Genomic DNA, 144,179 nt, shown 5'->3' with positions numbered 1-144,179 from the left:
TAGATGATTTTAAGCATCCAAGGATTTGGGTATCACTCCACTGTTGTTCCTGCCCTGATCCTGAGCATGTAAAAAATATGTTAGCCATAGTTCTTCCTCCCTCTCCTCACCTTAGGTTAGAGCACGGGTTTTGGGGGGTGAAATTAAAGACAGATTTGCCAGGCACAGTAAATTCTAGGCCCAAGGAAACCAGAGCCATGTGGAGCAGAACTCAGCTCCGAGTTACAGATGTTGACTGCCCCTTTCCTCCATGGTTAACCATTAGCCTCCACCCCACTCCCGCCTCTTCATCCTGGTGATAGTAGCAGGAGGATATTAGAGAAAGAATTCTAGATCTGAGGGGCTTCTTTAATATTTATGTGGACCATTTTCTCTCTTTCTTTTGAAGACATTTTCATGTAGCCAACCCAGGGTGGCCTTAATATGTAGCTAAGGATGATCTTGTACTCCTGGTCCTCCCTCTGTCTCCAGGGTCTCCTGTAACCTAGGCTGGCCTCAATAAATAGCTGAGGATGCCTTTGAATTCCTGTTCCTCATGCTTGTACCTCTCAAGTGCAAGGATTACTGGAATAAGTCAAAGCCTACCACATTCATTTTCAAAAGGGCCATTCTTTTTGTAATAAATTTTATTTAAATTAAAAGCAATCTTATTTTACATACCAATCTCAGTTCCCTCTCCCTTCCATCCTCCTAGGCCCCCCCCACCAAACCCCTCATTCCACACCCTATCTACTCCCCAGAGAGGGTGAGGCCTTCCATGAGGGATCATCAAAGTCTGTCACATCATTGGCTTCAGTTTTTAAGTCTCGCCTTTTGTTTCTGAGAATAAGAGGACCATTCTTAATTAACACTAAGTTTTTCAAGGAGGAATTCCTAAATCTTAAAGTTTGAGCTTCTGGAGGACGCACAAAGGAGAGAAGTTAAGTTTCTTAGAGATCCTACAGTCCCTTCAAATACCATAACTTCCAGATATACACTGCGTAGTTTAGTCAAATGCTTCAAATCACTTAAAGGCAATCCTGTAGCATTATCCTTGGACCTGTATTTGTTTTGTTGCTTGTATCTTATTGCCTCGGTTTCCCCTTTTATAAATTGGATGATTATTTTGGAAATGTGAGTGAAGATTCACAGTACCATAGCTTCAAGTGAGAGTAAAATTCTCCCTTCTCTCTCTCTCTCTCTCTCTCTCTCTCTCTCTCTCTCTCTCTCTCTCTCTCTCTCTCTCTCTCTGTTAGAAATCAGAGCCTTGAGAGGGCAGTGACTGAAAAGGGCATCGGATGTGATGGAGTGCCGATCGTCGGCTTCTAATGGAAACATACTTGAATGGGGGATATTCTGAAATTTTCTGAACTGTACGGTTATGTGTTGGCTGTGTGTTATACTCCAATAACATTTACAGGAGCAGTGTATGAGAGTGGAAGAGTGCACTTACAAAAATATATTTTGCCTAAAAGTCTCAGCCTAGTTACTATCTTAGACCACATAAAACCTACACAAGTGCTGCAAATTTTGCTGACTCATGTATGATTTTTATGAATTTTTGCAGAAAAGAGGCCACCTGTGAATCATGGAGCATTATTTGGATGCAATAAAAAGCTCATCACATTAAATTGCCAACTATTCACATGAATGATAAGCACCTTCTCAGAGATTCCGCTTTCCATTGTCATTTATACTTACCTGAAGAGGACTCTAACAAAGCTGATCCCATTAAGCAAAGGGGATCCTGTCTACATTGCTTCTTAGAGTGGGTGAACCTGTCCTCTCCTGTTAAGTCAAAACCACTCTGAAACAAAGTCAGGTGTTGGCCAAACTGAGAGTCTGCAAGATTCCAGAAAGAGCTCTGATGTAATGTGCATAGTTGACCTTGTCCGGCTATCTGTGTGAACTAAGCAAGACATGTCACATCTCAGGGTCTGTTTTCTCTCTAAGGGAATAGATATACTGCACCACTTCCAAGAAGTCTAAGCATCAGTGAATTACTACCCTATTACCTAGTTGGGAAGCAATTAATGGCACTGATTGGAAGCATAAAAGATTGCCTATGGACATTAAATAAACTGTACAAACATGTTGGGAATGTCTCATTAGGGTTACACAAACAGGGGAGCATTTAACTAACTACAGATAACCAAATTAGCACAATTAACAAATCTTTTCTGTGAGGGGATGCAAAGAATCAGAGATGTACTCCATGGTCCCCAGGGTCCAAATCCTTTGGCATCTTTGTGACAGTATTTTGGTGTTTTCCTACTAATGCATATGTGGTCTCCTGTGCTTACAGGATACAAGCACCACTAAAGAAAGCTGAATATAAATTGCATGCAAGTTAGCCATTCATATACCCCCAGTCCCTGCACAGGAAACTGCTTAGCAGCATCTGTAAGCATTGTCTCCCAATTCAAGTGAACTAATGAGGCATTCAGTCAAGGGCGGCTTCGATCCTGCAGGATTCCCTTGGGATATAGAAGACTGTATAATAACACTTCCTTAATCTGGGGGAGGTATGAGACAACACACGCCAAATGGATTATTCAGAGATGCATGTGCTAATTCTGTAGGAGAGACACTGTGAATTACACAGCAGCAAGTGGATTCTTCAATATTATCTGATTGCATAAGGTCTGCTCACAAGAACGAGTGAAAGTACATTTTGTTCTCCTGTGCGCTCGATTCTTGCCCCTTAAGCGACCATTCAAATTAGTTAGAAAACCCACTGCATAAAATAGAATCAATTATCACCATTACCTACTCAAAGATTTCCTTGAACACCTACTGTAACAAGCATTGTACCATACATTATAAACATGCTGTCTCAGCTAATATTTACAACCTTTTGATATAGGAATTTTTATTCCCATGTTACAAATAAGGAAACCAAGAGTGCCAGAATTCTATATCTGGCTTGAATGAGTCCAAATCCTGCACTCTTCCCACTAATATTTCCTGTATTCTCCAGTGAAGCCAGAAGAAAAGTTCATAGTCTTTTGTTTGGTTTTTAGCATTTTCTCCAGTTATTCATCATAGAGGAAATAATACCTAAGACAATGTAATATCTTTATTTATTTTGTTACCGAGACAGGGTCTCTCTATATATCCCTAGCTGTCTTGGAACTTGCCCAGGCTAGCCTCAAACTCAGAGAGATTCACCCACCATTGCCTCTCAATTGCTGGGGTTAAAAGTGTACTCCACATGCCTAGAATATAATGCCTTTAAAATCGAGGTAAACAAATAGAAAAGAAGCTGGGTAGTGGTGGTGCACACCTTTAATCCATGCACTTGGGAGGCAGAGGCAAGCAGATCTCTGTGAATTTGAGGCCAGCTTTGTCTTCAGAGTGAGTTCCAGGACAGGTTCCAAATCTACAGAGAAAGCCTGTCTCAAAAGACCAAAAAGAAAAGAAAAGAAATGCATAAGTCTAAATTTGAAAAATTGGCTCAGAAATAAAACAACCACCCAAAATATAGAATGGATTGGGGGATTGAACTCATGCAAAAGAAAAAGGAAGAATAATGTCAGATATTTTTAAGAGTCAGTGGTAGGTTTTGTCAACCAAAAAAAATTCAATGACTCCTTATGCACATGGTTTTCTAATCTCTTCTCTAACAATAGCTTCCCCTATGATCTTGGATAAATCATTAAACCTGGTGAGCTCCAATTATCCATTAGTAAAACAGAAAGGGCTTATAAAATGAATCACAGAGATGTTCTAAATAAGTAACATAACTACACCAGCATCACCCGTCACCACCTTGACATCTTATGAGAAATACCACTGCAGTCAACATATGACTAACTCCATTAGTGCAGAGAAGTCACTCCAAAATGGGAAATAATCATTCCATCTGTCCTAAGTTTGGTGTTCTGAAGGACTATTGGCCCCTTCTCAGAGACAAGAAATGGTTTCTGAACTGTATAATCAAGAATAAACCAGAAAGGACTGAAGGATGGTGATGGGGTAATGCAACAATGACTCTTTAGACTCATTTGTTTACCCATTCATCCTTTTGGAGACAGGGACTTACTATATACTCCAGCTTAACCTCGAACTTCCAAGTCTTTTGCCTTAGCATTCTGGGTGCTGTCAACAAATTTATATTGAGTACATTTTGCTCAAGAACTGAATACTGCCTCCCTTTCGAATGGGCTCAAGATTAAAGCTGGGACCAGCCTGGGTACTATGCAGTGGGCCCTATGTCAGAAAGCTATCAGCAGTCACAGCCTGATACTCAGCGCGCAGGAGGAGACCCTGGGAAAGAGCAGTCTGAAAATCTTCTTTAAGCTCCATACCACTTCGACATCTTCCTTCGAGTTAGATTTCCACCCCTCCGAAAGCCCCATAGTACAGAAACACAGAGTGAGCTAACACACACACAATTGTTCCCTACTGCTCTGTTAGAGTACATCAATTTAAATCTTTTTCTGTATGTGCCAGGAGACCTTCAGGCTGTTTCCTCTTGCTTTCATTAGGCTGCAATAGACAGCTCCACTCCCTAGGAAGAGGCTCACTCTAAACCCATTTGTGGCTAGTACTCCTCATGAGCTCCTGCCAAGCTGCTAGGAAGCTTCCCGATGCTGACTCCATCTTAGCCGAATTGCCTGCAGAGCCTAACACTGTACTTAGGGTGCAGCTTTGGGGGGTCCCTCTCTAAGGCAGCTGGACAAGGTTCAGAGTACAGGAAGCATAGTGAAGAAAGCTATGTCCCTAAAGAAAGGGAAAGCTCAAAATACATCTGATGTACCCAGGCACAAATGTATAAATAAACATACATGTGAAAAGTAAAACAAGAGCACATTCGTGCATTTAAAATCGAACACCAAACTAGTCCAGCAAAGACAAAAGCAGAAAAGCATTTCCCCTCCACTGCTTCCCTGTATTCCAACCTCTTCAAGCCCTTTGGTGGCTTCTGCTCCCTGACTCTACCCCCTTCCCCAGTGCAGGCAGTCTTGGCTACTTATTTTGACCTGCTTTCAATTCCATCTGGTCTAACATACTGGGAGGAGGGGAGATGGGAAAGAGAAGCATATTAGGATTTGCCACTGGGGCTAGACCTAAGCCACCTCCCCCCACCCAGGAGTAATCCCGTGGTAAGGAATGAACAGATAGCTCAAGCCAGAGCTGTGTGCAAGTGTTTTCTGAACATTTACCATTTTCCAGACTTCATCCCGTTGCAGCTCATGTTGAGGGTCCCTGGAATGTTCTGCAGCGAGCTCTGGGAGAGCCATTAATCCCTCTCAGTGTATGAGCTATTCCTTCCTGCCTCAGCCCTAAAGGAGAGACCCTCTTGCCTCTTCTCCCTCTTTCTTCTGTTCTCCCCTAAGCTCACTCCCATCTTGACCTTGAGAGCCCAGTAATGTGCTTACTCCCATTACTGGCATTCTGGCAAGGGCTTCTAGAAACAGGTTCCCTACAACCGGGGCCGGGAATCAAATAGGCAAAGTGACAGGGGCGGAGGGGAGAGCCCAAAAGTGCTGGAAACATCTCTTGCTATCTCCTAGTACTCCACGCCATAAGTCCTCATCGCACCTAACTGGGCAAGGCAGCCCAGCCCCCAGTGTGCAGAGCTGTTTTGGCCAGTCACCTTCGGGCATTCCAACTCCGCAGAGAGGAAACCTGCAGAGGGCCTGGCTCTGGGGAGCCACCAGAGGCATGGTGGGGATTACAGATGGTTTTGCAGGAGAGTATGAACAGACTTGATATATTTTGTAGATTAGCCTACACACAAGATAAAATAAAACAAAACATTCAGCTTTCCCCTCCAGGGAAGGGGCAGAAGCAGAAGCTCGGTGACCTTTATTTGGGGCAAGACTGCTTTGTCTCCAAGATCCAGATCGTGCCCGGGCGCCTAAGGGAATAACTGTCAGAGCTCTGCACATGGGATGAAGAATATCTAGCCAGCCCCTACAAACTGCTAGCTTTACGAACCTGTCTCCTCACCCCACCCCCCAGCTCTTCTTCTCCTTCCCCTTTGTTCCTCCCTAAAATAAATAAACTCTGGCTAGCTAAACTCTTTGCTTAGAGGGAAAGACTCAGACTTGCAGCCAGGCTGTGGCTGCGACTCTGGGTGTGTGCTGGGAAGAGGGACGGGCTCATCGATGACAGGTGCTACGCAGGTCTCAGCCTCCGGCTTGACTTAAAATTGGGGGTCCTCGCCGGGCAGCCCCTCCCCCAACTGGTATGCAGTGGCACGAAAACAGTTGTTCCAGGCATAGCCCACGACGAAATCGCTCTTGTCCAGCTGTTCCTTCCGAGCTGTAAAGTTGTTAGAGAGAAGGGAGGGTCCGGGGTTGGGGGAGAGGATAAGGGAAAGGCACTGGAGCGGAGAAAGAAAGGAAAGGCGGTCACAATCCCATAGGGGTGCGCTCCTCATGGCTCTTACACATCACTTACCATCTCACTGTAGGCATCCTTGCTGAGCCTGGGGGTCAACTTGATAGTCCCCATGAAAACAAAAAAGAGTCCCAGGGCCACCGAGAGGGCCACAATAGTTATGGTTCGTGGGGATGCCATGGGGTCGCCAAGGCAGGTCCCAACTAATCCTTCTGCTTTGCGCAGCCCGGGCTTTCAAGGCGCAGGCAGTTAGCACAGGGAGAGCTAGAGGCTCACTGCGGAGGCAGCAGGCAGAGAGAATGACAAAGGGAGAGGAGGGAGCTGGATAGAAAAATTGAGAGATCGAGATTCAACCTTGCTCACTACAACAATCTCTGGGTCCTAATGCCCTACGCTTGCACCTCCCTGGCGTTAAGGACCCTGAAGAAGTTGAAAAGAAGCCCCGAACTGAGACAGGAACTTCCAATTCCTAAATGCAAAGAAGGCAATTTATGCAGCAGGAAGGAGGATTTTAGAAATATATCTTTTCTACTGTTTCACCAGGTGCACGTCTAATCCCCCTCATACCTACCCTTCAGTTATTCACTCCCCCTTCAAACCTTCATCATTTCCTTCAATCAAACCATCGGTTTTCATGAAGTCATTGGTGTCTAAAAGTGTTAACACTCAAGGACAAATCCCAGTATTTTGGTGGTCGGGGCAGGAGGGTGGTGAGTTCTGGACCAACCTGGGCTACATAGATAGTTCAAGACCACCCTGAATTACTTACCAAGAGCCCCTCCAAAAATAATCCTCCCCCCAAAAAGAGAAAAATTGTTACACCATTAAGTTCTCAGGATTGACAGCAACGGAAGGATTTATCTTCTACTTCCTCAAAAAACCTTGTTATAATTAGTTTTCAAAAGCCTTCACATTGGGGCTGGAGACCAAACTCAGTTTGTGAAGAGCTTATTGCATGATACACCCCCCTTTTTTACATTTTGACTCTGTTTCTCAAAGATTTATCTTTCAATAGGCCCCACTGCCAGATGCCATCCCCTACTGACCCCACTCACTGCCCCATCCTACCAGAGCATTCCTACCACCCGTACTTTTGATCACTCCTTTTCCTTCTCCTTACTAGTCATTAGGTTATTGTCCTTACTCTTCACTGAATAACTTTTGCATCAGTGTCGCCTCCTCCATAAAGCCTCCCTAATACATGCCCAGGTAGATAAGACTCTTTCCTCCTTTGCTAAACCAATGTTTAGCAACTGTCTAGTAGGGGCAAGAAACTGCTCTTGTATTAAGTCGCTTCACACACCATACACACACACACACACACACACACATATATATATATATATAAACACTATGAGCTAGGTATGAACCCCCATTTATGAATAGGAACATTGATGGGATTCAAATGACTAGACAATTATATCTAGAGGCCAGGCTCGTTTGGTTTTGTTAAACACAAGAAGTCTTTGTTTACAATGGGAGGGGGTAAATGAACATCAGAGCCTCTGATAAGATTTGTTGCTCTGCTGACCAAAAGTGTGTCTAGAGGTCTCAGATACAAAGTGTAGACAGCCAGTGTAAAACCCCCACTGAGAATGAAGTGGGAGGTGACACACCAGGATCTGAAAAGCCTTCTAGACAGCACAAGAATGGTCAGTGGTCAGAGGGTGATGTGTCTCTTTGTTAGGGCAGAGGGTAATGGGGCAAACTGGGTGATGGCACCCCAGGTCTGACTGGAGCTCACCCCAGAGAGACAAGCAGGACTCCAGAGGCACTGCTCAGGCAGGGAGGTGAAATTCTTGAATCTTGTTGTAGGTACTTTCTAAACCTTGTGATCAAAAGCAACTTGAGGAGGACAAGGTTTACACTTCTTGGCCTATCATTGAGAGAAGCCAGGGCAGGAACTAAGGCAGGATCCTTGATTCAGGAACTGAAGCAGAGACCTTGGAGAAAGGCTGCTTCCTGGCTGCCTTCCCTAGCTGACTCAGCTCTTTGTACAAGCCAGGACTACATGCTCAGGGATGGCACTGCCCACAGTGTTGGGTCCTCCTCTGTCACCTGGCAGTCAAGAAAATGGTCTACACAGGACAATCTGACGGAGGCAATACTTTTACCGAGGATCCCTCTTCCCAGATGTGTCAAGTTGACATCCAAGATTAGCCTCCACAAGTCTATACCCTCACTATGACTCAGAGGTCTCTTTCCATCTTAGTCACCAATTCTTAATACTCCTCCCACCTAACCAGTTCAAGCTGAGCTGAGGGGTTCCTGTCTCTAACCCCAACATTGACTCAGAAACCTGAGGTAAGAGGATTGCTATGCATTCAAGGCCATCCTAAGCTACATAGTAAATTTCAGACCTGTTGGGGCTATAGTACAAGACTCTGCCTCAAAAACCAACAAAACGTTTTTGAAGAAGAAGGAGGATAAAGAGGAGCAGAAAAAGAAGAAAGAAAGCGGGGGGGAGTAAACACTACAGAATCAGTACAAGTTTCCTTCAAGGAGTTTCTCTTCCTCCCAATGCCATCTCAAACATTGCTTCCTTCCATTCACGGGTGTAATGATAAGGATTACTTACTCTATTGTGTCGAATACCTGAGAAAAGCTTAAGAGTTTAGTTTGCTCACGGTTTTAGGGTACAGTCCATCACGGTAGTGAAGGTATTGGGCAAGACTATGAAGCAGCCGGTCATATCGTGTCTACAGTCAGGAAGCAGAGACTGATGATGCTCGGCTTGCTTACACCAGTCTCCACCCCAACCCCATTGAATAGTGTCTCACATATTTCTGTGGTGATATTTTGCTTATACTCTAACAAATAAAGCTTCCTTGGAGATCAGAGGGCAGAGCTAGCCACTAGTTAACCATAGAGGTCTGGAGGTCTGTACAGACAGACAGGAAATAATAAGGCAGGTCAGAATCAGGAGCTCAGCCCTATTCTTTTTTTAGCTGAGAAGTTAGTGAGGTAAGAGGTGGCTGTGGTTGGCTCCGTTGTCTTTCTTATCTTTCAGCATTTGCCCTGATATCTGTCTCCAGGTTTTTATTTTTAAGATCAATTAGACTCGTGCTACATATTTCACTTGTGTCTTCCTTCCTCTGTTGAACCTTTCTAGGGGATAGGGAGATACACAGCTCAGTGGGTAAAGTGATTGCTGCACATGCACTGATCTGAGTTCAGTTCCATGCACCTATACAAAAGCCAAGCATGACAGCACACACTTGTAACACCATAGCGTGAGGAGCACAGGAGGATGATGGGATAAGGGAAACCTGGATAACTGGAGACAGGTAGATCCTGAGGGCTGGCTGGTTAGCTGTCCACATAGACAAAATGGTGAGTTTCAGATTCATTAGAGACCCTACTTCAACATATAAATTGGAACAGCAGTTGAGAAAGACATTCTGACATCATCCTGTAGCTTTCACATGTACCCACTCAGGTACATATACAACACAAAACACACACACACACACACCTCAGAAAAAGAAAAGAAAAATGTTGGCAACATCCCTATAGACACACCCAGAGGAACATATGCCCAGAAGAACGTTTCCACGGCGATTCTAAATCCTATCATAACAGGTACCCTGAGCCTAAGCCCTCTGAAATGGTGACCCTGGTGGCCCATCCTGATTTCCATCATATATATATATATATATATATATATATATATATATATATATACCAAATATGCCATAGTAATCAATTCCATTGAGGAAAATTGGGCCCCCTGCTCTTGGTGACTTCCTTTGGTGACTAAAAGACAAGAAACATCATCTGAAACAATCTGAAGCATGTTGCCTAAGGAATCTCTCCATTATAAGTCAGTTTTTATCTTCCTATTACTAGGCCAAAGAGAACTTCCTTCAGATCAGCTTCCTTGGATTGGATAGTCATGGCCGGAAGGCCCCCATCAGCTTTAAATGTGTGATGTGACAGTGATAAACATTCTTTCCACTTTCACAGCTTCCTGAAGTCAGCACAGTGGTGTGCTGGGGTCTGAATGCTGGGTACTGCCACAAGGCAACTCCATCATGGCGCCCTGAGCACCAGAGCTTGCTTGAGTGGAGTTAGAACTCCAAGGGCTGTGCGTTCTTCAGGCTGTCCATGTAGGACAGGTTCTCACCCTGACGCTCACGTTCTGGACATGTGTATCTCTTTTCCTCCAGGCAGTTCTGTGCCCAGGAAAATGAGCAACGTGCTCATTGTTACCACTAGTTTGGAAGATGACTCTATTTTATTTTATTTCATTTAATCTCATTTATTTATTTATTTAGTTTGGTTTCTCGAGACAGGGTTTCTCTGTGTAGCTGTGAAGCCTACTCTAGCACTTGCTCTGTAGAGCAGGCTGTCCTGGAACTCACAGAGATCTGCCTGCCTTTGCCTCTTGAGTGCTGGGATTAAAAGCATGCACCACCAACACCCGGCCTGGAAGCTGACTCTATGAAAGGACTTTGAAGATGCCAGTACTTATCTTGAGTTTGGCAGTTAGGTCTTTGTTTGTTCTTGTAGATATGGTTCGGGGACACATAGGACCCCTTCTCAACCCAAATCCATATCACAAGCACAAGGTACCAGTATGAGTCCTTTTTTTTAAAGATAGGGTTTCTTTGTATAACAGTTATGACTGTCCTGGAACTCGTTTTGTAGATTAGGCTGGCCTTCAAATGAATTTTTTCTGTTCCATCCCCTAGATAAGTCTGGGAGAGAAGAGTCATGTAGCTATTCCACACTGATTAAAGCCTTGTTGTGACGTAGGCACTGTAGGAGTACACAGAAAGGGAGATGCAGATCCTGCTAACAATGAGCTTCTTGTTACATAGCCGACACTAGAATCTGTTTATTTTATACACATAATAAATGACTGGAAGGAATGCACCAAAGTATGAAATGCTAATATTTGTAATTTGGTTTTCAAACATCCTACATTGAACATGTCAGTAAAATGAGAAGTCAGGGAAGACTATGTTTCATAGTTAAGTGACTGATTATATATAATGTATTGTATATGATGTATTTCCATTTCAAATGACATGATAGTGGGAATAATACATACTTTATAATCTGTAAAATGCTAAAGGACATAAGAGAAAATAACTCAGGATTCCACTATGAAGACATATCATTAATGTTTCCAGTGGTCAGCATTCAAATTGACCTTTTCCTTAATGCCTCTTTAAGAAAATGTAAATTATTATTTTTTCTGAATTTGACTACTTTAGTGTGTTTTATACCCAGGTTTTATTATCTTGTTAGAATTTTTATCACTATATTCCTGAGTTAAGGCAAAAGTTCTAAGTTCATGGAATGCCAGTGGAATCCCCGCCACCATCTCTTCAGAAAGCCTATCAAAGGACTGAGCAGTACGTAGCAAAGGCTGGCAAGGGTTTTGATCATCAGTACGATTGCACTGGTAATAACACAAGCCTGATGACCTAAATTCTGTCTTCTGTGTTTTTGTTTGTTTCGTTTTGTTTTTGAGACAAAGTCTTGCTGTGTAGCCAAGACTGTTGTTGAACTTGTGAACCCCTTGCCTCCAAATGCTGGGATTACAGCTTCAAAGTGCTTATAGCAGGGTTAGTGATGTATAGGAAAAAGAAACAAAGGGGGCGAGAATTGGGGGTTGTTGTGTGTCTCCCTTACTTTTCTACTGCTGTGATAAAACAAGGCAATTTATAAAAGAAAGTGTTTAATTGGACTTTCTGCTTCAGAGGGTAGGGGCCTTTGATGACCAGGCAAAGACAAGGCAGCAGGAACTGAGAGCTGATATGGTGAGCAAGCAGGACGAAGGGGGAGATAACACTGGGAGTAGCCCAAGTCTTTTGACACACCTCTTCTAACAAGGCCACCCTTCCTAATTTTTCTCAAACAGTTCCATCAGCTGGAGACAAGTATTCACACATATGAGCCAACTGAGACATTCTCATTCAAACCACCACAGCCTTGGCCTGCCCATGGTCTGATTAATCATTATGTTGGCTTAGTCACTCAAGATCAGTCATACAGTTCTATATTAGGTACACTGTTTTCTTTTGCTTAGGGAGTAGCTTGGACATTTTGTTTTAAGACGCTCATCAATCTCATTTAGAGTTGGTGGGATCCTAGTTAGCTGTAGCAGAAAAAGACTCAGGAGAACTCAGAAAGATGGAAAGCAAGCAAAGATGGAGCCCCCAAGAAGTTCACATGGAGTTCACTAGGTTAGTGACTGGACCCTCCTCTAATCCTGAGTGTGAAGTCTACTTTTGTGGGAGTGAGACCTGAAGAACACCTCTATAACAATCTGTATCATTCTGCACTGGCTAGACTTTTTTTCAAATGATATAACCTAGGCTTATTTGGGAAAAGTGAACCTCAACTGAGAAATTGCTTCTATTTTTTCCTATTCATGTGAAGAATCTATAAATTATTTAAGTAATACACACAAAATGCACTTGTTCTTTTGTCCTTTCCTCCCTCCCTCCCTTCCTCTCTCCCTCCCTCCTCCCTTCCTCCCTTCATTTCCAGACAAGGTCTCCTGTAGCCCAGGCTGGCTTCAAACTTGCTATGAGTAGCTGAGGATGACTTTGAACTTCTGATCCTCCTACCTTCCACCTCTGAGTTATAGGTATGTGCCACCACACCTGGTTTATTTATGTAGTGCTGCTGGTTAAGGTTTTGTCCATGCTAGGTCACCATTCTACCAACTGAGATATATGTCCCACTCTCTTGTTTTCTTTATGTTACTGTTAGGGTGTGTGTGTGTGTGTGTGTGTGTGTGTGTGTGTGTGTGTGTGTGTGTGTGTTTCGAGACAGGGTTTCTCTGTATTGTTTTCGAGGCTGTCCTGGAACTCGCTCTGTAGACCAGGCTGCCCTCGAACTCACAGAGATCCACCTGTCTCTGCCTCCCAAGTGCTGGGATTAAAGGCATGCTCCAATGCCTGGCCGGTTTTTTTTGTATATGAAAAGTCCCCCACGAGCTCATGTGTTAAAAGCTTGGTGGCCTTATTTTGGGAGCTGATGGAAGCTTTGAGAAGTATGGCCCAATTAGAAAAAGCAGGTCACCAAAGAAACGTCCTTGGTGTTTGTGGGGGTCTAGATTTTGTTGTGGCTCCTCCAGCTTGTCTGAGCTTCCTTTCTGCCTTGAGGGTAGAGGGGCTATGTGTTCCACTGTATACCACTATCATAGTGTTTGACCTCTCAGACTCACAACAATGTAACCAGGTGGACAGGACTGAAACCATGAGCCACATTAAGTCCCTACTACTGTAAGTTGTTCGTTGACATATATTTTATCACAGAGATATAAAGTCTAATACAAAGCCCATTCATTCATTAAGATGAGCTCTCACTATGTTGCCCAGGATAGCCAGGAATTTTTAGGTTCAAATGATACTTCTGTCTCATCCGCCCAACTAGCTGTACATGAAAGTTTGCAACACCATATCTAGCTGAGTCTAGAGATCATATTATTACGAATTTTATCCCCATGTCATCTTCATGGAAATATTCCACCCATTTTATCCTAACTCATTGTGGCTGGATTACAGGAAATCTGTTGACTGTTTTCAGTCATTTGGTTGAATCTCTCTTTTCTCCAAAAATCTATCCATGTTTCCGTTGACTCCCCCTGGGTATTGTCTGGATAGACAACCAAACCAACTGCAAATAATAATGATTTTTGTCTCTCTCCCAATAACTACACCTCACTCCTTTTCTCTTATCTTACTCCTTTTGCTAAACTCATTTTTAAACATTTGCCTGGCCTGCAGTCACCAAAGGAATTACCCTTGTAGTTGTTTGTTTGTCTGATTATAATTTTACTTTTTGTTCTTTTGCTGGGCTGGCCATCCAGCTCCCAAAGTAAATACATATGAAGACTTATCCTTACTTATGAATGCCCGACCGTAGCTTGGCTTGTTTCTAGCCAGCTTTTCTTAATTTAAATTATCCTATCTATCTTTTACCTCTGGGCTTTATCTTTCTCTATTTCTGTATACCTTTTTTACTTCTTACTCCATGGCTTGCTGTGTAGCTGGATGGTTGCTCCCTTGCATCCTCCTCTCCTCTTTTTCTTGCTCAATGATCCTCCCTTGCTTTCTGATCCCTTTTTTCTCTTATTTATTCTCTCTGCCTGTCAGCTCTGCCTATCCTTTCTCCTGTTTTGATATTGACTGTTCAGCTCTTTAGTAGACCAATCTGGTGTTTTAGGCAGGCAAAGTAACAGAGCTTCACAGAGTTAAACAAATGCAACATATCTTTGCACCATTAAAAAATATTCCACAGCATAAACAAATGTAACATGTCTTAAAATAATATTCTACAACACACACTCATCACTTGTCAAAGAAACCATGAAATGGAGTCCCAAAGCAGCAAGGAAACCGTGCTTATTACTATTTAGAAGTAATCATTGTTGTGGAAGGCTCTATTGCTCTCAAGAGAGGAAGGAGCTGACAGTTAATTTGTCTTTTCTCTTCCTAGGCACGTCTATCACCCAGATTCTTTCTGCTCTTCTAACCAATGTCTGACAGCAACAGCATAACTCACAGACAGACCTTAAAGCCCTTTAGATGTATTTACCTTTTATTTTAAGTACGAAGAGCATGAGCTAGGAAGGATTACCCTGACATTTGAATGGTGTTGATTTTGAGAGCAGAAATTTAAGGTTGTGCCTGTGCCAGCCTAGAAAACTGGCTCCTGTATGATATAAGTCTCCATGCTTTATTGTCTGTCTGTCCCCCATATGTGTATGTTTTCCAGTCTTTTGTCTTGTAACAGATTTTAATGAAAAGACCATGGGATTAACAACAGAATGAGTACAATTCCATGTCTCACACAGCATCACTCTTTCATGACTCCCTCTATAGACTGAAAGGGCATGCTTTAATTTTATCACTATCATCAAGGAGTAATCATTCTGTGCTAGGTACTGTGTAACTACAGTGCATTACACATAACAGTCTAGGCCATGCAGCTCAGTGGAAGAACACTTGTCTAGCATGTTGGATGTTCTGAGTTCCAGTTTCAGCACTGACAAAATACAATGAGTCCATTTGACACACCAGATGGGCTCTAAAACAAGTCCATTGAGTTCTATCATTGTGTTGACTCTTTTGGTTTTGTTTTGTGTGTGAGTTTTTTGCTTACAAATATGGATGTGAACCATATGTGTGCAATGCTTATGGAAGTCAGAATAAGGTGTCATATCTATTGGACCTGGGGCTACATACAGTGGAGTGTTGCTTTGTGAGAGCTGGGAACTGAGCCCAGCCTATTAACAATGTTAATTAGGGAACCATCTCCCCAGACCCTGTACTGACTTTTAAAAATGGGAAAATTGGTACTCAAAGAGTTCAGAACATTTATCCATGGCCATATTATCATAAGTAACAGAGCTCCAAGACTATCTTGAACTGTTTTTTTAGACAGCCCTGATATTTGTGATCTCCTGCCTAGCCTCTCAGATGCTGAGATTACATACTGCCACACCTAGCTGTAGAGATGATTTTCTTGCCCACTGCTAGCTCTTAACCACCTTGGTTGGTATTATCTAAGGAAGACTCTGTTGCTATAAGGAAAGGAAGGAGATGACAAGTTAATTTGTCTTTCCCTAGACACTTCTGCCACCTAGATTCTTCCTGTACTTCCAACCAATGTCTGACAGCAACAGCATAGCTTGCAGACAAACAGACATTCCTGCCATCCAGATGTGCTTGTCTTTTCTTTCAAGTAAGAAGGGATTTATATATATATGCTGTCAGCAGAGATGTAGTCGCCATTGAGTATTGGCAGTTTTCAAGAACTTACTAATGATCTTCTGCACTATATTTTGTTGTCTGAAAATGCAGGGACCTCAGCTGTGCCTCAGTAAAATATTTAACTCCTGCTTCTGCCTGTCTACTGTAGGCAATATATGTTCTTTACAAGGTAGGTGTGAACAACAGCTCCCAAGGAGTGCTTGCACAGTAATGGTTCTTTCCTCAGCTTCCTAAGGTGGTGCTAATCGAGACCCTCCACAGGATCGGGCTGGATGTGTCAGCTGTATTAAATCCTGAACTGACAGGGTAGCTATGCTTGGCAAATGCTGCTCTTCAGTGTTAACTCTGTGAGTTACTTCAAAAAGAGGATAAAGATCACATTGTATCGTGAGCAGAATTTAGTAGCAGTAGGGACTAGGTCAGAAATTGAACATATGGCCAGCCCTTTCCTGAAATGTTGTGTTCTATGAGCACAGCCTATGCACTGTATTTCCCTCTAGAATATATTAGCTAGCCAATTTCTAGTTGTTTTGGAGAGAGACAGATCATTTCTCCATGACCCCTGAGCACTGAGTATAAAGCAGGAGAGTACAAGCCCACTCCTTCACATGAGGGTTTAGTCATCATAAAATGATCGGTTCATTTGTCCTTTATGGGAGATGATAGAGTACAAACCAAAGGTCTTCCAAATGTGATCCTCAAGTCCAGCTACCTCAACATCATTTGGAAACTTGTTTGAAATGTAAATTCTTTGCTTTACTCAATCAGAAATTGTGGAGATGGGGCCTTACCATTTGAGTAGTAGTTTTAATTTGTTGTTTTTGTGTGTGTTCGTGTTTATGTATGCATTGATGTTATGCATGTATTTTTTTTACTGAGACAGGGTCTCACTATGTGATTGGCCTAGAACTTGCTAGGTAGACCAGGTTGGTCTTGAAGTCAGAGAGATCCACCTGCCTCTGCCTCCTGAATATTGGGATTAAAGATGTGTACTACCTAGCCGATCATCATGCCTGACTTTTTTTTAAAGTGAGTTCTGGGTATCAAATACATGCAAGACAAGCACTTTTCTGACCTATCTATATATCTAACCCTGGAGATATATATTTGTTATAAGGTCTACATTGACCTTAAACTGCAAACTTTTGGTGATCATTCTACCTCACAGACAGGCACCAGTGATCTGAATTTCAAAGGATATTCCTGGGAATTGCTTATTCAAACCAAAGTTTGAGGATCGTTGGTTAAATGTTCAAAAATTAAAGTGGGAAATTGGCTTCTGACAGATGACTTTAAAGTCTAGTTCTATCACAGTGTGATCTAGGATATGTTATTCATTCATCTGTATGTTTCGATTATTTTACATATAGTTCAGCTATCAACGTTCTCTTCTGTAAATTAGGCAGCTCCTCATGGAGCATTTGGGCTACTATGTGGTACAAATCAAGAGTCTAATGAATACTGGGTATCTTTTATTACAACAAGGGGTGTTCTGGATGATCATCTTGATTTCCAATGAGATTGTGTTCTTTCATGGCGGAAAGTGTCCAAATTACAAATTTAGGAAACAAACAAACAAGCTTAAAAGCTGGGTGTGGTGGGACATAATGTCAGCACTCAGGAGGCAAAGACAGGTATCTGTGAGTTAAAGGCTGATCTGGTTTACATTGTGAGTGCCTGGTCAACCATGGCTGTATATGGAGACCTCATCTATCTTAGCTAGGGTTTCTATTGCTGTGAAGAAACACCATGAACATGGCAACACTTATAAAGAAAAACATTTAATTGGATCTGGCTTACAGTTTCAGAGGTTTAGTTCATTATCATCATGGCAGGACATGGCATTGTGCATACAGACATTGTGCTGGAGAAAGAGCTAAGAGTCCTATATCTTGATCCAAAGGCGACAGGAAGTGAACTGAAACACTGGGCGTGGCTTGAGCATATTTGAGACTTCAAAGCCCACACCCACAGTGACACACGTTCTCCAATAAGGTCATATCCACTCCAACAAAGCCACACCTCCTCATAGTGCCACTCCTTATGAGATTTTGAGGGTCAATTACTTCAAACTACTACATCATCAGAAAAAAAAAGAACTAGGAAGCAGCTAGATGTGGCTGTGCACACCCATAACCTTGGGTACTGGGAAGATGCAAGTGGAAAGATGGGGGAGGACATGATCATCTTTAACTACATGAGGATTTTAAGGTCAGTCTGGGCTATGGGAGACCTTAGCAACTATTCCCCAGTCCCCTTTAAAAGTTTAGGAGCTACATAGCACACTTAACCAACTCAGTTGGAGGGAGGGGCCAAATGTTTCCCCCCTGCCAGTATCTTCACAGAATTGTGGGACATAACAAGCAGCAAATCTCTAAAGCAATCCAGTCCTAGCATCCCTTGCAACCTAACAATGACACTTCAAAGAAATCGAGGAGCACATCATCATCAGGAGAGAGAAGAGAAGCTAGTGTTTTTTATTATGGGTTTGCTGAAGATGGCGATTTGGAGAGAACAGAAATTACAGCCTCCGGGTAGCTGGAGGATTTGTGCTTTTGGTGCTAAGTCCTAGGCATATGGCTGAGATACTTGTACTGGTAGTGCTCCGGTGTGGAACAGGATGTGGGATAGATGTTCCTAGGTTATTCTCTTCATCTAGCTGTGAGGGATGAGCTGTCAGTGCTGGAATGCTGGGAACATTTAATTGCAAATTTGAGCACTATATAAAAAGCAAAGGGTTGAGACCCTAGGAAGTGAGAAAATGAACATTAATACCAACCATGTAAATGTAATGTAGTAAATATCTGTTACCCTAGAAACTAGAAGTATGAAGGACCTAGTTAGTTTGGTGACGGTTTCCAGGGTAATTCCTCCTACATAAAATGTAAGGGCTTTTGTGTTATGTTAACTCATTGTGTACATGTCCACTGGACTCTCTATCCATATTCCATTATTTTTTCTTTCTTTTAAAATATTCCTTTCCTGAATTCTTTTTTTTTTACTAAGGAGTAGTGCCATCCTCCCAAGTGCTCTCATCAAAGCCCCTTGACATTTATCAGAGTGCCAAAGAGCCCCCAATGTAATGTGTATCTCTAAACCCAGGAAATACACTTTAGAAAAAAGATCAGACACAAAAATCAGGAAATGATAGACTCCTCAACTGAAGAAAAAAAATTAAAGGCGGCTTACAGTGGATAAAACTAGCCATCTGTGACTCTACCCAGGAGCAACTTCTGGTAAATATAATTTGTAGATAGACTGAAGATGAGATTAAGATGCTTTCCAATATCTCACCTGGGAGCCTACAATGTAATTCATGTAAGATGAACTGTTACCTTGGAAACAGTGATGCATAATGAGGATAGGAGGCAGGTAATATTGTAATGACAGGAGATTCTAGTAACTAGTTAGAGGTGGTGGAAAAGGAGAACATCGGAGAGTCAGTATTTATGAGGAACTTTTTGAGTAAAAGGAACACCAGGTTGGTTGACTTGTCACAAATTATTTAGTGAAGAGCTCCCTCAAAACCACTGAGCTCTACCTGTTCAAATGACAGGTTTTTCTGGTACATTAATGTCCATAGGGATGACCAAAGTTAATAAGTAAGAATATTTCTGTTACTAGGAGTGATATTTCTGCCTGGAATTTGGCTTGCATGCCTGTCTCATAAATTTGCTTAACAAGTTAGTTCTCCAAAGTCTTTTCTATATTTACTGATAAAAATATTGTCCTCCATTTCAGAACCTGGACTACAGGAACTTCACTAAGATTCGACGATTACATTTTTCTTTATTATAAATATAATACAAGTTCACTCTAGAAAAACTGGGATGTGTGGAAATGGAAATGCAGTAAATGAATGACTGATACCCATGTTAGTTCCTTTTCTATGGCTATGGTAAAACACCATGACAAAAGCAGGTTATAGGAGGAAGGGTTTAATGAGATATGCTGCACAGTCTCAGTTTTTGAATCCTTGGTCCCAGTTGGTGGCACTGTTTGGGGAGGTTTAGGAGGCATGGCTTGATGGTACAAGTATGTCTCTGGGGTAAGTTGTGAGGTTTCAAAAGCCATATGTCATTTCCAGTTTGCTCTCTCTGTTTCCTACTTGTGATTTGAGATGTGAGCTCCCAGTTCCAGCTCTCTGTTGCCTGTTGCCATGCTTATGGACTCTAACCCTCTGGAACTATAAACTCAAATAAAGACTTTCTTTGTTTGTTTTTGTTTTTTTTAAGAGACAGGGTTTCTCTGTATTATTTCGGAGGCTATCGGTCCAGCCCAGCCTCGAACTCACAGAAATCCACCTGCCTCTGCCTCCCGAGTGCTGGGATTAAAGGCATGCGCCACCACCGCCCGGCAAAGACTTTCTATTATAAATTGCCTTAGTTATGATGTTTTATAATAGCAGCAGAAAAGAAACTAGCATAACACCTTTCTTAATCACTGTTCTATTGATGTGAAGAGACACCATGACCAAGGCAATTATGGTAAGAGAAAGCATTTAACTGGGGGCTTACAGTTTAGTTCGTTATCATCATGGTGGGATCATGGCAGCGTGCAGACACACACTGGAGCAGTAGCTGACAGTTGCATCCTAATCTGTAGGCAGAAGGAGAGAGAGAGAGAGAGAGAGAGAGAGAGAGAGAGAGAGACAGAGAGAGAGAGAGAGAGACAGAGAGAGAGAGAGAGAGAGAGAGAGAGAGAGAGAGAGAGAGAGAGACTTGGCCTGCATGGGCTTTTGCAACCCTCAAAGTCCACCCCTAGTGACACACTTCCTCCAACAAAGCCACACCTTCCAATCTCTGTAGAACAATGCCACTCTGATGACTAAGCATTGAAATATATGAGCCTATGTGGGTCATTCTCATTTAGACCACCACAATGCCTCAGCCCATTATCCAGAGAGCTGTGAACATTTCATGCTCTTCCTTCTAGTCTTTGTTCCAGTACATTAAAAAATTATTCTAATCTGTTGGGAGCGATCATTGTTATTTAAAACTTCTTATAAATATTGTCAGTCCTTTTTAAGAATAGTCCATCCCCTCCCCAGCCCCCTATGAGTAAAACCTGGACTCACAGGAATAGCTGATAGACAAAAATATTCATCATAGGATGCAATCTCCAATGACAGGGAGAGACTTTTAAACACCCCTAGTTTATAAGACCCTTTGACCTAAGACAGACACGGCCCTCTCATGGATATCTCCACCCATGGCCTTTTTATTTCGTACCTGTAAGGGCCCTAATATAGGGGTAATACTCCCACTAATATCCTAATAACTAACACCTACTGCCTATTCCTCTATTAATTCTCAGATCTACAGTCCAGACCTCTCTCCTTCATTAATAAAAAGTAAGGGAGGAGATGCTGGGGACCAGGTCACTGCATCTACTTCTTACCAGAAGGCACTTCCCAAAACTCAGGCGCCTTCCCACAGATGGCCAGGTGCCATAGAGATAACTTAGCAATGCTTTATTAACACCTGTACTCCCTGGTGAGATCTCCTGCTCTCTCGAATATCAAATGCTTCCTTCCTCTAACACCCTCCTGCTTCACTTCCCAGTCTCAGGTCTAACAACCTCTGCCCCATGGCCAATGCTACAATCCCCTATTTAAGCCTGTATAGAACTTTCATTAAATGGCAGCTTGATCGGAAGATCTGTCTTGATGTCCATGTCCCTCTTGTCTCTTGTCTCATTCATTCCAGGTTCCCCTGGGCTCAAACCCGATGTGTCCTGCTGGTTGGGGCACTGATCTTTAAACTTGCTTGTATGTGTATGATCTGTGTGAATGCCAAGTGAGTGTAGATGCCAACAGAGAACAGAAGTGGGCATCAGATCCCTAGGAGCTAGAGCTTCCCACTCTGAGTGCTAAGAACTAAATTCGGGTCATCTGCATCAAGTGCTCTTACCTATGGAGCAGCAAGTGCATTCTCGTGCATTCTTTTTAGATTTTTCTTTTATGTGTATGAGTGTTTTGTCTGCATGTATGTATGTGTACCAAATGCATGCAGTGCCTGAGGAGATCATAAGAGGACACTGACATCCCTAGAACTAGAGTTATGAATGGGTATAAGCCATCACGTGAGTGCTGGGGATTGAGTTCAGGTTCTCTGCAAGGGCAGCTATCACACTAAAACCACTGAGCCATTTCTGCAGTCCCTTATTTATTTATTTTTTATCACACTTGCTTATGTCTTACGTGTTTGTGTGTTTATGGGTGCCACAGCACATGTATGAAGGTCAGAAGACAACTTGCAGGAGTCAGTTCTCCTTTTATTATGCGGTTTCTAGGACTTAAACTCTGGTTGTCAGTCTTGATGGCAAGTGCCAAGAGCCATCTTGCCAGTACTTGGGGACAGGCATATATAAAATTATAAATGGTCTCCTGTATCCAAGACTGGCCTCATACTCTCTATATAGTCAACAATGTCCTTGAACTCTCAAACCCTCCGGTCTCTCTGCCTCCAGGACACTATGCCTGGCTGGTTTGATTCTTTTTTTAGTTCAATAAATTCATATGAATTTTCTTCTGGTATTTGTTGGGGTTCAACTTTTTTAAAACTCTTTTTTCCCTTTGAGTGTATAGATGTATGTAATATGGGTAAATGTGTGTAAAGAGAAGCTTTTTCTTTGTGAGAAACCTTCCCGCCCACCTGGTTCTAGATCCGCATCAGTCCCAAATAAACACACAGGAGGCTATATTAATTATGAAGCTGTTGGCCTTGCTTGTTTCTTTCTGGCTACCTCTGACTTAAGTAATTATCCCATAATTGTTAATCTAAGTATTTCTCTTACCGGAGATGTTCCGGGCTTCCTACCCCATGGCGGTTACATCTTGAATCTCTTGTGTTTCTCCTTCCCAGAGTTCTCCTGGACTCCTAGTCCCTCCTATCTAGATTCCCTATAGGCCAGACAATGCTTTATTGACAAATGCACAGGACTTCCCCAACAAATGCGGGTATGAGTTTTTGTATGTGTGTGGGCTCACGTGTGTGTGTGTGTGTGTGTGTGTGTGTGTGTGTGTGTGTGTGTGTGTGTGTGTACATATGTGTGGAGGCTGTGTTATTCTTACTCTGGAAGGGTTTCTTGCCAATTCAGTTAATATAGCTAGCCAGCTTGCCTTGGGGATCTCATGTCTTTCTCCCAAGTGCTATTTTTTTTACATGAGTTTTGGGTATCTAATCTTCAGTCTTTATGCTTACACAGCAAACTTGTTATCCACTGAGCCCTCTCCCCTGATCACTGGGATCACATTGTAAGATGTGTACCATGTGTGAGATACTTGTTACAGACCCAGGGATCCCTGACACCCCCCCCCCACCCTGTCTTGAGATTACAGTTGGGTAGGTGTGAGGATAGGGGTCAGAAATCCATATTTTGTTTCCATTGCCCCAGCTAATTATGGTGCATAATGGCCCTGATAATATTTTTAGAAATTATTATGGCATGTAGTATAGTCTTCTTAGTGATGGTTGCAGTCCCCCTCAGCTTCTAGGTTACTACATGCTGCTGGAGTTCTTCTGGGGAAACAACTCAGGAAAAATTTTTTTCTGTTAGTTTCCCATTGTTATAGGGATCACCTTAAACTGCTCAAGACAGCATTCCAGACCATCCACTATATTTTGGGATCAATCTAATCCTCTAGAAGTTCTTGACTGTGTCAGCATGTTCCCATCTAGCCAGGCCTGCATGCTGATGAGCCCTGAATGGTTCATTCCTGTTGTCTTTCTGAAGCCTTCATCATTCCTAGAGGATATATAGCTTAGGCACTCAAACCTGTTCTCACCCTTTTCCCTGGCCTCTAAAATGATGGCTGCCTTCCTAGAACTACCAATGCTCTGATTGTTGTGTATTTTATTCGGTGAGTCTTACCTTTCCCCTAAATTCAATCTTTGAGGATATGGTATGAATATCTTATCCCTCAGAGCCTCTATCATAGTTCTAGGCATTAGAAAGTGCTGTTGAGTAGAACTTAGCCCAGCCCTGTCAAATAATTTTAATACACGTTTTTAAAAAATATTTAATTTATGCATTTACATTTATGTCTTTGTGAATTTATGTGTACCTCATGCATACAAGGGCATCAGATCTCTGGAACTGGAACTGAAGGCAGTTGTGAGTTGCTAGATATGTGTGCCGGGACCTGAACCTGGGACTTCTGAAAGATCAGTAAGCACTCTTAACCACTGAGCTATCTCTCTAGTACCCCAATAATACATGTACTGCTAAGAATGAGTTCTTTAGCCTCTCACATATCTTTTCTTGCATCAGACTGAGAAGGTTTGAAAATTTTCTAGATATTTCAGTTTGCTGTGATTTTATTTGCTGATAATAAGGTTAAGTAAAAAGGTTATCTTGGTTCCAGTGTTTATCTAATTCAACAATACTTCCTGTCATCCATGACATACCACTTACAAGTTTTCTGCTTGAAGAGTCTAACCTTTACTATAATGTGGGCTATTTTTTTATTCCTCCTACAGATGTAATGGTTTCTCCTTTTCCAAAACAGCATGTTTTATTGTATTAAAGAAATATAAATGGGTTAATGGCTCAATAATTTTATTTTGGCTTCCTTAATCTCCTTTCTCTCTTTACCTCCCTGAAAGGCGGAAGTTCTTTAAAGGACTTTGCTTGGATGTGTGGAGTAGGTGGGGCCACTGAAGGAAGAGCCCTTTCTCTCGTAGTAGACAAGGTGGTGGATTCAGCTCATCCAATATTTATTGAGCTCTTCTGGCTCATCTAGCTCTGTGCACAGCACAACAGAGAACACCAAGATGGGAGGTGACATCTGGGTGGAAGGGCGGGGAAAGGCAAAGGGAACATTTAGGAGGGGGAGAAAGGAGTAGGCTGGCAATCCACATAGGAGGGTACCAGAGAGGAGAAAAGGGAACGAGAGCAAAGGGGAAGTCTCTGGGCTGGGTTTTTTTTTCGAGACACGGTTTCTCTGTATTACTTTGGAGGCTGTCCTGAACTGGTTCAGTAGACCAGGCTGGCCTCGAACTCACAGAGATCTGCCTGCCTCTGCCTCCTGAGTGCTGGGATTAAAGGCGTGTGCCACCAAGCCACCGATGCCCCACCTGGGCAGTTTCTTTTTAGTTAAATTGTTTTCATTTATTTTACATACCAGCCACAGTTTCCTCTCCCTCCCTTCCTCCCATTCCTTCCAGTAACTTCCCACCTACCCCTCCCCATCTGCTCCTCCATCTCCATTCAGAAAGGGGCAGGCCTCCCACGGGAGTCAACACAGCATGGCACCTCAAGTTGAAGCAGGACCAAGTCCTCTCTCCGCATGAAGGCTGGGCAAGGCAATCCTGCTTGGGGATTGGGTTCCCAAAAGTCCCTGGCCTGTTTTTCCGTGATAGCACCATAAGGGCCCAAGAACCACTGCAGCAGTAGTTTGGACTTGGATTTTGAGAGCCTTTAGAGCAATTAGGAGAGCCACAAGTTCACTCAAAAGTAGCTATAATGAGTTTTTGTGTGTGTGCATACACAATATTACTATTTTTATCATCATGCTGAGTATCAAACCCAAACACTTTCTCTGAGCTAAATCCTTAGTCCCTAGAATCTCTCTCTCTCTCTTTCTGTCTCTCTGCCTCTCTCTCTTTCTGTTTCTTTCTTTCTTTCTCTTTCCTCTTTCTTTCTCTTCCTTCCTTTCTCCCTCCCTTTCTCCCTCCCCCCTTTCTTTTTTGTTTTTTTGAGACAAAGTCTTACTATGTAATACTGGCTGTCCTGGAACTCACTACATAGACCAGGCTGGAAATTTGCCTGCTTCTGCCTTCCCAGTGCTGGGACTGAAGGAGTGTGCCACCATATCAGGCTATTTTTTGGGGGTAGATTTACTTGATATTGTATAAATGAATATCATGTGAGTTATGGAAGGTTGCGAGCCACCATGTAGGTCCTCTGCAAGGGCAATAAGTATTCTTATTTTCCCCCCTGAGACAGGATTACTTTGTGTAGATCTGGCTGTACTTGAACTCGCTCTGTAGACCAGGCTTGGCCTGGAACTCACAGAGATCCTCCTGCCTCTGCCTCCCAAGTGCTGGGATTAAAGGTGTGTGCCACCACTGACTGTCCAAGCAATAACTATTCTTGGTCATTGCATTACTCCAGCCCCTGCTTGTATTTTTAAAAAATATTATATGTGTATGAATGTTTTGCATGCATGTATATATGTGCACAATATGTATGTCCAGGGACATCAAAGTTCAGAAAAGGGTGGCAGATCTCCTGTAATTGGACTTATAGACCACTGTGAGCCATTATGTGGGTGCTGGGACCCGAACCCAAGTGCTCTTCAAAAACTGGCAGTGCTCTTAACTACCAAGCCATCTCTCCAGCTCCCTAATGTTTTGAATGATAATAGCTGACAATTATTGTGTGATTGTTGTGTTTGAAGCACTTTCTCTTTCCCAGAATTAACTCATTTAATCTTCATCACAAACACACGAGGTAGACAAAATTATGATTGAGACCTAGGATGGAACAGCTAAATAATTTGCTAAAGTACACATAGCTTTTAAGTATCAGTGTAGCCCTCCCTATTTTTTTTTACAAATAATCTTTATTGTATGTTTATTATAGTAAGTATAAGTTAAAATTTATTTTTATGTTTATTTACTGTGTGTGTAGGATCCCTGCCACAGTGCTTGTATACATCAGAAGACAACTTTTGGGAGTTAGTTCTCTCATTCTCTCCTTCCCCATGTGGGCTTTGGGGATTGAATTCAGGCCATCAGGCTCAGAGGTAAGTGTCTTTATTCAATCTCCCCTCTCACTGACCCAAAGTATAATGTTTTCTTGAGACAGGGTCTCACGTAGTCCAGGCAGACCTTGAACTCACTATAACCCTGAAGTCCTGATCCTCTTGCTTCCACTTCCTGAGTACTTGGATTACAAGTGTGAGCTACCACATCCAGTTTAGTTTCCATGGTACTGGAGATGAAACCCAGGGCCTTGTCCATGCTCGAAATCACTCTGCCATATGCTCCTAGCCCTGGTTTTTGTTGTTGCTGTTTGTTTTTGAGACTAAGTTGTACTCTGTAGTTTAGGCTGCCATATGATTTCCTCCATAGGCCAGGGTGGTCTTCCTCCCACCTCAACCTCCTGTATCACAGGCCAGGTTGGCAGTGTGGCCTTGAGTCTTGGCTTGACTCGGTACTTATTATTGGAGGTACTGGACCTTGTTTCATTCACTCTCTGCGACTGCTATTAGCATTGCAGCGTGCTATACTTTGAATGAAGTGAAACACCAACTAAAATGTGCTTCCTGTGTAAGGTCAATTACATAAGCATAAAGAGTAGCCAAGTGTACAGTGGGAAGGTTTGTAATCTCAATACTTGGGAGCCAAAGGCAGGAACATCAAGAGTTCAAGTCCAGCTTATGCTACATGAGATGCAAACAAAACCACTATTAGATCTCAAACCTGGGACAAATAGCTGAGGTGCCTATTTAACATGTCAGAGTAGGCCTGGCCACCAGCATCCCTCAGTCCTTATCCGTTACAGGGTATGGCTGGCATACCTCACCCACTACCCTGAACTTCTCCAGCCTAGGGGCTGGGCTGCCTTCCCCGATGCCTCTGCCCTATATAATCTAATCATCCTGGTTACCTGACCTTTTCATTTTTTCGTCTACCCTTTACCCTCCTGACCTCTTGGTCTGGTGCTCCCCTCTCCCTATTCCTCACATGGCCCAGCTTAGGGTCATGTCCACTCTGAACTCTCCCAGATGTCCCTGCCTCTGGCTATGCTATCCCTTTTATCTCCAATAAATATCATACCTAGGAGTGGTCACATCCTCCTTTTTATTAGTTATTTTTTCTTTCAACCACCAAAACTCAAACAAGACATTTTCTCCCTATTGTTACATAAAATGGAGGGGGAAGGATTGTCTGAAAAATGCTCTGCCTCACTGTAGGGCCTTTACCATGAGAAAGGACATAATGAAACCACCTTGCCTTTTTTGTCCAAATTTTCCAACTCCTGTATACATGGATGTTTGAAATTCTTTTGAAAATGTTTTATGCTGGGTGTGTAATCCCAAAACTCCGTAAATTTACATAGTGAGTTACAGGTCAGCCAGGGGTGCATAGTGAGTCCCTGCCTCAAATTTTAATTAATTGATTAATCAATCGTGTGTGTGGTGTGTGTGTGTGCGTGTGCGTGCGTGTGCGTGCGTGTGTGTGTGTGTGTGTGTGTGTGTGTGTGTGTGTGTGTGTGTAGGTTGGAGGACAGCTTGCAGCGGTCCAGGTCCATTCTTTTCTTCCACTAGGAGCATCCGGGGATGGAACTAAGGTGTCAGGTTTGGCAGCAAGCTCCTTCTTTGCAGGGTGAGATATATGGCTGAGCCGGTAAAAAGAGCTTGCTGCCAAATCTGATGGACTGAGTTCGATCCCAGAGATCTACAGAGTAGAAAGAAATGATGTTAGCAAGTCGTCCTGTGACCTCCACACATGGGTGATGGCACATGTGAGTTAAACAAGTACGTATAATTTTAAAAATTAAGAACAGAAAAATATTCTTTGGGTTGAAAGAATTCAAGCTTAGCATCGCTGGATGGGCAATACCATTAACAAGGCGATGTGAATTTCTTCCGGATTTTCTTCCTAGGCTTACCCAGATAACTATTCGAGGAGAAAAGAGCGGCGGTAGGTGGGGTCCCAGAGAGGAACTTGGAAAAAAAGTCCCGCAGGTGGCTGAGACAGGAGCACTTCCTTGGAAAGGCGCGGTAGGGTTGGCCAGATTGGGCGGCGTGCTAGCGGGAGGAGGAGCCCCGCAGCGCTGGGAGGAGCCGGGACAGGCGAGCCGGAGCGCCGCGCACCAGGAAGTGACTAGCCCCCATGACCTCCCGCCCCCAGCGCCATCCGCTGGCCTTTTGGTTTGTCACTGCACGTCCGTGGGAGGCTTTAGTGACTCCGAAGGAAGGAGTGGTGGGTAAGTAGCCTGGAAGACACAATTTTAGGAGAACCGTTTCCTGTGCCCAAGTGTCGGGTTTGGGACTGGAAAGAGGCAGCTCGGGCTGGGGATTCCACCCAGGGTGGCTGTGCAAGATTGTGGCCAGCCTAGAGTCTACCTTCACAGTTCCCCCATCCCTCCCCTAGCTCAACCCTGCAACCTGCCTACAGTTGGTGGGTTTGTGGTGGCGGGTTCTAGCATCTGTCTGCTAACTCAGTTAACATTTCCCATTGCTGTGGTAAAATACCCCGATAAAAGCAGCTTTAGGGGAGAAAGGGTTTATTAGGCTTACAATCGCAGCTTCCAGCAAATTCGTTACGAACAAGTCAAGACAGGAACTTGAAGCGGCTAGTCACACCCACAACCAATGGCACAGAGAAAATGAATGCATATATGCTTTATACAGTGTTCTGCAGTCCAGGACTGAAACCCAGAGATAGTGCCTAGGGTAAGCTGGGTCTTTCCACAACAATTCACATAATCAAGACAAACTTCTCTCACTTCGTCCACAGGCCAACTTGATCTAGTTTATCCCTCTTAGATAGCTATACCTACATGTTCTCCTCCCAGGTGTAGTCTTGACAGTTAAAACGAACCATCACACACACCTTATGGACGCTTGTGGGACAGACTTACTCAGAGAGGCCTGGCTAGGGAAGGATGTACCTGGGTGCATGTGGTTTGCTATGGAACACATTAGTAAATGAATTTCTCCTCTGCTTTAGTCGGTAATCCTGGCTGGGGGTCCAGCCAATGGAAGGGCAGGTAATCATAGCTCCTACTTACGGGTGGGTGAATATTTTGCTTCAAAGGATCTTCAGCTCTATGAGGCTTAGACATTTCAGGTTGTCTCTGACTTGAACTTCTGAGCACTGGAGGTAGATTACCCATTGAAGCTTAGGAAAGCAGATGTAACTCTAGGAGGTTCCTATAAACTCTTGGATGTTCCAGTGAATAATCCCAAGGCAGGAACAGAGAAGTGTTTCTCTCTCTCTCTCTCTCTCTCTCTCTCTCTCTCTCTCTCTCTCTCTCTCTCTCTCTCTCTCTCTCTCTCTCAGAGCTTTTTCTCCCTCACATAGACATTATCAGTATTTATTGTTAAAACTACTCACATACAAAACCAACTCACATACAATCAGTATTTATATTTAAAACAAAAAATATTCGAGAAGGAAACAATTTTTTTCTGTTTATCAGTTACCTTCTGTGGCATTAAAAAAAAACAAAGAAAATCGAACTTACCTTGATGGGTATTGCTGGCATGCCCTGAAGAGTATATTTAGCTACAAAAATTACTAATACAGTAAAAGACTCTTTACTACAAATGCTGAAAAAGCTGGAGTCTGATATTTTTTGTTATTTCTGAGATCATGTTTTAATAGCCCAGGCTAACCTCAGGCTCTTGAGTATCATGTTTCAGTTCTAGGATTAGAAGCACAAGCTACCATGCCCAGTTTTTTTTTCTTTCATAAATAAGTCTGAAATTTGTTTTCATTTACTTTTTTGAGATTAGGGTCTCACTATAGAGCCCTGACTGGCCTGGCTTTGCACATTTGATTCTCCATCCCCTGATTCCCAAGGGCAAAGGCTGGAGTTATAGGTGTGTACAACATGTCTGGTACTGAGAATGAAATCCAGGCTTCCTACATGCTAGGCAGGCACTCCACCAACTGGGCTACACCCCAGCCTTCATCCTTTATGCTTTACATCCCGCTTCTTTCCTGATTTCTTCTTCTCACTGGCCTTTGCCATTTCCATGTCAAATATATACATTTCTCTCTCCTTGATGATCATAGGCCACACAGTTTTGGTAATAGTTTTTGTCAGGGAGTAATTCTCTCTCCACACCCCAGCAGGCAGTCATTCAGAGGGTCAGGCAAGTTTGTGTGTGTGTCTTATTTTTTTTTAATTTTTCATATTTCTGTATCTAGCCTCACAATACCTACCTCCCCAGTTGGTAGGTTGTAGACATTGAGTCACAGAGAAGTCCAGTGATCCAAGTGGCATGCTTTGAATCATGGGCTGTTGAACATCTGCTGTATGAGGCACAATTCTGGGTACTTCATGTATATAAGCTCATTAACTGGTTTTTTTTCTTCTTTGAGACAGGGTCTTTCTGTAGAGCCCCTGCTATTCTGGAATATGTAGACCAGGCTGGCCTCAAACTCACAGAGATCTGCCTGCCTCTGTCTCTCAATTGCTGGGATTCAAGGCATGCACCACTACTGCCCAGCTCATTTAATTCTTACCACAGCCCTGAAAGGTAGGGGTTATTAGTCCTGTTTTTATAGGTGGGGGTCTGACATTCACTGTGCTTAGTTAACCTGTCCAAAGCCACATAGATAGGAAGAAGTAGACCCTGGGTTAAGATATGGGTACAGAGCCTATTAACATTTAGACTATTTATTTGTTTTTATTTATGTGTATATGGGTCTCCCTGAATGTATGTCTATGCATCACAAGTGTTTGTGGTGTCTGTGGAGGCTACAATCAGGTATTGGATCCTCTGGAACTGGAGTAACAGATGATTGTAAGCCAACATGTGAGTGCTGGGAATCAAACTTGGTTCCTCTGCAAGAGCAATAAGTGCTCTTAACCACTGGGCCATCTTTCCTGCCCCTATTAAAACTTAAAAATAAAATTATCTTACGAACTGGCGAGTTCCCTGTGGGGTTTTCATACATCCATAGTTTCCCTATTTCCCTTCATCCTGTCCCTGCTTAAACCCTTCAACCTTCAGTATTCTCCTTTCTGCTTTCCTATCATGTGTGTTTTATTGCCCTCCCCATTTTTCTCCTTTAAAGTCTCTTATGAGCCCCTTTCTGGTTTCCTATTCTCTGTCCTCCCACATAAATACTCATATATTAAATATTAGAAGCTGGAGTCTGAACATGAGAGAACATGGGATGCTTGTCTTTCTGAGTCATGGTTACCCCTCCCTCCCTCCCTCCCTCCCTCCCTCCCTCCCTCCCTCCCTCCCTCCCTCCCTCCCTCCCTTCCTCCCTCTTTCTTCAGACAAGGTCTCTCTGCATACATAGCCCTGGCTGTCTGGAACTCACTACATATACTAGACTGGCCTTGAATTTACCGAGGTCCATCTACCTGCCTCTGCATCCTGAGTGCTGGGATTAAAGATGTGCACCACCATTTTTGGCTCTCAAACTTCCTAATATATTGCAATACCATCCATTTTCTTGCAAACTTATTTGTTTATGGCTAATAAAAATTGATTGTGCATATGTAACACAAATGTTACATACTCATCAGTTGATGGGTGTGTTAGGTTGCCTCCATTTCCTGGCTGTGTTGACTAGAGCAGCAATCAACATGGATGTGCAGGTGTCTTTATGATAGGTTGCAGAGTCCTTTGTCTGTATAACCAGAAATGGAATGGTTGGATCTAACGTTAATTCTGTTTTTAGTGTTTTGATAAATCTGCCTACTAATTTCCATAATAACTTCATCAGTCTACAGCCCCATCAACTGTGAATAAAGGTTCCCATTTCCCAATATCTTTGTAAACATTTGTTGCCATTTGTTTTCTTGATGATAGCCATTCAGACTGGGGTGACATGGAATCACAAAGTAGTTTTAATCTCTATTTGTTTTCTTGTTTATTGTTAAGATTTTCTCACGCTGTTCTGTAGGCTGCCTCTCCATTTTGCTTTTGCTGCACAGAAACTTTTTATTTTCATGAGCCTCCATTACTCAACTATTGCTGTATTTTCTGAGCAACTGGTGTCCTGTTCAACAAGTGCCCTGTTCCGAAAGTTCTAGCCTTCAGGATGGTTTTGAAGTTTTATACTGTAGTTTTTTTGTTTGTTTTTTTGGTTTTTGTTTTTTGGTGTTGGAGTTTTTTGCTGTAGTTGTTTTAGGTTTTTGTTTGTTTGAGATTGGGTTCCTCTGTGTGACTCTGGCTGTCCTGGAACTGACTCTGTAGACCAGGCTGGCCTTAAACTCAGAGATCTGCTGCCTCTGCCTCATGAGTTCTGGGATTAAAGGCGCGTGCCACTAGGCTGAGCTTGTTTTAGGTTTTATGTTGAGGTTCTTGATTCATTTGGAGTTGAGTTTTCTGCAGGGTGATCGATAAGGATCTAGTTTCATTCTTCTACACATAGCTACCCAGCTCTTCCAGTGATGTTTGTTGAGGACTTTTTTTTTTGCAGTGTTAAGAACTGAACTAATAGCTTTCCTGTCACTGACTTAACACTCTAAGCCTTTCTTCTTTTCCTTTCCTTTTTTTTTTTCTGCTGACAGGAATTGAGCCCAAGGCTTTGTCCATACTAGTCAAGCGCTCTACCTTTAAGCTATGTCACCCCAGCTTTTAAAGCCTATGTTCTTCTTTTAAATTTTAGATTTATGTTATGTATATGAGTGTTTTGTCTGCATGTATGTATGTATACCCCAAGCATGTCTGATGTCCATGGAGGTCAGAAGTGGGCGTTGGATCCCCTGGAACTGAAATTTCGATGATTGGGAGCCACCATGTGGGTACTGGGATTCAAATCTGGGTTCTTTGGAAGAACAAGTGCTTTTCACCACAGACACCTCTCTAGACCCAGAGCATATGTTCTTTAATATGACATTGCCGTTTATGGATGTCAATAGATGGAGAATGCTATTGTTAACGTCTGAACTGTGGAACAGCTTAAATATATCTTGTTAACATTTGAAATTCCTTCCCATACTCAAATAATGCCATCAACAAAACCCAAGTTAGAGGTTGATGGCTGAAGGTAACTTTATTAGCAGAATCAATAGGTTGTCATGTCAAGTTCATTCACATATTCTGTGATCCTTAAGAGCAGTGCTCCACTAGGCATGGTGGCACAGGCCTCTAGGCCCAGCAACTCAAGAGCTTAAGGCAGGAGAATCAAAAGAGCAAGACCTAACTGAGCTACACAGTAAGTTCGAGGCCAGCTTGGGCAGCTTATTTAGACCCTGTCTCAAGATAAAAAGTAAAAAGAGCTGGTGATCCAGCATAGTGGCAGGCTGCTGGCCTAGCATAGACAGTAGGCTCAGTGGCCAGTACTGTTAGAAAAGACAGAAAAAGGAAAGATGCTTATGGAGCAATGGCTAGATGTCTTGTTTATTTTCTGTTGCTGTGGTAGACTCTACTGCCAAGCCTCTTGGGGGGAGAAAAGGTTTATTTCAGCTTATAGCTTGTTGTCCATCACTGAGGGAATTCAGGGCAGGAACTCTAGGAAGGAACCTGAAGGCAGGAACTGAAGCCGCTGCCTTCCCAGGGTTCTTTTACAACCCAGTACCACCCACCCAGGGATGGCACCACCCCCAGTGGACTGGGCCCTCCCACATCAATCATCAATCAAGAGAATGCTCCCCAGGTTTCCCTGCAGGCCAGTCCAATGGAGGCATTTTCTCAATTGAGATTCCTCTTCCCAGATGACCCTAGCTGTGTCAAGCTGACGGAAAAACTAACGAGCACACACCCTAAGGTAAATAGAAGGAAAGTCCTGTAATGGAGGAAGAGGGATTCTTCAGAACACTCTGATCCAGGCATTGATGGATACAGGGCCTTCCACCGTGTTCTGAGAGTCACACTTCTTAACTCTTGTAGAAAGTGTCCTTGGAGTCATTTGTTTGATTCCTTTCTGCTGCTCTACGTCTGTGTTGCCTCCCCCATTCAGTTCCATGATATCCTTAAATGCATTGTGACAGTAATAACACCGAAGAGCTTTTGCCAGTTACTGGGCACTGTGCTTGGAGCTTTACAGACGTCATCTCTCTTTAATCTTCAGTTGAGTACTTTTTAATGTAGTGTGGGGCTTTGGATTTAGGGCCTTGTACCGGCCAGGAAGTGCTGTGTCATTGATCTACTCCCCCAACAGTACGTTTTATTTTTATTAATCATCTTTACCTAGCTCTTATAGGTACTATGTGAGTATCATTATGATGTTTCTCTGTTTTACAGATGAAAGAAATGTCAGAGGAATGACTAACCTGCTAGAAGCCATCTAGCTAGTATTAGAAGCAGCAGACAGCCCAAGCCCATTCTGTCATCCTGTACTCCTTCCTGAAGGCCCAAAGCTTTCATTTGTCCCTGCTGTGTGACTCTTCCCAGTCTTTCCCTTCTGTGCCTCAGACGTTCTGGCTGTGCCAGCCCCTGCCTCACAGACCCTCCTTTGGCCTCTGTAGCTCCATGGGTGCTGTTTCTCCTTCTTTTTTTCCTTTTCCTTTTTTATCCTTCTATCTCTCTTTTTCCCCATTTCCCCCTCCTCTTTCTTTCTTTCTTCCTTTCTCCCCTTCCTTTCTTTTCTTTTCTTTTTTTTTTCGAGACAAGGTTTCTCTGTATTGTTTTGGAGGCTGTCCTGGAACTCACTCTGTGGACCAGGCTGGCCTTGAACTCACAGAGATCCGCCTGCCTCTGCCTCCTGAGTGCTGGGATTAAAGGCGTGCGCCACCAATGCCTGGCCCCTTCCTTTCTTTTATTCTTTTCTTTCCTTCTTTGTCAGGAACTGATTATGCAGCCCTGGCTTTTGAGAAGCCACTCACTCTCTAGCTCAAGCTGACTTGTCCCTGCCTCCTGAGTGCTCTGGTTACAGATGTGCCACCACCTGGCCTTCTTGGTTCCTCTTCCAGCAGCATCTCCTCTTGCTTTCTTCCGGGTGGAGTCACTGTCCTTTGGTTCCTCTCTGTATTCAGAGTCCTTGTTTTAGCTGATGAATTGTGCTTGCAGAACTGCTCAGACAGACCTTGACTTCTCTGTACAAGACCTGTCTGGTCTAAGAAGCCTTGCTTGAACATGCATCAGGAACCAAGTTTAGCATATTACTCACTAACATTTTTCCTGGGTCTTCATTTGATCTTCTCAATTAGATGGTAACCTGGTAACCCTTTCAGTACTGCTGTGACATGTTGCTTTGTACATTGTAAGGACTTATTGACTATTGTTTGGTTGACTGGCTGTCGGGTAAGGGGGTAGGACAGGGAGGGAACTGGCTGGAGAAATGTATCCTAGGGAATCTTCATCTCTTTATTTTGGGAGCGGGTTGTTTATTTATTTTAAGCAATCTTTTCTGTTTTTTTATAGATTTATTTATTATGTATACAGTATTCTGCCTGTATACCAGAAAAGGGAACTGGATCTCATTATAGATGGTAAGCCACAATTTGGTTGCTGGGAATTGAACTCAGGACCCCTGGAAGAGTAGTGTTCTTAACCACTGAGCCATCTCTCAAGCCCTGGTTATTTATTTATGCCTTTATTTATTTATTTGTTTATTTATATTCGTGGCACTAGAGATTGAACCAAGGGCCTCATACATTCTAGGAAGGCATTCTACCACTGAGATAGGTCCCTAACCTTCTTTTTTTGAGACAGATGGCCTGAAAATTGCTATGTAAATCAGGCTGGCTGCAAACTCACAGAGATCTGCCTGTCTCTGTCACCCAAGTGCTGGAATTCAATGTCTACACCAGCACACCCAACCTTTTTTTTTTTAAACTTCTCTCTGTTTTTTTGAGACAGAGTCTCACGTAGTCTATGCTGGTCTCAAATGTAATTTACAGCTAAGGATGACCTTAAACTTCTGATATTCCTGCTTCTACTTCTTTTTTTCTGGTTTTTTTTTAGACAGGGTTTCTCCATGGCTTTGGAGGCTGGCCTGGAACTTGCTCTTGTAGACCAGGGTGGTCTCGAATTCACAGAGATCCACCTGCCTCAGCCTCCCGAGTGCTCTCCCGAGTGCTGGGATTAAAGGAGTGCGCCACCAACCCCCGGCCCCCTGCTTCTACTTCTTAAGTGCTGGGAGTTAAACACAGGGCTTTGTGCATGCTAGGCAAATACTCTGCCAACTGAGCTGCATCCCCAGCCTCTTATTATCTTTCAAATTTTGAGATAGGATCTCATTAAGTTAGCCAGGCTAACCTTGAAGTCACTGTGTAGTCTGGATGGGCCTTGAATTTATGATCTTTCTGCCGTAGCCTCCCGAATTGATGAAATTATAGGCATATACTATCAAGTCTGGTTTGAAACTGTGTCTTACATGCCCTAAGTTGTGCTCAAGAGGTATGTTTTACTGAATATTCTGTGCTAGTACTGTGGTTGGTATTGGGGTTCTGTAAGTATTTATAAATGAATGATGGGCTTTATGAATTGTGTTTCAAAATCCACCTTTCAGTGGGTAAATTACAATTTGTGTCTTTGATTGGCAGGCATCAAGAGAAGAGTCCTAATGCCCAACCCAAGATTACTTCTTTCAAGGGTGGGTTTCTTCTCCAACCCAGGACTGCTTCCTTGGTATACTGCAAAACCACCAGATTTTTCACAGTCTTTTTTGGGCAGAGCACATGAGGGAAATTTCACTGGTGTGATAGTTAAGAAGCATCCACGCCAACAAAAATACCAGAAGAAACAAAGACATTTTAGATCACTGCATGACTCCTGGCAAGAGAGGTAAAACTCAAGATGATGCCATTTGTTTTCAGCAAGTAATAATCTCTGGGTCCACTGAAATTCTGACTGATGTGACTAATATTAGTAGTTGCTAATCTGACTAATATGGCATTATAAAGATTCATGAGGTTACTTGAAGTAGTGTGATCAGGGCAATCTTGAGGACTTGTGATAGATAGTAATAGAACTACTTTTGGATTATAGGAAATATTCTTGTCTAGAGTGCATCTTTGTCAGAAAGGAGATTTTAAATTAGGAACATGCTTCTAAAGGTCTATGGAACATGGTGGACACTTGTAATTGCAACAGTCAGGAGGGGGAATCAGGAAGATTCCAAGTCATCCTCAGAGATATAGCAAGTTTGAGGCTGACCTGGGATGCTTGAAGCCCGTCTCCCAAACCAAAGGAAAATAAAAAACAAACTAAAACATTTTTAAAACTAAGAAAATCAAAATCAAAATACTATTCAGGACATGATGGTTCATGCCTTTTATCTCAGTGCTTGGAAGGCAGAAGCAGTCGGCGAGTTCAAGGCCAGCCTGATTTACATACAGAGTTATAGGCCAGCCAGGGCTACATAGTGAGCCCTGTCTCGGAGGTAGAGAGAGAGAATTAAAACTACTATATGAATTGGGCATGAATAGTCCTGTTATAGCCAAACAAGCACGAATATGCCTCATTTTATGCAACAAATATGGTTTTGAAATCAAATTATATTTTAAAAGCATTAAGGAGGTAAGCTTTTTAGAGACTCCTAGAAGTAAAGCTTTTTGTAATATGACTAATTACCACCTAATAAATCTGGATTTTTCTTGTATTGAATTTGCCCATCTGTTCTGCTTTGTAGTAGATATCACCAAAATGGGCTCTTCTCCCAGACTCTCATCTCTTAGGGGCATGAGAATCAGTTGTAGCTTCTGAATTTAAGTAAAACATCAGAGAGACTGGTGACAGGAAGTACTTATGCATAGTGGGTGCTCAGTGCATATTTTAGATAATTAACGGTGTGTCTGAATTATTTTATTCAAGGCTGGCTGATGTGGTGACTCCACTCTGGAGGCTGAGCTATGAAGAACAGCTCAAGGTAGGTGTCTAGCTTGAGTCTTCTCCCCCTACTCCAGCAGAATGGCACTATGGAAAACCTCATTAGAGAGTTCAATCCAGTGACCCTATGGGTGCTTTTGTTTTTGAAGCCAAGTGTCATGTAGCCCAGGCTGGCCTCCCATTTCACTATATAACTAAGGATGACCTCGAACCTTTTGATCCTCCTGCCTCCTGCATTACAGGAGTGCATTATGACACTTAGTTCATACAGTTCCTAGGCTTAAACCTAGGGTTTCACAAATGCCAGACAAGCACTGTGTTAAGGAAACCATGCTCTCAGCCCACCCTGAAGGTCTTTAAATTTGGTTTGCTAATGACTCTGGTGTTTGAATTTGAGGCTAGTTAGTTATAGCTTCTAAACTCTAGACCCATAAATCTAATTGCTGATGATCTTTTTGTTTTTCTTGTCCTTCTTGTATGTATGAGTAATAATATAGTCCAATTTCCCAACACAGGAGCCACCAGTCACATATGTCTGTTCAAATTTAAGTATAGTCAATTTTGCCATAATGCTTGCTTTGAAAACAAATTTGTTCCAGTGGATTGATGTATTAGAGAATAATTTGAGCATAATGCAGATTTCATGTTTGCCAGGAGCAATTTTGTTTATGAGAAAGAAGGAAATTGCACTCACTTGAACTGGGCTGTATAAGAATACATAAAATGTATGTGCATATATGTCAACCATCTACTGGTTCTCTCAATTTTCTGTGGGTCTGTGGGTCTGTGGGTCTGTTGAGAATCATAACTATCCAGTGAGTTTTTTGGCACTTGTGTCCACATACACACAGACACACACACTCTCTCTCTCTCTCTCTCTCTCTCTCTCTCTCTCTCTCTCTCTCTCTCTCTCTCTCTCTCTCTCTCTCTCTCTCTCTCTCTCTCTCTCTCTCATAAGAATGACAAAAAGGTGTACACCTTTCATCCCAGCCCTTGGCAGGCAGAGATAGGTGGCTCTTGAGCTGGAGGTAAGCCCAGTCTTCATAATGTGTTCCAGGCCAGCCAGGGGTACATGGTGAGACTGTCTTAAACGAAAGAGCAGGGGGCTGGAGAGATGACTCAGTGCTTAAGAGCACTTATTGATCTTCCAGATGCCCTGGGCTTAATCCCTAGTCCCCACATGGCAGTTTATAACCATTGGTAATCGTAGTTCCAGGGGAATCTGACACTTTGTTCTGGCCTCCATGGATACTTCACACACGCACACATGCACACAAACACACACACACACACACACACACACACACACACACACACACACACACACACACACACACTGAGTGCATAGATGCACATGCAGGCAAAACACCGAGACACCATAAAATAAAAACAAGCAAATTTAAAAAGATCTGAAAGACCTAAACACAAAGAATGACAGAAGGGAACCAAGGCCCAGATGACAAACAGTTGAAGCACCATGGGTATACTCTGGGAATCTGGAGAAGTCAGGTGATGGCTGTGACCAGTAGAAATAAGAACACAAGGGCAGAGAGGTCAGCTATGGAGAACAAGACCGGCAAGAACAGAACATGCAGTGACCTTCAGAAAGATTGAATTCAAGGTGTTTGGTGCAGGACTCAGGACAAGCTTGAGCAGGGATACTTTGTGAAGGGCTGCCATTAGAACATCATATTAGAATGGCATCCCTCCCTCTGCTTTCTTTCCCGAAAGCTTCTTATCTGTGAATTACCGGATGCATTGTAGAATGCTGTGGGCCTCACTTTATTTCTCCCATGAGCCCTTTCTTTGGCTCCCTAGGCACATTTCCAGTGCTCTATCCACACGTGACTAGTGACTACTGTGTGTGGAGAACATAGCACAGGCAGAACATTTCCATTATAGGACCTTCTACCGGGCAGCACTGACAGCTACTTTAAGTGTTTAATCTTAAAGGTCAGATGAAAAGATGAGCTCACACAGAACTCCCTCTTGACCTTTCCTTAGCATCCTATTAAGTCTTTGTCTGGGCTGTTTTTCCTTCTTCTCCTATCTGCTAAGTGCACAACCCGTGTCTCTTGGAGAGATCCTCTTTTGTCTTCTTTTCTATTCTTTGTAGTGAAAATATAAAATTCTTTGTTGCATTGCATGTTTTCTTTCTGTTGCAGGTGAAATTTGAAGCTCAGAAGAAAATTTTACGAAGACTAGAGTCTTACCTACAGGTGCTCCATGGAGTCAGGGGAACAGTAGCTGCACCCCATTCGGAGGGGCTGCACTGTCACCTCCATCCTATTATACCCTCTGTAAGTCCCCACCTCCCTAGTTCTTTTCTAGTCTGGCCCTGGAATGGCTAATGGTATCAGCATTGTTCACTGGGCACTTACTGGTGATTATCATGCGTCATTTTTGCATTCTTCTGTTTACAATGGCCCTGAGGGATAGGTACTGTCATTTTGTAAATGAAGCTATCAGGGAATACAGAGATTAGGCAATTTACCTAGGGCACACATCTAGAAAGTGTCAGTGCTAATGTTTACATATTCTGGACTGCCTGATACAGAACCCACTTTATCAGTCACTACCATGCTTCCTCCTTAGGCAGATCCAGGCTTTAAAAACCTCCCTAACAGTGCTTTCAACTAGCAGGATTTCATTTATGGCAGAAGTTGGCATACCATGGCCCTTAGACCAAATCTGTCTTTTTGTATTATAGCCTAACTCACCTGTTTGTGTCTGTGGCTGCTTTCGGGGACAGTGTCACAGTTGAGTAGTTTTGACAGGTGCCATGTGCCCTGCAAAGCTGAATCGATTCCAGCTCTTGACAGGTCAGGTTTGCTAGCTCCTGCTTTATGGCAAGATTGGAATTTCTTTTTCAGAGTAGCAAGGAAACTATTGAAAAGCAAACCAACAGCACAGATCAGCAATATGCTGTCAAGAGTGTTTGGATCATTTTAGCCGCAGACTTTCACATGTATCATACCTTCCAAGTCAGCATCATTGGTCCCCATTCAGAGAACATGGCTGCATTCTCTTTCTTGTTGTCCTCTTTGATTTTGTTTGATCTCATGTTCGCCTTTCTTTCCTTCTGTCCTCTTCAGCCTGTCGTCAATGGCTACCGAAATAAGTCCACCTTCTCTGTGAACCAGGGCCCGGACGGCAATCCAAAGACTGTGGGTTACTACCTAGGAACTTGGAGAGGTCAGTTGAAAACAAAACAAAGTGAGAAAAAACAAAACAGTGGCGGAGAAGGGTGTTGTTGGCACGGATAACAGTGTCAATAGGCGTGGAACACACAAAGACCTTAAAGAAAGCTGACTTTGATGCAGCTCATGATCGCAAGGTTGATCTAGGCTAATTCCTGATGATTATAACAGTGATAGTTATCACTGCCCTCGCCTATTCCTCCTCTAAATGCAATTTACCAGATAACCCAGTGAGGGCTTAGAGTCATGTTTCTGTTGTCACTGCTGCCACCTCATTATTGTCATTGTAATCTTTATTTTTGCTCCTGGCCATATTGGGAGCAGTGCCCTCATTATTCGTGAGTCACTATCAATCCCCATGCTCATAGACCTAAAAACTAGAGCTTTCTCTGCTGAACCCATCTTAAAAGAATTGGCAGGGAAAGGGGGGTACACGTGATGGAAATCACAATGGCATTGTCTGAAACTCAGTTCCTGCATCCATTCCCAGATTCCATTCCTGAGCTTTTTATTTCCCCGTTTTCAATAAATCAACTCAAAGCCCCTCATCTGATGTTAGTCATACTGTTTAATATCCTTATGCCTTGAACTATAGTTCTTTGGGACAAGCAGTGCATTTGACTTTTCCCTTCATGTGCTGAATTACATGACTTTATGACGTCAGTGTTCTATTGTTCAGTAATAGAAAAGCAAAGCCCATTGTATTTTATTTCCCTCTTAAAAATCTGAACAAAAAGCAGATATCATCACATATGACACTCATGGTATGAGAGGAAGTGTTTAGGACTAGCTCCATTAAGAATTAGCTGATGAACGGCTAAAAGAGGGAACAATTAGGCTTTATCTGAAATAATAGCTATGGACTTGAAATTGCCCTTTTGTTTCTTTGTATCAACATATGCTTCTGGGGGAGGGACTTCCAGCTGCTGGGTTAGGATGAAAACCATCTAAATAAATCATTTTCTTCACGTAGATGGGAATGTTGTCTGTGTACCATGTAACCATCTGAAAAACATCCCAGAGAAACACAGTCAAGTGGCTCAGGTAAAAATGGACACGGGTTAGCAGATGACCTGGGACATTGTAGTCTCTAACTGCACTGTCCCTGACATTTTAATATGGATGCCTGCTGTGATTGCTGGAGGGAAGGAGGGGCTCTGTGCTGAAAGCCTACCTTTTAATGTGGGCAGAACATTGTCCTGGTTTTGTTCCAGGACGAGAATGTGGGAGGCGAAACTGCTGTTGTTAAATGTCAAGGGGTCCAAGGACATTAGTAGTAGGGAATAAACAGGAAAAAAAGAACTGCTGAGACCATGGTGTTGAGTCAGGTGTTCCAAATATTTGAAAGGTTAATGCTTTCAGCAGAACAAAGAAAGATCAAAGAAATGACTTGAGAGTTGTAGGCATGGCAGTGAGGCATCTATCATGAGATTGAGCTGGGCACATAGCTCAGTGGTAGACTGCTTGTTTAGCATGGACGAAGACCTGGCGTTGATTCCTGGCTCTGAAAAAAAAGCAAATTTCTTATGGGATCGAGCCCTGAGACTTTTTCAGTCCGTTTTATGGGTTCACTGCGGAGTGCCTGCTGTGTTTCAGGCAGTGTACCTGGAGCAGAGCTACGGTGGTGACTCGGATTAAATGATGCCTATGTTCACAGATATGAACCCCCAAAAGCTGAAGCCTTGCTGAAGATTGCACTAGACTCCCAAATGCCTCTCTTCGTCCCCTCCATTCTTGCCAGCACCTACCATTTTAATGATTCTTGCTTCTGACATTGGGGTGCTGCTCTTTCGTGGGGCACATGGTAACTTCCAGGACACAGCTGTTTCTGTAGACTCATTTTCCAGAATCCCAATGCCCTTCAGAGTCACCTTCCTGTCCTATTTTTGTGGGGGATTTTTCTATTTTATTACATTTATTTATGTGCATGGTGTGTGTGTGTGTGTGTGTGTATGCGTGTGTACACATGTGTGCTGTATTACACTTGGGGAGGTCAGAAGTGTCTCAGGCGTCAAACTCAGGTTGTCATTGTTGGTGCTACGCACTCTTCCAGTGAGCCATGTCACTGGCCTCTTAGTGATTATTCTAAACTCTTACCTTTCTTTGCATTTTTTTAACTGGCATTTTTAACTTACTACCTTTACCTTTGATTTTGGAAGAGTATCATAACAAGTTCTAAGTTGCAAACTCCTTTGGCTGTTCATCTACAAATGTCACTGAAATCCGACCAGTCTTTACTTGTGTCTAAGTGAAAGATGTAGTTGTTTGCCCTTGTCCCCATCAAAGCCTATGCTTCTCTTTGTTTGGACTTACTTTCTGCTTCTTAGCTTCCCTGCCCTTCACTACACAGCCCTTCTCCTGTTTCTTCTCACCGCCCCTCACTCATTTTACTCCATACCATGATGAATATTTCTCACCTTTAAGAAATTCTACTAATTCTCACTTATGTCCTGAACACTAGTGAAATTGATATTGCCTGAGTCAATATCATCTGGGAACTCAGTTTTGTCAAAGCCCATAGAAGCTTTCTGGCCCTAGCTTACTGTTCTTTTCTCTTCCTTTAGCACTGGATCTGTCTTATCCTTGTTTCCCTCCTGAAACACCGACTTCTTCATTTGGTTCGCGATACCATTCTCCAATGGCTTTCTGCCTAGCTCTTTTCTAAATGTTTTTTACTTGTGTGTGTATGTCTTGTGTGTGCAGGTGTTTACACAGGCTCCCCTGGAGCTAGAGTCATAGGCAGCTGTGAGCTCCCTGATGTGGGTGCTGGGAACCGACTTGGATCTTCTGGAAGAACAACCAGTTCTCTTACCGCTTTCCCATCTCTCCAGCCCCAACTTTCCTCCTATGTTGTTGGCCACTTCTTAGTCTTTCTCATACATCAATTCTCCCTTCCTACTATCATTGTTGGTATCCCCGAGGACTCTATTCTAGGCCTTCTTCTTTCTGAATATATTCTTGGGACATAGTACCCAACCTTAACTGGTGCCTTGAACAGTTTCTTAATCAATGGATAGCTGTTATCTTATCTTGTGTTTACAATCCATTGTTCCCAGAGTCTCCTAGGCATTCTCAGAAAGCCATCAACTGGATCTTGCAATCCATGTTGTCTTAATCTGGTCTTCTCAACTTCTGTGTTGTTGCTATTTTGTGTTGTATTATTCTTTCTTGTGTGGGGCTATTAGGTCCATTGTATCATGATTAGCAGTGGCTGTAGTCTGTCACGATTAGCAGTAGCTGTAGTGTCTCGTCTACTAGGTACTGTTAGTTGGTAATAACCAAAATTGCGTCTCCAGTTTCCTCATGTGGATAACCAGGACCTTAAACTTAAATTATCCTTCTTTTTTCCCAAATGTTTCCTCAACAGTTTAGTTATTGGCATATTAGTGGACTAGAAACCTGTATCATCTTAGCTCCTGTCTCAGTTCCCCCTTCCTCCTCCGACATTTAACCCATCTCCAAGTCCTTGCTGATTTTACTACTCTAGAAATATCTTGAGTCCATCCAGTTCTACATTGTCAGCACTTGAGTTCAAATGACCATTCTCAGTCATCTGGATGAGTACATTAATAGCTGCACTTGTCTCCCTGCCTCCAGCCCATCTCTCAATGCATTCTCCACTCAGAGTCCCAGCCGTCTGTAAACTGAAAATAACACAGCTTCATTCTGCTAAAAGATCTACGGTGGTTGCCCAGTCATTTTTAACTTTGAAAAAAATAATGCTCTGTGTGTGTGTGTGTGTGTGTGTGTGTGTGTGTGTGTGTGCGTGTCTGCGCGTGTGTATACATGCACACACAGGCCATGGCACACCTGAGGAAATCTGAGGGCAACTTACTAGAGTTAATTGTCTTCTACCATGTAGGTTCCAGGGATCAAGCTCGTGTTGCCAGGGTTATCAGCGAGTGCCTTTATCCACTGAGCCACCTTGCCATCCCTGCCCAGTGTCTTTTAGAATGCGAGTTTAAATTCTTTACCCATTCACTTTAGGATCTTCACGACAAGGTTCCCAGCCTTATCTCCTGCCCTATGCCTCCCTGCTTTCTTCTTCTCATTTGTACTGAACCCCTGCGACCCTGCCATGCTATCTCATTCCTTCTTGCCTGCCCTTTCTTTCTAGAATGTTTTCAGTTTGCAACTTATTCCCACCACCGCTAGTGCTATTTATTCTCCAAGATTCACGTCAAGCATCAGTTCTATAGAAAACTATATCCAACTCCTCAGTCTGATTAAGAATCCCTGTCACTGTATGTGGTTATCTCTACTGTGCATCTCTTGTACAGCACCTGGCACACCATATTTCATTGTCTGTGGGTGCTTCCCACACTAGCCTGTGGATGTAGCCGCTCTGCTTTATCTAACTTTGAATAGCATTGAGTACTGATTCATACACAATGTGTGTGAATTTGGCACGTTTGGTGAATTAATACTTACTGTTTTCTGTATTCTCACCGACTTTCCATCTTCTTTAGATTATTTTGAAGCATACTGTAGACATATCACATAAAATGTAAACATTTTGATAAAAGTTCTAGGAGAAGGAAATATTTTAAAAAATGTAACTTTACACCACCATCCCACCTAAATAAGGACATTTACCCATAATATAAAATACCTGGTATTTAGATTTGACATTAATTTATCTAGTGATTTGATTTTTTGATTTGATTTTTTTCAAGACAGAGTTTCTTTGTCTAATATCCCTGGCTGTCCTGGAATGCACTCTATAGACCAGATTGGCCTCGAATTCACAGAGATCCACCTGCTTCTGCCTCCCAAGTATTGGGATTAAAGGTATGCATCATCACCCCTGACTTGTTTATAGTTGTTTTTCTCAAGTGTTAGGCCTGAATATGATATTTGGGATATAGACCTCATCTCAATTCCAGGAGCTCGAATCTCCTATTGCCTTTTAGATGTGAGCTGGATGGCCTGGCCACACTGGAGAATGGCTTCTAGTTTGTGTAACAATAGACCTAGGTCCCACACCCATCATAAGGGCTAGCGCCAGAAGACTGGTGAGACTGACCTTATGGAATGTCTGAGGGTTTGTATATGTGCGTTCTAGGACCATCTCTAGCGTTAAAGGAAGTGTTTCCTAGTCAGCCCTATGCATATGGTAATAGATGACTTCTGCCAGTACTCCCACTTTTGGAATGTTATTTAAGATGATGCTGGAATAAACTGTGGTTTCCAGTATTGACTGAGAGCCCTCCTGAAATGATAAGATGTCTCTGTCTCATTCTTAATGCTGCTGGGTAGCTAGGACTTCCCTAAGCTACATTCTCCCACTCAGGATCGAATCCAGGGCTGTTTGACTGGTTCCAAACACAGCCCCAAAGACATCAGTTCAGAATAGATGGCCCCTACAGGGTAGAACTGATACAGGCTGGACACAGGCACTCAAGTCAGGATTTTAGCAAGATTTGTTCTTGGTGTCCTTGGGGTCTGGGTCCAGGCTTCCCATAGATATCAACATCTCTGAATACTCACGTCTCTTATATGGGAAATGGTGTGATGTTTGGTGATCGCCTATGCTCCTCTTCCCATATATTTAGATGATCTCTGGATTACTTGTAATTCTTAATACAAGGTAAATGCTGTATAGATAGTAAACCAACACCTATGTAAATAGTTGTTATACTGTATTGTTTGGGGGACAAAAAAGAAAACGGTCTACAGATGTTCAGTGCAGACACCTTTTTAAAACATTAGTTAAAAAGTTTATTTATTTTGTTATGGGGATCAGGGGTGTGTGCTATAGCATGAGTGTGAAGAACACAGGCTGACTTGTAGAATTTGGTTCTCTCCTTTCACTGTGTGGGTTCTGGGGATTAAACCCAGTCATCAGGCATATGTGGCAAGCAACTCCCTCTGAGACATTCTTCCAGCCCATGGCTCTACATTTTTATTTTCACTCATGTTTTTTTTTGTCTTTTGGAGTCAGAGTCTTACTCTGAGGGCCAAGCTGTCCTGGAACTCCCTGTGTAGCTCATTCGGCTCTCAGACCTACAGTTATTTTCCTACCTCAGCTTCTGAGAGCTGGGAATATAGGCGACTTTTTCAGATTAAAAAAAACTTGATGCTTTAATTTTGTGTGTATATAGTGTGTATGAACCCATGGGTGTGAGGTGTGTGTACGTATGTCCATGCTTGCAGACACCACAGGAGGGCATTGAATGTTCTCCCCTATCAGTATGTGCCATATTCTCTTGAGACAGCGCTCTTACTGAATCTGGACCTTATGAGTTTTTGGCAAGACTGGATGCTGGCAAGCCCCAGAGACCCTCCTGGTTTTTTCTGCCATCCGCCATTGCTGGGATTGCAGGTACATGGCACTAGGCCCAGCCCTTGTCCTTTTTTAACATTGGGGCTGAGACTCAAACTCAAGTCTTTATACTTGCACAGATGCCCCTACTAGACCAAGATTTTGATTTTTTTTATTTCACTTTATTTTATGTGCATTAGTATAAAGGTGTCAGATCCCCTGGAACTGGAGTTACAGACAGTTGTGAACTGCCATGTGGGTGCTGGGAATTGAACCTGAGTCCTCTGGAAGAGCAGTCAGTACTCTTAACTGCTGAGACATCTCTCCAGCACCAGGACTTTGATTTTTAAAAGATGTTATTTATATGTACCATGGTGTGTGTGTGTGTGTGTGTGTGTGTGTGTGTGTGTGTGTGTGTGTGTGTGTGTGTCTTGAGCTTACTATGTATGACCTTGAACTTTTTTTCTGAGACAGTGTTTCACCTTGTAGCCCGGGCTGGCTGACCGGCCTACAACTTACATGATCTTCTTGCCTCTGTCTCCAGAGTACTGAGTTTAAAGTTGTGTGCCTCCTGGGTGACGTTGAACTATTTATCCTATTGTTTCTACTTCCTGGAAAATTACTACTGTGGTTACAGGCATGTGTCACCACACTTGGTTTCTGTTGTGCAGGGAATTGAACCCAGAGTTTGCACATGCCAAGCAGCATAGTCCTAACTGAGCTATATCTTCATCTTAGTAGACTTGTTTTTATTGTTCCTTTGATTTCATTTCATTTTATAATTTTGTGAAATAGCTACACGATTCTAGAGACATCTAGAAAATAAAGTTGCATTCAGAGAGGTCAAATTTTGCTGGGTGTGGCTCATGCCTTTAATTCTAGCACCTGGGAAGCAGAGTCAGGACTTTCTCTGGGTGTTTGAGGTCAGCCTGATCTTAATAGCAGGTTTCAGGATGGCCAGGACTACATAGAGAGACCCTGTCTCAAGCAAATATAGAGAGAGGTCAAATATTGATTGATCTCTGACCCTCCTTCCAGACTTTTCCCTCCTTTGTGTTGCAAAAAATGTTAGATATTTTAAATCTCTCCCTTAGTAGTTAAAAACCTAGCTAACTCTGTACAGTGTTTTACACTTGGGTTTATAAAACATTATATATATATAACTGAGAATGACCTTGAACTCTCCTGAACTTTCTGATTCTACATCCTAAGTGCTGAGATTACAGGTATATGACACAACTAGCTTGTATTTCCATTGAGAATATTATTTATATATTTGAGAATTTCATATATTTATACAGTATATTTTGATCATATTTAACTCCCTACCTCCTTAATTCCTCCCGGACCCCTTCTTCACATCTCTCTTCAAACTTCATGTCCTTTCTTTTGTATTTCCTTTTAATACCTGCATAGCAGTATATAGTGTAGATACATTTTAAGTCTTTGTTTTTATTGGCATGGACAATTGCCTCCTTTCCATACTTGCTTAGTTTTCTACGAACCTTTTGCTAATTTTCCCCAGATGCTTTAAAAGCTCTGTCAAGCATCCATTAGTGTTTTCAATCTGCTCAATAGCTTCCTTTTGTTCTTCCCCAAAGACCTTTTCTCTGGAATCTGTCTTCCTGGCCCCATTAGGCCTTCTGCATAGCTGCCATCCTGGGGCTTCTTTCTCTTGTGTGTGTGTTTGCGTGTGTGTGTAGGGGATATATACGCATTTTGTGTGACACTATTCCTGGGGAGACATAATCAAATGTCTACTTACTTTAGGTAGGGAACCAGTGATAGACCAAAATGAAGATGAGTCCACAACTGAGCTTGGCATCCCAGTGAGTTTTATTGGGGTTACTTACAGAAATATGGGCGAGGGGCTTACTGGAGCAGAAATGACTCAAACACAGCTGTATCATGAAAAGCCCACCCTAGCAAGGATGACAACCCATCAAAGCTGGAAACATAGAGTGCACTGTACAATCGACAGGCAGTGCAACGGGTTGGAGAGTGTCCTTTCCAGGTAGCTCAGTTGTTGAGCCTCTTACAGGTGCTTGACTGTTCTCTGACTCTTCCAGGTAGCTTGGTTGATCAGCCTCTTATAGGTAGCCCAGCTGTTCTGAGAGACTTCTAGATGTCCTTGCTTGCCTGAGAGTGTCTCTCAGCAGTTCTTACACATGCTTTGGGAGGAAGTGTCTAGTGAATCTGACCGGTTTCAGGGACTTCCTGAAGGCTTTGAGTTGTTTATTTTCTGAGCTTAGGATTTTCCCGAAAGTATGAAATGCTTTTCCTCCTCTTAAAATATCCTGCATGGTGGGGGGGGGGCTGGAGAGGTGGCTCAGTGGTTAAGAGCATTGACTGCTCCTCCAGAGGACCTGCGTTCAGTTCCTAGTACCCACATGGCAGCTCACAGTTGTTTGTAATTCCAGTTCCAGGGGACTGACACCCACGGCAAAACACCAATGCACATAAAATAAAAATAAATGAATTTAAAAAACCCTGCTATTCATCTCCCCTTTAACATCCTGTTTTAATGAGTTTCTCTCCAAGATGGAGGGCTTTAGTTCAGGAAAGTGCTACACAGAAGCACCCTTGCCTGTGGGTACGTACATGTTGTCACTCTGCATGTTGAGGCCAGAGGTATATGTTGGGTTATCTTCTTTAATCCCACCCCAGTTTCTTTTTTGAGACAGATTCTTTCACGGAGCCTGGAGATCATTTACTTGGCTAGGATGACTGGCCAATCAGCCTCAGAAATCCTGTCTGTGCCTTCCCACTACCCAAGCCAATGCTGGCATTACAGGTTCTGCTCTGTACCCCAATTTTCTGTGGGTACTGGGGATCCAAACTCTGGTCTTCATGATTGTGTGGCAAGCACTTTATCGACTGAGTCATCTCCCTGTCCCTTTATCCTGGGAATTTTTACTGCTGTATAATCTTGTCTGTTGTCATCTGTTTTAAGACAGGGCTTCCCTATGGAGACCAGGCTGGCTTTGAATTTGGCGTGGTCCTGCATTTGCCTCTTGAGTGCTGAGATTACATTTATGTGCCACCACAGCCAACAGTCTTGTCTGTCCTGTTTCTTATATCCTGTCTTGCTTTCTTGGTTTGCACATTTGTTCATCTAGAGTACAATCCCCGTTAGCTTCTTGAGGAAAAGTATCTCGGACATAATTGTTAGATTTTTACACGTTTGTGTGTAACATTTTTTTCTACCCTGAAATGACTGAAAATGTTTATAGATTTAAAATTCTGGGTTTGAAATCATTTGACCTTGTCAAGTTTGCAGACTGTATTCCATGGTCATGTGATCAGTAGTGTATGTGAGTCTAACGAATCCTTTGTAGGTAATGCCTTCTTCCTTGCCTGGTTTCTCAAAAGCTTTTAGGGAACCTGTTCTTTCTTCCCTTCTTTGAGGGTTGGTGTGGGGAGGAACAGTCTCATTCTCTAACCTTGGCTGACCAGGATACTCACTGCATAGACAAGTGTGATCTTGAACTTGTGGCCATCCTGCTGCTTTTACCTCTCAAGTGCTGGGATTACAGGCATGAGCTACCACGCCTAGTGTAGGGAAATGTCTTTGTCCCCAGAATTTGATGACCATGTGGCCCTTTCTTTACTTCATTGTACCAAACACTTCTTAGGCTTTGTCCATCTGGAAACTAATACTTCAAAATGTAGAGGATTTTTCTTTATTTCTTCTAATACCTCCATCTGCTCTGTTTTCTATGTTCTCTTCCTCCTCTTCTTCCTCTTCTTCTTCTTCTTCCTCCTCCTTTTCTTTTTGTTTTTTTTTTAAGGCAGGGTTTCTCTGTTTATCCCAGGCTGTCCTGGAACTCATTCTGTAGACCAGGCTGGCCTCAAACTCACAGAGATGCACCTGCCCTTGGCTTCCAAGTGCTGGGATTAAAGGTGTGCACCACCACTGCCTGGCTTGTTATCTTCTTTTTCTACCTCCTGTTCTTTTTTTGGTTTTTCAAGGCAGGGTTTCTCTGTGGCTTTGGAGGCTGTCCTGGAACTTGCTCTGTAGACCAGGCTGGTCTCAAACTCACAGACTTCCGCCTGCCTCTGGCTCCCGAGTGCTGGGATTAAAGGCGTGCGCCACCACCACCTGGCTCTACCACCCGTTCTTTGAATCTTAGAGTTCATTGGCTGCTTTTGTAACCTCTAGCACTTTCTTACCTCACACTTTACCTTTTTTGGCCTTTTTATCATTGTGGAAAATTCTTGACTTAAATGCCAAAATATTTGCTGATTTTCTTCTATCATCATCATCATCATCATCACCATCATCATCATCTCTGTTCCTTTAACACCTTATTGTTTTCAGTAATGTAGCATCCATCCATGTACCCATCCATCTACCCATTTATCCATTTACCTATCATCTGCCTCCTTTGGGATTTCTTCCTCTTTAATTTTGTATTTTATCCTGGAGGTTTTACACAGTTTGCCTGGTTGTTTATATTTAAAAACCAATTGGGAGTTGGGCTTGAGTAGGTATACTGTTTCTTGGGTTTACTTCTGGTGACTGTAGGGCTCTTTCTCATGTTTCTGTCAGTCATCATCAATAATGTGGGGCTATTACTTTCTCTAAAGAATCATCTTCAAATCTCCTGCCTAGTTGCTTGTGTGCAAATAGAACCTGGGATCCTATTATTAGTAATACAGATTTACATACTCTTCCTGGATCTATTTCTTCATTTTGTGCTTGGTGTAAAAGATTCAGTACTATTGTGACTCCGTTTGTTTCCTAAGAAAAGAGCCTCCACTCATCTGATAGAGGAAGGTCACCAGATAGAGCAGATTCTTGGTAGGATGAAGAGGTGAATTTGTTTCCCTTTAGAAAAAAAATCACTATTTTGTGTATAGGGGTGTTTGCCTATATGTGTAGCTGTACACCATCATGTGCTTAGTGCCCGTAGAGGCCAGAAGAGGGCATTGGATTCCCTGGGACTGGAATTGTGTTTGTGAGTCACCATGTGGATGCTGAGAATTGGACCTGGGTCCTCTCCAAGAGCAGCTGGTGCTCTTAACTGCTGAGCTATCTCTTTGCTTTCTCACTTTGATGCACAATCTTGCCATGTAGCTCAGGCTGGCCTGTATCCCAGACTGGCATCAAACTTACATTTCTCCTGCCTCAGTCTCACAAGTGATAGGATTGGAGGTATGTATCCCTTTACCGCTTATTTCCCAGTTTTGTGTTCAGATTTTTAATCAAACGCTGATGGTAGCCGTGTACTTCATCATGTCTTTGTTTTCTGCAGTGTCTTGTTCTTTAGGAAGAATAGTTTACTGAGTACACTGTAAGGGAGCAGTGGGCTGGACAGAAGTTGCAGTACTGCCTGCATGCTTTCTGTAGTACTTTATACCTTCAAGCACGAGTCTTTTCTGGACTGTGTTAGGTGGTAAACCTTGTATATCTTCAGGCTCCCCTTTCAGTTTTTGAGACTGGATCTTGCTATGTAGCCTAGGCAAGTCCTGGGCTTTCTATCACCCTGATTCTGCTCTTTACATGCCAAGATTACTGGTATATGCCACCACTCTCAGCTCATCTTTTAAATAGTTACTTATTTTTCCGTGTGTGTGTGTGTGTGTGTGTGTGTGTGTGTGTGTGTGTGTGTGTAGTGTAGTGTGTAGTGTGTGTGTCTGGTACTCACAAAGGCCTGCTAAGAGCATTTGGGGTGTGTGTCCACAAAGGCCAGCTAAAAGCATTTGGGTTATAGCTGGCTTTCTGCAGAAGGTAACATACAGAGTCAGGTGAGTGTTTACTAGGTAGTAAGGTGGAAGTTAATACAAGTAGGCAATGAGGTGAAAGTTAACAGAGGCCATACCGTGTAGTGAGAGGTCATTGTAGTTCCTTACCATTTATATTGAGTGAAATGGGAAGCTGTTGAAAGTTGTGATTGGCAGGGGGATGTCATCATCAGGTAAGTCTTTAATAGGGTCACTTGGATTATGTGTGTCTTTCTCCCTCTGGGTCCTCCTATCCCTTGAAATGGTCTCCATTTTCCTTTCATGCATTTCAAAATAATCTAGATTTTATATATGAGAGAAAACATGATATTTGCCTTTCTGAGTCTGGCTTCTTTGGCTTAATATGATAATCTCCCATTTCATCCATTTTCTTGCAAATGACATTATTCCATTGCAATTTTTGGCTTCATGAAACTCCATTGTGTATTATATACCATCGTTTTTGTCTGTCCCTCTGCTGATGGACATCTAGACCGGCTCCACATTTCGACTATAGTGCTGCAGTAAACATGGATGTGCAGACATCTCTGTGTTATGCCAATTTGGGTTCCTTGGGTCATATACCTTGTGCTGTGGTCTAGCTGGATCATAATGGTAGTTTTGGTTTAGGTTTTTGAGGAACCATGCTGAAATCCATAGTGGCAGCACTAGTTTACACCCCACCACCGTGTTTAAGTCCCCATCCCTGACAGCATTTGTTGCTCATCTTCTTGTTGATAACCATGCTGATGGGGATGAGGTGCAGTCTCAGTGTGGTTTTGATTTGCATTTCCGTGGTGGCTAAGGATATGGAACACTGTAAATATGGAGGTTTTTTTGGTTTTTGCCATTTATGCTTTTGAGAACTGTCCAGCAAACTTGACTGTTTGTTCTTTTGAGTTTTTAATATTTGAGTTCGTTATATAGTCTGGGGGTTACTCTCCTGTCAGATGCTCAGCTGGAAAAGATCTTGTCATGTTCTCTTGTTTTCTCTTCATGCAGTAACTTCCATTTGTTGTTCAGAGACTTTTCCTCTTGGTTTTTTGAGATGGGGTTTCTCTGTATAGCCCCAACTGTCCTGGAACTTTTTTTTTGTAGACCAGGCTGGTCTTGAACTCAGAGGTCTGCCTGTTTCTGCCTCCCATGTGCTTGGATTAAGGGCGTGCGGACCCCCGCCCTTGAGTTTGTTTTCCAAGACTTTGAATGTGACTCTGTCAATGGAGTTCCTTTGTGAGACATACAGCCTTAGCCACTTTCATTGTTGTGCGAACACTGTAGAGTGTACTTACATAAACTTGTGTGGTATAGCCTACTGAACACTTAGGCTCTAGGCTATGAGTTCAGCGTGTTGTTTGTAGAGGCAGAGTAAACAGAAGCATTCAAGACTAATGAAGCCCAAGAGAAAGTGACAGAATCATGAGACACTGTAAACACTGGATGTGTGAGGCTCCTGCCAGTGTAATTGAGGGTTATGCTTTACAGTGAACGTTATTTGTATGGGCAACATACTATGAAATAATAGAAAGTATAATATACGAACTACATAAGGCAGTTAGCAATCTTATGTTATCATCATAAGTATTATGCACTATACATCATTGCAGGTGTCTTTTATATGACTGCCAGTGGAGTAGGGTTTGGTTGCACCAGCAGTCTGGGAACAGAGAAGAAGCTGGGGCATGGGGCTGAAAAGGAGGAGCTAGTGGAGTTGAAGGAAGCAGGATAGCAGTGTTCTGGGACATGAGAAGACACATTCACCAGCTGTGTCCCGTGTGGCTGAGGATGGACTGTTGGACCTCAGGACCAGGCAGTTGGTGACCTTAATGTAAACAGCTTAGGTGGAGTGGTGGGAACCTTATTCAAGTGGTTAAAAAGAAGAATGGGAGATGGGATATATACAGGTCTTGTGAGTTTGGCTACAAAGTAAAAAAAAAAAAGAAGCAGAGTCTTAGCTAATAGGGACTATGGATTCGAGAAAGTTTTTGTTTTGAGACAGGTCTCATGTAGCCCAGGCTGGCATCCAATTTACTACACAGTGGAGGATAACCTTGAATTCTTTTTTTTGTTTGTTTGATTTAGAGATAGGGTTTCTCTGTATTGTTTTGGAGGCTGTGCTGGAACTCGCTCTGTAGACCAGGCTGGCCTCGAACTCACAGAGATCCGCCTGCCTCTGCCTCCCGAGTGCTGGGATTAAAGGCGTGCGCCACCAATGCACAGCTAACCTTGAATTCTTGTTTCTCTTGCTTCCATCTCACAAATTCTGGGATTACTGGCATGATGCCTGACTCCTTGAGTTTTCTTTCTTTTAAACATTTTTTAAGTTTGTTTTTTTATGTGTGTGAGTGTTTTTTGCTTGCCTGATGCCCACAGAGGCCAGGAAACAGTATTGGGTCATCTGCAACTGGGGTTATAGATAATTGTAAGGCCAGCTCAGTGCTGGGAACCTAATCAAGGTCCTGTAGGAGAGCAGCAAGTGCTCTTAACCACTGAGCCATTTCTCAAGCCCCTGCTGGCCGTTTTTAAAAGTGAGAAAGTGATAGAATGCTTGCCTATTAATGGGAATGATCTAGCACTGAAGCAGAAAATGATACTTCAGGGGAGAACAAAGAGAATTGTTTGAACAATGGGCTTAAATAACAATACATTGTCTAACTCCTTTATTTCATCTGAGTAGCATTTTTAAGTAGAATATTCTGCTGTTTTAATTAGAAGATCTATTGAATCATAAGACTTAAGTGTTCTCATAAAAAAGTAGTCATTCATCATTTTACAATGGTCATACAATGATGGAGATGTAGTTTGTATTTCCTTAAACATTATTTACAGATGAGGCTTCATTTTCCCAGCCATCATCTTTCCAAGACCTCTGACATTTAATTCTTGCTTCCAAAAATCTTCCCTTTTTAACCAGGAAGTAAATAACAACTGAGCTGGTCTTTAAAAAAAATATTACCAATCCCAGGATTTGGAAAAAGGTGTCAGTGTAGTTAAGCATACCTTCTGTATAGGAGGTGAGAGGAAAGGTGATAACGTGTAGCCTTCATTGATGAAGCCACAAGGAGCAAGCCAGTGAACAGTGATTCTTCTTTCTGCTTCAATACCCACCTCAACGTTGCTGCCTTGAGCTCCTGTCTTGATTACTCTCAGTGATGGATTGTACTCTGGAAGTTTTAAGATAAAATTAAACCCCTTCCTCTGCAGGGTGATTTTCTTAGTGTTTTATCACAGCAACAGAAAGTAACTGTAACAGTTAACATAATATAAAATTTGAAATTACATCAATATATATTTTGTAGTTTAGACATTAATCATTTTTCCATCACTTCAATAAATACTTGAATAAATCAACTTAAAAAGAAAAAATCTTATTTTTCCAGGTAGCACTGTTTTTTTCATATAACTTCTTCTTCCCTAGATAATTTGGTATTTTGTTTGAAAATGTAGTAGACCTAGATTTCATGTAATGTGAGAATAGAAGACACAAGAAAATCAGACAATGTGTCAGATAATGCGTCCTATGGCTTCTGTTTGAAAAGTTTGGTTTCATTGATTGGGGGGGATTGGCTTTATGGATCAAACCTTGTGCATGTTTCCAAGTCCTTTACCAATGAGCTACATCACTGTTTTTGACTTTAAGGATATTTGAAACCATAGCAACTAAGTAGAATTGTATTCAACTTGTATTTTCCAGGAGGAAATGGAGGATTGAATTAAACTAATAGAGTTGACGTCTGATTGTATATTATAGAAATGATAGGCTTGCACCAGGAAGTTATAAGTAAGAATAAATCATAGCAGCTTTGTAAAGCATTGGGAAGTGGTGCCAGGAATAATTTACAGAAATGGCAGTTTCTTGTATTTAGTATCACATGTAGAATAAACTGAGGTCTTACATCTGAATATGTTTTCTATTTATTCATTTGCACCTCCTTTCAAAAATATTTGGCATGTATTACGTGCCAGATTGAGGATATAATGCTAAACCTTCATGGAACTTAGAGTTAAGAATATAAAAAATGGTAATGTCTTCCATAAGGTCATTGGGGCAGGGTTGGCTGCATAGCTCTGGCAAGCCTGGAATTGAGTATCCTCCTGCCTCAGCCTCCTGGGTGCTAGGAAAATGCTTCTATCTCTCAAGTGCTGGTATGACAGTTATGTGTAACCATGCTCAGTTTTTTTTTTTTTTTTTGGTTTTACGAGACAGGGTTTCTCTGTATTATTTTGGAGGCTGTCGGTCCAGCCTAGCCTCAAACTCACAGAGATCCGCCTGCCTCTGCCTCCCGAGTGCTGGGATCAAAGGCGTGCACCACCACTGCCTGGCCACCGTGCTCAGTTTTTATGCAGTGCTAAGGATGGGAAACCCAGTACTCCCTGCATACCAGGCAAGCACTCTACCTGCTGAGCTATATTCCTACCCCTACCTTTCCTCTTCTCATAAAGATGCTGGTGAGATTGGATTAAGTGTCTTTAATGGCTGTCTTAGTTTGGCTTTCTATTGCTGTCAAGAGACACCATGACCACAGCAACTCTTATAAAGGAAAACATTAAATTGGGGTGGCTTACAGCTTCAGAGGTTTAGTCCATTATCTTCATGACAGGACATGGCGATATGCTGTCAGACATCCTGGTAGAGAAAGATGAGAGTAGGAGAGACTGTTCAGTGGGCATGGCTTGAGCATATATGAGACCTCAAAGTCCGCTTCTACTCCAACAAGGCCACACCACCTAATATTGCCACTCCTTATGGGCCAAGCATTCAAACACATGAGTCTATGGGGCCATGCCTATTCAAACCACCACAATGGCCTCTCTTTAATTTAATCATCTCTTAATTTTGTGTACTTTTGAGAGTCTCACTAGATATCCTAGGATGACATTAAACTTGAGATTATCTGACCTCAGCCTCTTGAATCCTTGAAGTGTGTTGACTACCATGTCTGGCTTCCTTACTCACCTGATTAAAGGTCTGTTTCCAAATGCAGTCATCCTCTGAGGGTATGGGGCTAAAGGCTTCAACACATACATTTTGGGGAGCATAGTACACCCTCAAACAGTGACCCAGAATGGACAATGAGCTGTTGAACTTGTTCTTTCTGCCTATATATAATCTCAGTTTCTTCTTAGTACTATGAAGTATTCCTTCGACAGTCTTCAGTGGAGCCCTGTCTTCTGTTTCATGAAGGTGGACACTGGCGTGAGCTCACGGTTCGAACCAATAGCCAAGGACACACAATGGCTATCATCACTTTTCATCCTCAGGGGTTAAGTCAGGTAAGCCTACCAGGATAAGAAGCCACTTATGTAGTAACTCTGCTATGCTCCTGGTTTGGGGTTCTTGGGAGTTTCAGAGCAGATAGCAGAAACAACACATCCAGAATATTTGTGTAGGTTAGAGAGCAGGTTTGAGGATGAAGAGGAGTTGGTAAGAATCTAATTTACCCATAGTGCTGGCATAATCGAAACACAAAGACTGGGGCTAGGTTACCCAGATGATTATTGTACGTGAACTCCCAAGTATTTTCACATAGTAGTAGACTCTACTGAATCCAAAAATCTATTTCCATAGAAATTTGCATGTCCAACTTTTATAATCTAAGTACTTCACACCCTCTGCTAGTATAGTGGCGAGCATAGCAGTCTTCCAAATTATGCTTTACATTTGAAATGCACTTAGCACTTTCAGACAGTGTTCTAGTTGGCTATCTGTTGCTGTGATAAAAACCATGACTAAGAGTGACTTGAGAAAGAAAGGATTTATTTCACCTTATAGCTCACAGTCTCTCTTGAAGAAGAGACAGAGAAATAATTCATGGCAGGAACCTAGAGGCGGTAACTGAAGCAGAGATCGTGGAAGAATATTGCTTTCTGGCTTTGCTCGCCATGGCTTGCTCAGTTTGCTTTATTTTTATATTTAAAATTATTTCATGTATATGAGCATATGCATGTATGTATATGTACCATGTGTATGCCTGGTGCCCAGGAATGATGGAAGAGGGCTTTGGACCCCCAGACACTGGAGTTACAGACAGTTGTGAGCCACCGTGCGAGTACTGGAAATCAAGCTCAGGTCCTCTGCAATGGCAACAAGTGCTCTTAACCACAAAACCAACTCTTCAGCTTTCAGTTTGCTTTCTTATATACTAAGTACCACTTTCCCAGGGATGGCAGTGCCTACAGTGGGATGGGCTTTCTCACAGCAACCATCAGTTGAGAAAAGGTCTACTAGACATGCCCACAGGCCATTCTTACGGAGGCAATCCTTCAGCTGAGGCTCATTCCCAGATCACTTCATATTGTGCTCTGTTGACAGAACAACAGAACCCCAATGAGCACAGATAATCTCATATGGAAACATCCGTATACTTAGTCGATTATCTCAACCAGTATACGAAGTAAGTAGGTGTAAGAAGAATGTTACCACTCTTATTTTATAGATTACCAATGGGGGGCATAGTCACATGGAAGGTTAAAGCTAGGATTTGACTCTGATTCCTGGCCTGGTCTTTTAAATTCTGTAGCTCTGACATGGTTTTATAACCCTGTATATGTGTGTCAAGCTAGCCTGTAATGATTAGCAATATTAGAATTCTAATATGTTCTGTAGTCAGAGAAAAGGGAGTTCATTATTTTCCTTGTTCATTATCTTCCTTTTCCACTTAATTGGATGTCAGAGAACTTGGCATGAGTTGTTTCTCTGTTTCCATCCCATGCATCCCAGGGATTGAACTCATATCCTTGGGCTTGATGGCCAGCGCCTTTACCCTCTTAGCCATCTTACCAGCCCCCCATGTTCTTCCTTTTGTTTCCGGTTCATTTCTTCTAGGACTCACGTCTTCTGAGGTGATATTTGAGTGGGTGGTTGGGATAGCAAAAGCGGAGACAAATGAAAGGATTTGAAAGGTTATTTTCTGTGCATGATGGGGCAGAAGCTTAGTTTAGATTCTTGTTTATAAGACTAACTCACACTTTCTTTGGAAAACTATTAGAGGCTCAAACTAGAGAAAGTGCCAGTTCTATTGTCTGAGATTTGTCAAAAGCTGAGAAGCCAAGCAGTGCTTCAGCTGGGATGTGAAAATAGCCTGTTGTTGTTGATTGTGCCCTGCAGAACATTGCTTTATGCTAAGTGTTATTTATAATAGGACTTGAGAAATGTGTCATCTTGTCTGACTGCTTCAGGCCTGATTCCTGTAGCTATTGGCAAGAGAATTTGTCAGGGATGAATCTGCTTGCCTCACGATTTCATGTTCTGGGCAGGAGGAGCTGTGTGCTCAGAAGGTGACCTTGAAGGACTTTTTCACTCAAGGCCCTGGAGCAGTCTGTGAATTGACCTCACTCTATTTCCAGGAAAGGTAAGCCTGGGGCAACCAGAAAGGAAGTAGGAGGCTGCAGGCTTGCTGTAGCCCGACTTTGTGCTTGGCTGCTTGTAGTCTACTGAGAGTGGAGGCCTGCAGACTAGTGAGACCTGGCTTTCATACACCAGGCGCATCTGGGAACCCAGGCTAGAATAGAAAAGTGAAGTGTGGGTATCATAGCCTTGACCTTCTCAAAATCAAAACAAAAAGAAGGGAAAATGAGAGTGTGCACACTTACCTCCATCCCTCAAGAAGGGAACTCGTGCCGAAGTCTCAGAGATGTGGTGAGCAAGCTGTGTCTCCTAGTTGGGGGTGTCCCTTTCAACCAATCAGTAAGAGGTAGAAAGTTCTGTCATTCTAAAACGCTCTCTTCTGTATTCTTTCCTAGCACCATGACCCGTTGCAGCCATCAGCAGTCCCCCTACCAGCTGCTGTTTGGGGAACCCCACATCTTTGAAGATCTTCTGGGTTTGAAGATCCGCATCTCTCCAGATGCCTTTTTCCAGATTAATACTGCTGGTGCAGAATTGCTCTATCAGACCATTGGGGAGCTGAGTGGAGTGAACTCCAATACCATCCTCCTTGACATCTGCTGTGGAACAGGCAAGTGGCAGCATTAGGAAGAGTCTGTGTTTGCCATCCATCTACCCAGCACTTATGGTCTTTTCAAGGATGGCAGGGGTAGATAGTGTTGATGGCCTGAATATAACATGAGGTTTAAAACACAAAAAATAATTTCCTCTTGTTTCTTACTTCTCCAGGTGTGATTGGCCTTTCTCTGGCTCAGCGTGCATCCCAGGTCCTTGGCATCGAGCTGGTGGAGCAGGCAGTAGATGATGCCAGGTGGACTGCAGCCTTCAATGGTACCTAGATCAGTTCTGGGGAGAAATGAAGGAAATGTAGCTGAGGGGCTGCAGATATAGCTCAATGGCAGACTATTTACCTAGCATGTGTGAAACCCAGGGGTACGTTACCAGCACAGCAAAGTTAAGCAAACAGAAATGCACTTGTTTTTATGCAAAGAGAGACATACCGTATCCCCAGCTTATAGGGAAGTAGAGATCTAAATAGAGTAGCCACAGTTGGATCTTGATGTTTTCTGTAAGCGGTCTTAATAACTATTTCTTTTTTCATTGTGTAAAGAGCCCCCAAGGGAAGTGCAAGCCTAGTTGGTAGGAAGGGAAATGGTAAAATGTTGAACATAATAGAAGAACATGTTTTACATTATACTCTGAGCATCAGAACCTAAAACAGTAGGTTTCAAACTTAGGATTGTGGCCTGGCATTGGGGTGAACACCTTTTATTCCAGCACTCAGGAGGCAAAGGCAGAGGCAGGTAGATTTCAGTGTGTTCAAGGCCAACCTGGTCTCTATATAAGGAATACAAAGCCAGCCTTCATGGTGAGGCCCTATCTTAAAACAAAACAAAATAAACCTACAATTTTAAATAGAACCTTTTCTTTACATAAAATTGCAAATGAAAAACAGTTTGTCTTACTTATTTTTCTGTGCAGCTGAGGCTGGCCTTGAATGACTTATCTCTTTCTTTGCCTCTCAAGTGCTAGGATTACAGATGTGTGCCAGCATGCCCAGCTTCTATGCCCAGCTTCTAGACAGTTCTTGAGGCACCAAGTGAAAACTTGTGATGGAACAGGAAGAGCACCCGAGTGAAAGTCAAGGTGTTGTTGTGGCGTAGGTACTTCCATGCTGCATTATCTAATCACTTTAGATGGGAGGTTCATTCAGACTTTCCAAGGGGAAGTACTTCCAGCAGGTCCAAGAGTGTCTCTTCCTTTGCTATTCAAAGGTACACTGGAGTTAAAGGGAATGGCAGGACGTTGGCTGCTATATAGTTCTATAAAACCGAGGCTTCCTGCTTGTTGGGCTCAAATTATGTCACATGATCTTCTCCTCCACAGGTGTCACCAACTGTGAGTTTCATGCTGGTAGAGCAGAGAAGATTTTGCCACAGTTGTTAAAGGCGCAGAAAGATGAGAAGTTGACTGTTGCTGTGGTGAACCCGGCCCGTGCTGGATTGCGTAAGGAGGGAGGGCAATTTGGGTGTCCCCCCCTGGTTCCCACCAGTTCTGCGCCTTTATTCTCATACCAGGCTAAGGGACTACCTATAAGGTAGACCTGAAGTGGCTTCTCCTCCATTCCTTAGGAGGCCTTAGCTTCTTAATGTGAAGTTTGGACGAACGGACTGCGATGGGTTTAGAGTATTAATAAGGTGTTTGCTCCTGCAGATCGCCAAGTGGTGCAGGCCATTCGGAACTGCAAGGCCATCCACACTCTAGTTTTTGTTTCCTGCAAGCCCCATGGTGAAAGCATGCGGAACTTCATTGAGTGAGTCTTGGACTTTTTATTCAATATTAGTTTCCCACAAGCTGGGGATATGGCCCACCCTGCGTTTGATCTTCAGCGCCACATAAAACTGAGCAGGGTGGTAGAGGCAGGAAAATTAGAAGTTCAGGATCATCCTTGGCTATGTAGTGAGATTGAAGCCAGTGGGGGATCAACAAGACCCAGCCTCATTAAAAAAGCAAAAAGAAAAATTATTTTTCTAAAAATCAGAGTAATCTATGCTTTCTATGTACAATTTGGAAAAAGTATGGAAACATAAGGGAAAAGAAAACATTTCTACCACTTTATTTTTTTATTTTTTTTGAGCAACTATGTAGCTCTAGTGTAGTCCTACAATTCATTCTGTAGACCAGGTTGGCCTTGCACTCACAGAGATCTGCCTACCTTTATCTCCTGTTTGCTGGGATTAAAAGCATGCACACTAAACTTAGCTCAATATCCCACTTTAAAAATGTTTTCTTTTTTAAAACAATTATGTTTATGAACCTGAATAACTTTATGTGCACTACATAGTCACACCAGCCCATGCAGGCCAGAAGAGGGCGTCAGATCCCCTGGAACTGGAGTTTCAGGCACTTGTGAGCCAAATTTGGCTCCTTTGTGAGAACAATTAGCGCTCTTTACTGAGCCGTTTCTCCAGTCCCTGAATATATCACTTTTAAGAATTCGTTATAGGGCCTTGTCTAGGGCGAGGCAAATCAGGTACTCTGAGTCCAAATTTTAAAGAGGGTACCAAGGATTTTAATGATCAAGATAAAATTTTAATATATTAGAAAATCAGTCCTCTCAAATTATGAAGGACAAAATTTTATTTCAAAAAATTCAATGCCAAGTGTGGTGACCTGAGCTTGTAATCCCATCATTAGGGGAATAAAAAAAGGTGAATCCTTAGGGCTTGCTGGTCAGCTACTGTAGCCCAATCAGTGAGTTCCTAGACAATGAGAGACCTTATCTCAAAAGAAGTGGACAGCATTCCTAAAGATGACACTTGAAGTTGCCCTCTGGTTTTGATGTATGCACATGTGTACACGCACACACACACACACACACACACACACACACACACACACACACACACACACACAAATAAGGTACTGGATTTAATTCCCAACTGAAACACATGTTGAAAAGGTGGCATTTGATTAACTTTTTTAAAGATTCTGCTGAGAGATCATATGTGGTGTTTGTGTCTTTGGCTTATTTTATTTACCATATTTTCTCTATCCATTCATCTGTTGATAGAAATCTTGTCTGTTTGGAATAGTGTAGCAAGAAATGTTAATGTAGGTACCTCATTGATAGGCTGACTTAATTCCCTTTGGGCTATTCTAAGAAGTGGTACATACGGGTCATATGGTAGATTTATTTTTAGTTTTTGAGAAATCTTGATATTATATTCCATTAATTTTCATCCTCACCAATGTTTAAAAGTGCCCCTTTCTCCTTTCCTTGTCAGCATGTTATTTTTGTACATTTTCTTGTTTTTAGTTAAATTTTAATTAGTTTATCAATTTATGTGGGGAGGCATAGAGTTATGTCTGCCTAAGGTTCTGTGTTGAAGTCAGAAACAACTTTGGGGACTTGGTTTTGTCCTTCTTTCCACCTTAGGTACTACAGATCAAACTGAAGGCCTGAGGCTCATGCTTTTACCTGCCGAGCCATCTTGCCAGCCTTTGTATGTTTGTTTTGTGACAAGGATTCATGTAGCCAAAGCTGACCCTGAACTCTCAGTTCTCTTGCTTCTACCTCCCGAATCGTAGGACTGCCGGTCTGTGTACCTTAGTGAACATATGGAGGTCAGAGAACTTAGGTTGTCAGGGTTGGTGCATTTGCCCATGGAGCCATCTTGCCAGTCTATAACTCCTTTTCCTTTTTAAATCTTAACCATTCTTACAGGGAAGAGAGAATACTTTTCTTGTGTCTTTTTAAAGTTTTAAATTATGTTTTCTCATTACTGGTCCAAGTGTGGAGAATACGTGTTTAGAGTGCTTAGCCACAGAAAGGACATCTGCCTCACCCCACCAAGGCTTAGGGACCATTTATTGCAAAAGAGGGGATGATAAGAGCCAGAATTCAGGGAGGAACTGTAAGAAAGACCACTACACTTATGAATTCACAGCATCTGCGATTGCCTGCACAACGTTCTAGTGTGGAAGGGGAAGGGGTCATGAACCCTCATCACTATATTAGGAGCTGTTGATAGCTGGTAGGGGAAGCTGAATAACTTTTCTTTGGGCGTATGGTCCCTGGTAGGTTGAGCATGCTCTAGTGGATGGTACCATGTGTAAATGAGCAGCACAAATCAGACTTGATGGGATATCACAAAAAAGACATGAAGTTGGGAGGGGGTGGAGGATAGGGGCTGGATATGGTAGGAGTTATGAGGAGGAGCAGGGAGGCTGAATATGAATATAATACATTGTATGTGTATATGAAATTCTCAGAGAATTAATATAAATATATTTTTAAAAAAGAATTTAAGAAGCCCGGTGTTTGTGGTACTTGTTTATAACAACACTAAGTGTATTCCTCTTTCGCCTTCCACCTTGGTTGTCTTCCTTTCTGTGCAAATGTGTGCGTGTGTGGCGGCCGAAGGACAGCTCGGAGGAGTTGGTTCTCTTCTTTCATGTGGATCTTGGGGACCAATTCAGGTCATTAGGCTTGGTGACAAGCACCTTTATTCACTGAGCCACCTCACTGGCCCTCCATCTTCTCTGAGGACATGGTCACTGAATCTGGAGCTCGTCATTTAGGCTAGGCTGACTGGTCAACGAGTCCCTGATATCTGCCTTTCTCTATCCCTAACTCTCACCACGCTCTTACATGGGTGTTGTGGATCCAAACATAGGTCCTCATATTTGCATGACAAGCACTTTATCTGTTGAGTTATCTCCCCAGCCACACATCACATTTTCACCTGTCTCATCAAACATTTAAACTGTTTGTACTTCATGGCTATTGTGACTAAAGCTGCAGTAAACATGGATCTCTATAATATGCTGACTTGGAATACTTTAGGTATATACCCAGTAGTGGGATAGCTGTGCCATATGGTAGCTCTGTTCCTAAGTTTTTGAGAAACTTTCACATTGGTTTCCACACTAGCTTTACCAATTTCTACTTCTACTTGCAGTAAATGAGGGTGCCACATCCCCATCAGCATTTGTTGCCACTTGTTTCCTTGATGGTAGTTATTATGACTGGGGTAAGATAGAATCTCAGAGCAGTTTAAAATTTACATTTCCCTGATGGCAGGGATGTTGAGCACTTTTTCAAATATTTATTGGCCCTTTATATTTCTTTAAGAACTATCTATTAAATTCATTAATTGATATAAAATACTAAAATGATTCTACATACAAAATATAATCATTTATTACTTAAGTATGGGAATATTATATATTTTTTAAAAAAGATTTATTTTTTCATGTATGAGTGTTTGCCTGTGTGTCCAAGGAAGCTAGAAGAGGATGTTGCATCCTCTGGAACTTGAATTACAGATGGTCATGAGCTGCCATGTGGGTGCTGGGAACCAAACCCAGATCATTTGCAGAAGCAGACATCACTCTTAGATGTTGAGCCATCTCTCCATTCCTGGAAATAATTTCTAAGAAATTACTCATTCAGTGATTTTATTATGTGAGCACCATGGGGAATAATTATGCACAAGAAGTTGGCTACATTATTGCTAAGCTAATCTTATAGGACTGCTGTTATCTATGCAGCGGCTGCCTTCATTATACCATTCATAGACATGAATTCAAGATGTATAATAGAACTAAGCCAGAAGTGGTGATAAATGTCTGTAATCCTAGCATATGAGAAGTAGAGGCAAGAGGAGATCAGAAGTTTAAGGTCATCCTTGGCTACATGGTAAGTTTGAGGTGAATCTGGGCTACTTGAGATCTGTCTCCATAAAACAAAACCAAAATAGCACAAAAATTGTATCATAGAACTAAATGTGAGAGCTGAAACTATAGAATTTTTAGAAGAAAAGTTAAAATATGCATGACCTTGGGTTGGGCAAAATCTTTAATACAGAGTCAAAAGTCCAAAGGAAAAAGAAAAATAATATTAAAATCAAGATGAAACAAAAAACCTTTTTACATTGCAAATGTTACTATCTAGAAAGACAGCCCATGGAATGGGAGAAGATGTGGCTTGGTATCTTCTCCAGTGGCCAGACACAAAAGACCACTTAGTAAGTCAGATATGGCAACATATATTTGTAAACTCACCTTAGTGCTAGGAGGCAGAGATAGGTGAATGAATCCCTCCTCCACACACACACGAGAGAGAGAGAGAGAGAGAGAGAGAGAGAGAGAGAGAGAGAGAGAGAGAGAGAGAGAGAGAGAGAGAGAGAGAGAACTAAATGACTTTTATAGAAAATGTCCAGAATAGAGAGAGAGAATTAAATGACTCTTTTATAGAAAATGTCCAGAATAGGGCCGGGCGTTGGTGGCGCACGCCTTTAATCCCAGCACTCGGGAGGCAGAGGCAGGCGGATCTCTATGAGTTCGAGGCCAGGCTGGACCGACAGCCTCCAAAACAGAGAAACCCTGTCTCGTAAAAAAAAAAACAACAAAAAAAGAAAATGTCCAGAATAGAGAAGAGAGAGAGCGAGAGAGAGAGCGAGAGAGAGAGAGAATTAAATGACTCTTTTATAGAAAATGACCAGAATAGAAAAGTCTACAGAAACAGAAAGTTTTATGGCTCCCTAGAGCTACTGTGAATTTGGGAGTCAAATCAGAGTTATGGCTGATAAGAGGTACATGGGTCTTACTGGACTGAAGAAAATGTCCCCAAATTGCTGAGAGTGGTGAGTGCATGCACTGAATATACTAACAACCACTGAGCTGTATAAATGGATAAACTATGTGGTGTTGAATAATGCTTCAACAAAACTATGGAGACAAGTCTGGAACTTTTACATAACAAAAAGCACCATAAACAGTTTCACTTATGGAAACCATTTGCAGTAAATACTACAAAAACTTTTTTGCTCTGTCTGTAATTAAGCCCTAGAGGTCAATACGAAACAGGAAAACTACATAGTTGGAAAACTAACAGAGCATATGCAAAGGAAACATTATATATGTGTTTGTGTCGGGCTGGAGAGATGACTCAGTGGTTAAGAGCACTGGCTGGTCTTCTGGAGGTCCTGAGTTCAATTCCCAGCAACCACATGTTGACTTACAACCATCTGTAATGAGAACTGGTGCCCTCTTCTGGCCTGCAGCGGTACATGGAGACAGACCACTATATATATATATTTTAAATATTAAATGTGCTCACGCTTTATGAGATGATGTTGCCCCCAATAAAAATAGAAATAGTCTGATGCTTTATTACCAACACTCAGGGGGCAGGGCAGAGGCAGGCATATCTCTTAGTGCTAGGCTAGCCTGGTCTATAGAAAAAGTTCCAGGACAACTAGGGCTAAATGAAATGACTATGTCAGGAGAAACAGAGACACAGAGAATGGAAATGAGAGTTAAAAGTATATGAAAATTAGTCTTGGTGGCACTTTCCTGTAATCCCAGCACTCAGGATAATGAGTCAGTAGGATTATGAGTTTGAGGTCAGTTTGAGCTATATAGAAACAGCCTATCTAAAACTTGTAACAAAGTACATTGAGCCCCCATCTCTCTCTGTGTGTATGTGTGTACATACACATAAATACATATGAATTTATGTGTATACATGTAAAACATTTTGAAGTTTCATATATATATATATATATATATCACATTTTGATGATACCAAACCTGTTACCTGACTCCAGCTCCTTCTAGACCCCAAACTATCCCCCTCCCAACTCCATGCTCTCCTTTTTAAATAACCACTGAGTCCAGTTAGAGCTGCCTGCATGCTCATGGGGTGGGGTTATGCATTGGCAACCTATCAGGGTTCACATCCCTAGAGAAACTTTTACATTCCAAATTGGGAAAAGCACAAAAGTTTGATAATGCACTATTGACAATATAGGGACACTAGAAATAAAAAACTTTGCTGGTATGAATTGAGCACTAATCTGTATAAGTTGGTACCATCCCTTTGGAGTTAAGTATAGTAATGTAGATTAAAAATTTAAATATATGCGTACTTGGTGACCCAGAATCACATTCCTCGAATTTCAAAATATTTAGTTTTATTTCATGTGTATGAATGTTTTGCCTGCATGTATGTCTATGTCCCTTGCATTGCCTGAGCTCATAGAGAAGAAGAGGGCATCAGATCTTCTAGAACTGGAGTTACAGACAGTTGTGAGGTGCTGTGACTTGACCTTGGGTCACCTGGAAGAACAGCCGGTTTTCTTAACCACTGAGCCATCTCTTCTGCTCCCATTCCTTAGATTTTTATCCTGCAGATCACTCCCAAACATAAATGACATAAAAGTGGTTATTGTAGTATTTTAACATCAAAAGGGAAAATATTCTAAAAGTCATCAGAAGAGAACTTGATAAATTATTTATGATCTATCCATAAGCAGGAAGACTATACCACTATGTAGAAAAATATGTACTGATAATGGAAAATCTTGATAGCATGTGAGTTTTCAGCAGCTTTATGGAGATATACTTCATAATTCATACAATTTTGCCAATTAAAAAATACAATTTATGGGGCTGTAGAGATATTTCATTGCTTAAGAGGAGTTGGTTACTCTCACAAGGGACACAGGTTTAGTCCCGGCGCTTACATGGTAGCTCACAGCCTTCTGTAATTGTTGGGTACAGTAGTGGCACTCACCTTTAATTTCGGAACCTGAGAGTCAGTATCAGCCAGATCTGTGATTTCGGGGCTAGCCTGGTTTACATACTTAGTTCTAGGACAATCAGGGCCACATTGTGAGATCATGTCTCAAAAATAAAATAGTTTTTAAACTAGTTAAAATTTGTGTTAGATGTATTTTAGCAAAATAAAAAATAGAAATCAATAAAGTCATTTCCATTTTTCCTAAGATGAAAACTTCCCATTTTCCAAAATTAGCCACTCAAAATGTGCTTAAAGAAACTGAATAATTAAGAAAATATAAATTATGACTTGTCAAAAGCCTTTAATTCCAGTTCCAGAGGGTCAGTTGCCCTCTTCTCATTCCATGGGTATTGCACACATATGATGCACACACATACATACGGACAAAACACTCATACACATAAACTAAATCTTTTTTAAAATTGAAAATAGATTTTTCTCATACATTATATCTCGAGTATAGTTTCCCTCTCTCTACTCCTTCCAGTTCCTCCCCTCTTCCCCTCCCATCTGAATTCACTCCCTTTCTATCTCTCATTAGAGACAAATAGACTTCTAAGAGATACAGCAAAACACATCAAAATAAAATGTAAGATGAAGCAAAAAGTGTTATATCAAAGTTAGACATGACAACCCAACAGGAAGAAAAGTCTCAAGAGCAGGCACGGGACTCAGAGACCTGTCAGGAGTCCCATAAAAACCCTAAGACAGTGGCTGCAATAATAAACAGAAGACCTGGTGCACACCTGGGCAGGCCCTGTGCTTGCTGCTTCGGTCTCTGTGAGCCCACATGCACCTTGCTTAGCTGACTCAGAGGGCCTTGTTCTCCTGGTGTCCGTCATCCCCTCTGACATACATGCAGGAAAAACACGTATGTACATAAACTAAAATCCATCTGTCTGTCTGTCTCTGTGTCTGTCTCTCCCTCCCTCCCTCCTCCCTCCCTCCCTCCCTCCCTCTCTCTCTCTCTCTCTCTCTCTCTCTCTCTCTCTCTCTCTCTCTCTCTCTCTCTCTCTCTCTCTCTCTCTCTCTCTTTCTCTCTCTCTCGTTTCTCTATGTATATCAGCTCTGGTTATCCTGGAACTGGCTTTGTAGACCAGGCTGACCTCAGGCTCACAGAGATCTGCCTGCCTCTGCCTCTTAGGTGCTGGTATTAAAAGTGCACCACCACTGCCTGTCCACCTTTTTTTTTAAGTGTACAGTTCAATGATGCAGCCATCATGACCATCTTAATCCAGAATTTTTTGTCTTCTCAAAAAACTGTACCCTTTAGCATCACCTAAAGGTGCTTAGCTCCACCTCTGCTGTGTGACCCTAGGCAACCTGTAATGTGCTTTCTGTCTATAGATTTACCTGGCATCTCATTGAATTGAATTGTGTCATTTATTGTGTGGTTCTTGCATCTTCTTTCACTTAGCATAATGTATATGATGCCCATCTGTATTTAAGCGCTTATTGGTCCTTCGTTTTCTTTTTGCTCTTAAAAGGAAATCATAATATATTATATGCATATAGTCTCTTACTTATCTGCTCATGGGTTGATGGCTTTTTATAAATAATGTTGCAATGCATATTCATGTGCAAGTTTTTCTTTCATCTCTGAGAAATGCCAGGAGGGGAATTACTGGGCCATATGGTAACTAGTTTAACCTTTTGAGGAACTTCAGGTTGTTTTCCAAACAGCTGCCCTATTGTACCAACGGTAGTACAAGAGCATTCCACTTTTTCTGATTTCCTCTGTACCTTCACCAAGTCTTGTTATTGACTTTTTTTAAAAAAAAATCTATTTTGCAGTGCTGGCAGTGAAGCCCAGGACCGCTTGTGTGCTAGTCGGGAATTCCTCCAGTGAAGTCTATCCTAAGCTCTTCTTGCTGCCCTTTTTCCCTTAAAATGGCAGCTCATGGGATGTGCTGTATCATTGTGGTTTTTCTATTCATTTCCCCAATGGCTAAAGATTTTTGTGTGTTTGCTTTTTTGTTTGTTTTTGTTTTGTGTTTGTGTTTTTGAGACAGTTTTTCTTCCTGTAGCCCTGCCTGTCCTGGAACCCACTTTGTAGACCAGACCTGTCTCTGCTTATGGGTGCTGGGATTAAAAGCATGTGCCACCACCTCCAGACTGAGTGGTTTGTTTTTTAATATATCTTTTTGTGGTTTTTTTTGGAGATAGGGTCTCATGTACTCCAGGCTGGCCCGCGTTGGCCTCGAATTTGTCTTCATCTCCTGAGTACTGGGATTACTGGCATGCACCACCGAATCTGGTTATGAAGTGCTGAGGATCGAACCCAGGGCTTTGTGCATGCTAGGCTACAGTCTACCAATGGAACTACTTTGCCAGCTTCTCTTTTAGTCAGTTGTAAATCTTTAGATAGTTATAGGTTAATACAAGATTCAGATCTTATGCCCAGTTTTAACTGGGTTGACTTTTTACTATTAAGGTTTTAGAATTCTTCTGTAGGTCTGATAGAAGTCAAGTATAGGAGTTGAAAAAATTCCTCCCTTTCTCCTTTTCTTTGTGCTTTCTGTGTATAAGTCTCTGTGTTCATGGGATTGGTAGACATCAAATCTAGGACCTCGCATGAGCCAGTGAGTATTTAACTGCTGCTGAGTCACAACCCCAATTCCTCCTCCTCTTCTCCCTTCTCCTCCTCTTCCTCCTTCCCCTTCTGTCTTTTCTGAGACATTGTCTCACTATGTAGCTCTGGCTGTCCTGGAACTCACTCTGTAGACCAGGCTGGTCTCAAACTCACAGAGATCCGCCTGTCTCTGCCTCCAAGTGCTGGCATTAAAGGTATATGCTACAGTAGTGAAGTGCAATCAAGTGTATGTTTTGTGGCTTTTGATTTAAGTTCTGAGATAATGTTGTTACTAAGTAGAATGATAAGGTATAGAATTGTTCATAGAAAAAAGCCAAAGTCCAAAAGTACAAAGAATGGGTATGAATTGTTACAACCTTTTTAGAAGAGTTTAATGGGTACATGTCTTAGGGTCTTATGAATGCAAGCTGTGATGTTTTATAATATATATTACACATATAAAAATTATATAATACGTATATTATATAATATATAGAATATATATGTAATGTGTGTATGTGTGCACACATGCGTGCGTGTGTGCACTGGGGTTCAAATCCAGAAATTTGTGCATGCTGATTATGTGCTCTAACACAGAGACTGAGATTTACCCCAGGTAATTGGGTACATTTTGTGTGTGTATGTTCTTTTGTGCATGCATGCCAAAGAACAGCCTAAAGGTATTGTTTCTCAGGAACCATCTACCTTGTATTTTGAGACAAGATCTCTCGCTCACCAGCCTGAATTTCACCCAGTAGACTAGGCTGGCCAGCAGTGAACCCCAGGGATCTACCTGGTTTTGCTTCCCTAGAACTGGATTACAAGCATATACCAACACACTTTACATTTTTCCATGGATTCTGGGCATTGAGCCATCCAAACCATCTCTGTACTCCTGTAGATGCATTTTGATTTAATATTTTCAGCTTACAATGGTTTTGTTGGGCCATAACCTCACTGTAAGTTGAGCATTTGTACTTGTGGGGAAGATGGATAATTACAACAATTACATGAACTAATGAGAGACACAAAGGACTTCGATTTTAAGCCACTGTGTTCCAGTAGTTGTTTGTCTCTGTTTCTGGGAACTGATATTATGGTCTATTTCTGCAGGCTGTGTTGTCCTCCAAACTCTGCTAAGAAGCTCCTCGGTGAACCATTTGTCCTGAGACAAGCTGTACCTGTGGATTTGTTTCCCCACACCCCACACTGTGAGCTGGTACTCCTCTTCACTCGATAACACTACTAGCAGACAGCTAAGGCTGAAGTTTCAGAGGCAGCCGGGTCTGCCATGTTGCTGCATTGGAGACCATGGATGGAGATCAGGGTAACCAGTCTTTGAATCCTCAGCAAGAAGAATATAGCTGGCCTCCTCGGAGGCAGATTGAACTATAGCTTGTCATATTCCTTTGGGATTATCCATATTTGTCTAGCTTTGAACACTCCCAACTTCTTGAACTTTTTACAAAGCAGAAGGGGGCTAGGGAGACGGCTAAGAGGATAAAGTGCTTATTGTATTTACACAAGTACCTGAGTTTGGAACTCCAACATTCATATACTAGTAACAGGTCATAGTGGACATAGCTGTTCTTCCAGTGCTAGGAAGTGGAGACAGGGGCATCCTGAGGGATTTCCTGACTACGCAATCTAGTTAGTAAGTGAGCTCCAGGTTCAGTGAAAGACCCTGTTTCAAAAAAAAAAAGGGAGTTGGAATGATATCGATCTCTGGCCTCTACAAAGTGTAATCACAGATATATGCATATACATACATACATACATCACACAACACACAAAGTAAAGTTATATAGTAATTACATGGTACGTGGGTTTTCCAGACTTTGACCCTTCTGGAGTGTCCTTTGATAATGTGGTTATGCCCAGGGTAGGAGAAATGGCTCAGCATTCACAAGCACATACTGGTCTTGTAGAAGAGCTAAGTAAGTTTGATTCCTAGTGTTCATGTCAGGATGCTCATACTGCCTGTAACTAGGTCCAGGGGATTTGATGCCTTCTTCTGACCTCCATGGACACTGTACTCATATGTACAAACCTACACTCACCCACATGCAAATACACATTAAAATATTTTTTAAATTTAAAAAGAAAATGTGGTTCTCTCTGGGAGCAATAACACCATTTATCTATGACTTGTAGAAGGAGAACTTGTCAGGAGAAATACCCAGAGAGGTTAAGAAACTCTCACAGTAGGAGCTGAATACTTACGATTGTGCTGAGTGTAATGGGGAAAGACAGCACCAGAAGCCTATAGTAATCCAGTATGTACTATAATAAAGTGGATATTGAAACTGACTATATTCACTCATCTCTAGTCCATGAACTTTTCAATTCTCTAGGAGTCGTCCTTGGGTAGTTATCTTATAATTTATGCTGTGTTTTGAATACTCTAATGGTCGGAAGACAAGGAAGTTAGCATGTGTAGCCAGACTTACAAAATAATAATCAGGTCAACAGGTAGTTAAGATTTTTCTCAGTACTAAATTCTCCTAAATCAGACTGCTTCTCAAAAGAAGATAGATGTTAAAGCTTATGTAAAGTGTTGTATATATATATTTATAAAGTGTTGTATATATATATTTTGAGGTAGGGTCTGTCTTAGTGTTCTTTTGCTTTGAAGAGACATTGTGAGCAAGGCAGATTTTATAAAAGAAAGCAATTAACGGGGGCTTGCTTACTGTTTCAGGGTTAGTCCATTATCATCACCCCCAAACAGTACTCCTCCTTTCTCTTCAGAAGAGGGCAGGCTTCCCATGTATGTCAGGAAGTCATGGCATATCAAGTTACAGTAAGACACCTCCTCTCCTATTAGGGCTGGATGAGGTAATCCAGTAAGAGGAAAGGGTTCCCAAAGCAGGCAACAGTCAGAGACAGCCCCTGCTCCCACTGTTAGGAGTCCCACAAGAAGACCGAGCCACACAATGTAACATATGTGCAGAGGGCCTAAGTCAGTCATATACAAGCTTTCTGGAGTTCAGTCTCTGTGAGCCCTTATGAGCTCTAGTTAGTTAATTCTATGGGTTTTCTTGTGGTGTCCTTGGCCCCTTTGGCTCCTATAATCCTTCCTCCCCCTGTTCCACAGGATTTCCCAAGGTCTGCCTAATGTTTGGCTGTGAGTCTCTGCGTCTGTTTCCAACAGTTGTTGGGCAAAGCCTCTCTGATGACAGTTGGGCTAGGCAAAGATCTGTGAGTACACGGAACACATTAGGAATCATTTCATTGACTTTTTTGTCAGTCATCTTTGGTTCTATCCTAGGTCTCTGGGATGTCCAGCCTCTGGGTTCTGAAGGCTACACCTCTTAACCCTTCCAAACAGTTCATCAACTGAGAACTAAGCATGCAAATAGGAACCTATGGGGGACATTGTCATTCATACCACCACAGGATATCATGTATTCCAGTTTGTCTTCCAACACACCATGCAGCCAAGAATGATCTGGAGCCTCTCAGTTCTGCTTCAGTTACATGTGTGTACAACCATACTCAATTTTTATGTCATGCTGGAAAATTGAACCCAGGACTTTGCCCATGCTAAGCAAACACTCTATCAATAGAGGTACATGTCCAGGCAGTTTTTGTTGGGGTTTTGAGTCAAGGTTTTGCTTAGCTCAGACTGGCCTCAAACTCCTTGTGTAGGTAAGGCTGATCTTTACTCCTCAAATTATATTAAATTAAATTATGGATATGTGCCACTACTCCCAGACAGTGTTTTGAATTGTTTTTGGAGAGATACAAGTTCAAGAACACAGCATATTATACATTGACAGTGCTAGAGTAGGAAGTATGTCACAGGTCTACGTAGGGAAGACACCAGAATAATCAGGAGGCAGATATAAGGGAAAGGTTTGGGCAGTGTTCTTCATTGGGTTTTCCTCAGGAAAGACAGGGAAGGGACAACAGTTTATTACTGACTAGTTTAAGCAGATTTGGCAGGCTTTTAGCTATAGGGGTAGTCTCTAGTTGTATGCTACCTGGCCCTGGGATGCTAAAAGTAAGAGACTATTTGTCGTCTTTCTGGGTATTCAGGGCAGTTACAGGAAGTATGATCTAAAATAGTGGGTTTTGTTTTTCTCCAGAGATGATGATGTTTAGATCTGGAAATGTACCTGAAGGCCCAAGCGTCAAAAACTTGTTCTTAGCCTGTGGCACCATTGGGAGGTAATGGAGCTTTTAGATGATAGAATCTAGAGCAGTGATTCTCACCCTTCCTAATGCTGTGACCCTTTAGAACAGTTCCGCATGTTGTGGTGACCCCCAACCATAACATTATTTTTGTTGCTACTTAACTAATATTGCTAGTTATGAATTATAATATAGATATGATATCTAATATGTGACACTTGTGAAAGGGTCATTCAACTCTAAAAGGTTTGTGACTCACAGCTTGAGAACCGCTGGTCTAATGGAAGGAAGTTAGGTCATTGAAAGGGATATTGGGATACAGCCCCTTTCCTCCACCTTCCTTTACTCCCTGGCTGTCATGAGGTGATACATCTTTTCTCCACCATATGTTCCCTTGTCCAGCCCAAAAGCAATGGGCTACATGATTGCAGACCAGAAATGGGAGCCAAAACAAACTTTCAAGCTGTTTTTAGAAATCAGGTTTTAGTGATGGAAAGCTGACTGATATATAGCCTTGACCTCAGGACTTGCTGTCTCTAAGAATCGACTAGCTCAGTGGGGGAGGTAGAGTCTTTCGCCAGAAGGCTATTCAAGATGTCAAGACAACATTGTACACAGAAATATACACACTGCACATGAGGATGGTAATACTCATCTTAACATTAGAAGGGAACTAGGTTTGGAGAATCATGCCTATGATTCCAGTACTTGAAAGACTAATGCAACAGACCAGTCTGGACTATATACAGATACATTGTTTTGGGGAAAGGCTCAGGGATCAGTAATCTTTTTTTTATTTTTTCAATGCACATATTTATTATACATCATGCCTTATTACATAAGTATGTTTTCTTTCAGTGTTTTTGTTCTTTGGGAGTGTTTTGCTCTTTGGGGTATTGCTTTTGGAGATTTCTTTAATAACTGTCTTTATGTAGTATACATGGTATCACTACATAAAGACATCTTCATTCAAAAATATATCTGTATGCTGATTATCTCTTCTCCCTGCAAAACCTTCCCACCCCATTCATGTTAGTCCCCTTTGATCACCTAGACAGTTTTTGATTCTACTTTTAGGTCATGTGTAATTATATGTATATTTTAAATCTATGAACTGCATATAAGAGAAAACATGGTATTTGTCTTTCTAACACTGGCTTAATCTGCTTAACATTCATTTGCCTGCAAACTGTAAAAGTATTCTTATTTATTGTTAAAAACATTCAGTTAACAATTTTTCTGGTTTTGGGCATCAGTTATTAATAGTCTTAACATGTACCCCCCATACATCTTGTGATTCTTATGTGCAGCTGAGGACCAGTGCTGTAGAGGTATGGCTTTACTTTTCCCGTGTTCTTTGGACCAGCAGCTTTGGCATCACTTGAGCCCGTTAGAAGCACAGACTTCATTCAGCTGATTTAGGTCCTCCGAGGCCGGCATCCAGAGGTCTGTGTTTCACCATCACTTGCAGGTGATGCTGATGCACGCTAGAGTTACAGAACCACTAACTCTCGGCCTTGCTTGCACAAATCCCTGAAGGACTGTTTATTACAGTCGTTTGTGTGTTTGTTTATATGTGTGTACATGAGTGTGGAGGTCAGAGGACACCTTGTGGGAGTTCCTTTTCTCCTTCCACCTTGTAGGTACCATCAATGGAACTCAGATCATCAAAGTCAGGGGCAAATACCATTACCCTCTGAGCTACCTTGCTTGCCCTAAAGACCTCTTAAAAGAGGCTCTTGGGCATAACATCTTCAGATATTTCTGTGTCATTCCTTATGAGTGTGACCCCGGCCCCATTATTTTCAAGGTTCCCAGACAGCTCTCCCATGTGTCTGTGGGGTGGGAATCCTTGTCTCAGGTTTTTGTCTCCAAGATGTGTAATGACTAAAAGCGCACATCGGGTTGCAGATATTTTTTCTCACCAGACCCGGCAGGACTTCTGAATAGTGCTTTGTAACCCTGTAAAGCATTGCTTTTTGCATGTCTTCCATAACTGTTTTGGTGGGTGTGCTGGTAAGTTTTGTTTTTGTCTGCTTGATACAAAGTAGAGGGATATGGGAAGAGGGACCTGCTATTGAAGAATTGCATTCACCAGATTGCCCTGTGAGTATGTCTGTGGCGTATTTTTTTAAAAAAGGATTTTATTTACTACATATACAGTGTTCTGCCTGCGTGTATGTCTGCATGCCAGAAGGGGGCACCAGATCTCATAACAGATGGTTGTGAGCCACCATGTGGTTGCTGGGAATTGAACTCAGGATCTCTGGAAGAACAGGCAGTGTTCTTAACCCCTGAGCCATCTGTCCAGCCCCGTGGTGTATTTTCTTGATTGATCTTTGTGGGTGGCTCAGCCCACTGTAGGTGGTGTCATCATGCAGGTGGTCCTAGCTTGTATAAGAAAGCAAAGTGTGCAAGCCTCGAGAGCAAGCCGGTAAGCAGCACTCATCTATGGTCTCTACTTCAGGCTCTCCCCTGGCTTCCTCCATCTGTAAGCTAAAATAAACTCCTCGCCAAGTTACTTCTGGTCTCGGCCTTTCTCTCAGCAGTAGAAGACAATCTAGGACAGTGGGTATGGGAGAAATGGGATTTCATACCATCAGTTGCTACTAATTCTAGACGAGCCATAAAATTAACCCTCATACATTCGTGGGAAAAGTGAGGTCACTTTAATCTTAAAATAGGACAACCGTTTTAAGGATTTTTTTTCCCTCAGTCTATTTCCTGTCTTTCAGAACTGGCTGCTTCTCATTCATCTCATTTTAAAGTTGCTGAAGGCAGGCGAGATAGCTCAGTAGATAAAGGTACTTGGTGCCAAGGCAGATAATCGATGAGTTCAATTCCCAGGACCCACATCGTGGAATAAGAGAACCGAGTCCAGCAAGTTGTTCTCTGAGCCTCACGCGCATGCCTCCTGAATACATAAGTGAATTTAATAAAAGAGGTCTATTTTAAAAATTAAAGTTGCTGAACTACCAAGTGCTAGTTTTGCCACGGCTTTTTTTGGTTGTTGCGGATGGAGACAGGGTCTTGCTGTGTATCCCTGGTGCCTCAGCTTCTCTGGTGTTGGAATTGCAGGTGTGAGGCACCACTGTCTGCTTTTGCTGTTGCTCTTGTGTCAGGTTTGGAGTTTTAGCCACCACAGTGGTTCCCGGGCTTATCTGCTTATCGAATCACTTGCAATGCTTGTGAATTACATTAAGTGTATGTGTGAGCTCATGCCACACCTTGCATGTGGAGGTCAGAGGACAAGTTGTAGAAGTCAGTTCTCCCCTTCCAACATGTGGGTCCTGGGATCGAACTCAGGAGGTCAGGTTTGGCAGCAAGCATCACCCACTGAGCCATCTTGATGGCCCTCCCGTGATGCTTTTAAAAACCCTTCTAGTTTGCTGTCGCTAGAAATGTAGAGGAATATGTTTGTGTCATTCCACAATGTCATAATTTATTGAATAAATTCACGGGGTTTAGCAGTTAAGATGACAATTTGTCCCAAAACCTACCTGCCTTGGAAACCTGGGTGAGGTGAATGCAAGTTCTTTTATTTCAGTCTTGTTCACTATCATGTCATTCAGCATTCAATAACTATACCAGTGTAGCTTGTACATGTGTATGGGTTACAAAATGAGTACAAGTTGAGGAGGCTGCCGCAGAATTCAAGAAGATGTAGAAGTGGGCTTAGAAAAAAATCTGTGTTGATAAGACAGTGAACCAACCAGTGCATGGAGGGAGCTGCTCAAGTCAAGTTTTGGAGCAAAACTACTGAGGTTAAAAGGCAGAACTAACTGGGTGGGGAGCAGGAAATGGTGGGTTGGGTATAGGCCCAGATGGGCAAACAGGTGGATGAGCAGACGGTTGAATGGGCTTCCTGAACAGTAAGGGACCAAGTCAAGTCAGGGAATCATTGGTCAGGGAATCACATACCAGGTATCAGATGATAGGGGTCATGCCCATAACTTACAGAGAACTCACAGTGGTGGCTTGTGTCTTTATTCCTAGCATTCAGGAGGCAAAGACAGACAGATATCTGTGAGTTCAAGGCAAGCCTGGTCTACAGATCAAGTTTCGGGGCAGCCGAATCTACACACAGAGAAACTCTGTCTCTGAAAAGCAAATATGTGTATACGGAGTCTCCTAAGGCACTGCACAGTTTGAAATGCCACTCTTTACTCTAAGGGGTCCCTTCGAGGGCAGCATAATGGCCAGGTCTCGACATATTTTATAGGACCTGAAGTGGAAGCTCTGATTTAATTGGTGTAGGGTATGGTCCAAATAACCGAATTATTTGATGTTTCATTTATGAGCCTAACCCTGAAGAGTTGTAATGTCTCTCCAACCCAGTATCTGAATTTTTAAAAGATCAGTGAAGTGATTCTGATGGGCAGCCACACTATGGTTAAGGCAACAGGTTTTTTTTTCTTCTCAAACTTCCAAGACTTGGACTCCACCCTGACTAATGAACTTCTCATAGTCCCTGTAAGTACTGTACACATGGAAGGTTACTGTGTGTGCCCAGCGCAGAGAAGCACAGGGTTGGAGGATTTAATGTGCTTCATTGTCTTCGGGCAGGAGGAGAGAATGGTTGTCATTTGTTGAGATTTAAGTCTTCTGACTCTTCACCCTTAAGATCAAATTACAGCTTATAACTCCTAGGATCATTAGTCATTTTTCTTAGGAAAATAATTCAGAATGGCTTGCCCACAAAATGCAGTCATGAACCTTTGGCAGCTCTTCTAGGATTCGCCAATTAGTCCAAATTCAAGAGGACACGTGAAATGGAATACATCTATTACTTCTGAGATGTAACACATTTTCCCTCAGCAGATCCTACTCCACTAACATATATATTTCCACATTGTAGTTTTCATGAATTTTTCTCATAGGAACCTAGCTGGATGACATTATCCACACCCAGCCACAAGCCACACAATAGAGGGGCATGTATTATAAAGAGACTCAAACCCATTTGTGGGGTGGGAGAGATGGCTCAGCAGTTAAAAACACTTGTTACTTTTGCAAAGGACCTGGGTTCAGTTCTGAGTGCTCACACGATGGCTCACAACCATCTGTAACTCTAGTTCCAGAGTATCTGACCCCCTCTTTTGACCTATGTGGGCACCAGGTATGCATGTCACACACATACATACATGCAAGCAAAACATTCATACACAAATTTTTGTTGTTTTGAGACAGGATTTCTCTGTGGAGCTTTGTAGACCAGGCTGGCCTCGAACTCAAAGATTTTTAAAAGTTCATTCTAATAATCTAATATTTCAAGGTGTTGGTTTGAGCCACTTGTTTGGGGAGTTTTTCAAGACAGGGTCTTGCTATATAATCCTGGCTGGCCTCAAACTGGCTATGGAAAACAGGCTGGCCTTGAACTTTCAGTGATCCTCCTGATTCTGGTTTCCAAGTGCTGGAATTACAGGTGAACACCATTGACTTTGGTGGCAATCACTGTTTGCATTTACTAATTGTCTTTAGTTGTAATCAAGCCAAGGAATGTTTGAGAGCAAGAGGGGCTGAGCTGAATTATGCTTAGCTGCTGAGTAGTCACCTCCCACTGGGCTGTAAGAACCCTAACATCCAGCAGTGTCTGAACTGTATCAGGAGCTTAAAGAGGCAGTTTGACATGCTGGCTAAAAGGAGCAGCCTTTTTCAGGCTGGCCTGGGCTTGAATCCTGTCTGCCATTAACATGCTCTGTGACTTGGAGAACTTACTTAATCTCTTCAACTCTGTTTCCTATCCCTCTCCCTGTTGCACGAGTTCTAATTGTTCTTAATAAAAACCCAGAGCCAGATATTGGAGTAAATGCTGAAAGATCAGAGAGACAAAGGAACAAGCCACAGCCAACTCTTACCTTGCTAACTTCTCAGTGATAAAGAGGCCGAGTTCCACTCTCCTCCCACCTTTTCTTCTCTCTGCCCAGCCATGTCAGTTCCTGTCTGTCTGTACAGATCTCCAGACCTCTATGGTTAAGTAGTGGCTAGCTCCATCCTCTGATCTTCATGCAAGCTTTGTTAGAGTACAAACAAGATATCACCATGTCTTCCTGCAGAATAAGGATAATGGTGTGATACACAGATATTGTGTCTCTATCACCAATGATGAGCTGGAAATGCATTTAATCTACCTGATCTACTCAACAGTAGCTCAGCAGCAATAGTACATAGTAGAGTAGCTTCTGTTTGCTTTTGTGAAGGCATGGATGACTGGGTAGTGCCCAGCATCACTAGAGAATATGGGACGACATATCTCTAGCCTAGGAAAAGACCTGAACTCAAAATCCAAAATAATTTTTCTGTCATATGTGTATCATTTGTGCCACCATAAAGCTGAGAAATCCTTAATTTCAACCATTGAAAGCTGGTACTTACTTTCAGGCAAACAAGACCATACATTACAGAGTACCTTCTCTGTTGCTGTTGGTATTTGTTTCTCAGTGTTTATGGTATACTTAAATATTATGCTCTGTAGTGAAAATTGAAAATATGGTTTGAAGAGAAATGAAGCAAAGAGATAGGGAAAGACCATCCTTCTCATTTTGTCACCTTCATAATATTACTTGCTAAAAATAACCCACTTGTCAAATCCCTTTGTACCATTGTAAGAAGTGCTAATGCTTATAAGACATGTGTTTTTGACACTAACCCTGGTGAGGCGTCTTGGATTCAGGACTTTGTTACAGATGGTGGCAGCTCCTTTTGGGCTCAACTGCTCAGCTCTATAAATTGTTCCCAACAGCCAAAGAGAAAACTTGTTTCTAAGATGGGGCAGGTTAAACACTATACTGTATCTGATCCTGGATTAGACACTAAGTGGAAAAGAGGCATTAGTGGAAAAGGCTGGTGAAATCCAAATACTTGGTTGCTTTGATCAGTGTACTGGAGGAAGATAAGATGTCATTGTTAGGGCAATCTAGGTTGAAAGGTCTATATCAATTCTTTGTGCTATATTTACAACCCTGGTAAATCTAAAGTCTCCTTCAGTGTACTGAGTTAACAAAACAAACCAGAACTGAAACAGCTGGATGTGGTGGCACACACCTATTATCCCAGCGCTGGAGAGACAAAAGAGGCCTAAATTCGAGGCCAACCTGCGCTACATAGAAAAACACCATCTTAACACCCCCCAAACACTCCAGTTTAATAAAACAAACATACTAAGCATTGACTGAAAGCTTAGAAAAACAAGGTACTGAAGCAGGTCTCCAGAAAGAGAAATTTACTCAACTTGATACCCAGATGTGTGATGGATAAAGACTAATTCTTGAGTGCCGCCTGTGACAAGGTAACAAGGTGGCTACCTTTGTAGCTAGCAGTGGCTTACAAATGAGAGCCTGCTGGCAGTTTACCAAAAAGGGGGGAGGGTGGTTTCCTTTCTTTCAGAATAAGTGAGTACATTTCAAAACATTTTGGTAGCTTGACATAACAGACACCCAAATGTGTGTAAATTCTTGTCTTGGAATTGTCTGGTTGGCTTGGGGTCCAGAATGAATTTCTCAGTGTGACATTCAGTTCTCTAAACCCTGAATTAAATTATATTCAGAGTTTACTACTATTTGAGCTAAAGAGCAGGTGTATTCAAACCTCATATAATAAGAATGAAAATTTTCCTTAAAAACAAGCAAACATTAGACTAGGGGTTTAGCTCCATTAGTAAGAGGGTCTGCCTAGCATACAGGAAGCCTTTCATTCCATCGGCATAAAGCAGACAAGGTTGTACATGCTATTAATTCCAGCACTTGGGAAGTAGAGGCAGGAGAGTTAAAAGTTCAAGGTTATCCTTGTCAACACAGAGAGTCTGAGGCAAACCCCATATCTTAGTTAGGGTCCCTATTACTACGATAAAACACCATGACCAAAAGCAAGTTGGGGAGGAAAGGGTTTATTTGGCTTACACCTCCATATTGTTTGTTCATCATTGAAGGAAGTCAGGATAGGAACTCAAGCAGGGTAGGAAACTGGAGGTAGGAGCTGATGCCGAAGCTGTGGAGGGGTGCTGCTTACTGGCTTGTTCCCCATGGTTTGTACAGCCTGCTTTCTTATAGAACCCAGGACCACAATCTCAGGGATGGTCCCACCCACAGTGTGCTGGGCCCTCCCACATCAATCACCAATTAAGAAAATGCCCTACAGACTGGCCTACAACTCAGTTTTATGGAAGTATTTTCTTAATCGAGGTTTCCTCCTCTCAGATGACTTTAACTTGTGTCAAGTTGCCATAAAACTAGCCAGGAATCACCCCTCTTCCCCCAGTGTGTGGGAGCCTAGCATGCTCTTTATCTCAGCTAGAGACAGAAGGATAAGTTCTAGGCCAGTCTGGGCTGAGTAGTGAGACTGTCTCCAAAACAAACGGCAAGAAAGCATGTTGTGGGAACTGTCATGGGCTCTTAACAGAATTACAGTGCTCATTCCTTTCTCAAGCTCTTTAGACATGTACTCTTACATGTATGCTTTACTTAGCTGAAGTCAGCATGCTTTTTCCATCATCTGTTGTTTTCACTTGACATCATTTCACATTCTGATTTCTGTCCCCACAGTGCACATCATTGTGTGCTTAATAACTGGGTAGCATTCCATTGTGCAATATAGCATACAAGTTCTTAGGGCTGGGCTTGCTTTCATGAGCAGATCCAAAAGCCTGCTGTCTCTTAGCACTAGAGGTTTATTTTAGTTCCCGGAAGTGGCAACTAGCATGAGCGTGGGATCCCGTGGGATTCTTGAGTCACCAGCACACAGCACAGTCTGCTTTGTTAACATTGCTCTGCCTACCACTCCACAGCAGAGCCTTCCCAGGCTTCCTGGACCTGAGTTGGACTCCTTCTGAGCGCAGAGGCAGTAGTATAAACCTGACCCAGACCTGATATTAACATAACAACGGCAGGAAATACCTGCTGCTTCCTCCCTAGCCTGGGATCACAGTGCCACTGGTGTCCCCCACAGAGTCTGAAGTGAGAGAAATGCCAAGAGGAGTGAGGGTAGGTTATTCCAGCCGAAGGAATAAGATAGAGGGTATGGATGCCGTGACCATAACTCTAGGTCCATTTGTGAAAATGGGATGGGCTGAAAGGATGATTCCAAGTCTCAAGAGGTTGAGTGATAGCTTTCAGTCTTCATACCTCTTTCTGGCAGAAATCCCCATATTTGGTCTTCTGATAAAGCTAAAGGACTTGTGGGGTTGGGTAGTAAAACAGCGAACCTGGGTTTGACTCCTAACCTAGATGTGGCCACTGCCATCTTCTGGACAAGAACAATAGTTGGTGTGCAGGATTTTCCTGAGAGAAAGTGATGTCTGTTACATCTCATTATCATGTCATTCCAGCAGCAAATGCCTGAAGAAGTGATTTGTTACTTTAGCCTAAATTATCACTGCTCTTTCCTTGTTTTTTTTTTTTTTCAGACAAGGGCTCATGTAGCTCAGGCTGATTATAAGCATACACTATCATTCCCAGTTTTGTGTGGTGCTGGGGATCAAGAATCACATGCATAATTTGTGGGGACGAGAGCAAAGGGATGTCCTTACATATCTATCCACAGTAAATTCTATAGTTCCAAAGCAAAGATCTGCCTCGGAAGAACTAATGGATAGGTACCCGAGCTATGTGGAGTTTGAATTGTGGGCCAAGGCTCTGTATTGCTTAAAGTATGTCTGTCACAATGTGACAGTTGATCATCATTGTTAACTTGACAGATTTAGAATCTCCATGGAAACTCCTGTGGATGTGTCTGTGAGGTTGTTTCCACAGAAAGAAGGGGCCCCAAATGTGTGCAGCAGCACCACAGTGGAGTGGGTGGTCCTGGGGAAGAGCTGTGAAAGTGAGCTGAACCCCAGCACTTCTTTCTGCTTCCTGACTCTGAATGCAGTGTCACCAGGTGCCACATGCTCTGTCGCCATAGCTAGAGCCACTTGAGATACTGCGCCTCTCTCTCCCTTCACAGTGGACTTTATTTACCCTCAAACTGCGGGTTGTTTTGCTCGGGTATTTTGTCACAGCAATGGGAAAAGTAGCAAGCACACTGGAGTCTAGGTTCGAAAAGTCCTAGAGGAAGGCCAAGATGTTGATAAATAAAGAGGAGCTCCAAGGCAACCATTTGCCTTGAACAAAATTTGCACTCTTGATTCAACAAAGTGCCCTTTTCTTTGTCCTTGGGCCTCCTCGCTGCTACACTCCTTTGGTGGAGTCAAGATTCTCAAAGAAGAGAATGTGGGAGGTAGTGATGGTGACTGCCTTGGCTTCTCTAAGCTAGCTCTTCATCCTTTAGATCTAAGATACCAGCCTGTAGGTTGTTCACTGTGAGAAAGGAGACACATTTTAAAGTAAAGACTTTAATTCTTAAAAGTGTAAGCTAATGGTCTAACCAAACTGTCCACTAACAAATACTAGCCAGAGTTTAATGAGCTACTTAAGATGTGCTGGGCACTATGTTAAACGTTTTATATGGATCAGTGGCTTCAAACTGGCTTGGGAGAAGGGTTATTGTTATTTCTCTTTTGGGGGCAGTTACTGTTATTTCTGATTTTACTGGAAGTTCCAAGTCATCTAGCTTGATTGGGGGGAGGAGTTGAGAAATGTCTTAACATTCTGTAGAAACAAAATTAAGCTCCACTCCAGTACATACGCATATACATACAATGCTACTCTTTAAAACTTTTGTGATTGATAGATTGCTTTTTAGAAGGCTGGTGTCAAAGGACCAGAATCAGCACAGGACACCCCAAGACCAAGTTCTCAGTACAAAGGAGATTCATTTGCCACAGAGGGTAGGGATAAGAGACAAAGACAGGAAACAGGACAAGGGAGTAAGGAAAAGGAACAAGAAGGGTGGGAGAGGGATATTTGCCCTGGAGGGACAAAGGACTGCCCCTGGATAGAGAGACAGACGTGGCCCACAAGCAAATGACAGTTTATAAAGGGAAAAGGGAAGGAACCCCTCTTAGGATGAGTTGGTTTGTTTTAATTGAGCATTTTAATTAGGGTATCCAAAGGGGGACTTTTGATTGCTGGACTTCAATCCTTTGATAGCTGGACCTTGGTGGTCAGCCTCAGGAGGACGTAGTGGCCAAATAAAGAAATAGACCTTGGTGGCTAGCTTTAGGAATGTTCTCTGTGGATTAGCAAGGAGGAAGGAAGGGAAAGGTCTGCCAGTCACGTTTGCCTTGTTTGGACCTGCTAGAATCCTTCACATTGAGATGACTCAGCAGGTAATTGTGTTTGCTGCTAACCGTGACAAGTTGAATTTAACCTCCAGAACCCATATAGTTAAAGGAGGGAACTGACGCCTGCCAGTTGTCCTATGGCTTCCACATGCATTGGTAGCAATGTTCCTTAAATAAGCAAAGAAATGTAAAAATAAACAAATAAAAAATAAATAAATAAAAGCAAGGTCTATTAAAAACTTGCTGAACAAAACCTGCATGAAATGGTATGAACCTGCAACCCCAGTATGAAAGAGGGTCATGAGATTAAGACCAGTGTACACACACACATGCACACCCAGCTTTAGCTTCTATTTAGAAAAAAAATTGTTTTCTCTCAGAAGCACATTCATTGCACAAAGAGAAGTGTGACAGTGTATGTAATTCAGGATTTTTTTCTTTTTTTGGAAAAGGTCTCTTATATCCCAGGATAACCTTGGACTTGCTCTATGGTGGGTCCACCTGTCTCTACCTCCTAAATTCTGGCATTATAGATGTATACTACCATGTCCCATTTGTGTGGCACTGGAAATAGAACCCAGGGTTCAATGTGCTAAGCAAGCACTCTACCTACTATGTTTCATTCCCAGTTGGAATTCAGCTTTGTTAGCATGTCTTTAACCTTAATTCTCTTCCTTGCTCATATTCATAGCTCTACTTACTATGCCTTTCTCTGTTGGTCAAGAAAATATTCCTGTCCAATAAACACATGCTGTGAAGAAAAATGTGTGTGGACGATCAATTCTTTTTTAAAAGCATGGTTTTATTGGCTGGACATGGTGACAAGTCTCAGTGGTCCTCCTGTCTGCCCCTTAAACTTTGGGGATTATAGCTGCATGCATGTTCACAGTCTAATTTTTTTTAACATAAGAGTGAAGAGTGTTTTTTTACTGCCATGTGCAAGGGTCGTTCACCTGTACAAAATGGCAACGACCCCAAAAAGAGCATGCAGGATTCTTTTTAAGCACATCTAGGAGAATTTTAGGGACAGTTAGTCATCTTAAACATTATTTGTTAAGTGAGCAGCAGTTATATTAGCATATTTTTATTTTGCTAAGGGTTTATCTTTGGAATACATTGGTAAGATTCAAGGGGGGTGTAGGAACTATCCTCTAGACATTGTGGGGCTGCACAGTCTAATTTTTTACACCGGTGCAGGAATCCAAACTTAGGTTCCCATGTTTGATCATCAAGTACTCTTATCTGATGAGTCGTCCTTATAGCTCCAGTGGACTTGGACTTGAATTTAAAAACTGGTTCTGATAGCCAGGTGGTGGTGGTGCACATCTTTGATGCCAGCACTTGGGAGGCAGAGGCAGCCTGGTCTACAGAGTGTGTCCCAGGATGGCCAGGACTACAGAGAAACCATGTCTTGAAAAACAACAAAACAAACAAGCTAACAAAAAAAAACCAAAACTGGTTCTGCTGTCTCCTAGTGGGTGCCTAGGGATAAATTAGCTAACCTCTCTGAACATCAGTTTCTGTCTCTGTGAGATAAAGATGAAAGGCAATAATATATATAAAGCAGTAAGCCCAGCATCTGACTAAGTGGGAATGCTCAATCAACTATACCTGCTATCACTGTTGGAGCACTTATTTATGGCCATTAATGAAATTTTCCTCACATAGGCATGGATACACTTCAGCATTATTTCCTGGCTATAGCTTTCTTTCTAGAGGGAGTTGGAGAAAGACGTGTGGATCTTTTTGGCCCAAGTTAGCTTTAGCTAGGCAGATTTGGATTCCATTCCTTGATCTGCTTTTTACAGTGTCCTTATTTGGGAAGTGATGCCAGGTATAATACCTGCCTAGGAAGGTTGCAAGTATGACAATAGATTGGAAGAACTTAGAAGTGTGCTGGATATACAGAAAGCACTCAATACATGGGGCCAATGATGAAGGCGATAACAACAATAACAGTAAGGGACCACTACCATCCCAAGCACATCACATTGTGAGTGCAGTGATACACACACGTCTAAAGAGGCAGCAGTTGCTGTTTTGAAAGGCTAGCAAAGCAATGAGGCTTCCCAGGCAATCGCTATGTATTGAAAACAGACCTGTTTTGGGAGGTATGACAAAAAAACCCAAAACAGTTGAGTAGAGCATCATCCTTATTTATTTTGCCAGTCCCTTTATACCTGAGAACCTTCCAGAGAAATGTGTGATTTTTAAAGTAACCCTGTTCTTCTAAGGCTCAGTTTCAGTTGTTCCCAACGTGTTGTCTGTAAGCTGTGTCAGGAGCATCATAGTACATGTGGGAAGTCTCTGTTCTTCTTTGGTGAGGTGGACAACACCTAACTTCCTACTGGGTACCGCGCTGGTGTGGAGAAACAATGGTTCTCAGGGATGTGATGTTAGAATAGGTGAACTTGTACGTGGGCTGGAGAGGCATTATCCAATAAAATTCAAAGACTGAGTGTTCCTGCTGGTTCTGGAGATGTGCCCATTTACTGAAAGGTGGTAGAGGTAACGATTCTTTTGCTGTCCCTCCGTTTTCTTTAGTAGTCTGTTAAGTCTAATCAGGGAAAGAAAACAGCCAGTTTTGCAAATGAAGCCAAGTACAAGGTTTCTATTCTTTCCCAGACTACTTTGGGTAGGAGGGTGCTGGCCAGTTTCCAAGGCACCCTATGGGACACCCACCCTCCGTCCTAGCCTCAAACATTCTTTGACTGTTTCTTTAAGGAGTACTAACCGCAGGAACGGAAGGCTTTGCCACATGGATCTTCCAGTAACATTTCTTCAGTGTCCCAGGCATCTTTTCTCTTTTTTGGCCTACGAGCTGAGGTTATAGAAATGAAAATGAGTTTTGATTATGGATAAAGATTTAGGGGCAGTTTTTGACATCTATTCTATTTTCTACTAGATTCCTTCTTTCATCCTCACCCCTTATCCCAAGACCTGTACCCATTTTCTCCTTAGTGGCTTTGGCCAAGAGCATGTCCCACGGGTATGCATTACAACTTAGTCTGAGGTGGCATGATTATTGTCAGTTGCCAGTCAATATATGTCAAGAGGTGGAAAAGTTCCCATGTTAGTAAATGGAAGTCATCATTAACATCAAAATTTTTCTGTATAATATATGTATATATGTTTTTGTGTACATGTGTATGAGGAGGTCAGGGGTTGACTCTTCATGCTTTTTTTTTCTTTTTGAGACAGGGTTTCTCACTGAACCTAGATCTCACTGATGGACTAGGCTGGGTAGCCAATGTGTTCCAGATACTCCTTTCTCTACCTGTCACACCAGGCTAGAGTTACAAGTGTATGCCCACAAGCCCAGCTTTTACATTGGTGCAGGGGATCCAAACTCGGGTCTTCACACTGGCATGGAAGGCACATTCATCGCTGAGTCATCTCCTCAGTGCACCATCATTAGCAATATTAATGTCTCCATAGTGTGGATGCATCCTAATTTATTTAGTCATCCCTGTCATTGGTCATTTTTCATTGTTTCCAACATTTAGCTCTTGTACTGGATGTTATAATTGGAATACTTTTTAGTATTCTTTTGTGTACTTCAGTAATTATCTTTGTAGACAGATAAGAAATGTGACTATTAGTTTAAAGGGCTACCACATTTTTAAGTTCTTTCTAAAAGATTTATTTACTATGTATGAGTCTTTAGCCTGCGTGTATATCTGTGCACCACATTTATGCCTGTGAAAGCCAGAAAAAGGAATAGGATCCCCTGGGACTGGAGTTACAGATGATTGCGAGCCACCATGTGATTGCCAGGAGCCAGACCTGGGTCCTCTGCAAGAGGAACAAGTGATCTTAACCAGTGGGCCATCGCTCTAGCTCCATTTTCAAAGTTCTTAATATATTGAGAAAAGGAGAGGAAGAGAGAGACAGACAATATACCCTACATAAAGGTTATGCCAATCTGCCCTTCCACCATTGGCAAACATAACCTTGAAGTTATTGCTATAGCCATCCAAAGATCTTGTGTCAAGTAATGCAGGGGTACCATGCTGGCCTATCGGAAGATGATCTTCAAGCTTTGACCATACTTCTCTTAACAATAAACCAGAGTGTGAAAAGTGAGTTTCATTCTCAAAATAGGAATGCTGTTGTAGAAAATATAAAGGAAGGCCTATATAACTTTCTTCTATAGCCAATTACCTTTGAAAAGATTGTCGTCAATAGATGGAACTGGAGTCTGTGCATCATAACATTTAGTGTTGCAAGCCTTAGTGATACCTTGAGCTCCAATCTTCCGAGAACATTCACCTTCCTCTATGATGACGTCCAGAGCAAATGTTACTGACATATTCTTTTTGGGCCTCATTCGCAGACCATCTTTCTGTATGCCAAGAAGAGGGAAATTGCCAATTAGTTCTCAAGAGTTCATTTACTGACCATGGGCAATAGCGTTTCAAATGCCATTTACCTGTAGGATTGGCTTTAGGGGTCTAGCATCCAGTGAGCGCTGTATTAAATGTCTTGTTTCAAAATGCTGTCTTTTCTCAAAATGTCTTTGCTCAGCATGCTGTCTGTGCTCCAGGTGTTGTCTTTTCTCAAAATGCTGCCTGTTGTCTTTGAGCATTCCCATTCTGTTAGATAAGCTGAGTTTGAAAGAACAAATCAGTATCAGAAATAATACTTCCAGATTGTTCTTCTTTTGGTTCTGGGTACTCATTTCAGGGCCTTCCATGAGTGAGGTGAATGCTCTGCCTCTGAGCTGTCCTAAGCTTTTGTTATTCAATGCAGCTGCTATGCTATCATTTCCATAGGCCTTTGGTCAGTGACAGTGACAACAGAGCAAGAGGACGTTTAGGCCTTATGTCCTCAAAACCACCCTGATCATGCCCTGTTTTATCTTTTCAACATTTCTGTTATTCCCTACCATCCAGGATTAGGCAGATTAGACAGCTGGAGGCTGAGAATCTGGAGCAACTATGTAACATTCACCTTTAGAATATTGTCAGTAGACTCCTTAAGGGGTGCATGTTCCCTCTTCTGCGTGGCAAATCAGGGAACAGAAGCCCTATTTTGGAGAAACCCTAATACTGATAGCTTGGCCCTATGTTTATTTTTTAAACCTATATGCCACTCATGCCACTAAAATGACGCTAAAGCTGTTCCAGTACCGGTAGTGTACCTAGCAATGTTGATGGACACTGCCATAACCCCACTTGGGCCATCAGATTCTGAAGGACTTGCTGTCCAAAATTGAAGTACCTCTCAGAATTCATGGGTCATGTAGAAAATTGACTCACTTTTATTATCAGTAAATCTAATGAAAGCAGCTCAGTACCTGTCTGATGAGCATCTTTCTCCACAGCCTCTGATGTTCTTCGAGGTTGAGATGCTCATACTGGGTGTTTGTTGTCGAGTACACAGCTCATCATATTGATCCCCAATAACAGATAATAGCCAGCGTAGCCCTATAACTATTGGCTGTTGGTGCCTCTTTGGGAGGTTTTTCATGGTTGAACATGGCTCCTGCAAAAAAGAGAAAAGAAGGCCTCAAACCTGGATCCCTGGACCTTTGGGTTCTAAAGGCCCGATCACTGCCATTTAAATGGCAGAGGTAAATGTGCTGTGCCTGAATAGGTTCTCAACTTCCAAAGAGTCACTCAGCAGTCACATCTGGGAGAGTAGACGAAGAGCATAAAAGCTGAGGCCCTTTAATAAAACGACTATAGTGTCTTCATTGTGTAACCTCAAACAAGCCACTGAGACCTTCTGGCCATTTAGCTTTCTAACTTATAAAATGGGGATATTAAAATCTTACAGAACTGCTTTGAAGGCAGAGTGAAATATTTGTTGTCATTGTCAAGTTAGAAATAATCACGGCAGATGTTGCCTGTCAGGGAAGGGAACTTTGCCCCCAAGCCAGTATATGGGGCTGATGACAGACAGGGCCCTGGTTATATTATCCAGGGCTAGAGGAGGAGAAGGAAATGCTGACACTTACCACTCTGCACATGGACTTAGTCTCATTCACTATCCTTTCCAGAAGTAGATATTCAATGATATCACAAGGCAGGAGGGCATCCTTCTTGTCTTGTTTGTTTGCCAGTCTAGAGCAGGGTATATAAAAGAGCATAAAAGACAAGAAGGGTGAAACCAAGATAGAGTCAAAGGGAAGGGAAAGCCCGGCATGGTGGTATACCTCTATAGTCTCAGTACTTGGGAATTTAGGCCAGCCTGGCCTACACAGTGAGACTCTGTCTCCGAAAACAACAGAAAACAAAACATAAACAAACAAACAAAAGAAAGTATCTAGGGGAATACTAACTGTAGTATAACTGCTGCATGTCCAGGAATTGGGCTTAAATATAAAGCCAAGGAGATCCGCTAGAAACTTTCTAGCCAACTTTCAACCGAGGAAAAAATAGTGCAAATTATTTGAATCCAAGATAATTCCCAGAGCTCCTTTCCCACTTCCTCTGTATCACGTCTCAAACTTTAATTACAATCGCTATTTGGGATGTGACCAGGTGTGGAGTTTTACATCTCCAAAACTCTTTATACTCTAGTTGGGTTGCTAATGAGGAATGAGAATGGCAAAAAGGGGAGATGGGAGTGGTGAGGTATGGCAGGCTCCTGGAAGTATCTCCCTGAAATGAGGACCAGTTAAAGAAGTCTTGAGCAGCCAACTGAGAGAGAAAGGCATTGGAACCTTACATCATAAGAATAGGGTTTGCTGTCTGCCATAACCAAGCTTCAGGTCAGAGACTCAAACCATAAAAGAGCAAATTTATGAAAAGTCTTCAAGAAGAGGCCAGGGTTGGCATGGGAGCACTAGATAACATTTCTCATAATGAAGATTCGGGATTCGTTTGTACAGTTAGGTATCATGTCCGACATGACAGTGTGTAGCAGAAAGTGGCTCTTGAAAACAGTGACCACTGAACTAGACCTTTCTGCCTCATTAAGCCCAAAGAGATCTAGCTCCCTGTGACAAAAGGAGCGCCCAGCCCTTAATCTTGATACCTTTTCCAAGGCACAAATTGGTCAAGGGAAGTAGGATGCAAAGGTAGAAGCTTACATTAAGATGGGCTTCCCTGATACCCTTTTATCAAACATCAGGCGTGTTAAGACGATCTTCACTTCCTGTATTCGTGACATGTCACTAGAATCCACGACGAAAACAAGCCCGTGTGTCTCAGCATAGTAGTTTGGCCATTTTTCTCGGCCTTTTAGGTCTCCATTCAGGTCATAGACAGATACTTGATAATCATCCAGTAGAAGTGTAATCTGTGTTGGTTTCACTTGGCTGTGGTGTATCTTGCTAGGAATTACTGCGAACAGAAGGAGGGGGAAAAGCGACCACCATGTGGCAAAATGGAGTTAGATAGGACTGTTCATCCTCTTGCAGAGCCTGCTCTCAGAAACTCTACTGTAGTAGCCAGCTGCCCTGCTCAGGGTCATCATGCAACTTTCTAGATCTTTTTGTTGTCATTGCCCTAATTAGCCTGGGACTCACTCTGTAGACCAGGCCATCCTTGGCCTCAGAGAGCCATCCACCTCTGCCTCCCAAGTGCCGGAATTAGAGGTGTGCGCCACCATTGCCTGACAAAATGCATCCTTCTAAATCGCCGCTTTTTCTGTGCTGCCTTCCCTGACTTTATGACTTCAGTGAATAAATTGAATGGTGGCCACCTTGGACCTGGTTCCTACCCACGTCCCCTCACCCTATATGTCTCTCTTTTCCTGGGCCTTCACAAACTGCCATTCTTTTCACAATTCTGTGGTTGGCTCATGCCTGCTTTTATAAAATATCCATTCAGATCTTGTTTATTGTAGAAAAATTTCCCTCACACCAACCTTAGTCTGTATAAAGTGCTTTACCCCGGTCTTTAGCATTGTTATAACACATATTAGAGTCAAAACTTCTAGTGTTTACTTAACTGAGTTATAAACTGCAATAGGAAGGTGAACTCTTTTTGGATCCCTTATGTTCAGGAAGCTGAGCACAGGCGCTGGCACACAGGTGCTCAATAAATGTTTGATGAATGAATGCTAGTTCGTTTCTTTGTATTTCACATGCATTGGTGTTTTGCCTGCATGTAAGTCTGTATGAGGGTGTTGGATCTCCTAGTACTGGAGTTACAGACAGTTGTGAGATGCCATGCGGGTGCTGGGAATTGAACCCAGGTCCTCTGGAAGAACAACTAGTTCTCGTCGCCTCTGGGACATCCCTCTAGCCCTAGTTCTTCCTCATTTGCAGTTCCTTCAAGACCCAGCCACCACATTCTTCAGGAAGCCTTCTCTGACCTGCCAGCCTCTCACTGTCCCCTTTCAGCACATTGATGAAGTAGTCATTAACCTATTTTTGTGCTTGTCCATTGCCTTACAGTAGGGGTTCAGCAAGTGCTTACAATGTCTATTATTATGACATTGTAATAATAATGAGGACATGAAGTATCTCTTGTGTGTCTCTCCTAAGAAACCATGACAGATGTGGGCACATTTCCCATGTGAAAGCTTTGCCCAGAACATAATATCCTGTAAGGAACTAACCCCTGATAGAAATGTATTTTACAACATCAGTCTTTATATACTTGACACTTTGTTGAACTGATCATTATGGTCTAAGTTTCTGCTCACATTATTAGTTAATAACTTCATATGTTCTTAACACTAGGAGTACTCAGACTAGAATCAGTAATTTCTTATTTGTAGTAGTAGATATATCTGTAACATTTTTCATAGGGTTGCCAAAACAAATCCGTAGGCCAAATTACTAATCTTTCAGATTTTTGGAAATACTTGTTTATATGCACTTATGAATAGACACATATTTCTGCATGTGTTTATAATATGGCAACTATACTTCAACATGGTTTTATAACATTTCTTTTTTTCATGTTTTCTGCCTTTTAATTATAGCTTTCAGAAAGCATATACATTTTAGTCACTACTTTGATATGATACTTACTATCGAAATTACACTACTTGAAAACATATACATAGAATTATACAGACTTACCAAGTTGTACTTGTGTATTTAGGAATATATATTATATATATGATATATGCATATATGCATATACACACATATGTGTATATAATAGCAATAAATGAAAAAATAGGCCATGAATTTGAAAGAGAGCAAAGAAGGGTATACTGAAGGGTTTGGAGGAAAGAAAATGAGAGAGGGAATGATGTAATTATATTATAACCTCAAAAAATAACCAAAGTAAAAAGAAGAGTGAATAGGTTAAAACTCCAAAAGATAATTTTAAAATGTTATTTTCTGTGTCTCAGGGCATCTACTATTTTTTCCTGTCAGAATTTAGCCATTCCCCTGTTTTGTTTTCGTTTTTTTACTTAAAACTAATTTCTTCAATAGTTCAGTCTGTTTCTGATGACACTAGATACTAGACACTACAAGAAGTAGTTCCTTGTAAATTTGCATTTATCCTACTTTCTCTTAATTTATAAATACTCTGAGGGCAATTTGCAACACTCATTCATCTCTATATTCCTGGTTGAGTGTTTCATGAAATACGGTTTGGAAGTAGTGTGCTTCAGAGTTTCATGGATGTGCTTATTAATCCCTACCCTGGACCAAATAACTCAAATCTCAGGATCTCTAAGCTTGGGATGGAAGCATCCCTACCATTTGTAACAAAGTGGCTATGGGTAGCATGATCCTGATGTGATTCTTCCATACTTTAAAGCTTGCAAATCATTGTTCCTGAGAGCTATGAGACTTGGGTGTGGTTGTGTCTCAGCGTCACCTGCTAAGAATGAGGTGCACGGGCCCTCACTAAACTCAAACATGGGAGCTTCCTGATGCTGGGTTAAGAGCTGTCTGGGCTTCCCATGTGACTTTGATCACTGCTTCATTGTCCTCTAACTTTACCTTCCCAGACTTCCACAAACCTGTAGTGCTACTGTTCATTCTTTGAGATTTGGATTACGTAGCTCTTGGGTTGGGCTTGGACAAGTGGTTCATCAGTTAATAGCACTTGCCCCTCTTCTAGATGGACTTGGGTTCCTGTACCCTCACGGCAGCTCAAACCTGTCTGTGGTTTCAGTTCCAGACTATCTAATCCCCTCTTCAGGCCTTTGTGGGCACGGCATGCCATGTACATGGTACACATACATACATGTGGGTAAAACACACATACATATAAAGTAAATAAGTTTTTAAAGTATCCAGGTGATTGGAATGTATAGTCAGATTTGACAGTCATAGATCTCAGTGTTCTTATGTAGGGCATCTGTCTTCATTCATGCTCGACTTTCTTGTCTCATGTGACCATGCCATGCAAAACAATTTTAGTGAGTGGTGTCATCAATAATGATGACTTACATGCCAAACTGTTTTGTAGCTGGTATCTTTAATAGGTCATACAGGTTACTACTATCTGTAGACTGGAATTTCTTTCCTAGACAATTAGCTGTTTATGGCATTCATCTTTGGAAAACACAGGAACAGGAGATGTGAGCTATTCAATTTAGATACAGAGAAACCTTTAAGTGGGCCTGCAGGAACAGAGGTGACCCGAGACATTCTTCAGAATGTGACATCAGTGCCTATTCGAATATCTCTGTGAATGAAGTCACTACCATAAACCAATGCATTTATGAGGCAGCCCCAAGTTATTCACTGAGCACAAGGCAAGTTATGCAGCAACAAACTACATCCACTCTGCTCCAGGAGTCAGAATGGAAAACAGCCACTCGTCTCAGATGAATAGCTTGTGGCTAATTGCAGATGAGTGCTTGGCACAGTTGAGCGGCTATGAGAAACACCTCGGGAGTTCTCACGTTGTGGGTTCCCAGGCCCCACCCAGACCAAATGGGAATCCAGGGCTGAGGCAGCTGGAGCTCTAGTAAACTATCCCCATTCTTGTCAGTAATCTTGTGACTTGTCCTGCCTGGTTCTTTGACTTTCCTGTCCTGTCTGCCTCTCAGTATTGGGAGAGGCAAGGAGTCAAGTGTACTGCATACAAGAGGGTTATGTGAGGCTGAAGTGTTGGTTAAAATGCACTTGGAAGTTCTGTTGGGGTTGAGGGAGAAGTTCTGGAAAGGCAACATGTAGTCTTGGGGGAATGGTGGTGAACTTTCATTCCAGGAGTAATAATTGAAGATATCGACACCATAGACTCAGATAGAGAAAGAGTCATTTCTTCTCCCGGAGTTCCTGAGTTAGGGGTGGATTTGAAATTGTGCAAGGATCTTGGGATATGTGCATGCTAGAGGGTGTGAGCAAGGACTATGGTGCAGGGGATAAAGGAGGGCTTTCTTGTGGCCAGGTTATGGATTGAGGGGCTTGGTTAAGTAGATGACAGAGGAGTTAATGCAGGAAATGAAGCCTTGTGAAGCACAGTGGTGTGGCAGAGGACTGGCAAAGCATTTACTTCCGTTGTATCAGAGTACTATGTGTGAAGAATTTGGAAATGAAGTTGGAGGAGAAGTCAGAGGCACAAACAGTAGGACAACATAGAGCAATACTGAGCAGGGGGGTGTCATGATTAGATTTGTGCATCTAATCATGACAAGTACTAATAACCAGATCAATCAGAGTTCACTATTGTTGAAGGAAACTGAAAAAACTCCAAGTAGACCATGGGCGCAGGTGTCAGGGTAACCCTTTCTTATACTTTGCTGAGGGTTGCCAGGTTATATAAAACTCAACCATGTCATCACACTCCTATATTAATTCAATAAACATTGATGGTGGGCCAGACTCTGTGTTGACCATGGATTGATTAACGGGTAGTTGGGGGCCTCACAACAATTATAGCAGCTTCCTTCAATGCTATGTGACTGCTTCTGGAAATGTCCAGGGACTGGGGATGTACTATATTTGAAGGGACATTTCTCAAGCTCTAACTTTCAGTATCTACTGTCACGGAGGTTTGTGTTACTACATTTCTTTCTTACTCTACCCATGTCTCTTTTCTAGACCAAATTACACACGAATTAAGCTCTGAAACTAGACAGCATTTCAAACACACTATGCTTCAAAATTGACTACAATGTTTTACATAGCTTAAGCTCATTCATATTGACATCATGTGAGGACTTTCAATGAGGATATCTTATAAAGGGAGCAGGTGAAAGACAGTGTATAAACAGCTTATTAATACCTAATGAGGAGACTGAGATATTTATCTTTAGAAGAGAGAAACTGAGGGTCAGGAAGTAAGGCTAAGGTGAAATGAATATTTCCAGAAGACCCACACCAGAAACTAATGGTCTTAGTTCTCACATCTTTGAAAGGCCTCCATAAGATGACTTTTGCCTGAGTTTTCCAAGCCAATGACAATGATAGTTACATTCCTGGAAGAGGAAAAGGAAAATTAGTGAAAACAATGAACCTCTTAATGTTTAGACTAAAGAATGCTATTTGTTCTCAGTGTTTGAAACTTTGCTTGCAACTCATGTGTCATAAAAAGCCCTATGACAGTAGCAGGAGTGGTGTGGCAACCCCTCCCACATCCTCCAAAGATGCTTTCCCTCCATGACACCTGTTTATAGGATGGTCATCCTCTCTCAACTCTGCTCCCACTCTTGTACTTGCTGTCTAATTATTTCCCAAATGTGTCATGGTCATTTTTCCCTTGTAAGACTTTAGGCAGACACTTGAGAAATAATTCCAAATTGGGTGTAGAAAAGTAGCTGTAAAGTTACCTTTGTTTTACTTCTGTGACCTTTTGACGAGACCAGCAGGCAGTCAAAAGTCGGAACATGCTTCAGCTTGATTCTTAAGTATTAAGGGACAAAAAGAAATGACAAATCACATCAATTTTGAATGCCATCAGTTTTTCATTAGGCAGATGCTGATAAACAGAAAGTCTGTGACTGTTAGAATTTCACCGCATCATTCAGCCCACCCTAACTTTTAAATGCCATAGAGGAGAGGCTGGCTATCCTGAGACCCAATGACAGCTTTGTGATAATATGTAGCTTCATCCAAAATAGAGTGACTTGTCACTAAAGCAACCCAACTCACAGACACAATCAGATGAACTCTATCCCTTTAGCTATATAGGTTGTTCCTACTAGGAATATCTTTTTGCATTCTAGAGGAACCAGCTTAGTATGAAGAACCATTGGAAGGCCTGTTTTAAGTAACTTCTCTATTGGGTTTGGCTCTTTTGTTGCCTCAGCTTCAAAAGTAGAGGTGTTGGTGACCCATTTTTCATAGTTTTATCCATTTCCTAGGATCTGTAAGGGACCTCAGACATCACCTATAGTAGACTAATAGATATTAAACAGCAATCCAGGTGCCCCACTGTCAAAAATTGCAAGGGAGTTAAATATGTTTCTCAGTTGAGTTTAATGTGCATCCTGGTTTGGAAGTGGTTGCCTAAATCAAAGATAATTTAGGCAGTTGCTTTGAGGTTCCATGTTGTAGCTTGTATGAATACTTAAGTTTTTTGAGATAGATCTTACTTCATAGCTCTGGCTGGCTTGGTACTTGCTACATAGACCAGGATAGCCTTGAACTCACAGAGATCAGCCTGCCTCTGCCTTCCTTATGCTTAGATTAAAGGCATGTGCCACTACTCCTGACTTCGTTCCTTTTTATGACATCATATTTTATTCATTCACTCATTCACTAATGGATAGTTGGATTGATATTTAGGCTCAGAGATAACGCTGGCTATAAACATGTGTGTAAATGTGGGTATGTGTTCATTTCTTTTGGGTATATTCCTAGGAGTAATTTCTGTGCTATATACTGCATCTGTGTTGAAGCATTCAAAGAACTGCCGGATTGTTTTGTAAAGTGGTCATAACATTTCACACTGACACCAGGAAATGCTAGAGAGTTCTGTTTCCTCCACACATGGAACAAAACGTATTGCTGTCCTGGTGTTCATAGCTATTCTAGTAAGCATGAAATGAGATCTCATTATGATTTTGACTTACATTTCTCTAATAGTTTACTTTGTTGATATCAGCATTGTAGGAAGAGCCAATGGGGTTAAGGAAAGATGTCGTATGGGCCTTGCCACAATGTTTGTTGAGCAGTTTGCATGCCAGTTATTAGTGAATGAAACGGTTAGCATTGTTCTGCACAGTCATCCAGTCATCCATCCCCTGTTTTGGAGCGTTGTTATTTTCAGAGACTCACATCTTATAGCTTGTGTTAGAGTACAGTTCACTGTTTAGGAAATTGGCTTCCCTAAAGATCTACTGGAGAATGGCTTTGCATCAGACAAAAAGAAGTCATATATATGGCCTGTGAGCGGAAACCAACCTTCCTCTAGTCTTGCTCATGAATCCAGAAAGACATGGAGCCTGAAAGGACAGAGCCTAGTTGTCTTGATTCCATGATAGCTATTTCCCTTTGAGACAAGGTGGGTAATATCTCCAGGTCAAATTCTCTTTTAGTGCATTTATTAGTGCATATTAATTGTACAAAATAATGAGTTTAATCAGTATACTTTAGAATATGTAAATAATGTACTTTAAATTATACTCAGGCACCATGACACTTTCATCTCTTCCCCTCATCATTAATATCCCTTCTACTTTCGTGTAATAAAAGCATCTGGATGCCATTCATGTATCTTAATCATTTGCAGCGCTTCTTAGCTCCATCTTAGTCTGCGTTTGTTCAAATTGATACCACACAAGTTCTTCCTTTCAGAGATGAGAAGGGTAGGTGGGATGACCAGAATTCAAACCTAGGCAGCATGGCTTCAAAGTATTGAATTGAACAGGCAGTGTGTGAGAGACGCCAGCCATCAGATGATTGTGGACGCTGTTATGCCCAGTGCCACTACTAGATAGCCTGGAGTGAAATCACCTGAAGTTGAGCCTATAAGCTCCCAGAAAGTGAAGATAGCTATGTATTTGGCTTACCTTGAGGTGGTTAATTATTTCTCTGATAACAAGTTGAGTTTGGGACTGAAAAATGTTAGCTGTGTTGAGTTTCAGAATGATTTGTTGAGAATTTTAGCCTTCTGGATAGATTAACACAGCCCAGCTGTCCACTTAAAGGGTAGGCAATGTTCTAACAATGGTTTGTCAAGGTTCTAGCATATCTATGGTAACCACTTCCTAGTTCTTGGCAACCAAATATATCCCCTTTCCTTGTGTGATTACAGATAATTGCTAAATGAATTTTTATTTGTTACAGATTTTATTTCTTTTTTAAAGTACATATAGCATTCACTGGTCTTATTTAAGTGCTGCATTCATATTAACTCTTTTAATCCTTATAGCAACATGACAAAAAAGGACTGCCACTCTTACTGTTAAGAGATGAGGCTCACAGAGAGCTTAGGTAGATTGGCAAAGGCTTTCCAGCCAGTGGTAAGGCTAAAACAAACCTAGGCAGTGTGCCTTCAGACTCTGGGTATTAATTAGGTTAGGTATTAGGTTTGGTATTGCAGACTGTGTGAGATGCAAGGTTCTAGAGAGGCTGCCTCTGCTCTGGGTCTCTGTATTTCTTCTGTACATACATTTCCATATTTAATCTTCTTTGGTGTGCTGGATACTTTTTAAAAATGATTTATTTAATTTTATGTACATTGGTGTGAGGGTTTCAGTTCTCCTGGAATTGGAATTACAGATAGTTGTGTTCTGCTTTATGGGTGATGAGAATTGAACCCAAGGCCTCTGGAAGATCAGCCTGTGCTCTTAACCACTGAACCATCTCTCCAGCCCTGTGCTGGATAGTTTTATATCAGTTTGACACAAACTAGAGTCATCTGAAAGGAGGGACCTTCAATTGAGAAAATGCCTCCATAAGATCCAATTGTAGGACATTTTCTTAGTTAGTTGTTGATGTGAATGGACCCAGTCCACTGTGGGTGGGTCCATCCCTGGGCTGGTGGTCCTGGGTTCTATAAGGAAACAGGCTGAGCAAGTCATGAGCATCAAGCCAGTAAGAAGCACTCCTCTATGGCCTCTGCATCACCTCCTGCCTTGAAGTTCCTGCCCCGTTTGAGATCCTATTCTGACTTTCTTCAATGATGAATGATCACTGATGTGGAAATATAGGCCAAATAAAGCCTTTCCTCCTCAAGTTGTTTTGTTCATGTTGTTTGATCACCCCTGAGAGCTAGGGGTCTATTGCTTGGTGGTTTTGAACTAAAGATTTATGGTTCTAGCCACTTAGGCTTGAGGCTGTGATGGTTTGAATAAGAAATATCCTTGACAGTACCACAGCTAGACACCACAAGCTAGCAAATAACAACCCCCAGTACTAGGAATGGGTGGGTTACTTCTTTTTGAGTTGTTGGTCCTTGTGGTCCCATAGATCTCCACATATTACAGGCTATTGCAAGAACTCTATAATTTGATCATAAGACTCTTTTGCTGGGACTGGAGAGATGGCTCAATGGTTAAAGTCACTTGCTGTTCTTATGGAGGACCTAGGTTTAGCCCCAAGTATTAACTTGGTGACTCACAATCATTTGTAACTGCAGTTCCAGGTGATCTAACACCGTCTTCTGGCCTCCCTGGGTAGCAGGCCTATATATGCAAGCAAAACACTTATAAAAAAATCTTTAATAGTAAAGATGCCACATACGTGAGTGATAAAATATGGAGAAATCAAGCTGCTCTGGAAACTTCATCCTTACTAGATAGCTTTCATAATACTTGAAGATGCTATGTATGCTACTGGAGGAGAAAAGTAATCATCAGTCTTATATAGCTGCAAACCCTATGAACAATGATGACTGTTCTGGCAAGATCTATCTACTGGTACAATAATGGTGCAAATATTATGGGAGTATCCAATCACTCTCTGATTGGATTTCAGGTCCAGGCCCAGGAGATGGGACCTATACTTGGCACCATTATCAGGGCCAAGAACCTTTTCTAGATGGGCCACAGGCTCTATGGAAGAACCAACTATCATTAGTTTGTTAAAAGGGCATAGTATGAAAGCAACTCTTAGTGGCCTTCATCAAAGAATATTCTTCTTACAGAAGACGGTAGTTAATACAGAAAACCACAAACTGGTCAACTCGAAGAGAACAAGAAACTGCAGAGCGCTCAGCTCTAAATGTGACATCTGTAACATACTCCTCCCTCCAAGACCCAGCAATACTCATGGAAGAGTGTGTGGAAAGATTGTAAGAGCCAGAGGCAGTAAATGACTACAGGGAAACAACCTTTACCGAACACCACAGGGAAGTTGCATGTACAAACTCACAGCCATTTTGACAGCATGCACTGATCTGTGCTATCTCAAGTCAGACAAAATCCCAGCATGGAGTGGAAGAGTTTGTTTACTGCCAGAAGAATCTTCTGATAACCAAAATAGATTCTACTAAATTATCAAGGTATAGATTTAAAATAATTTAAAGAAATAGCCCCCTAGTAACTCATGTATTTTCAACAGTTGCTCGCATTGTTTGGGGAGGTTATGGAACCTTTAGAGGTGGAGACTTCCTGGGAGGGGAGTATTTCCTGGGGATAGGCTTTGAAGGCTTATAGCCACATCCACCTACCGTTCTCTCTCTGCTTTGTATGTGTGGAAGAATATGCGGTCTCTCTGCTTTCTGCTCCTGCTGTCATGCTGTTCCCTGCTATTATGCAGTCTTTCCCTCAGGAACCATTAGCTAAAGCAAACCCTTTCTTCTTTAAGTTGCTTTTAGTTGTGGTATTTTATCACAGCAACAGAAAATTGATACAGGAAGTTATTGCTCTGGGCTTTCGATACCAGTGGACCTGGAAAATAGCAGCTATTGTAATCATTTGATTGTAGCAGCAGTTGGTGGCATCAGACCGTAGCAAGCGCGGCAGCAACAGCTGGCACTTTTATGTTATAGCTTTTATACAGGCTTCAGGTGCTGGGCTCCTCAGTCTTACGGTGACAAGTGTTACAGCTATTAGACCTAGAGTGTCAGGGTCTCCAAGCCATTGACAGCTTCAAGTTTTACGGCTCTCCATAGCTCTCATCTTCTCTATCGCTTCCATTCCCCATTACCGATACTGTGGCCATGCTCGGCAGCTCTTCATCTGCCATGTAGTTTCTACCACTCCTCTGTTGGCTGCTGCTAGCAGGGCATTGGCTTTTGCCACCTTCACTGCTGGCGCTGCCTTCCTTACTTTGTGTTATCAGCACAGCTAGTTTATTAATGATAAAGGTCAAAAGGGGATCTACAAGACGTCTTTTAATTTGGTCTAAATGCTGCAACACAGCATAAGAGGGTGTCTCCCAGATAGGTCATGAAGTGAACCAAACAGCTTTTTTATACAGTCAGAAATGGGCGTGACTGTAACAAAGATTCTATACCCAATAATAGCAGCTCCTCATTCAAATGAAGGTATGTGCATGTACCAATCATAACATGGTCCCTCAAGCAAATGAGAGATAGCATTTGCACTAATCAAAGCAGTTCCTGATGCAAATGAAGGCTTTTATTTGCACAGATCATGGCATAGTTCCTTGCATTCCTTCCATGCAAATGAGGGAACACTCTTGCAGCAATCACAGTAGTCATCCAAATAAAGATCTGTGTCTGTCCTATCATGGCAGGGTCTTTCATGAGAATGGAGGATCGAATTTATATCCATCACAATAGTCCCTGCTATACATGAAGTTGTTTACATGAATCATGGAACAGTTCCATATGTGTATAAGTCACAGTGCCTTATGTAAATGAAGGCCTTTATCATACCAATCATGGTATCCCATGCAAATGGAGAATTCAGTTTGTCCCAATCGTGGCATATATTTCCTTGATATCAGAAAATGTTGAACAGGGCTGGGTGTAGTGTTGTATGCCTTTAATCCCAGCACATGGGAGGCAGAAGAAGGCAAATCCATGAATTTGAGGGCAACCTGGTCTACATAGTGAGAGCCAAGAAAGCCAGGGCAAGAATTGTATATGAGACCCTGTCTCAAAAACTTGTTGAACATTTTTATATATTTATTGGTCATTTGTACTTCTTTTGAGAACTGTCTATTTCGTTCATTTGCCTATTATTTGTTATTTTGGTGGGTAATAATTTTTAGTTCTTTATTCCGAATATTTATTCCCTCAGATGAATACAAATTGGTAATACAGAATGAATTATGAAGTTAAAATAAATATGAAATAAAGGGACAGGGGAAGAGAAAAAAGAAAGAAGCAAGGCCAAGATAGAGAAGGTCTGTAAGACGGCTTGGTGGGTAATGTACCTGCTGCCAAGCCTGAGAACCTAAGTTCAAGCCCCAGAACCCACGTGGTAGAAGGAGAGAACCTACTGTGGCATGCTTTTGTCCCCCTACCCTCCTCCCAAAATGTAATTTAAAAGAAGAAACTGGAAGAGGGGGAGAAGGAATTATGGGAGACAGACGTGTTGAGGAGGACACTGGGAGAACACTGCCCATAGAACCAATAGGCAGGGCTCATAGGGGCTCATAGAGACTAAAGCTGCAATCATGGAACCTGCATGGGACTCTGCTAGGTCCTGTGCATATATGTTGTGGTTGTTTAACTTGGGGGTTTGTGGGACTCCTGACATTGGGAGTGGGGGTATCTCTAACTCTTTTTTTCTGCTCTTGGGACCATTTTCCTCCTACTAGGTTTCCTGGCTCATCTATGACGTAAGGGTTTGTGTCTGGTCTCATTGTATCTTTTTGTGCCATGTTTGTTGATGTCCTTGGGAGGCCTGATCTTTTCTGAAGTGAAATGGAGGAGCAGTGGATCTGGGAAAGAGGGAAGGAGGAACTGAGAGGAGTGGAGGGAGGGGTTGCTGCTGTCAGCATGTAGTGCATGAGAGAAGAAGACATGAGAAGAAAAGAAGAAAAATAGCATGAGGAAGAGGGAAACATGAAAAATTGTTTAAAAGTCCACTTAGAAAATAAGGATAAGTATGTGAATAAACCAGATAGATGTAAGAAGAGTGATAAAAATAAAAATTGAGAAAAATTCAACTTGTGGAGGATTTATTTTGTCTCACAGATTCAGGAAATTCGGTCTGTCATGATGAGAAAAGCATCAGTGCCTTGCGTCGTATTGGCAGACAGAAACAGATGGTGATAAATAGGGATGCTCCTTAGGCTTTGTACCCCACCTGTATTTTTCGGTCTTGGGTGAGCCCCCTCTTGTCTGTCAAGGCTCCAGAAAATCCTCCACAGTCATTCCTGGCTTTAGTACTCCAGGATGCAAAAAGCAATGCAGTGGATTTATTTTCTAGCTCTGTTGTGCCATGCAACAGATGTCACTGTCAGACCAAATCACTCCACCATATTTAAAGCTTGTGACAACCACAGGTATTTGTTGTGGCTAGGACTGTCAACCTGTTGTTTGCTACAAAGGTTGCCTGATTTACCTTGTGCTAAAGAAGTGCTGGAATTGGAGCTGTGTGCTATTTCCACTTTGCTCTTAATCGCCTTTTTCTTTCTCCCTGCGTTTTAGCTGTTTGATGTCCTCTTTCTGGAGTCTGTATGTTTTTCCTGTCTTTATGTCCCTGATAACATCTCCTTTGTTATCCAGACTCTTCTCATTCATGGAATCAAATGGAGGAAGCACCTCATTTTCCTCTTTCACACAAGGAAAATACTTTATTATGTTTCTTCGTAAGCATTCATGATATATTTGTATGGACTATAAAGATAATAAATATCCACAAACCCAAGCATTATGGTGGATTCAAGATAGACATGATTTCAAAATCATAATGATCTTTGCATCTTTTCTCATGGCTTGCCCAGCAGCTGATTGTTTCATGCAAATGATCACAAAATCTGAGCATATTAAACTCAGATTTTTATTTTCCATCTTTCATGCATGCTCATAAAATAAATTCAGCATGTAAACACATATACAGGCATGTGCCATTAATTCATTTTCCTGCTCATTCATTACAGTGGATTCACTATAGTCTAGCTAAGAAACATTTGAAACACAAAGTCAGCTGACGTCAATCTACTTTACTCTCTGTAATGAATATAAACTTATATTTATAGTAGTCTCAGAATTTATTAAAATGGTTTTACTAATATAGGCAACTAGTGTGAAGATTGTGAAATGTTCTTTGAAAGGTTATAAAATGTAGCAAATTTCTAATTTACCATCTTACCTTAGGACTAGACACTTGAACCATTTTAAGAATTGCATTTTGGAGTCAGATATGTTGATTCATGTAGGTGATTGTAGCACTCAGGAGGCTCAGTGTTCAAGTCCAATCTTGGTTACATAGCTGGACCGTGTCTCAAAAAGAGAGAGGGAAAGAAAATAAAAAAGAATTCTACTGTAATCCCATTGTGCTGGCTAGTTTTATGTCAACTTGACACAAACTAGAGTCATTTGGGAAGAGGGGTTCTTAATGAAGAAAATGCCTCCATAAGGTAGGGGTCTTCTAGGCAAGTCTGCTGAGCATTTTCTACATGAATGATGGATGTGGGAGAGTCCATCCCACAGTAGACTGCCACCCCTGGGTAGGTGGTCCTGGGTTCTATAAGAATGCAGGCTGAGCAAAGCATGGGGAGCAAGCCAGTGAGCAGCATTCCTCCATGGCTTCTTCTTCAACTCCTGCCTCCAGATTTGTGTCTGGAGTTCCTGCTCTGACTTCCTTCAATGATGTGATGTGATATGGAAGTGTAAGCTGATATAAACCCTTTCCTCTCCAAGTTGCTTTGATCATGGTCTTCATCATAGCAATAGAATAATAACCAAGACACTCACCCACACAGGAGGCTGAGATCAAAGGTGTAGGACTTTGAGCCCCCAGCTTGGGCAAAATAGTGAGACCCTGCCTCAAAAAGAAAAATATTACCCTGTTGTTCTATATTTACAGAATTTAAATGTGTTTTTAGAGAGTTTTTTTTTCTTTTTTCTTTTTTTCTTTTTTTTTTTTTTTGGTTTTTACGAGACAAGGTTTCTCTGTATTGTTTTGGAGGCTGTCGGTCCAGCCTGGCCTCAAACTCACAGAGATCCGCCTGCCTCTGCCTCCCGAGTGCTGGGATTAAAGGCGTGCGCCACCACCACCTGGCTTTAGAGAGTTGTTTTTTTTTAAAAAAAGCTTTTATTTTATTTTTAAGTGTGTGTGTGTGTGTGTGTGTGTGTGTGTGTGTGTGTGTGTGTGTTGTGCTGGGAATGGAACTTGGGTCAGTTGCAAAAGCAGCACAAAATTAAGCCATTTAACCCTTGGAGAGATGTTTTAGTGTTCTAATTATTACATTGCACATCAGTATACTATCATGGTCTGCTTGTATCAACATTTTTACATGGGAATATTTTGGTCATTAATTTTTAAACGTTTTTCAGCTCCACAGTCTTTCCCCCCTTTTCTTCCTCTTTTCCTTTTTTCTTGTGTAATGTGGTGTGTATGTGTGTGTGAGTGTGTGTGTGAGTGTGTGTGTGTGAGTGTGTGAGTATGTGTGTGAGTGAGTGTGTGTGTGAGTGTGTGTGAGTGTGTGTGTGAGTGTGTGAGTATGTGTGTGAGTGAGTGTGTGTGTGAGTGTGTGTGAGTGTGAGTGTGTGAGTGTGTGTGTGAGTGTGTGTGTGAGTGTGTGTGTGTGAGTATGTGTGTGAGTGAGTGTGTGTGTGTGTGTGTGTGTGTATGTGAGTGAGCCGATCTCAGATGCTGGGTGTTGTTCCTCAGATGCCATCCACCTTATTTCTTGAGGTCTCTCACTATGTCTGGAACTCATTGATTAGGCTGGCTAGCCAGGAAGCCCCACAGAACCTCCAGTCTCTGACTCCTCAGCGTTGGGTTTCAGGAGCATCACCATCACAACTGTCTTTCACGTGTGTTCTGGAATTGAAATCAAGTCCTCTTGTGTAGAAGCAATTTGTTAACTAAGTGGCTGGCCCCGGCCCCTCTTTTCTTTTGGAACACCAATTATATGGCTGTTATTTCTTTTATTTGTTGTTCCACAGGACAGAATATTATTTATTTAATTATATAATGGTAGGTGTTTCTTTTTTAGTCTCCATTCGTATTCAGATTTGGTAATTTCTATTGATTTGTTGCAAGTTCAGTGATTTATTCATCTATAGACAATTAAATGAGTTTTACATTCTTATATTTTTAATTGTAAAATTTCTGTTTGGCTACTTTAATATATTCTACCTCTGATCAGATTTTTCTTTTCTTTCTTTTCCTTTTTTTTTGACACAGGGTCTCACTGTGTAGCTTTGGCTATCCTGGAACTCACAATGTAGATCAGGCTGACCTTGATCAGGTCTGCCTCCCTCTGTCTCTCATGTGCTGGGATTAATGGTGTGCAAGCCCATGGCTGGCTAAGGTTTTTTCACTTTTTATAGCTTTAATTGGTTGTTAACATTTTTATAATATAAGCTTTTAAAAATTGTTGACAGGTAATTCTAGAGTCTGTGTTATCTCAGTGTTGACATTGATTTCTCATGAAAGCTGAGATTTGCATGCCTCTTTAGAGTGAGTATTTTCTGTTGCATTTTGGAGGTTGGGGGTATTGTCATCAGATTCTGAATTTTATTTCCTCCTCCTCTGTCTTTTCTTCATCTTTCTCCTCCCCTTCTTTTTGAGACAGGGTCTCACTGTGTAATCTTGGCTGACCTGAAATTCACTCTGTAGACTAGGCTGGCTTTGAACTCACAAAGATTGACCTGATTTTTGCCAGCTAGGTGTTAGGACTAAAGGCATGCACCACTACGCTTGGTTTCTTCTTGAAAAAAGATATTGAGATGTGTTGTTCAGGTCTGCCTTAGGATGAATGCAAAATTCCCTATTGGAGTCTGCTGACTCTGGCCAAAATGAATTACTACTTCATCCTTTCTTCCTTCAACAAATAATTGAAAAGTTTCTATCTTTATTACTGATACTATCCTGTGAAAACAATAGTTTTAATATTTTTTTTTTGGTTTTTCGAGACAGGGTTTCTCTGTATTGTTTTGGAGCCTGTCCTGGAACTCGCTCGGTAGACCAGGCTGGCCTCGAACTCACAGAGATCTGCCTGCCTCTGCCTCCCGAGTGCTGGGATTAAAGGTGTGTGTCGCCAACGCCCAGCTACTTTTCATATTTCGTTGCTGGACAGATTAAAAGTCCTGCTCCCTGTTTGAGAAAAGTGTTGCCTCATCTGTCTCATTCTACCCTGTGGCATCTCTCTCTCTCTCTCTCTCTCTCTCTCTCTCTCTCTCTCTCTCTCTCTCTCTCTCTCTCTCCCCTCTCCCTCCCTCCCTCCCTCCCTCCCTCCCTCCCTTTCCCTCTCCCTCTCTCTTTCCCTCTCCCTCCTCTCTGTGTGCTAGGCACCCTCCAAATGCTAAGTAGGAAAATAGGAAATGGATGCTTAGCCTATTCTGCCTCTTTTTGACCAGTAAAGATGGGCCCCCTGAAACAACCCTGGGAAAAAGTGGAATGTCAACTAGTATCATTTCTTGTATCTTGTTCTACTGAGGAGTTCAGGTGGAAGTTTGCTTCCTTTGATCTTGCAGGTTCAGGAGGTCCAATGCATACTCACCCCGTTTGATCACTGTCCAATGTGGCTAGATATGGGTATCTGGTACAGATGACACTGCTGAAAAGGGGCAGATTTCTCATGTTTAATCTGGTATCAAAAGGCTTTTCTAACCTTTTAGAGCTCCGTTTCTGGACATTTACCCAAATGGAATAGGTTTTCTGTGGGACTCTTTCTTTTAACGTGTATAAATATTTTGCTTGTATATATGCCTGCACACCACTTTCACGTCTGGTACTTACAGAGGCCAGAACAGAGCATTGGATCCCCTAAGAACTGTAGTTAATAGATGGTTTCAAGATACCATGTGGATGCTGGTAATATTTCTATATCACCATTCTTTAGATATTTATTGCATATTTATGCAACCCTATTTAGAATGTATTTAGAATGTAATACATTCTCTTCCAGAGGCCCGGCACTCACATGGCAGCTCACAAACAGCTAATAACTCCAGCCCAAGGGCATCTGATGCCCTCTCCTGGCATTTGAGGGCATTGCATGCACATGGTGCACATGCATGCAGGCAAAAGACACATACACATAAAATAAAATGGAAAAAGGAATAGGCTGAAAATATTTGGCCTTATCAATGAGAAAAGGGAAGTGAAGACAGGGAAAACTAGAAAGTTCCTGCTGTCAAGTGTCTCTGAGGGCTGGGGAGATGGCGTATTGGGTCTGAGCATGGGGAACTGAGTTTGGATCCCCAGAACCCACATAAAGCCTGACATAGTAGTACATCAATCTCTAACCCCTGAACTTTTATGGGGAAATGAGAGATGGGGACAAGAGAACCCCCAGAAACTTGCTGGTTGCCTAGCCTTGCTTACAAAGTAGTGAACAACAAGGAGTCTCTGCCTCAAACAAGCAAGAAGGCAAAGACCAGCGCCAAGGTTGTCCTCTGACCTCCACACACATGCTGTGACAGGCATGCACACACACACACACACACACACACACACACACACACACACACACAATCACATATGATTAGTTAAAAAAGAAGTATATCTAGTTGATATAGTAAGTATACACAAGCCAGTTACATCGTGGTGCCTTGAATTTTGGATTATTACACAATTTCAAAAGGGCAGATTCCCCAGAAGCTATTAGTCCTTGTGTAGTAATCAGCTAATCGGGTTTAGCTTTTTAACAAAAGAATAGTCTGTTCACTCTTGATCGGTCAGAGGGATGTAGTCAGTCTTCTGGTTTGGGTGCATTTTGGTTGAGCATATACATATCATACATTTTCTGAATTTTCTGCTTACCCCTTCTGACTCTTTCATACCCTGTTCTGCATGCCAGGAAGTGAAGTTGTACACCAGTGAGTTTCCTTCCCTTTTTGGCTTCTGGTAGGTTTGAGCTATGGAATCACTGGCAGCACATTGGATGTAATGAACTGTGGCCATCTTGTTTATTCTTGCCTTTCTCCTTGCAGGAGTGTCTCAAACTGGGTATTGTCCCTGAACTAAATGTCACATCTCTCCTCCTGGGAATTCTCTCTACTTCACGTTATTTTTCTTTTTTTCCCCTTTTTTATTTAAATTAGAAACATGCATGCTTCAAATGTCAATCTCAGCTCCCCCCCTCTCCCTCTCAGCCCCCCCCACCCTCCCAGCCCAATCCCCACATCCTTCCCCAGAGAGGGTGAGGTCCTCCTTGGGGGGGATCTCCAGAATCTGTCATTTCATCCAGGGCCTAGGCCCTTCCCCATGTGTCCAGGCTGAGAGAGCATCCCTCCATATGGAATGGGCTCCTAAAGTTCTCTTTTTCTTAAATGGTAAATGTTCTTTCTCTCATTTTTGATGGAAGATGAAAACAGCCCTAAGTTATTGCACTCCCTCTTGGTTTTACTATTCTGCCAACACCTTTGTAGATAGTCCTTTTGTTAAATTTTCTACTAATTATGCTAATTTGAGCATGCCATCTGTCTCCTGGCAGAACCCTGACTGATGCAGATGAAGTCTTAATTCTCAAAGAATTAGAATACAATGAAATAAGCCTAACAGAATATGACTAAATATGATTCAATCTGTCTCTCTCTGATTAATCTGTGCTCTTGCAATGCTTTCAGATAATCATCAGATAAGACAAGAACTCTAGTCTTCAGAGAATCATAGACACGCAAAAGTGTCATCTCACAGAATACTAATAATAACTAGCTCTTATTCGTTGCTAACTGTCTCCATGCATTGTGTCACACATGCTTTATGTTCAGTATTTCCCTTGGTCTCCTCAGCAACCCTATGAAGCATGCACATTTATTTTTGAGACAGCTTTTATGCATCCCAGGTTGGCCTTTGACTTGCTATTAATTTGTTGCCAAGGATAAATAACTCCTGACCCTTGTGCCTCCACCTTTCAAGTGCTGGAATGACAGGTATATACCACCACATCCACCCCATTCTGTGACCTTTAATGTTCATCATGTGGCTTTCAAGCCAGAATCTGAAGACAATGTTGTTTGAGACAGGGCATTTATAGTAAGTCAGGAATAGGGTGGTATAATGCCTATAATTCTAGTACTTGGATGGTGGAGGCAGGGAAATTAGTTCAATGCCAGACTCAGTTATATGAATTTGAGGCTAGACTAGGATATACAATGAATTTGTCTACCCCTACCCTACATGCAAAACAAACAAAACAAAAACCAATCTAATGGCTCAGTGGTTAAGAGCACTGACTGTTCTTGCAGAGAACTTAAGTTCAGTTCCCAGCAGTCCCATGGTGGTTCACATCCCACTGTAGCTGCATTTGCAGGGTATCTGATGCCCTCTGTCTCACTGGGCACCAGGCATGCATATGCAGCAGACACATGCAGGAACACACACACACACACACACACACACACACACACACACACACACACACACAAAACAACAACAACAGAAATGTAAAAGGAAAAACCCAACACCATAAAGTCAGGACGCTTAAGGAACCTAAAGGAGGAAGTAGCCAGCATGACTTCCGTTGTAAAAAGAAGAGCTTGCCCGCCCCACCTGTTTCTATTTTAATATTTTTAGATTTATTGATTCTATTTGTTTATGCATATGAGGGGTTTGCTTGCATGTATGTATTGCCAGGTGCCCTTAGAGCTCAAAAGAGGGTGTCAGATCCCCTGGGACTGGAGTTAGAGACAGTTGGGAGCCACCATGTGGGTACTGGTAATCAAACCTGGGTCCTATGCAAGAGCAACAAGAGTTTTTCTTTCTTTTCTTTTTTTGCAACAAGTGCTCTTAACTGCCTACTTTTGTTCATTTGGTCTTGTAGTGACTCACATGAAGAACTTTGGAAGAGGTTTGGCTAGCAGTCCTAGGACCATTGTTGTAGTGATTTTAACAAATGAAATGAACTTCTTTGAATTTCAGATACCTCATCTATGAAATGGAGAAGATGCAGGGGGACCATCTCTCCTCTGAAACACTTGGGGCTACGTTTCATAGTTTTCCCAATTTTGTAATAGTTACATAGACTTCATGAGTTAAACATCTCTAATCTTGAAGTCTGCAATTCAAAATGTTTCAAAATTCTAAGTGCTTCTGATGTCTGAAAGGTTTCAGATTTCAAAACCTTTTGGATTTATAGTAATCGTTCTTCCCTAATATGATGGTTGATGTATCTAAAAGACTTTGGAGAGTACTTGGCACAAGGGATAAGTAATAAGTAAATCGGTGGTCATTGTCTTTGTGGTTCCATTGCCAGTGAAATAAAGAAAGATGAGCACAAGTAATCCCAGTGCTCCTGCTGTGAGATAGGTGATGTACATGGGAGAATCGCCTGGAAGTACACAGGCCAACTATTTTGGAGTATGCAGTGCAGCAACAGACACAAGAGAGACCTTTCCCAAACAAGGTGAACAAACGGAAACACTAGTAAGGGGGTGAGAGTTTCAACCTGAACCTGAACTCCTCCAGCACTACTCAGTCATGTCTGCCTAGATGTTGGCAATGGCAAAGAAAAATGTCTTTTCAAGAGATGCAAGTCTGTTGTACATAATGCCAAATGCAGCAGAGGGGTCAGAGAGGATGGGGATTGAAAGAAGTCAAGGGTTTTAAGATTTGATTAGACATGCTGAGTGATATTTACATTTGAGATTTATCTTCTGAGTTCCTTTATTGGTGTACTAGGATTGGAATACAAGAGGAAGAAAATCCATCACTTTTTGTGCTCAGGATGCTCATTTAAGTTCAGAGGAAACAATGTTTACGGGGAGAGCATCCAGAGCAAAGATGAGACTGTGACAGCTGGTGTAGATTCTCTCTGCTCTCATCCATTGGCATTTTCTATGATGCAGAAATGTTCTATACCTGCATGGTCTAATTACACACGTGCCTACTGAGTACTTCAAGTGTGACTAATGTGATGGAGGAATTGAGATTTTAATTTTACATGGCCACATGTGGATAGTTGCTGTCATAATGGATAGTGCAACTTTCACTGCTCATGGGAAATCTGCGAGGCTAATTAGGGAAATAAAGCATGTACTCTTGAGATCAGTTAAATATCAAAAGAATTGGCATCAGACAGTAGAAGCTTAATTGCTCAGAAAGGGGAAAATGCTAGAGAATATGAATCTTACAGAGCAGCAGAAATTTGGGCTTGAGTTATGGGTATGGATGGTGTTGGGATAGGAGAAAACAAGGCAGGAAACTTTTCCAGACAGGTTGGAAGAGGTGGACAAATTCTTGGAGGTAGAAGCAGCCACACACCCACAGATTTGAATATAATAACCAATCTGAAATAGGGCATGGATGCTACCAGTTGTTTGGTTTGGGAGCAGGTCAGAGGTAGTCTGATGGAATTGTCTTAGGAAGCTTTATAAAGTGGGAAGGTGTACAAATGAAAGTTAGAGCAGGGAAAGCAGTTAGCTTTGTGTTCAGCTTGTATACTTCTCAAGTCTTTTTTACTTTTCTGACTAATATCCATGGAGTTGTCAAATCAGTTACCAAAATTTCTCTGTAAGCCATATGTTCACTTTCAATACAGTTTTCTGTTTTAAGTGTTTAGGACCGAGGCACCAGAACCTGACTTGCTGGATTCACATCTCAGCACCACTATCTGCACTATTTTAGGAGAGACGAACCTATCATCTCACTGTGCTTTCAGTTCCTCATCTAAAATTGGAGCCCATCATAACTCCCAGTTGATGAGGGTATTGCAAGCATTGTATTAGTTCACCTAGGGTTTAAGTGGTACCCTGGCACACAGTATGCTCTCAGCCAAGGTTGGTTCAATATTATGTAAGTATTTACTTTAAAGAACTCTTCAGTTTATTCCAATCTGTATAATAGAGCCAATAAAATCAATTAAAAATTAACATTTAACATGTGAATTTGTGCACTCAACACATTATAACCGAACATTAGATTTTTTTTGCTTAATGAGTTGTATTTCAAAGTACACTGTTTCACTTATTTTAACACATAATATCTACTAAACAGTGAGTGAATTGTTCTTCTCACTGAGTGTATTAACCTATGGTCAGTTTTTGGCTATAAATTTTATGTCTTTATAGACATCACCCTTTGTTATTAGCTTTCAATAAACGATGCTTATGATATTTGTTTTAGAAGAAACAAATTGATGTTTTGGGTCTTGTTTTCGGAAGTGTCCTAGTCATTTTTTTGTCAACTTGACACAAGCTGGAGTTATTTGTAAAGAGGAATCTCAATTGAGAAAAAATGCCTCCATCAGATTCCTTATAGGCAAGTATATAGAACATTTTTTTAAATTAATGACTGATATAGAAGGGCCAATCCAAGTTGGGGTTGGCATCACCCCTGGGCAGGTAGCCCTGGACTGTATAAGAAATGTAGCTGAACTTGAGCCTGGGGAGCAAGCTAATAAGCAGCATTCATTCATGGTCTTTGCTTCAGTTCTTGCCTCCAGGTTTGTGCCTTGATTTTCTGCCTTGACTTGCTTCAGTGAAAGGCTGTAAGCTGTGAGGTGAAATAAGCCCCTTTCTCCCCTCAAGTTGCTTTTGGTCCTGGCGCTTATCACAACAATAGAAAGCAAAAAAGGACAAAAGGTAAAGCCAAGTGGAGGCAGTGGTGCTAAAGACAGGATTTAGTATCGCCCCAAGGTTCACGGTCTGTTCTGTTGTTTAATTTGCAATTCACACATTATGTCATGCAATCCAGAAGAAGTCCCTTTTTCCTCTTGGCACTGCTGAAACATGTCTTTTCTCATCATTAAGATCAAGCATCTCACAGAGTGGTGGCAACAGGCAGCATCGGTGAACACCTTTAATCTCAGCATTTGGGAGGCAGAGGCAGGTTGATCTCAGTGAGTTCAAGGCCAGCCTGGTCTCAAAAGTGAGTTTCAGGACAGGCAGGGCTACACAGAGAATCCATGTCTTGAAAAACCAAAAAAGAGAGAAAGAAAAAGATTAAGCTAAGTATCTCTAGGTCCATCAAGTCCTTAGTGTGACCAATAAGCAAGAACATGAAAGTATATTCATATAGCATCATTGTTCCTGAATTATACTTGGAGGTGATATTATCTGTGGGTAGCCCAAGAACATTGAGAGATTTGGTGTTAGAGATAGACCCTTGTATACAGAATTAAGTGAGTCTTAACTTGGACCCAGACCAAAAAAGGAGTCAAAACCTGTATGAAATGCCTGATAAGGTGATGGATGGAGCTGTTTTAGAAATGCATTGTACCACTGTCCCTAGGGTAATCCTCTACTAAACATAGGTCTCTGACCACCCATTTAATTTGATAGTTTAGGCTCTGGTGTTTGCAATTAGTCCTCCTGTGCCCTCAAGTGATTCTCACAGGAATTTAACTATGAGAACTGTTGTTGCTAGTGTTTCCGTTTGTTCACCTTGCTTGGGAAAGGTATCGCTTGTGTCTGTTGCTGCACTACATACTCCAGACCAGTTGGCCTGTGTACTTCCAGGCGATTCTCCCATGTACAACCCCTATCTCCCAGTAGGAGTGCTGGAATTACTCATGCACATCACTGCATCTGGCTTTTTATATGAGTTCTGAGAACTGAACTCAGATCACCAGGCTTTACCCACTGAGCCATCTCATCTATACACAAAACACACACACACACACACACACACACACACACACACACACACGCACACGCACGCACGCAAGCACACTCGTGTGTGTGGTGGGGGGAAGGGAGAGGGAGGGAGGGAAGGAGAGAGAGAGAGAGAGAGAGAGAGAGAGAGAGAACAAGGAGCCAGTTATTTTTTTCATCTCTAAGAAGCAGAGGCTTGTATGTGTGTATGCACAGTCATTAACTCCCTCCAGTATCTAAGGCTCATAACACATTATAGAAGCCTGGTGAGCTGGAGGCATGTAAAAGATTAGGAAGATAAAGGACATGTTGCTGTAAACGTTTTTTTCCACATCCTCACTTTCTGTCTCCTGGTCAGCAATACTGAGTTTGATCTGCTTAAAGATATCAGCAAAACAGAAACCCTAGTAAGTGGGTGAGAGTTTCAACCTGAACCTGAACTCCTCCAGCACTTCCGGTCATGTGTGCCTAGATCTTGGCAATAGCTGCACATACAGAGCCCAAAGGAGGGAATCAAAAAGATGTAAATAGGCTCTTGTGTAATTAGAAAGAACCATTGATGAAGTGCTTGGATCAACACCCTAAGCTCTGGACAGTTTTGAGTATAAAGGGCCTATAGGAGAAAACAGGATTCTTTGCTTTCCTGGACCCACTGGGGTTATTTATTGCTCAGTTACTTGGCAACTGTCTTTAGCTTCTCCAACCTGTTAACACAATTGAAAAATCTACCAGAAAGACCCCAAAAGAGTGAAATGGGGAGACAATTTTGCATAGGTTGTTTCTGTTCTTTGCTGTTGCATCTCTTAGCCCCAAGTATTTCAGATGAGAGCTGGTCCCCCTGCATTATCTCCATTTCATAGATGAGGTATCTGAAGTTCTAAGAAGTTCATTTCATTTGTTCAAAGTCACTGAAATAATGGCCCTAGGACTGCCACCAAACCTCCTCCAAGGTTCTTCATGTGAATAATTACAAGACCAAATAAATAAAAGCAGACAGGTGGACTATGAGAGACAACACCAAAGAACAGAAACAATCTTTGCAAAATTGTCTCATTTTATTCTCTGGGGTCCTTCTGGTAGATTTTTCAGTTTGGGCCTTAACAGAACCCACATAAAAAACTGGGGTAGGTGGCAAGTTCCTGGGATGGAAGAAACAGGAAGATTTTTAGGGCTTACTGACTAGCCAATCTATCCAGTCAGTGTGATCCAGGTTCACTGCCATAAAGTGGAAAATGATAGAGGAAAATGGTGGATGTCAACCTCTGGCCCCCACCTGCATACACACATGCACACAAACATCTCTCTCTCTCTCTCTCTCTCTCTCTCTCTCTCTCTCTCTCTCTCTCTCTCTCTCAGAGGAAAACATACATAATGGCTGCAGAAATGGCTCAGCAGTTAAGAGCAATGGCTGCTCCTCCAGAGGACCTGGGTTTGATCCCCAACAATCACATGGTGACTCATAATCATCTATAGTTCAGGGGGGATCCAGTGCCCTCTTTGTGCCCTCAAGGGTACAAGACATATTTGCAGGGAAACCCCCATATACAACAAAATAATAAAAGAAAATTTAACATCCATTCAAAAACTTGTACACAAATATTTCTAGTTGCATTATTCGTGACAGCCAAAAGAATGGAAACAATCCCGTGATGGTTTTTAATTTTTAATTATCTCTGTGTGTGTGTGTGTGTGTGTGTGAGAGAGAGAGAGAGAGAGAGAGAGAGAGAGAGAGAGAGAGAGAGAGAGAGAGAGAGAGAGAGAGAGAGAGAGCATATACATCTGCATCATGAAGACAGCTTTGGGGAGTCTGTTCTTTCCTTCCACCACGGGATCCAGCCATTAAACTTAAGTCACATGGTGAGTACTTTTACTTGTCATGCTGTCTCAATTGCCCAACACTTCGTTTTACATGGCAACTTAGATAGGCTATGACAGCCAGTCGTTTAGACAAATATCTGTGTAGATACTGCTGTGAAGTTCTTTTTCAGTTGTGATTAACATTTAATCTTTGGGGTTAAATAAAATGATTAGATTTTATCCAGTTCATGAAAGGCATAAAGAGAAAAAGCTAGCTAGCATCCCCTGAAGAAGCCCTGAGTTATGTCTGAGCTACAAGTCGTTGAACTGGATACTACAATATTAACTCTTTGCTATTTTTAAGCCTGCTAGCCTGCTCTGAATTTCGGAACTACCAGCAACCCCAGTTGGCCCTATTTCTTGGTGGCATATCTGTACAATGGAATATTACTTATCTTATAAAGGCATGATGGGCTGATATATGCTACAATGTGGATGAATATTGAGCATACCATGCTAAGTAAAAGAAGCCATAAAAGGTCACACATTTCAAAGCACATGCCCATGCTTTGCTTTGCTTTAATTTGGCTATTATTTGAGTGTCCTTCAAGTTTTCATGTATTAAAATGAATCCCCATCGTGAGGTATGAAAAGCCTAGATACCCAACTAGTTATGGTGTTTATTCTAGAGCTTCTGGGAGTGAGTGATTAGGATTAGATACAATTATTAAAGTGGGGGTTACAAGATGGGTTCCTGGTTGCTTTATAGGAACGAGGGAAGTCACAAAAACTCAGGAGCACTCACTGTCTCTTGCAATGTCATCACCTGTGCCACCTTGGCAAGGGAAGCTATTATCAGATACGACCCATCTCTTTTCAGTTATAATCAATAGCCAAAATCAGTGCATTTCCTTCACAATTCACCGAATCTGTGGTGTAGTACTATTGGCAAAAGGAATGGATGAATACAGTCCACAGTAAGCAAATATATTGAGAAGGAAAGTAGACTAGTTGTTTTGGCTAAGAGAAGGTGAATATAGAGTGTTTAATGGCTATGGGCTTCTTTTGGAGAGTGATGAAATTTTCTAGAACTAGATTATTGCAATGGATAAATGGCTTTGTATTAAGACCTCTAAACCATGCACTTTATATGCTGTATTATATGACATAATGAATTATATTTTAGAATTATCATTTTAAAAATAAGTAATATCCATTGCATATTTTCTCCTCATTTATCTCCACCAGGCAATGTAAATAGAGCTTGCCAGCTGCCTGGCAACATCATCCGTATTTCTATGCTACATTTTGTGAAAGCACATCTCTCTCTTCAAAGCTAATTTAGACGTTCACTTTAACCAGATTTTTTCCATATTAAGTAGATTTTTTTAAAAAAAAGCAAAGTGCCAGGGGTGAGGTTGTATAGTGAGCACACTTGTGTTTTGATTTCAGACTCAGATCCTATCTATGGGTGACACTAATGAGGGAGTAGGCTACAAACTGAAAAGCCAGAGTCTTTGTTCTTAAAGGGTGCATAGAAAAAAAGAGACAGAAACAAGAAACAAGGATACATGATTGCTTTTTGCCTTAATCTCTTTAAGGATCCTGCAGCGCAAACTGAGCATTCTATAGAAGGAAGCCATTCTTCCATTATACCTATTGATTTTCTCTACCCATCACCTCCCAGAGACTAATATTCTGAGCGCTCTCTCTATCAGCCACCTGCTGGTTGGTTACTCTCCTTTCTCAATTCTGTCCCTGTGGATACCATCTATTGCCCTTATAATGCAGCTCCTGGAAGGCCTGTGAACAGTCTTCTTCCAGCTGCAGTGGCTTGTAATGTTCAACACCATTTCCAAGCATCACATGGTTTGAGGGGTTCTCAATATTGTAAAAATGCCAAAGACCTTTTAGACACGGTTTTTAGACTCAGTCTTTTTTTTCCGTGCTGAGTTAGATGTGGGTAAGGAGTCACGTCTTCAGCCTGCCATTTTTGCGCAATTCTGGTGCTTTACAGAAGGGGAAATAGTCCTGGAACACTACCTGGAATTCAGCGACCACTTACAGGTGTCACTTAACTAGTTCTTTTTTTAAATCCATCTATTTTACATACTGGCCACAGCCTCCTTGCCACATCCTCCCCTCCCTGCCCCTCTCCCTCATTACCCCATTTCCACCCCAACCCCCTCCTTTTCTTTCTTCATCCAGGAAAGGGTAGATTAATGAATATCAACAAATGTGGCATATCAAGTTTCAGTAAGACTAAGCACCTCCCCATGTATTAAGGCTGGGCAAGGTGACCCAGTGTGAGGAGTAGGGCCTCAAAAGCTAGTAAAAGAGTTGGAGACAGACTTGTTACTGCTGTTAGGAGTCCCATAACAGGACCAAGGTACACCACTGCCACATATATGCCGAGCACCTAGGTCAGTCCCATGTAGGCTCTCTGGTTGTTGATTCAGTCTCTGAGAGCCCCTGTGAGCCAAGGTTAGTTGATTGTGTGAGCCTTCCCATGGTGGCCTTGACCCCTCTGGCACCTACATGCTTTTCTCCTCCTTCTCTGCAGGATTCCCAAACTCTGCCTAATGTTTGACTGTTGAGTCTTTGCATCTGTGTCCATCAGTTGCTGAATGACCCCTCTCTGTCAACAATTGGACCAGGAACCAATTTGGTCACAGGAGACAGATAGTAACTAGCTCTTTTACTTAAGTAGCTCATGAAAAATCTGTAGTGTCACGTCTGCTGTGCGGCCTGTGTCCGAGAATGTGCGGAGGGTGTCGGGGATTGACAACACAGAGACTCGTTCAAGGATATAAAGAAAACTTTAAGCAGGCCCCAAAAAGGTTCAAGAAAACTTCCTAAGAAAGGCTCCCACCAGAGAAGCTTCTGCTCTCTCCTCTCCCCTGGCTGGTTCTGCTCTGACCCCAGAGGTGGATGTGGATGGGTCTGAAGGTGCGGTTAGTCTTTGGACAAGGTCGAGGTCAGGGCGGTTTCCGTGGGCAGGCCTTTTCCAGAAACTTATTGCCCTGGGCATTGTATTGTTTTTAGTAAACATGTTTTTAGTAAAACATTGTCTTACAGCTGCCTACTCCCAGGCAGAAGGGGAAGTGGGTCTCTGCTCAAGGTCTGGTGTCCCCACACTGTAGAGATCCATCCTTTTAGTGGGGAAGAGGTTTGGCGCCTTGAGAGTCTCATGACTGTCAACATTTTCACTGTCCCTTATCCTATGAAGACTAGAGTTGATCATAGAAATCGACTTATTGTGATAGCTAATCTTGTCAAGTTAATAGGATCTACAGTCACCCAGAAGACAAGTCTCAGGGTGTGCCTGTGAGGGATTATAAAGATAAAGTTAATGAGGTGGAAAGACTCGCCTACCGTGGGTGATGATAGTATTTTATGGATTGGGGTCCTGGCCTGAATAAAAAGGAGAAAGTGAGATGAGCATGCACATTCATCACTCTGCTTCCTGACTGTAGCTGTTATGTGGCCAGCTGCTTCCTACTTTATTTCCATGATGGACTGTATCCCTGCAACTGTGAGCCAAAGTAGGTCCCTCTTCCCTTAAGTTGCTTTTGTTGGATGTTTTATCACAGCAATGGTGAAATCAACTAATACACTGATGGACCTAAGAATGTTAGAAACAGAGACATCCTCAGTTAGTTTCTTCCAGTAGGGCAAAGGAACAGGGAGATAAGGTGCCAAAGGATTGAGTGACTGACAGCGCCAGAGAGTCTTAAGACTGAAAATAGAGAAGCTGGCTGCTGAGAGGAATCAGATGGCAGGAAACTTACAGGTTTATACCAGCCCCGGGGGAATCCAATGAAAGTAGAACAGGAGTCCTACCCTTAGGGTCCTATAATAATTTCGTTGGAACATAAAAATGAATATACTTGAAATAATTCATATTTGAGACTAAAATGTGGTGCTGACAAAAAAAAACCTGCCTGAGAAGGGACAGATCCAGGGACTGACCTCCTCTGTGAGCTGAGTGGGTGATTAAGAGTGCATATTCAGACAAGGGACTTTGTGCTCTAGATATAATGGCTACAGCACTTGGAGTAGAGTCTGATTGGGTCCTGACTTCATGGAGGAAGGAATCGGGTGGGGTCTTCATCATCACCATTTGTTGATCATCACTGTCATTGAGAGCCACACTCAACACTCATTAGGCATCCTCCTTATATTCAGACTTCTGTTGGGAAGAGAGAACATAAAACAGAGAGTATCTGTACAAATAGCACAAGGAAAGGAAAATGAGCGTGGGGGGGTTAGAAATGGCTTGGCAGGGTTAGAGGTGACTCCTGAAAGAAGATAAGAGCTTGGACTAATGAAGAAAGGGATGCGGTGAGCTGTAAATGGCCTCAACAAGGCGCACAAGTGGGGGAGCAGGATGAACACGGCTAAGTGAGCAAACCTGTTGGACTGGTGTAAAAGGTGTGCAGTATGGTAGCGTGGGTGACTAAAATTATAGAGAAGCAGTAGTGATTACAGATAGCCTTGGATGTCAGACAGAACAGCCCGTCATTTGGGAACAAAATGGGAAGGCTGTAGAGCTGTGTACTGGGGGAGTGGCGAAGGCATGGGGCATAAGGCAGAAGCTGAAAGAACACTGCAGTTTTATCGTACAATCTTTGTGCTTTTGCTTTTCTGTGTTTGGATGACTGATTCACCCTGTCCTTGTGAAGTGGATAAGTTGGTCATCCTGCTTGAAATCTTCCTTATAAGCTGTTTGTTAAAGCAGTTGACACACCAGCACTTGGAAGGCAGAGGCAGGTGGATGTGTTTGAGTCTGGGTCCAGCCTGGTCTACATAGTGAGCCAGCCAGGGCTACATAGTGAGATCTTATCTCGAAAACAAATACATAAACAAAATAGCAAAGTCTTCAAACCAATAAAAATAAACGAAAGGAAAGCAGCCCAAAGAGATTATGCCCTGTGTCCCACTGGTGAAGCAACCATCTTCTAAGCGGCCAATAGTTTTTAAGAAGTTGTTCTCGATAGTATCACCACGAAAGAGGAAGTATGAACCTCCCAGGCCAGCTGCTACACTGGGGCAGCAGTGCTTCAGAAGACAATCTTTCCAAGTGCAGTCTGCCCCCCAGTCGGTTCTTGGAAAAGGAGGTGACAATTGAGGGCGCTTAAAATACCCCCCACACACACACACCATAAATGACAAAGACTAAATCTATCTTGAGGTCATCATCCTTTTGGTGACTGCTGCTCTGGCCACTCCTCCCATAGATTCTCCTTTTGCTAACTTCCTGTCTTAGGAGATTGGCACAGGGTCTGCTACTTTATATCGCTCAGAGGCAGCTGTTTTCCTTTCTTCTTTGGGGTTTAGGATTATGCAAACGAAGCATGAAGACAAAAGCTCAGTGAGGTGGGGGAGGATTGCCTTTAAAAGTCCAGGCAATTTTAAGAGCTCTTTGAGATCTCTCTCTCTCTCTCTGATTTTACTAACATCTCTCTTGGCTCTTTGCCAGTCTGTTGAGACTCCCGCCCCTCATCAGAGCCTTTTAACCAAAGACCTGAAAGTTTATTTTGAAGCCTCTGTCCTGGCCTCATTTTGCAAGAGCAGAAATCCACGCATATATGTGCTTTCAGTGTCTGTGGGCTGGCTTTGAGTTTTGATGTCTATCTGATTCAAACTTCCTTTTTCTGTCTTACCTGGACAGAAAACTCTGACCCAGTTCCCTCTCAGGTTCCCACTTTTCTGATATTATCTGGAGGGCAATAGGACCTGGGGAGGTTCAACCCTGCGGCCAAGGGAGACACACCTGCCTAACCGCGTGGGTTGAGCGAGTGTGGGAGCGAGCCACTTTAGCTAGCTGTGGAGGGAGGGGTAGAAGTGGGTGCCTGCTGCTGCTCCCGGAGAAGAGGAAAGCTGTGGCTCCCTCCTGGATCCCGAGGTCATGGTGAGAAATGTTGCCGAAGAATGGCTCAGGCTCCTTCTTGTTTGTGCCTAGCTACCTGGAGCATCCCTTGGAACTCTGGCTCATTTTGCTTTGCCCCAGCTGTGTCTCCCACTCGCCCAGCCCACGCCACCACCACCCCGCCCAAGTCATCCAGGTGCCATAGGTCCCAAAGCCCAGGAGCCGCCGCACTTCTCAAACTGTGACTTTTGTAGCAAAGTGTCTCCGTGAAGAAATCCCTCCGGCCTCTCGTGTTCGGTACTGCGTGCTCCGCTTTTTTTTTCTGAGGAGACCTCCCTTGGGGACAGCGGTGGCGTTACTCCAGCTCCCAGCCAGGCAGTCTTGGGGGCGGGGCTTGGAGAACCTTCCTGAGAACCCTTGCCTCGCTGCAGGTCCTGAGAGCTCGCTGGCTCACAAGCGCCAGCAGGCAAACTAACAGGCACAACTTAACATCAGGTTGGATGGATACCTAGGTGCTGAACTGAGTCCTCCAGGCTGCGACCCTTCTGCCTTGGTTCAGGTCTCTGCTGACTTGAGAATTCACATGGATGAGAATTCCTCGGGAGAAGCTGCTGCCTGTGTGATGTGCCACCCCTGTCTGGAGGACTGTGACAGGGACCTCAGTGGAAATAGCTGTTCCTTGACTTTTCCCACGCCTGGAATTGGACACCAGACACAGTGTGGGGTGCTTGTCTAAGTTTCTCAGCACCTATGTGGATGATTGCATTCCAGGGCCAATCAAGAGTGAAGTTCAAAGAGATACTTCTGCACTCTGTTCCAGACTCTCAAGTCTAGACGAGAGGTGTCCCTGTTGTGACTCGTTGGTCTTCATTCAGGAACTCGACTTGACACTGTCCACCTGACTGAACCTTGGACAGCAGTGGCTACGGGGGCTCTGTTGGGGATGGATGGGGAAGAGTTCTGAACTCCAGACAATAAGAGATTCTCCACAATGGATAGAGTTTATGAAATTCCTGAGGAGCCAAATGTGGTTCCAGTTTCATCTCTGGGAGAAGATGTCATCCGTGGGCCTAACCCACGCTTTACCTTTCCATTTAGTATCCTCTTCTCCACCTTTTTGTACTGTGGGGAGGCTGCATCTGCCTTGTATATGGTTAGGATTTATCGAAAGAATAATGAAACCTTCTGGATGACATACACCTTTTCCTTCTTTATGTTTTCATCCATTATGGTTCAGTTGACTCTCATTTTTGTTCACAGAGACCTGGCCAAAGATAGACCACTATCATTATTTATGCATCTAATTCTCTTGGGACCTGTTATCAGGTGAGCATTTTAAAATCTCTTCCCAACCAACCCCTTCAAACGTGTACAGAGGAGGATGAAGCTAATATTTATATGACTGATACTGTGTTTGTAATCTAATTCTTCCATTCCTTCTCACTCAATTTCCCTGTCTACTGTCCCAAAACCTTATCTGAAATCTTGGGTGCCTCCATGGTGACTTGTGACATGTATATGTGTTCACAAACTGTGAGCAGTATCACCAATATGACTTGATTAGACAATTCTACTGAATTTGTGTTGTGAAAACTGGTATGGGACCAACAAATATGGCCACCTTGTGCTCAGGCTTTAGCTACAGAGTGATTGTTCACTTTACTTGGAATGAAGCCCAGGGTGTTGAACCTACTAAGTAAGTGCTGTTTTGTTGAGCTATACTCCTTGCCTCCAGAGTCTATAATTTTTTTTTTGGTTTTACTAGACAGGGTTTCTCTGTTTTGGAGGCTGTCGGTCCAGCCTGGCCTCGAACTCACAGAGATCCGCCTGCCTCTGCCTCCCGAGTGCTGGGATTAAAGGCGTGCGCCACCAACGCCCGGCCAGAGTCTATAATTTGAATTCTGCCTTGTAGATGCTTTATGAATGGATAATCATTCATTCCTGCTTCCATTCTCTCCCACATTCAACTTTTTGCAACTTGAACTTCTTGGACTGGCTTTTTGCCATTTTCAAACCTTCTGGAGTTATTTGACATCTGAAAAGTACTTTGTGTAATAGGTGGTAGCAAGCTGGTACTACACCCAATGAAGTTCACTTTTCTCTTTTGGTAGATCCGTCCCTTGCTTATCTCACATTATGATGCTGCAATAATGTACACAGATTGGAAGCACCAAAGGAAGGTAGTCCACCTGTGTTTGGAATTAGTAGCAAAAAACAGTAGTATGAGAGATTCCCATTCAGATTGCTGTAAGTAGGGTGAGAATGTGCTTAATTGCAGGGAGATAGGCACCTGTGCCCGCAGACTCATCTGGATGCTATGGGGTTTCAAGGTAGAGAAACATTGTGTAACTCATGAAGTCAGTAGGGAGGAATGGACCAAGTTTGTCATGACTGTAAGAGAGGCAAACATCTGCAGTCAGTTGAGGAATATGGGTCACAGTGTTGATGTTGTAATCACAATAGGAAGATAGTGCATCATTAGAGATCTAAAAACAGTCTGTGCAACTTATTAAGAATGGACCCTCCCTAAATAAAATTATATATATATATATATATATATAATTCTATTGGTCAATTATATTTCCTTAAATCTGAAAAATATTAATCAATACTTATTTAAACAAGGAGGAACTGGTTAGGCTCCATCAAAGAAAATGTGGGATATCTTCACCAAGTGGTGGCCTGAATTAGGAGCTGAAGAGTCAAGTCCTCCCTCTGTTATTGAATGGCCTCAGTGGCATCTCTTAAAGATGTCTTGGGCTTCAGTTCCTCATCCGTAAAATAAATGGGTTGAATTAGACCTTGTGTTTCAAATCCAAGTTCTCACAGGCACTAGACTTATATGATAATTGAACCAAGTAGGCCAAGTATTAGAAAATAGTCACATGTGTTGATAAATGGAAACAAAGTCTCAGCATTAAAGAAATGGAATGTCATGGCAAATTGGAACCTGGGACATACCTGTCTAGGAGGCAGCCACTTAAAAATTCTAACCCATTGTTTTTAGGTTAGAATTCATACTCATTATCGCCAGATCTAGCTTTTGAGGAGAAGTTAGTTCCCAAGATGGGGTTTTATGTGAAATTTCATGCTTCTAAATTTGGCAACTTAATAACTGTAAAAAATATAGTACAGTCATACTAAATACATACTATCTAGACGTGACTTCGCTAGCCCTATGTAACTTTCTGGTTGGGTGATCTAAAGGTACTTTCCTAATTCTAAATTTTTCAAGTTGGCTGTAAAAGGAAGACTATCTTTAACTTGGAACCATGAAATTTCAAGATATCACTAGACACTCAAAACAACCATTTTTTGTTCCTTTTCAAAATGCAATACACTGAATTAGCAGTTGAAGAGGATGCAATTTTTAGCAAGCACCCAGCCCTCAGTTTTTACTTCCTTTTTTTGTTGTTTGTTTGTGACCTTGTAAGCTGTTTTTGACTCTGTTATACATGGATTGCTGTTCACTATTTTTCAGATTTGTCTTTTAACTTGTAGTGCACATGGATTGAGATGCTTTTATAACCTCAGCAGGAAGAATTACTGTTTTATTAATTTAAAATTTTTATAGAATTTTTCAGAATTTCCTATATTCATACTGTATTCATATCATTTCTACCTCTTTCCCCTTTAATTTCTGTGTCCCCCACCCCCTTTCTAATTTATGACTCTTCTTAATTATTATTGATATATATTAATTATATTTATAGTTTTAGATTTGTAAATATTAATTTCATATAAATATTTGTATTTACATTCATAAATATATAAGTATTTATTTATTTTATATAGGTATAAATATAAAGTATTTACATAAATATATTTATGTCATATATATTTAACTTATTGAGTCCATTTAGTGTTGTTCATATGTGTATGAATTTAAAGCTGACCACTTGGGGTTGACCACAAATTATCATGGAGTCTGTTCCTGTTCAAGACTGATTCTCTTTCCCTCAGCAGTCATTTATTGCTTGTAATTCTTCTGGAAAATAATTTTAAGTCCAGAAACGATACTATTTATATGGTTATTTTCAAGACCCATTCCTTTTCTCATTAGGTAAGAGTTTGTTTACTGCTGTTAGGCAAATGAAGCTGTTTTTAGGGCACGGCCCTCTTACATGAAATGCAAACATGGAAATGAAAATGTACTTTGGTTTACTGTAGCTCAGGAGCAAAACAAGAACCCTTGCTTGAACTAGAAAAATAGCCACAAGAATAGAAACATGAACTTCATGCCACTTCCCCAATATTTTGTTAAGCAATAGTATGGATGGGCTTGAAAATGAGCTTAGACATTTCTCCCTAAATAGTGAAAGAGAGTTGCAATTTCTTCTTTCTTTCCTTCCTTTCTCAACCAGGTCCTACCGTTTGTCTATAGAAAATGAAAATTGTAGGGCTGGGAAAATGGCTCAGTGGATAAAGCACTTACTAAGGTGCAAGCATAAGGGTATGAATATAGGTCCCCAGAACCCATCTACAGCTGGATCCATATTTCCAGTACTCCCACAATGAGATGGGAAGCAAAGACAAAAAAATCCCCCAGAAGCTAGCCTGGTGCACACAAAGAGAATTACCTCAAACAAGGCAGATGGCAAGCACCAACACACAAGGTTGTCCTTGTCCTTTGATCTCTACATACACAAACTATGGTACATGTGTGCCTCTACATATCCCCCCCACACACACACACAGAGGGGAGGGGAGGGGAGGGGAGAGACACGCACATGCGTACACTCTCGTGTGCATTCATATGTGCTCAAATGTGAAAATTTCTCCTGTACATATTGGAGTAGTACACATGAAAAAAATTCCAAGGGACCCTGTGGCCAATACTTATAGTCTAAACCTTCCTCTTAACAGCCAAAGCCTAGAAAGCATGTCAATCCTGAACTTGTCTTTAATCTGTTTTCCTGTTAAATCATTCTGTTATCCTCAACTTCTGCCATTTCTCACCCCCTTCTTTTTTTCATTCTTGTTCTTTCATTTGCTCAGCAATTGTTTATCAAATTCCCTCTATGTGGTAAGAACTGGAAAAACGATAGAGCCTCTACCCTCAGTCTATTGGAGAAGATGTCTTAATTTCCACTACAAACATTCTTGTCAAAAATAGTCAAGTTTCCATTCTTTTCGGGGTAAGTGGGGGAGAAGCGATAACTTAGGTGTAACAGACATTGTGTACTAGTTTCATTTTTTCTTCTGTTTACTGTGTCAGAACTGCCAGAGCTTTTGATTTTGATGGGGGAGGTGTGGGAGGGTCACAGCAGGAAATAGACTGTCACCAACACTTCAAGGGTAATATGCTCTGGTAAGGTTATGTTCTTCATAAGAAAGAATCAGGCTTAAAAGGGATCTGTCCCTAGCAAGAGGTACACACACAAAAAAAGAGATGTTTTCTTGTAAAAGCAGAACTTAAGAATATCAGATATGAAGCTGAATGCATGTCTTAAAGAATGTTTGACTTTAGGAATTTAAGGTTTGTGAAAACCAAAGCCTTTTGGAGCCTTCATCTTTATCTCAGAACACAGTATTTCTTAATACTTTTGTATTTGAGACACTTAAAACAAAACCACAGGCATATTTTTGCAAAGATAAAACAATTCCTTGACTACAAAGAAGTTTTTCTGAAATGGTGTTCTTAGGCCAGCAGGTGACAAAAGAGAAAAAAAGACTTAGACCTACCTTTTCTTATACAAGGTATGGCCAACTTTTTCATTCATGTGCAATGGACAGAAGAAAGGAAATGCCAACAAAGTAATACGACCTCCCCCAGATTTTTCCCTTTATGACACCTTCCTTTCTTGGGATAATTTTTAGCTAAGTTCCCATGATGCTTTACTCCCGCAGATGTTTGGAGGCCATGATTAAATACCTTACACTGTGGAAGAAAGAGGGGCAAGAGGAGCCCTATGTCAGCCTCACCCGAAAGAAGATGCTAATAGATGGCCAGGAGGTGCTGATAGAATGGGAGGTGGGCCACTCCATCCGGACCCTGGCTATGCACCGTAATGCCTACAAACGTATGTCACAGATTCAAGCCTTCCTGGGCTCAGTGCCCCAGCTGACCTATCAGCTTTATGTGACTCTGATCTCTGCAGAGGTCCCCCTGGGTAGAGGTGAGTGGGGTCAAGAAAAGGGAGGGCTCTGTTTAACCCAAGAATATTAGAAGTTTAGGCCTGAACTGTCCAACACACTGGTTACTAGCCTTGTGTACAATTTAAAGAAAAAAAAAACAACAACAATTAAAAGTGCACTTCCGGGGGCTGGAGAAATAGCTCAGTGGTTAAGAGCACTGGCTGCTCTTCTGGAGGTCCTGAATTCAATTACCAACAACCACATGGTGGCTCACAACCATCTGTAGTGAGATCCGGTACCCTCTTCTGGCATGCAGGCATACATGTAGGCAGAACACTAACACACACACACACACACACACACACACACACACACACACATATCACTTCCTTAGTAGGGATGGCCACATTGCAAATGCCCAGTAGCTGTGTCTGATTAATCACTTAGTGTTCTGGAATGGCATAGGTTTAGAATGTATTCATCATCATAGAAAGTTCTATTGGACAGCATTACAACTTAGGGAGTCAGAAATCTCAGACCTGCCAGAAATCTTTTTTTGTTTGTTTGTTTCGAGACAGGGTTTCTCTATGGCTTTGGAGGGTGTTCTGGAACTAGCTCTTGTATACCAGGCTGGTCTCTAACTCACAGAGATCCGCCTGCCTCTGCCTCCCAAGTGCTGGGATTACAGGCATGTACCACCACCACCTGACCTTGCCAGAATTCTTAAACTGAGATGAGCTATGTTTATACTAAAAATTTCACACCCATTGGCCACAGCAGCCATCAGAATAAAAGGAAAATTTCCCTTGTTTGGAATATGTACACTGTGTTGCTAGTTGCTTAATTTGTTTAGAGATGGCCACCTTTGGAGAAAATATTCTCAAATATTTTTATATATCACAATCATATTGGAAGGTTCTTTTCTTTTCTTTTTTTGATTTTGGTGATGTGGACTCACTTTATATTCAAGGCTGTCCTGAAATCACCATATAGCCCAGGTTGATCTCTAACTCATGGCAATCCTCCTGCAGAGCTTCCCAAGTGCTAGAACTATAGTACAGACAAGAGCCAGCCTACCTGACTTGGAAGGTTCTTTTTAAAATTACCTCCCCTCCTCACACCTGAATCAATCACAGAGTGTGAGAAGGCCAGGGATCTGCGTTTGTAAAAAGTACCCTAGTTGACCCCATAAAGTTTCACTAAAGAACCACAAATTTAATCATTTTCTCCCATGGTAGTGGAGAGACAGAAAAGGGGTGTGGGATGGATACAGGTCAGTCACACCTGGTCTAAGATCTGACCTTCCGTCCCTATGACCTCTGAAGGAAGTTACAAAGCAGTCACTGCCATAAGTTCCTGCTTGTAAAAGGAGGGGTCCCTAGGTGAGTAAGACCTCTGGCAGAGGATGAACTATGAGTCAGTGTCATCAATGTCGAGATCAAATGTTGTTAATGAATTTTAGCAGCCCAGGTTTGCATCATCTGATTGGGCAGATGCTGCTTCAGATGTGGGTACGGCTTGGGCCACTTCTTTATTAGTAAGTACTGACCCTGTTGGACAAAGTCCTCTGTCTTAAGTCTATCCGCGTTTGTCCATTAACAATTGTTTATGAAGTTCTGTTGGTTTGGAAGCTTTTTACAAGTGTACACAGGACAGTAGTTTGAAGAGAACATGGTCTGGAAACAATGCTGCTTTTCTTCCTTAGAATTTTGGGAGTTGGGCAATCATCTAATTAAAATATGTATACATTAAAAAAGCGACAAGTGTGCAAATCGTCTGACCTACAGGTAACTGTATCTACATAGAAATTTTCTGGAAAGTTATGAAAAAATTACCCCAAAAGGAACTGAGAAATAAGCAGAGTATAACTTTTAAAATTTTCTGTAAGAAAATTTACCATCTTAATATAGTGCTAATTTTTGTTTTTTATTATTCATTTTTCAGTTTTGATTTTTCGAGACAGGATTTCTCTGTGTAGTGCTGGCTCTCCTGGAACTCGTTCTATAGACCAGGCTGGTCTTGAACTCACAGAGATCTACTTGCTTCTGCCTCTAAGTTCAGGGATTAAAGGCATGCGCTACTACCGCCCAGCTAAAGCTTAAGGGCTGTCAGATATTTGGTAACATATAGAACAGATATAAAAGAAAATATAACATCACTCACCCAAAGTAATCTCTGTTAACCACTCAGTATGTGTCCTAGATTCCTGTTTACTATGTACACATACTGGACTATGGGTGTAGCTCAATGGAAGAGTACCTGTCTAGCATGTTGAAGGCTCTGGATTAATCTCCAGCACTTCAGGGGAACAAAACACACACATATATATGTATATATATGTTTATGTATATATATGTGTGTGTGTATGTATATGTATATAATGTGAAATACTCAATTTATACATATTAAAATATTTGTTTATATTTTTGACTTTCTTGCAGGTTTTTTTAATAGAAATATTCTAAATAGATACATTTCCAAGATCAATTTGTCAATTACCACATCTTTTAAAAAATTTAAATATTTTATATATATGAGTTTGCCTGCATATATGTATGTGTAACACTTGTATGCCTGATGTCCACGGAAGCCAGAAAGGGCATCAGATTTCCTAGAACTTTAGTTACGAGTCACCATATGGGTACTAGGACCTGAATGTTGGTCCTCTATAAGAGCAGCAAGTGCAGTTAACCACTGAACCACCTATCTAGCTGTTAAGATTTACTTTGATTATTTTTACATTATGTGTGTGTGTGCGTGCACATGAGTTCAGGTGCCTTTGGAGGGCAGAGGCAGAGGCATCAGATGCTCCTAGGGTTAGTTACAGATAATTGTGAGCTGCCCTCTGAAGTTAATAGGAAGAGAACCCAGGTCCTCTTCAAGACAGTAAGTGCTCTTAAGTGCTGAGCCATCTATCCATCCTCCATGTCCTCAATCTTTTTTTTTTTTTTTGGTTTTTACGAGACAGGGTTTCTCTGTATTGTTTCGGAGGCTATCAGTCCAGCCCGGCCTCGAACTCACAGAGATCCGCCTGCCTCTGCCTCCCGAGTGCTGGGATTAAAGGCATGCGCCACCACCACCCAGCCATGTCCTCAATCTTAATAAACAATAACCACAAAAAATTCACTGACTTTGGATTGAGTTAAATTAGTTAGGTGAGGGGGTTTTGTATGAGTAGTCAATTCTATGTTGAATGGTGAGAATAGGAACAAGAGTAGTTTAGAAAACTAAGAGCAACCACTTTGCAATTCTCCCTTTGGGTATTTGAGAAGAGGGAGGGGCGAGTGGAGGAGGAGGTAGGAGACAGAAGCTAGCTAAATAAAATTTACTAACCTCTAGACATTTTGTTAATCTTCACAACAACTTTATCTATGAGGTTATTATTATCCTCATTTTATAAAAGATAAAGTGGTAGACACGGAAGTTAAGTAAATCCTCCCCAAATTTCTATAAGTAGTATCTGGGAATGACTAAATTCAGTGTCTGCTTCTGGAGCCCATGTTTCCGACTATAGCAACATTTAATCTCTTATGATTAGTCTATTTGTAGAGAGATGTATGAAAATGTTTTATAATTAGTCTATTTGTAGAGAAATGCATAAAATGTTTTGGCACTTAATGGAAGCATCAGGTTTTCTTCCTTTAATAGCACAGCCATCAATCATTGAGTTCCAGTTTCAGGGACAGCGTTGCCCATTTGTCTAGATGTCCATTTTGATCACACCGGCTTATCAAAGAGCATCATATCTTTCAAATAGGGACAAGAGTGGTTTAGAAAACCAAGAGCAACCATTTTGCAACTCTCCATTTGGGGTCTTTGAGATTCTGACACTCTACTCAAATGCTCCAGAAGATTCTAGAAATAGAGCTGTGCTTCTTTTTGGGTTTTCATGGAGGAGGTTTCAGTTTTCTCACAACTGGACATGTATCTTCATGGCTCTATCTTCCCTGGATCTCCTGTTTTTATGGGGTTAGAGAGGGACAGGGCAGACCTATCTGATGCAACAGTAAATGAGGAAGAGCCTTTCCTTTGCAGAAGCATTCCTCAGGGCTCCCACTTTCTTTGATATCTCAATAATAATAATAATAATAATAATAATAATAATAATAATAATAATTTAGTAATAAGTGTCATTTAACATAAACGAAGAAAAGGGAAGGGTCACCTATATCATCTACAATTGAGGCTTAGTTAGAACAGGTAAGCAAGATGTCTGACTCTTCTCTAACATACAGTAATATGGATGCCATGGATCAAAAAAAATAGGATTTAAACATTCTTGAATCACTCTACTGCAGTTCCTTAAGTAGATACCAAACTGTGAGGGTGATACATTCTCATTACTAAAGACAGAACCAAATAACCCTTTAGTATCTCAGCGAATTGGGAAACTGAGCCCTATAGATATTCAGCGATTTCCACAAGCTCCCACAAAGCTTTTGGAAGGATTTCTAATCCTAAGTATCTATTTGTCACTGTAAACTCAGAAATATTTATTATTGCACAAACCTTTATCAAGCACATACTATATTTCAGAAAGTGTGTTTAGCAAAATAGATATGGTCCCTTCTGCCTCCATGGGTTTCTACTACATTTTTTGGTACATGCACCTGGAGTGAATCACTGTGGAAAACTAGTTTCTTGCAGAAGATGCACATCAAAGATTAGAAATCAGGTAGAAAGGGCAATCTTCAGGCATAATGGCCCAGCATTTAGGAAGCAGAGGCAGGATTTCTGTGAGTTTGAGTACAGCTTGGTCTACATTCCAAGTTCCAGGCCTGCTAGGGCTACAACACAATGAGACTCTGTTTCAAAAAGACACAGAGGAGGCTGGGGGTGGGGGAGGAAGAGAGAGGAGGGGGGGAGAGGGAGGAAGGGAAAGGAGAAGTAGGAAGGGGAAGAAGAGAAGGAGGTAGAGAGGAAGGGAGAGGAGGAGGAGAAAAGGACTTTTATATCTCTTAAGGTTATTTTTTTCAGATAATTTATTTTTCCTTTTTCGTTTACTATTCTCTCAGAATGCTGTTCCATCAGTTAGGTCTGCCCATACTTTCACATGTGTCCTTCCCATGTCAGTGACTTCTCAGTATTAGTTATAAGACTTATTCTTTTTGTAAAGTTTGTTTTATGTTTCTACATTTAAACTCTTGCATTGTGTATTCATCCATATGTATATATTTCAGGTTTATAACGTGAAGTTTTGACACATGTATATCACTTCCTGTAATTACTGTGTGTGTGAACTTTCAGAAAAATCACAAGTGTGAAATAGAATGCCAAACTGTGCATTAGAGCTCCCAAACTTCATCATTTTGTGACAGATGGTTTGTCCCCTTTGGCAAAAATCCTCCTGTTTCCCTCAACCCCTACCCCCTGGAAACCATTGCTCTACTCTGTTTTTTTGAATCCAATTTAGTTATCAGATTCCACTTCTAAATGGAGTAATACATTATTTTTATTTCTGAGTCTGGATCATTTCACTTAGCATGATACCTTCAATATTCATCCATTTTATTGCAATGATACAATGTTTTCATATTATTCTTGAGTAATATCCCATTACATATGTATACCATTTTCTTTACCCGTGAACCCATCAATAGATATTTAGATTGTTTCCATATACTAGCTCTTCTGTATCTTTCTGCATTGAACAACATAACAGGGCAAATATTTCTTTGAGATACCAATTTCCTTTCCTATATGTATGTTCCCAGTGTTACAATTGCTGAATCATATGGTTGTTCTGTTTTAAAATTTTTTAGTTACCTTCATGCTGTTTTCTACAATGGCAATATCAATTTATATTCCATATATATATGTATAATCTTTGTTAGGCTTTTAAAAAATCAATGGCCACCCTCACAGGTATTTGGCAATATCTTATTTGGTCATTCTTTGCATGCTAGGCAAGGGTGCTACCACTGAGCTGTACTACCAGCCTTCACTGTGAATTTCATTCTTCTAGTGATGTGTGATGTTGAACATATTCTCCTATATCTGCCAGCCATTTATATGTCTTTGTAAAAAATATTTATCCAGGTGCATGCTATTTGTGTACATAGCTGTGCTTATATATAAGTCTATTCTTAATTTAAGCATTCAAACCCTGACCATCATCTCTAGATCTCTGGTTCTGAATGCAGTCTTCACCACAAACATCAACTGATTGCTTCGTTGTCTCATTCCTTATTTTGCAGCTGTGCTAATGGTTTTCTCCCTGATATCTGTCACCTATGGCGCTACCCTCTGCAATATGTTGGCAATCCAGATCAAGTACGATGACTACAAAATTCGACTTGGGCCACTGGAAGTACTTTGTATCACCATCTGGAGGACATTGGAGATCACTTCCCGCCTTGTGATTCTGGTGCTCTTCTCAGCCACCTTGAAATTGAAGGCTGTGCCCTTCCTAGTGCTCAACTTCTTGATCATCCTCTTTGAACCCTGGGTTAAGTTCTGGAGGAGTGGTGCCCAAATGCCAAACAATATTGAGAAAAATTTCAGCCGGGTTGGCACTCTGGTGGTACTGATTTCTGTCACCATCCTCTACGCTGGCATCAACTTCTCCTGCTGGTCAGCCATGCAGTTGAAGTTGGCAGACAGAGACCTTGTTGACAAAGGTCAGAACTGGGGACACATGGGACTGCACTATAGTGTGAGATTGGTAGAAAATGTGGTCATGGTCTTGGTATTTAAGTTCCTCGGCGTCAAAGTGTTACTGAACTACTGCCATTCCTTGATTGCTGTGCAGCTTATCATTGCTTATCTGATCTCCATTGGATTCATGCTCCTTTTCTTCCAGTACTTGCACCCATTGCGCTCACTCTTCACCCATAATGTAGTAGACTACCTCCATTGTATCTGCTGCCGCAGACACCATCGGGAAAGGGCTGAGAATGCCGAGCCATCACATGAGGCTGAAATGAGACAAAGTATTGTCTGATTTGTTTTCTCCTGAACGGTATAGGGCATGTTTGGGGTTGACATGAGCAACTGTGAAGTTAAAGGAGAGGGGGAGACTCCTGTGTGTGTGTACTCGCTGGATCATTTTCTTGACTCTTCTAGTAAGCCTATCAAAAGAAAGAGTGACCTCCAAATAGGTTTTACTTCTTTATGATTGACTGCTATGTCGGGGTACCAGCGCTAGTCACTGTTTATTTAGTTTATCCTCCTCCTAGTCAAGTCAGTTGGAATAATTTCTGGGTACCTCATTCAGGCTCTGAATTTCCAACTTTGTTCATTTGTTTGAGTTATTGTTGAGTTTCCCTGGGCTGATCTGAACTCTGCCAGAACACATCTGGACTGATCAGAGGATGTGACAGCTTACTAGCAATGAGCATCTCCCAGAAAATTGTCTGACTCTTGTGATACTTTTACCTGTGAGAGTGGCTAGGATATTTTTATTCAGTGAGAAATTGGGGCTAAGAAGAAGGCCTCATTATTAAAGAAAGCTAATCTCCAGATGAGTAGCACTCCACTAGGATTTTACTAATGGACATTTAGCAAAAATTTCCCTTTTTAGAAGCCTTTATGGACACCCTTTTGTAGAAACATGTGCAGAATAGGATTCCTTCAGGGAATAAATCAGGATGGCGTATTTTTTTCAAGGCATGTATCTCAGGCTGGCTCAAAGTTACTATGTAACTAAGAACTATGTAGCTTGATCTCCCAACCTTTCTGCCTTTACCTTCTGAGTATTGGAACTATAGATGAGTGCCACTGCATCTGGTTTATATGCTGCTGGGGACTGAACCCAGGCCTAGGAAAGCACCATTTATGCAGTGCTGAGCGTTTGACCCTGGGTCAGATAAGCACGTCACCAACTGAGACATCTCTGGCCCCAGGAATGACTCTTAAGGAACTCTGTAGGTCTCCAACTCCATTGAGGGAAATGTTTGACTGAAATTTCTCACCCAGTGCCCCATTATTAGGGATTCCTCCAATACAGCTTTTCTGTCTCTTTGCATTTTGTTACTTGATGTAAACATTAGAGAAGCTAAACTGTAACTGGAAGTGTTTTCTGAAATGTGAAAGAAATGAAGATTTCTTTGTGTCTGCAACTGTCCTGAGTATTTTATTGATTTTTATTTAGGGGGGATATAGTAATAATGGGTAAGACAGCATCTTCATGCTGTTTTGTATTAGGCTGGGCAAAGTAAAAGTAGAAGAGAGAAACTGATCACATGAGATTATCAACATTCTTACTCCATGCAGGATTTTACTTGCTAATGAGGAATGCAGAGTGCTTTTTTTTTCAATTGTCTTGTCATTAACAAACCCCAATGGCCAAATCTCATGTATTACCATGCTCATATCTCATACCAGTTGGATATTGTGGTGGGCTTGTCAGCTGGATGTATAGAAGGTAACCAAACGATTGATGTTCTGGTAGAACTGCCTACTAGAAAGTCAGTTATCCCAGCATCATCTAACAAATTATTGTCCCTTACAGACCAGGAAAGTGAGATGAACTCTTAAAAGTACATACTAGCTGAGGAGCCATTGGCAACTGGTGGCTGCTTGGAGGAGATCAGTTTTCTTCATGGATGCAGCCCTTGAGAGGCTTCTAATGTTCCAGGAGATGCTCCTACACCCATTCATATACTGGAAACACTAAGTGAACTCAGTGGGCCCTAAGGAAAAAAGAAAAGGTACACAGATTTGAAACGGAATAGTGGTGAGTGAGGGTAGGGGAAGAATTGGAATGGAGGGCAAATGAGGGAAGGTTTGGGGACACCAGACCTTGAGCAGAGACCCACTTCCCCATCGGCCTGGGAATAGGCAGCTGTAAGACAATGTTTACTAAAAACAATACAATGCCCGGGGCAATAAGTTCCTGAAAAGGGCTGGCCCATGGGAACCGCCCTGACCTCGACCTTTCCCAAAGACTATCCATCCACCCCCACCTCTGGTGTCAGGGTATATAATATATAATAACCAGCCAGAATAGGAATAAAGGAGAGCCTTCTTGAGGAGCCTTCGAGTCTATGTGTTGTCAATCCCCGACACCCTCTGCACATTCTCGGACACAGGCTGCGCAGCGGACGCGGCAGGAAGGGTTAGATTGATGATTTACTTCTAAAATCATTAAAGGTACCATGTTTCAAGAACTTTTAAGCATTCTTATGTGAGGCCTTCTACCACGGTCCAGTTTTACTTTTACCAAACATTTGTTTTTACTCCATCTTCCCTGCTTACTCTTATATTGGGGTAGCTCCCTCTTCTAAGTAGTGAGATGTTAACCAGAATTATCCTATTATTTACCAACTTCAACTGCCTTGGGGAACTAAAAAGATTGGCTGTTTAATTTAGGAGAATGTAGTAACTCCAGCACAGCAGATGTCTCTTTAAGCCTCAACTCCTTCATAGCATTTTATCATGACAAAATCTCGGGTTTTCATATGAGACTGACATGGAATGCTGACAGTTGCTTAGGAGAATGTGAGGGACAATACTAAACTCCAAAGGAACACTGCCTCTTCAGATCCCAAGCAAGAATTTCTGCCTAGTGTTTACTGTGCCCTCGGTTAAAAGCAGGAACAATATTTGGAACAATTTGGTGCATAAAAGCGTGTGAATCAGCTTCTTAAGGGGAGAAACTATGGGAACAGAGAGACACAGGATAGAAACGAGTACCTCAATGCCAACTCAGGTAAACATTTCCCTCATGTGTCCTAACAGTCACGGTGACTTAATAACCTAGGAATGAAGAGAGTTCAGGGACAGGTGTGGAGTAATTTCTAACCTGAAAAACCTGCTGCCCTCACCCGAAGAAGGGAGAAGAGTTGTGATTGATATATTGTGCAAATAAACCCTTAGATGCTCCTCTGTGGTAGTCTTTCTGTTACATAGCCATCTTCCAGACACACACAAAGAAAGTGTGGAATATGAAAGGGTGGGCAGGGGAAATACCCACTTCTGTTTGCAAACACATCTGTAAGTACTCTCTTTTCACTGTATGAACTTCTTTCAGTGCTGGGGCTTACACTCAATGCCTTGCATGTGTTAGGTAGGCATGTGCTACACCACCAATTCCCTTTTAACTTTTTTTCCTGAAATAGGGTCTTGGTAAGTTTCCCAGGCTGGTCTTGAACTCACTGTGTAGCCTAGGTAGACCTTGAATGTGCATTCCTCCTGTCTCAGCCTTCCTAGTAGCTACAGTTAACCGACCTGCACCACCAGGCCCGAATATATCCTCTGAAATCTTAAAGCAACACAGGGTATAGTATATGAACAAGTCTTGCTGAGTGAAAGAGGAGATCCAGATTAGTCTAGCGAAGGGTTTCTAGGAAAGAAACACTAAACAATGAGGTTTGGATAAAAGAACTACTAAAGCAAGAGTTTCTTCCTAGTAGTCAACATGTGCTCAACAATTTTTCTCATACTACTGATAATTATGATGGACAAGTCAGCATACAGAAAGGTATAGTAAATAAATTATAGTTGTCATTTTATTTGTTCCACAAATATTTTAAAGGTTATGGACACACAACTGTGAGATACTGTGAAAAATTGAAATAATAGCTTCTATTTATGAACACAGTATGTCTGGTATAGTACCAAGTGCTTTAATTAGAGATAGGGTCTCACTTTGAGCCCCTGAAGAGCCTGGAATTCACTATGTAGACCAAGCTGGCCTTGAACTCACAGAGATCCACCTGCCTCTGCCTCCCTTACTAGGCTACTTGGGTTAAAGATGTCTACCATGACACCAGGCCCATATATTATTTGTATTTATAACTTCAGTCCTTACAACTATCTCATTATGGTAGGGTATTTGCTATCATACCAAGCCTACTTTACGAGTAGAATTTAAGGCATAGCAAGACTAAATGATACACTCAAGTTTGAAGCCAGTGTTGAAACCAGGGTTCAATCAAGACCCAATCCTCTATGTCCTAAGTGTTTGTGAAATTATCGTAGCCGCTGCAGGATTCCTTTTCTAAGACGTAGTTAGGTTCATGCCAAACATTCTTTTCTCCAAACATGTCTGATCAGAAGACGACACTCAATTCCATCT

The 144,179-nt window shown here is 41.9% G+C and overlaps 4 protein-coding genes across 11 annotated transcripts in view; 2 read left to right on the top strand and 2 right to left on the bottom strand.

Annotated features, from left to right (window-relative positions):
- The window catches only part of Tmem35a (transmembrane protein 35A), a 10,291-nt gene extending 3,637 nt beyond the window's left edge, over positions 1 to 6,654 (bottom strand). Inside the window, exon 1 of the mRNA XM_005072493.4 lies at positions 6,391 to 6,654. Within this exon, the coding sequence (XP_005072550.1) occupies positions 6,391 to 6,510 (120 nt within the window). The 5' untranslated portion in view covers positions 6,511 to 6,654. The remainder of the gene's footprint in view (positions 1 to 6,390) is intronic.
- A 22,214-nt stretch (positions 6,655 to 28,868) lies between these two features.
- Trmt2b (tRNA methyltransferase 2 homolog B) lies at positions 28,869 to 75,039 on the top strand. 3 transcript variants are annotated; one of them, XM_040744373.1, is made up of 14 exons: positions 28,869 to 29,009; positions 36,082 to 36,149; positions 37,206 to 37,446; positions 38,476 to 38,530; positions 40,656 to 40,790; positions 41,586 to 41,685; positions 42,664 to 42,734; positions 58,807 to 58,953; positions 60,937 to 61,031; positions 61,423 to 61,637; positions 61,796 to 61,897; positions 62,954 to 63,073; positions 63,281 to 63,380; positions 73,843 to 75,039. In XM_040744373.1, exons 3-14 carry the CDS (start codon positions 37,226 to 37,228, stop codon positions 73,967 to 73,969), a joined length of 1,488 nt encoding a protein of 495 aa, XP_040600307.1. In that variant the 5' UTR covers positions 28,869 to 29,009; positions 36,082 to 36,149; positions 37,206 to 37,225; the 3' UTR covers positions 73,970 to 75,039. The 3 variants fall into 3 exon arrangements, with proteins under 3 accessions (XP_040600307.1, XP_040600306.1, XP_040600305.1); XM_040744371.1 differs by lacking the exon at positions 36,082 to 36,149 and having other exon boundaries at positions 28,875 to 29,009; XM_040744372.1 differs by lacking the exons at positions 36,082 to 36,149; positions 42,664 to 42,734 and having other exon boundaries at positions 28,874 to 29,009; positions 58,865 to 58,953.
- Xkrx (XK related X-linked) lies at positions 73,930 to 141,219 on the top strand. Of its 6 annotated transcripts, none has more exons than XM_040744374.1 (4): positions 73,930 to 74,056; positions 128,342 to 128,407; positions 132,932 to 133,200; positions 139,357 to 141,219. In XM_040744374.1, the coding sequence occupies exons 2-4, from the start codon at positions 128,376 to 128,378 to the stop codon at positions 140,100 to 140,102; spliced, it is 1,047 nt and encodes a 348-aa protein (XP_040600308.1). In that variant the 5' UTR covers positions 73,930 to 74,056; positions 128,342 to 128,375; the 3' UTR covers positions 140,103 to 141,219. The 6 variants fall into 6 exon arrangements, with proteins under 6 accessions (XP_040600308.1, XP_005072553.1, XP_040600309.1 ...); XM_040744375.1 differs by lacking the exon at positions 73,930 to 74,056 and adding an exon at positions 126,569 to 127,123; XM_040744376.1 differs by lacking the exon at positions 73,930 to 74,056 and adding an exon at positions 128,135 to 128,234.
- Arl13a (ADP ribosylation factor like GTPase 13A) lies at positions 90,165 to 102,985 on the bottom strand. The gene is made up of 10 exons (XM_040744379.1): positions 102,851 to 102,985; positions 100,667 to 100,739; positions 100,245 to 100,315; positions 95,064 to 95,316; positions 93,987 to 94,092; positions 93,324 to 93,511; positions 92,457 to 92,631; positions 92,189 to 92,369; positions 90,759 to 90,845; positions 90,165 to 90,581 (listed from the first exon to the last, which is right to left on the bottom strand). Exons 2-10 carry the CDS (start codon positions 100,723 to 100,725, stop codon positions 90,565 to 90,567), a joined length of 1,137 nt encoding a protein of 378 aa, XP_040600313.1. The 5' UTR covers positions 100,726 to 100,739; positions 102,851 to 102,985; the 3' UTR covers positions 90,165 to 90,564.
- Positions 141,220 to 144,179: the final 2,960 nt, after the last annotated feature.

This window comes from Mesocricetus auratus, unplaced genomic scaffold (assembly GCF_017639785.1).
Source record: "Mesocricetus auratus isolate SY011 unplaced genomic scaffold, BCM_Maur_2.0 Super-Scaffold_100003, whole genome shotgun sequence".
Taxonomy (NCBI): Eukaryota; Metazoa; Chordata; class Mammalia; order Rodentia; family Cricetidae; genus Mesocricetus; species Mesocricetus auratus.
This window is presented reverse-complemented; position numbering and strand designations above follow the sequence as displayed.

Coding starts and splice junctions, on each gene's coding strand:
- Xkrx (XM_005072496.4), top strand. CDS start 128,073: ATGGATAGAGTTTATGAAATTCCTGAGGAGCCAAATGTGGTTCCAGTT. Junction 128,408..132,931: donor CTCTTGGGACCTGTTATCAG/GTGAGCATTTTA, acceptor TTACTCCCGCAG/ATGTTTGGAGGCCATGATTA. Junction 133,201..139,356: donor AGAGGTCCCCCTGGGTAGAG/GTGAGTGGGGTC, acceptor CTTATTTTGCAG/CTGTGCTAATGGTTTTCTCC.
- Trmt2b (XM_040744371.1), top strand. CDS start 28,916: ATGACCTCCCGCCCCCAGCGCCATCCGCTGGCCTTTTGGTTTGTCACT. Junction 37,447..38,475: donor CATGACTCCTGGCAAGAGAG/GTAAAACTCAAG, acceptor ATTTTATTCAAG/GCTGGCTGATGTGGTGACTC. Junction 63,074..63,280: donor CCCGGCCCGTGCTGGATTGC/GTAAGGAGGGAG, acceptor TTGCTCCTGCAG/ATCGCCAAGTGGTGCAGGCC.
- Arl13a (XM_040744379.1), bottom strand. CDS start 100,725: ATGTTCCGACTTTTGACTGCCTGCTGGTCTCGTCAAAAGGTCACAGAA. Junction 95,317..100,244: donor TATGGAGGCCTTTCAAAGAT/GTGAGAACTAAG, acceptor TTCTGTTCGCAG/TAATTCCTAGCAAGATACAC. Junction 90,846..92,188: donor TGACGACAATCTTTTCAAAG/GTAATTGGCTAT, acceptor CTATAACCTCAG/CTCGTAGGCCAAAAAAGAGA.